A 139,541-nucleotide genomic window follows, 5' to 3' on the forward strand; every position below is an offset into this window, starting at 1 on the left:
ATCCTTTAGGCCCTAGCTCACGCTGCCTCCTCCAGGAAGCCCTCTCTGCCTGTTCCGTACACCTCAGAGGCCCACAAGACCCAGCTGGCCCTCCCACTGGAAGTCACATGGGGGTTGTGCCTTCCTTGGTTAGAGACCTTGGGTTAAGCTAAACACGCTCACTGCAGGCTGGGCAAACCACATTACCTCCCTGGGCCCCAGTTTCCCCATCCATAAAACAGGGCTGAAGCAGCCTACACACCTCAGTGAAAAAATTAGTGCAAGGGGGGGGTGCCTTGGTGGCTGTCAGTTAAGCGTCCGACTCTTGATTTGGGCTCAGGTCCTGATCTCAGGGTCGTGGGATGGGCCCCTGTGTCGGGTTCCCTGTGCTCAGCAGGGAGTCTGCTTGAGTTCCTCTCTCTGTCCCTTCCCCCCGCTCGCTCATGCTCTCTCGCTCTCAGTAACTAAATACATAAATAAAATCTTTATTAAAAAAAAATAGTGTACCGTAGAGGAGGGATGATATAATGTGACGGAACTGGAAATGCGACGACAGGGTTACAAAGAACGGCCCCCATCCCTGCGGACGGGCTTCCTGACGACCTCGGGACAGGATCTCACGGTTGAAGAACCTCCAGTCCCTGAGCTGATGGGACTAAGGCTGGAACCCTCCCCAGCTCTTCTCTGCAAGCCCTTGCAAGTGCGTTTGACACTCACCAGCAGAGAGGACAGGCAGCACACGGAACAGAGTCCCCGTATTTCTGAAGCTGCAAGGGTAGGAGCCACACACCCCGTGCACCCTCCGGTGTGGGCCCAGAGCGCAGGTTCTCCTTCCCCCGTGGTGTCTCAGGGCCGGGGAGCTCCACGGCATGAGCACCAGCCCCGACCAGTGTTCCCGGGCCCCGGCCTCCAGCCCAGACGTCCAGGCCCTGAGTGCCGTGGTGGGGTCCCAAGAAGCAGTAACTCAGGGCCCCGTGAGCCCCCGCACGAGGCACAGTACCCTCCTCCTGCACAAGCCCTTTCCCACCCACCAGCGCTTCCTGAGCCCCTGGTCAAGCCAGGCCCGGGGCTGGACATGCAGGCTGAGGGCCTGGCCCTCACGGTCCTCGTGCGGCAAGAGCACAGCCAGCCGTAGGCCCGAGAGCCAGCCACGGGCAAGTGGGTGCCTGTGTTTCACGTGACAGGGACTGTTTTCCATCATCCCGTGCTCCAGCCACACGGGCCACTGAACACCAGCTCTCAGGGCAGGCGGCAGCCTGGGGGGCGGCTCAGCCATCCACAGCTTGGGGTTACCACAGGAGAAAATAATGCCATTTCTGACATTCTACAGAGCATCACTGGGGACCAGGACCCGCCATGCCGTGGCCACTCGGCCAGGGTGTATTAGTCAGGGGAGCGGCGGTGACAAAGAGCCCCCGGTACGGCAGCTTCGGGAAGACGGAGCACCGTCCCTCCTGCAGTGTCTGTGGCAGGCCTCCAGGCAGCTCGGCTCCAGAGCCTCCACACCCCAGGGGTGCGGGCTCCCCCCAGCTGTGACTCTGCCCCCTCACGGGTGTCCCCTGGTAGGAGGTCACGCCCCATGGCATTCCAGCTGCGAGGAGGGGCAAGAGGCCGTCCGGGGCCAGCAGCTTCCTTGTAAGAACAAGAGGAGAAACTGCACTTGGACGCTCTAACTTCAGGGGCCAGTTGGGTCCCCAGGCCCTCTTGGCTGCAGGGGAGGCTGGGATATGTAGCCCACACCTGAGCCATCAGGTGCCAGCATCTGGAGGGACAGCTTCCAGCTTGCCGCAAGAATGCAGACAGACCCAGGGGGTCTTGGCTTGGGCTCCCCCAAGCACTGTGTTAGTTCCCCAGGGCTACTGTGACAGTCACCACCAACAGTATCACAGGGTCAGATTCAAGGGGTCCGCAGGGCCGCACTCCCTCCAAAGGCTCCAGGGGAGAATCTGTTCCTCGCCTCTCCCAGCTTCTGGGGGTTGCTGGCATTCCTTGTTTGCGGCCACATCGCCCCACTCTCTGCCTCCGTGGTCACGTGGCCTCCTCTTTGTGTATCAAAGCTCCCTCTGCGCCTCTCTCAGAAGGATCCGTGTGATTGCATTGAGGGACCGCCTGGAAAATCTGGGATAATCTCCCCATCTGAAGCTCTCTGACTTAATCCCAGCCCCAAAGTCCTGTTTTGCTGTACAGGATAACAATTCCCTGCTCCGGGGATTCGAACATCAACATCTTTGGAGGGCCATTATTCAGCCGCCCACCAGACCTTAAGGCAAATCATTTGAGGACAAGAGGTCACTTGAGAAGCCATCCCAGGGCACACTGTAGGGGATGGAAGGAGGCTGATCTGGACTGTTACCAGGCAAGTGGTTCTCCCCGGAGCCACCAAGGCTCCATCCCACCAGCTGATGCCCTGGCACCTTCAGCCAGTGGCCTCAGAGCCCCCTCAAGGAAGACAGGCTGGCATTGAAATGCAGCAAGAGGAAATGCCCGGTGACATGGGTGGGGAAACAGTGTCCTCTGCTCCCCAGTCCTCACCTTCAGGAAGCTTGCAGTCTAGTTGGAGAGATAGATAAAAAGCAAGTCAAAGGGGTCCCTGGGTGGCTCAGTTGGTGAAGTGTCTTCCTTCGGCTCAGGTCATGATCCTCGGGTCCTGGGATCGAGTCCCGCATCGGGCTCCCTGCTTAGTGGGGAGCCTGCTTCTCCCTCTCCTCTCCCCTCATGCTCTTTCTCGCTATTTCTGTCTTTCTCTCTCAAATAAATAAAATATTTTTTTAGAAAAAGACAACTTAAGTCAGTAAATAAAAGAATTATCCATTGTGATAAGGCTAGAGAAGGAAACTGTCAGGGAGCTGGGGCAGAGGCAGGGGCTGTGGGGACACCGCATGTACTATCTTGTGGTCCAAGACAGCTTCTTGGGGGAAATAACATTGAAGCTGAGGTTAAGGAAGGACAGTATGTCATGTGAAGGGGGGAGAAAGAGGGTCTGAGAAACCCTTTGCATATGCAAAGGCCCTGTGGCAGGAAAGACACAGTGCTTGAGGAACAAGAACTAGCCCAGGAGGCCATGTGGCTGGTGAGCAGTGAGCTCACCGGAGAAGGGACAGCACCAAGAAGACTTGGGGACCAATAGGGGCCAGTCCCCTTCTCCAGCTGGGAGTCACAGCCCAAGCGTTCCTTCCACCACCTCCTTGGTCTCGGCCACCTCCCTTCTCAGCAGGGCTCCTGCTGCATGTCTTCCCTTCTCTGCCTCCCCGTCACCAGAGATGCAGGTGCCTGTCTCCTGGACAGGCCAGCCAGGGTGTCCGGGGGAGCAAGCAGTGAGGGGAGAGGCAAGCAGGCCCTGCGGGACTTGCCCGGCGCAGCTTGAACCCCCAGATAATCCCCTCCTGGCGCTGTCACCGCCTCCGAGTTATTTTTAAAATCTCATTTTCAGAAAGTGGAGGAGAAAACCTTTCCCCGCTTTTTTCTGTGAAAGATTCAGAGAGGAGTGTGGAAAGAGGAGCGGACCCTGGAAGACAGGGCGTGTCCCGGGCAGCACACCTGCAGGGACCTGGGGCCTCTGCTGACTCAAGGAGCGGGACCCTCCGGGGCAGCCTCCACAGAGGAGCCCATCTGCTGCTTTCACCCGGCAGGCATGTTACGGGCACCTACTAAGTGCTGGAGCTCAGCAGGGAGAACGGGTCTCCCCCTTCATGGGGCACGGGGTCTGGTGGAGACCATGGCCATGAGCCAAGGGCCCGCAGGGGGGCTCCCCCAAGAGCCTGGCCATCAGGAGCAGTGACAGGTGGTGGAGGACAGGGAGGGCGCCAGCATGCATGGGCAGAGCAGAGTGAGCCTGGGTGGGCTGGCAGCACCCAACTGACCCCAGGGGCCGCAGAGCACAGGGGCCTGTAGGGGGCGCTCTCGGGAGGGAAGAGAGTAACTCCCTGATCCAGAAAGTGCTGGAGCCAGGACTGGAGCCACAGAGCCCAAAGCCCGGCGGAGGAAGAGAAGCTGCGAGAAGACCTAGAGCCTGGTGCTGGGATCCTGGCCCCACACTCGAAGCCACTTGAGGCTGGACCTCTTGTGCTTAATGGGTTTAAACATCCTGAGAGGAGGGTGGTCAGATGGGGCCATTGTGCTCCTGGGGGAGGGTCCTCTGGAGGGAAACTTGTCCGCCTGGCACCTGCTGTCAGTACCCCAGCCTCCCCAGTCCCACCTCCCAGAGGGGCCCAGATGAGCTCATGTTGAAGCAACCTCAGCAGGGAGCCCAGGGAAAGCAGGGGTGGCCTCACAGAGGAGGTGACCTGGGCTCGGGTGGGGGGTTTCTGAGGGCAAATAGGGGAGTGCAAGGGGTTTCTTCAGGAAAGCAGGGGTGTGGTGGGGAGGGTTCGGGTGTTAAAAAAAAATTATTCAGAACACTTGTTGAAGAGGGTGAGATGGATTTGTTCCCATCACAACAGGTGGAGGGACCAGCGCTCTGGGGTCACTCTGGGGTCCAGCGTGGGAGGGATGAAGAAACTGATCAGATGTGGAGGGCTGTCGGGGGTGGAGGGTGAGGGCTTCTCGCTAGAACTGGATGTCACCAGAGGGCACAGATGGGCCCAGGAGAAGGTTCCAGAGCCCGACCAAGCAGAGAATCTTTGTCAAGGGCATTCCAGGGGAAGGCATCACGTAAAGCCTCAGAGGCTGACCTGGCTGCCGCTGAGAGCAGGGAGGGGGTGGGGCAGAGGGGCGGGGCCTGGGCAGAGGGGCGGGGCTGAACCGCCAGCCCCAGGTGAGCCCCCTCCCCTCTGGGTCAGGAAGAGCATCCCCTGGTGTGGTCCCCGGCAGGAGTGGAGCTGAAGGGAGCCCTGCAGAGGCGCGGAGGCGGGAGCGAGCTGGTGCCTCCAGGTGGGTGGCGGTGTCAGCACCCCTAGGTTGCCCCAGGGTCCCCTCCCCAAACGCCTTCTGGGCTGGGAGGGCTGCTTGGTGGGGAGAGCGGCAGGGATGCTGCTGCCGAGACCTGCCTGGGCCCGCAGCGCCATCTGCCGGCCACGTGGCGAGGCACAGGCGGGCGCCTCCCCCAGGCCCCGCCTGCCTGCTCCCTACGGGGGGGTCGGAGGGGGGAGGGGGGAGGAGGGGGAGGAGGAGCGAGAAGGTCAGCAGGCCGCCTCCGCAGCCCCGTCTGGAGTGAGGGGCTCCACCGCTGACCGCTGTGTGACCTCCGGCCCGGTTCCCACCCTCTCTGAGCTTCATCCCAATCCAGGATGGTGAGCGCACCCAGCTATGAGAGGCAGCCAGCAGGCTGGAAGCCCACGTCCAGCAGAGGCAGTGTCTCTGGTGCCAATAGGGCTCCCTAATTCCTGGCAGGTTGGAGGGAGACGGGCACGTGGCATGACCCAGCCAGCGGCGGTTCAACCCTGACATCTTGCCATTTTCATGGTGAGGCGGGGGTGGGGAGAGATGGACAAACGCCAGCTCCCAGGTCTCAGTCGGTGACCCTCCCCATGTCCCCTGGGGCGGAGGTGGGTCCACAGAGAAAGCTCGTCCACTCCCACCCACCCCGGTGTGATGTTCGAATTCCCCCGGGCATCCAGCCTCCCCTAAAGCCTGCAGAGACAGGAGTGCGCCACCTCTGAAGAGCTCCTTCATTTTACCTGGCCAGGACTTGCCGAAAGTTCTCCCCCAGAAACGAGGTTGCAGAAAACCTGCCGCGCCATTCATTGATCAGGGCCTTGCAGGAACCCAAAAGGCCCAAGGGGCCCTGGAAAGGTCAGGGCCAGAACCTGCGAGGCCCCCAGGCTTGTCTCCTCCTCTGTCTCCTCCTTTCTGCCTGGACCCCTAAAGGGGGGGATGGGCAGTCCTCGCCCCCCCAACCCCAAGGTCTCACTCTTGGCCCCAATTTCAAATTCCCAAGTGGAAGAGAGACTGGTTGGACCATCTTGCCCAATCAGCCTGGCAAATATCTGAAAAGGAGCTCTCTGAAGAAAACCGAGGGTCCTGCTTGAGGCATTGTGTGTGTCCGTGGTGGAAGTCCCCACACGGCGGCTGATTTCCCGCTACCAGGGTGGCTGCAGTGCGCCCCGAGTGGGCAGAGGTGCAGGGTGACTCCCCGCAGATAGGTCCCTAGCTGCAAATAACCCCTAGGGCTCAGTGAAATCTAGTCCAATAATCAGGAAGTGATGAGTTTGGGGTACTTATTACCTGTTTTTAATACAATGCATTTAACTATGAGCTTCTGTGGCTGTATTTAACAACCAACTCTCCACATTCCTGAAAACTTAATAATAATCGTGAGAGCCATTTTGGGGCCACTCCAGCACACCCTTGACCAAGGCCACCAAGCAGAAAGTTTCCCAGGACATGCCCCAGAGGTATCGGAGGACGAGTCTCAGAGACGGGGCGCTCCTCCCAAAAGTCTGTTCTGGCAGCTTAGCAGGATGCGCCTTTCTGGGGACCCTCCTCCACGAATGAGTGTATGGGCCTAGTTCTTAGCACTCCCCTTCGGCACACTGGCACGGAGGAACTCGAGCTCAGGGTTTCCAGGAAACCAGGGTCCATGCAGACCCTTCCATTTCAGAGTGACCCCAGGGGTGGCTTCACCTCTGAGCCCTGGGGAGAATCACAGCTCCCACCACCTGGGCTTGTGGTCAGGTGTAGGACTCAAGGTGACAAGCTCAGAGAGCGCCGGGGACCTGCGGAGGCCTCGATAAACCTACCATTGTCCTAACTCACCTCGCCCTCTGCCAGCCTGTCTCCTCCCCTGCCAACTGCAGAGAATCCAGACACCCATCCCATGGGAGTGGTGTGAGGTTTAACCAGGCAGACCCGGTGAAGGTGCCCACAATGCCCAGCAGCTATACCGTGTTGGGCACCTGTCCTGCACCGAGCACCGCTCATAGCAAAGCAGATTGAATGTCAGAACCACCTGGGGGAGGGCAGGCATTGCCAGCCCCTGTTTAGAAAGAGGTCACAGCTTCAGAGAGGTCATCCAGCCAGCAGTGCCAAAGCTGGAGTTTGACCCCCAGGGCCCCCATGGCCTCAGGGGTGAGCAGTGGTTGTCTGTCGTCTATGAGACACATGGCTGTTTACAGAAGGCAGGGTTGACTGCACAGTGTGGCCACAGGTGCTAGAGCCCAGGGCCTGGCTGGGCAGAGGGAGATGCTCATGGGGCTGCAGGGAGCTGCCCAGCAGCGGGTCCCGGCCCCAGCACTCCCTTGTCCCTGCAACATCCTTACCCTCAGCCCCCCACTCATGAACCCCACCTGTAGAGCCTCCAACAGCCGAGTATGGGGACAAGGGGCCGGGCTGGGACCCGCTTTCTCTGCAGCCTTGCATCTGGACTATGGCCCTGTGGGAGGGGAGCTCATAAAGAACCTAATTCTGCCACTTTTCCCTGGTACGGAGCATGTATCAGATATCTGGTGCTGCATAACAAATGACCCCAAAACTTAGCGGCTTCAAACAACACACAGTTACTATCTCATGGTTTCTTAGGTCAGGAATCCAGGCTTGGGTTAGCTGGGTCTTTGGTCTCAGGGTTCCTCACAAGCCAGAAACAGAAGGGCTGAGCCAAGGCCACATCAGCAATACACATGTACTGTACCCAGGACAGTGTCCGGTTCCACAGCACTGGCCCTGGGAAACGCCCCGAGAACTGGAACCATTGTGACCTCAAGGGTGAGGTCAGGGCCCACTGGAGCGGGGGAAGGGGAGACACAGAGATAGGGCTGCCCCACCGGGCATGAGGACAGAGCTGGAGGCTGGGGCTGTGGATTCTCCAAACCGCACCCCAACATGGACGGGCAGCATTCGGAAAAGCCACACAGCCACACCACGGCTGATAGGACGTCATCGACCACGTCCCAGAACTCCAGGTCAGTCCGGCGCCAGGCTGGGACATGTGGGAACCCAGAAGGGGACACCCGATGCCCTGCTTCCCACAGGTACGCTGGCTCCTCCATCTTTCAGGAGAGCGCCTCCCTGCAGAACAGCAAGGGGCACCCCCAGGGCGCATCTGGGGCTGAGCCAAGGAAAGAGGGGTCCCTGCGGCCAGGAACAGCGGTGGGTGGCGGGCGGGGTTGGGGTTGAGCTCCCCCCGGCAGCCCTTGACTCGATGGAGAGGAGGCTGGGAAGGAGGCTATTGCATCCAAATGCGGCGTCAGCGTGTCGCCGTCCACGTCCACACATGCCTCCTGCAGGAGTGAGTGAGGGGGCTGAGGGACAAGACGGGCTGACACTGTCCGCCTGCTTCCCGGAGCCTCGGCTTCGCATCTGCAGAACGGACCGTCGGACGAAGGCCCGTGTACTAGCAAAGACGCGGCGTCCTGTGCAAGGCTGCTGCACCAGGGCAGGGGCTGGCAGGGGCGCAGGGTAGAGGTTGGCGGGGGGCGGGGGGGGCGGGCGGGAGGGGGAGCAGGGCAGGGGCTGCCGGGGGGGGGGGGCAGGTGGGGGGGAAGCAGGGCAGGGGGCGGGGGGGCGGGGAGCAGGGCAAGGGTTGGCGGGGGGCAGGGGCGGGCGGGGGGGCGGGGAGCAGGGCAGGAGTCAGCGGGGGGGAGGGCAGGGCAGGGGCTGGGGGGGCAGGGCGAAGGGGCCGGTGGGGGCAGGGCAGGGCAGGGGCAGGTGGGCTCCCTCCCCTGCCGCCTCAGACCCCCAGGGCCCCCTCCGCGGGCCGGGGCAGGCCCAGCTCTCCAGACTGTCCCCGGGCGGGTCCGGAGCGGGTTCCCGTTTGTGACGCCCCTCGTGGCGGGCTGTTCCAGAAGGAGCAGCTTCGCACCTGCTTTGAACTCGGTTATTTTGGTCCGCACACAGCCGTCTCCGTGTGTGTGTTGTCAGGCCCGGCTCCTCCTCTGCCACATCTTGGATCACTTAGAAGGCGAGAAAACGCTCCCCTCTGCAGCTGTTTGCCTGACTATGCTTCTGCCGTTTTCCTGGATTTAAAAATATCCTCAGTTTCGGTCGTCCCAGGGCTAGGATGCCGTTTTAGGGCAAGATGCCGGCCAAGTGCTTGAGGGCGGCGCTGAGCAGCCTGAGTGCCCTCCTGGTGCGGAGGGGAGCCGGGCTCCAACCCCTGGTGAGATGCCCACAGAGGTGGCACCAGCCAGCCTCCGTCGGGAAGGTCACACTTTCTGGGAGTGGCAGGGAAGTGGCTGGTTTTTTGAGAGGTGGCGGAAAGGTTCAAGTGTGCACTGAGCCCCACCGGCCACCGTCCCCAGGATGCAGGCTTCGGACTCAGGCCGGGTCTGAACCAAACTCCTCCCACAGAGGCTGTGTGTCCTGGGGCAGGTCACTGAACCTCTCTGTGTCTCGGCACCGCTTGGTGTTGGTGTGTGAGGACAGTATGGAGTGTGATGAGGGGGGGATGGAGGGTCAGAGGAGAGGTGACGAGAGGGGCGCCCATCCCTCTCCGGCAGGACATTGTGTGCAGCAGGGGCGAGCCGCCGGCCAGAATGCCTTCATCTATGCATCACTCACTCGTCCAGCCACCCAGCACGCCCACACCGGGCACCTGTCGGACAGCCTCACCCCAGCAGCACCCCAATGGCGGAGGCTCCCTGACCAGGCTGTCTAGCATGGCCCTGCAGCTTGTCCAAACCCTGTCCCTGCTCGATTTCTCCATCTCACTGCCCCCGGCTGGTGCAGGACAGAGTCTGTCCATCGCCTCTGCCCCAGAACACGAGCACTACGAGGGAAGGGGTTTCTTTGTGTGTCGTTCAGACAAAGCCCCAGGGCCTGGAGCAGTGCCTGGCATGCAATAGGTACTCACCGAAGGAATGAAGGCAGGAAGGGGTGAGGCTGCCCCGAGCACTGTGGAGGGCTCAGGAGATGGCCAGCCACTCCAGGCCAAGGGCCCCAGCCCATCTCTGCCCCACACCTGGTAAACGCTGTCATCCCGACACGTGCCCTGGACGTGGCAGCTTCCTGAGGACAGTCTGGCTGAGTGCAGAAATGCGACATCTCTGGCAATCCCAGGAGCGTCCCCTGCTTGGCCACCTGGTCACTGGTTCCCAAAGAGGCAGACGGTGGGGAGGCTCCTAAGTTCAGGCATGGCTATGGGATGGAGTGAGCATGAACGCCGTCTGGGAAGGGAGCTGGCAGAGGCAGGACTGCCAGGAACAGCTCCAGGAGGACGGGAGGAGGAGGGTCTCTCTGTCTGAGGAAGTCCCCCCAAGGCAGTGCGCCTCAGACTCACCCGTTCACTCATTCGATCTATCGACATTCACTGACAGCCTGCCCAGGACATGTTGGGGACCCAGGGATAGCCAGCACATCCCAAGGGACACTTGGGAAGGAAAAGGGCCAGGGGGTAGTCAGCAGTGCCACCGGGGTTCAGGAGAGCCAGGGAGGGCCCTCAGTCAGCTGGGGAGCCGGGGGAGGCACCCCAACCCCAGGATGCTCTTTCCAAGTCAAGAAGGCTGAGGGGTGGGCCTCTGTGCATTGCCTTGAATGGGACACCTATCTTTATCAGATAGGTGATTTGCAAATATTTCCTCCAAGTCCACAGCTTATCTGTTCATTTTTTCTAGATGTCTTTCAAGAAGTTCTTAATTTTGATGAAATCCAGTTTAATATTTTTTCTTCTATGGATTGTGCTTTGGGTGTCACATCTGAGAAATCTTAAATCACAAAGATTTTCTCCTACATTTTCTTTGAGAAGTTTAGATTCTAGGTTTTGCGTTTAGGTCTGCAATCTATCTTGATTAATTATTGGATAGAGCGTGAAGCATAAATTGGGGGACATTTTTGCACATGTACATCCAGTTATTGCATGCTGTCAGTGAATGTCGATAGATCGAACGAGTGAACGGGTGAGTCTGAGGCACACTGCCTTGGGGGGACTTCCTCAGACAGAGAGACCCTCCTCCTCCCGTCCTCCTGGAGCTGTTCCTGGCAATCCTGCCTCTGCCAGCTCCCTTCCCAGACGGCGTTCATGCTCACTCCGTCCCATAGCCATGCCTGAACTTAGGAGCCTCCCCACCGTCTGCCTCTTTGGGAACCAGTGACCAGGTGGCCAAGCAGGGGACGCTCCTGGGATTGCCAGAGATGTCGCATTTCTGCACTCAGCCAGACTGTCCTCAGGAAGCTGCCACGTCCAGGGCACGTGTCGGGATGACAGCGTTTACCAGGTGTGGGGCAGAGATGGGCTGGGGCCCTTGGCCTGGAGTGGCTGGCCATCTCGGTCATTCTTGAGCCCTCCACAGTGCTCGGGGCAGCCTCACCCCTTCCTGCCTTCATTCTTTCGGTGAGTACCTATTGCATGCCAGGCACTGCTCCAGGCCCTGGGGCTTTGTCTGAATGACACACAAAGAAACCCCTTCCCTCGTAGTGCTCGTGTTCTGGGGCAGAGGCGATGGACAGACTCTGTCCTGCACCAGCTGGGGGCAGTGAGATGGAGACAACTGGCTATTCTGGTTATTCAGTTATTCTTGATTGAGCTTTAGTATTTTATGACTAAGGAATTCATTTTATCTGGGTTGTCAAATTTATTGGCATCAAGTTGTTCATAATACTCTCTCACTATCATTTTAATGTCTGTAGGATTTTTAATGATGTACCTATTCTCCCTCTTTATATTAATAATTTGTGTCTTCTTTCTTTTTGCCCTAATAAAGCCTGATAGAAGTTTTCAAATGTATGTATCTTTTCAAAGAACCAGCTTTTGGTTTCATTGATTTTCTCTATTGTTTTTCTGTTTCCACTTCATTGATTTCTGCTCTACTTTTTATTATTTTCTTTCTTTGGGCTTAGTTTGCCTCTTTTCCCCTAGTTTTTAAGATGGAAACCTAGGTCATTGATTTCAGACCTCTATTCTTTTCTAATACTGTTAAGTTTTAATGCTATAAATTTCCCTCAAAGCACTGCTTTAGCTGCATCTCATGCATTTTTATATGTTGTGTTTTCATTTTCTTTCAGTTCAAAATACTTTTTACTTTCTCTTTTTAATTTCTTCTTGACCCATGCATTATTTAAAATTGTTATTTAGTTTTCAAAATACTTGGGGATTTCCCATCTATCTTTCTGTTATTGATTTCTAATTTCATTCTATTGTGGTCAAAGAGTATGCTTTGTTTGATCTGAATCCTTTTAAACCTATTGAGACTATTTTATGGCTCAGAATATGATCTATCTTGGTAGATGTTCCATGTGCATTTGAAGAGAATGTGTTCTTCTGTTGTTAGTTGGAGAGTTTTGTAAATGCCCATTAGATTACATTAGCTAAGAGTATTATTCAAGTCTTTTATATCCTTAATGATGATCTCTGTCTTCTTGTTCTACCAATTATTGACAGAGGGATGCTGAAATCTTCAACTATGATTCAACTATTCTTCAACTAGTTCTCCTTTTGGTTCTATCTTTTTTACTTTATATATTATGAAGTTCTGTTATTAGGTTCATGAACATTTAGAGTTGTAAGTCATCTTGATGAATGATCCCTTTATCATTATGAATTGATTCTCTTTATCCCTGGTTATATTATTCACTCGAAAATATACTTTTCCTGATATTAACATAGCCACTTCTGTTTTCTTTAGAATATTATTAGCATGGTATATCTTTTTTTCATCTTTTATTTTTCATTGATTTGTGTCTATTATATTTCAAGTGTATTTCTTACAGGCAGCATATATTCGGGTCTTGATTTTTTTATTCAATTTGACAGTCTCTGCTATTCGATTGAGATATTTAAATCACTTACATTTAATGTGACTATTGAAATGATTTTGCTTTAATCTACCATCTTGCAATTTGTTTTCACTTTTTTTCTTCTCTTCTTTGTTCTATTTTTCCTCTTTGCCTCTATGTCTTTTGTTGGCTTATTAGCTATATATATTTTTAGTTTACTCTCTGTTTGGTTTTTTAGTGATTGCTTAGGGCTTGTAGTTTACAAATTTACCATATCTCAGCCTACCTTCAAGTGATATTATGCCACTTTACTTATAGTATAAGAATCTTACAATATATTATTTCCTTTTCCCTTTCCTGGCCTTTATGGTATTGTTGACATATATTTTACTTCTACATTTGCTATAGGCCCTACAAAGCATTGTTATTTTTACTTTAAACTTGAAAAATAAGAAAAAGTATTTTACATTCACCTACATATTTACCATTTCCACTGTTCTCTGTTTCTTTTATGTGTTTCCATATTTCCATCTGGTATTATTCTCCTTCTACCTGACAGACTTCCTCAAACACTTATGGTGCAGGTTTGCTGGTTATGAATTCTTTCAGCTTTAGTGCATATGATAAAGGTTTGGTTATACCGTCAGTTTTTAAATTTTTTTTCTCTGAGTATAGGATTCTAGCTCGCCAGGTTTTTTTTTTCCCTCTTAGTGTTTTAAAATGTTGCCCCATGTCTCCAATGCTTGCATTATTTCTTTTTTTGAAAAGATTTTTTTTTAATTTTTTATTTGACAGAGAGAGAGAGACAGAGAAGGAACACAGGAGGGGCAGAGGGAAAGGGAGAAGCAGGCTCCCAGCAGAGCAAGGAGCCTGACACAGGATTCGATCCCAGGATCCCGAGATCATGACCTGAGCCCAAGGCAGATGCTTAATGACTGAGCCACCCAGGTGCCCTGCTTGCATTATTTCTGACTAGAACTATACTCTTGCTCTTCTCTGTATACCTTTGCATATAATGTGTCTTTCTTTCTCTGACTTTTCTCTGGCTTTCTTTCTTAAAATTTTCTCTTAACATTGGCTTTAGGCAATTTTATTTCAATGTTATTTGGTTTAATTTTCTTCATGTTTCTTTCACTTGAGGTTCATTGAGTTTCTTGGATCTGTGGGATTTGTAGTTTTTATTAATTTGGAAACTTCAGATATTATTTCCTCAAATATTGTTTTCTGTCTCCCTTTCTTCTCCTGTGAGGATTTACATTACACACACACTCTGTGCCTTTGAGGTTGTTCTACAATTCACTGATTGCTCTATTCCATTTTTTCCGGTCTTTTTTCTATTTGTGTTCCATTTTGGGGTAGTTTCTGCTGTAGTATCTTCAAGTTCACTAACCTTTGCTTCTACTGTATCTAATCTGCTCTTAAACTTATCCAGTGTATTCTTAAGCTCAAACATTGTATTCTTCATCTTGTTTATGTTTTCCATGTCTCCCCTTAGCATGCTTATGTTTTAATCTACCATGTTGAACACGTGGAATATTGTTACAATAACTACTAATTCTACCATTTGTGTCATTTCTGTGTTGCTTTTGATCAATTAATTTTTTTCTCCTACTTAGGGGTCATATTTTCTTGCTGTCATGTGTGCCTGGTAATTTTTTATTCAATGTGAACAAGACAAAAAACCATCAACAAATTCTATAGGTACATTATGTGGTATATTAGAAGGTAGTTCATCTCTTTTAACATTTACCCATTAATTTATTCAACCACATAAGAAATGTATGTCAGGGGGCGCCTGGGTGGCTCAGTCGTTAAGCGTCTGCCTTCAGCTCAGGTCATGGTCCCAGGGTCCTGGGATCGAGCTCCACATTGGACTCCTTGCTCCGCAGAAAGCCTGCTTCTCCCTCTCCCACTCCCCCTGCTCGTGTTTCCTCTCTCGCTGTGTCTCTCTGTCAAATAAATAAATAAATAAATCTTTAAAAAAATGTATGTCAGATCATGTCACTCAAAACCCTCTGTGGTTCCCCACTGAACTCAGAAAAAACCCCAAAGGCCAGAAGATGATGAACAATACCAGTGCTTCCCTCAAAGATGGAGCAACAAAGACCAGATTCCCCCTCCTTCCTTAAACAACTCAAAAACTGGGGGGGGGGGGGGGTACAAACCCACTAATATCAGACATTAGATATCCATATATCTTTAGTTATATCCTTAGTGGCTAGAAAGAATACACCATGCCCGTGGTCAGTACTTGGGAACTGGGAACTGGGAGTGAACAAGAAATGAGGTCCCAGAGCAAGTAGAGCAGAACCCACTTCCGCCAGGAGGGTCCAAGAGGAAGTTGTGAAACAAACAGCTTGGACACTACCCCAAAAATGAAGGATGCCTCCTATTTTGGCGCCTCTGGCAATGAGCACAGTCTGAGGGAATCCTGTCCCCACATTTTTGCAAAAGAAAAGGTGAGGGCTGATGTCCTTCCTTGCCCCTGCCACACAGCTCTTCTCAGTGTCTCCATCATGCACACATAACTGTTCTCAAGCACCAGGATAGTGGGGCCTGGGGCACAGATGAGGATGTGGTCCAGTGCACCCATCTTCGTGGCTCCTGCTCCCACCTGCTCCGCAGCTCTTGGACCTCTCTCAAAGACCCCCTCAGTGATATCTGGGTAGCCAGGGCACTCTCGTGTTTGTCCTGGAAAAGACTGGCTGCTCCAAATCAGTGCAAGAGCTGGAGCTGGGGATGCCATACCCTGAGCCCTCCAGGTCCTGCCAGTCATGTCTGTGCCACCTGCACTTGCTAGGAGTCAGGCCTCTCCAGGCCCACAGGCAATACTGCTGACTTAACAACATCCCTGAGGCCTCCAGACTCTTTCCCTACTCCCCCTTGGGGTTCAGTCACACCATTGAACAGAAAGGTGGACACACAGAAGGACATTGCCAAGCCTGATCCTGACCAACATGGCTCTCAGTGTCTACTGGGCTTGCATTCATGAATGCACAAAAAGGTGCCCAGATACACACACACCCTGGACCTCTTTTCCATTTCAGATTCTCCTCCCATGTCTCCAGATCCACAAAGGACCTATCTTGCCTGAAGGTACCTCAGGACCCTGCCCACAGGGACAGACAGGCACACCCCACCACCATCCTGCTCTGCAAGTCACAGAGCAGCCAGGCTGCTCTTGTGCCCAAGGAGCACAAGATGTTCATGGAGGAAGCCTATAATGCAGGTGATCACCAGCCCTGGGACTCTGGCAAGGTGGAGATGGCGTGGTCAGGTTCCAACAGACCCCGTCAGGTCCCTCCACTCAAAAAAGTCCTGGGGATGAGGACCAGAAGGAATCCACACTGGTGGGATCTTGGGGATGTCAAGGACCTTGTGGACATAGCGAGGCTTTCAGCAGAGAGCCCTACACACCCCCCGTGGTCTCCTCATGCCTCCTGAGGCACCATCCAAAGCCCAAAAGTTCCCTCTCTCCCTCCCTCACACTTCACCTTCCACTTTCTTCCCACACCTTTTCCCACTTAGGACCTCAGCCTTGGCCTGGTCCTCTCACAGGAATGCTTATCCCCTCATTCAAAGGATGACTTGCCTTCATCCTTCTAGGCAAAGTTAAATTGCCACCTCCTCTGAGTAGCCAGTCCTAAATGTCCCTCCCTCTTTGTTGGGATGTTTTGCCCCTCCCCTCGTTGTGTGCCCAGGGCCTTCTATACAACTACAGGACCAAAGTCCACTGATAGTGGGTAGGGTTCCCATGGGCTGGAGGTTCCTTCAGAACTGAGCTGGGCCCTGACTCTTCTTTGAGCCCTCACTCACAGACCTATGGTGACACAGAGGGAACATCATTGAATGTTGACTGACTAGATGGAAGGTGAAGGGGTGAAGGGAGGAATAGATAGAGGGACAGAGGGATGGATGGTTAATTTGAGTGCATTGTGATTGATGGATGGATAAACTTATGAATGATGGGTGGATGGACAAGTAGATAGGTAAATTTATGAGCCGATGGGTGACGGATGGATGGATACATTTATTAATGCATGGATTGATGGGTGAATGTAAGGATGGACAGACAGGTGGATGGGTGGATGAATTGATGGACAAACAGACGTATGAATGAATGTGTGGGTGGATGGACAGATGGGTCAACGGATAGGTAGATGATAGATGATTGGATAAATGGATGCATGAAAAAGTGGTTGAATCAATGAATGGATGGAAATATGCATGGGTATATAAGGGTGTGAAATCTTCATGCATTCTTGCTTCTTTTTTTTTAAGATTTTATTTATTTGACAGAGAGAGACACAGCGAGAGAGGGAACACAAGCAAGGGGAGTGGGAGAGGGAGAAGCAGGCTTCCCCCTGAGCAGGGAGCCCGATGCGGGTTCAATCCCAGGACCTTGGAATCGTGACCTAAGCCAAAGGCAGCCGCTTAACCAACTGAGCCACCCAGGCGCCCCGCATTCCTGCTTCTTATCCTATCTCAAACTCCAGGAGGATTGTTTGGACAGTCAGGAGGCCCAGGAATTCCCAATGTGTTCAGCTCTTCAGTCCTCATTTTCAGATCACTCTTTCCCATTCCTGGCCCTACACCCTTCTCTAGCCACTTATCCCTGATGGCACAATGTAACCTTCCCACATCACATCAACCCTCACACTTTTTCCATCTTCTTTAGCTATTTGCTTCAAGATGCTCCGGGACCTGAATAGTTCAGACCCCCTCCACCTGAAGTACATCATCAAGAAGATCAAGAACATGGCTTATGGGACCCCCAACCTGGTGCTGGAAACCATCCATGACTACTTTGTAGACAACCCCAAGGTGGGAGTTGCTTGGGTCATTGGAGGGACTGCATGGGGAGCAAAGGGGAGGGCCAGACCACAAATCCAGTTCAAATCTTGGCTCTTTGGTACAACTAAATGATTTGGGGCAAGTTGATCTCCTCGTATGTCCAATAGGCTGAGTGGGGAGGGAGGAAGTTGGACCAACATGTGTGACCACCCTCAGAATATCCCATGATGTAGATGTTATGATCCCTATAGATAAGAAAACAGGCTTAGGAAAGGGAAGTGATCTGCCTAAAGTCACAGAACGATTAAGTGGCAGAGGTGGATGGGTGGATGGATGGATGAATGGATGGATGGACAGACAGATGGATGGATGGATAGGTGGGTGGGTGGATGGTTGAATAGATGGATAGACGGTTGGATGGGTGGATAGTTGGGTGGATGGATGGATGGTTGGATGATGGATGGATAGTTGGATGGGTGGATAGATGGATGGATGGATGGATAGGTGGACGGGTAGATGGATAGATGGATGTTTGGATAGGTTGGTAGATGGACAGATGGATAATTAACAGGAAAATCTGATTAAGTTTTAATGAATGGGTGAATAAATGAATGAATAAATGAATGAATGGGGGTTCCTGGGTGGCTCAGTTGGTTAAGTGCCTGCCTTCGGCTCAGGTCTTGATCCCAGGGTCCTGGGATCAAGGCCTGCATCAGGCTCTCCACTCAACCAGGGAAACTGCCTCTCCCTCTCCCTCTGTGATCTCTCTCGCTTTCACTCACTCTATAAAATCTTTTAAAAAAAAAAAATGAATGAATGAATGAACTGACTGTAGAGGCAGAATGCTTTTAAAATCCCATAACAGGGGCGCCTGTGTGGCTCAGTCGTTAGGCATCTGCCTTCGGCTCGGGTCATGATCCCAGGGTCCTGAGCTAGAGCCCCGCATCAGGCTCCCTGCTCAGCGGGAAGCCTGCCTCTCCCTCTCCCACTCCCCCTGCTTATGTTCCTGCTCTAGCTGTCTCTCTCTGTCAAATAAATAAAAAATTTAAATTTTTAATAATAATAATAAAAAAATAAATAAAATCCCATAGCAGTTTCTGAGGATAGAGACAAACTTTTATTCGTCTGTCTCTGTAGAACCTAGTTCAGGGCCTGCACATAGTGCATGTTCACTAAATGGTTATTGGACAAATGGCCGAGTGCCTCCATTTGTCCTCTCCCTCTCCCTCTGGCCTCCTCAGCCTCCCCACACCTAGGCTTTCACTGGTGGCCACTCCCTGTGTGACCAGACCCAACATGCCTCTGAACCTCTGCCCACTCTGCCACCCACAGATCTCCTCCCGCCACAGATTCCGGCTGCTCCACGTCCTGGAGGCAGTCATTGAAGCCAGCGACTCCCTGGAGGAGGCCTGGGAGAAGTCATTCATGCAGCTGGCCCTGGAGAACATGACCAAGTCCACGGTGTGCCTCCCATCCCAGCAAATAGGCCACTTCTGGGAACGCAGGCTGCTGCCCCCAGCATCCAAATAATGGTGGGAGTGCCCAGCCCTGAGGCTGACCAAGTGATCTCTGTCCTTTTCATTTTCTAACCACCATCCCCTTCAGAGGGACAACCTCACGTGCTCATTTTGTCTGAGTCTACAGGGCCCATAAGTGGAAGCACTGAATGTCAGCTGCAGTTTAGCGCCCTTTCCTGAAAGTCTCTGCCCTGCCGCCCCACCACCACCTGTTTTACCATTCCCATGGCCGCTGCCCACACCCAGCCTCTGAAGCCCTCCTACGAATCCCACCCATTCTCCAGGCTTAACTCCGCCTCTGCAGCTGCCTCCTGGGTCCCGCCTGCTGGAGACCACCCCACTCCTACCCGCCCACCTCAGGATGTGGTCCCCGGACCTGCCCCAGGCCTGCCAACGGCCTTGGGGACTTCAGCTCCCAGACTGCAGGGCTAGTAGCTCTGATTTAGACAGACTAGCCCAGGGTTGCCCTACTGTGGACGTGACTTGTCACCACAGGGCTGAGCCTTGGCACTCCACAAAGTGGGAATCCGTATATATGACCCCCATTTACAGACGGAAGGGGCCGAGGCTCCAGCCATCTAAGAGACTTGCCTGCAGCAGTTAACCAGCTGGTAAATGGCTGGTGTGACCAGTCTCCGTGCTCCCCACAAAGAAGTCTGTAGACCCTTCCAGTGTGGATATCAGAAAACAGGGAACAAAGTTGATAGCCAGTGTATTTGTGTTCTAAAATTCTGTACCTTTTTTTAAATTTAAGTCATCGTGTAAAGCATGCCAGTCATATTTTTAAAATGCAAGGCACCTACGAATAGTCGACAGACCAGTAGTAAGAGAGAGGGGCAATGGTGACCCAGGCTGTTGAGGGCTGCGGGACAAGCAGAGCCCACCAGCGTCTGGGTGGTGGCCTGGCTCAGCCTCCCTGAGGGTGGACAAGAGCCCCTCCGAGGCAGGGCACCGCCTGCTTCCGCACACGCCACCACCCACCACCAGCTCTCCAGCGTGGGCTGGTGCCATCACTTCTGTAGGTACCACGAGCTGGTCCAGGACTCACAGGGGAGAACAGGCACGTCATCACCCAGGTCCCAGCCAGCTGAGCGCGTCTGCTGGCATCTTGGTGTCCGAAGCCCAATCTGGGACCCCCATAGTCCATCCCAGCCGGGGACGGTGTCTCGGAGACCCCAAGCCTTCCTCTTTTCTGGCTCGCTCTCTTGCTTTGGAGATACACACCCTCCGGCAGCTTCTTGAAAACATGCGCTTGGGAAGTACAGTTTGAGACCAGGCATTTCTGGAAATCTGTCTGTTCTGGTTCACCCTGGACTCTGTGTTGGAGACCGTGGACAGAAACATCTGAAATGAAGTCAGGATGGTCAGGGTGGTACCGAAGGCCACCAGGGAGGTGGGTCTCATGCACATCCACGCCTGGATGAGTGTGAACTTCAGGCCAAGCTGACTGCAAACGGCCACATTGTGTTGCATTTCCCAGAATGAGGCTTATTTCCCTGAACGCCGACCTAGCAACCAGCATAGTGACTTATCCTGTGCAGACCAAGGTTAATTAGTTTTGTCTACACCAATCATAATTCTTTCAAACGGTTTCGATAAGCCTGTGGGTTTTGCCTTTATAAGCTGTTTCTCCTCCCCCATTTCAAGCACATTTCTGTTTCCTGCTGAATCTGTGTCTCCCCGATTGGGATTCCCAAAGATCCCAAATAAACTTTTGGTTTGCTTTGCAGTTCAGTACTTTCCCATTCGACAAGATCATTGTCATGTTGGCGATAGCATCCCGTGGTCTCCCGGCTGCCCCTGGTGCCGCCGTAGAGACTCCACAGCCATTCTGGACATTAGACCTCTCTCCGCCCTCACCTTCCTGCTGACGGGCATGCAGCATCTTCCCTGTGTGTGCACGCTCTGCAGCTCCCCAAGGGCGCCTCACTCTGGGTCTGTCCCAGTCACCGTGCCTTTCCGCCCTGCCTCCTGCAGTCTGGCTGCTTGGGCCCTTTGCTTCTGGAACATTCCTCACTTAATTCACTGATGGTCTCACCTCCTGGGTTTCTCTGCCCAAGGCTTCAGGGACATCTGACACGCTGGTGCGGGCTGCTCGGTGGTCCCCAAAATTCTCATCTGGTCTCTCCTCGAGCAGCTCCCTGTCCTCTGTTCTGCTCTCTGAAGACTCTTTGTCTCCCAGACTTCCTGTTGCGTTTCCGGCTCTGCTCCTTGTGCCTTCGACTCTCTCGTGATCTTGATTTTGTCCCCAGAATGTTCCTTTTTGCATCATGCTGTTTATAGCACTTGTGGATGCAATACCTCCTCTTATCTCTCAGGATGTTAAAGACACAGCTTCGTTCGAAGTTTTCATTTCTCTGTTTGGCCTGTATTTCCTCCAAGGAGCTGTTTTCTGGGTTTTGTCGGGTGTGTGGTGGTGGTTTTCGTCTCCCACACCCGAGCCTTCTCCAGCGTGGCTGCCTGCCCATGGTTAGTGCCGATAGGGAGCTCTGAACACACGGGCAGGTGGTGGGATTCGGGGTCCACTGTAGAGTACTGGTGAGCCCACCTCTGCCCGGCACCCATGTTGACCTCTATGACTTTTGTCCTGGGCTGCCCAGATTTCCCAGAAAAGACCCTAATATGGTGCCTGGCCAGAGGGAAAGCCCCCCAGGCAGCGCTGTGGAGGACCTGGCCTCCCGCCACAGACCCATGCCTGCCCCCTCCGGTGACCGAGCCTCTGGACTTTGCCGGACCCTGCAGGTGTGCAGAGTGGGCACAGCATTGGGCACCTGACTCCCTCGTAAACCATCGCACCATCCCCGGGGTCCCGCTCGCTGCAGAGGTCTGGGAGACGCGCCCTCCGCGAGTCCCCCCAGCAGTGGCAGACCTGGCTGCGTGGGCTCGTGCTCAGCCCTTTTACCTCTCACTCACCAGCTCTCCAGCTCCCAGAACGTGGATACTGTTGTCCTTTTTAAATCATCTCCTAAATGTCGTTGAGTTGAGGTGTTGTCTTGAAAGAGCAAAATTGGCTTCAATCCACCACCTTAATGAGAAGCCCTCGTATGGAAACTTGCAGTAAATTATAAACGACAGAACGACTTCATATGAGGATTCCAACAACATCGCAGGGCATTCAGGGAGGGACTGTAGACCCCCTCACTTTCAGATGCCCCCAAATGCGGGCCGGACCCCTGGCCTCGGCCCGGCGATGACCCTGTGGCACCAGCCTCACACCAGCAGCCACAGAAATCACCTGGTGGTTCCTACCAAGAACCGGAGAAAAGAGGAACCCGAAACTAGAGCAGGTGTAGCTGCACAGGGCCAGACTCCTCTGTGCCCGCGGCCACCACTTCACCAGACCGTGGTGGGCGGGCCTCTGCCCCCAGCAGCGGACACCCCGCCTCCTCGGGACACAGAAGCATAGACTGGGGCTCGGAATTCACGGTGCGAAAGAATCAAAGGCCGTGACATTGTTCCGAGCCGCCAGGAGCTCAAGAAAAGAGGTGACGTTGACAGAACCCCTCAGGCCGCATCTCCTGAGTGTGGCCCCCGGGGGCGGGCTTTAAAACGGGACGAGCTGCGGATAGACAGGTGGGCCGGAGCGGCGCAGGAAGCACTGTGGGTTTCCGGAATGGTAGGAGGACCAGGGATGTTGAGAGTCACAGGAAGCTCTAAGGCCTGGGGTGGAGCCCGCCCTTCACCTGCCCCCTGTGTATATTGGGCTATCTTGGCCTCAGTTTCCTAACGAAAAACTGGGTTGACAATAGCTGCCCTGCCCACCAAGCTCGACCCTGTGTGTGAAATGCCAAAGCTTTGTCCAGGTGCCCACTCTTCCTTTGCGCCTCCCACCCTCCAGGAGCTGGAAGAGGCGTACCAGGACGCGGCCAGCAACGTGCTGCTGGCCATCTGCAGGCACTCGTGGCGGGTGGTGGCCCAGCACCTGGAGACCGAGGTCCTGACGGGCGTCTTCCCGCACCGCAGCCTCCTCTACGTGATGGGCATCCTGACCTCTAATGGTATGTCCTGCCCTAGGGGCCTGAGGCACCCCCCAGCCTCGCCGTGGCCACCCTCTGCCAGCTGGCTCCCCAGGGCAGTGGCGGGGCACGTCACAGGGAAAGAGGCGGAAGGGGGCTTGGCAAGGCTGTTGACCTGGGGGACGAATGCAGAGCCGGGCGTCAGGGACACAGCAGTGAAGCATGTCCGTGCCAGGGGCAACGGGCTGTGGTCCGAGCCCTCCATAGCCCCCAGCCCCATGGCCCACTCGGGCCACATCAGGACCCCCATGAAAGGAGACCTCCGGCCCACCCACTGTGCTGCTGGTCCCCACTGGCCCATGCTCCCATGGGGAGCATTTCCACAGTGGCCTGGACAGAAGCAGGACAGAGCAAGGAAGCCCTGGAGGTGACCCAGGATGGGTGTGAGGCCTGCACACTGCCACACAGGCCTGTCCCTTGGTCACTGAGGCAGGCGGGCGCTCCTCCTCACTAGCAGACAAGGAAGCCAAGCTCCAAGAAGCAGTGTGAGGGGCCCAGAGCCACCCGGGAGCACGTCACAGGCCTGTGGCATCCGCATCCCAGTGTTTTCACAGCAGCACCGACCCTGAGCCGCAGGAAGGCCACCCTGGACAGTGGGGTCTCTGAGGACCCTGAGGGAGGACCCAGAGGGAGGAGTCTTCCCAGGGAGAGTGTTTAGCTAATGCAGAACAACCAACTCTGGCTGAGCACCTGCCCTGTGCCGGGCTCCCTGCCCTCAGGAGCTCACGGCCTCACAAGGGAGGCAGACGCCAGCTTTCATTCAGGCACCACTCACTCACAAGTGTGAGCTGAGCACACTGCTGCCCCCAGCAGGTACTGGGCCGCTCCGGTGGCCATCAGGGAGGGCTTCCTGAAAGAGGAGGCACCCAAGCCTGAGCCATGCCTCGAGGAATGTGTAGGAGTTTGAGGAGGGAATGGTGTGTGTACCCCCAGGGCCTCAGTGAGAGGCTGGGGGCGATGGGAGGAAATGGATGTAGCGGCCAGTCATCTACAGGGGGACTCAGTCCAGCGGGAGAAGCCTCAGAGGCTGAGCTTGGGAGTTTGGGCTCCGAGGCTGGGAGGAGGCAGGCCCCAGCTTAACTCAGCTTCGGACACCCTGCCCGGGACTAGCAAGCTGACCTCTGTGCCCAGGTCAGCTCTGAGACCCCCAGGGCCATCCCCAAAGCTGCCCTCCCTCTGAGGTTGAGTTTCCAAAGTTCCATAAAAGATTTCCGTTCTCACAACACACCCCTCTCCGAGCCTCATTTCCCCACCCTCAAGGGGATTCTAGCACATTCCAAATGGCCATGCCCAGAGGGACCCCTCCATTCACCATCAGAGAGCCTGAGGCCCTGAGAGGCAACATGGCCCACCTGAGATCACACAGGAGGGGTGGCAGGGTCACAACTCGCAGCCCAGCTGTCCAGACCCCGAGCCCAAGTCCAGCTCACTGCCCTCACAAAGCCAGGAAAAACAGAGGCAGGACTCACCCAGACTCAGTCCAGTGCCCAAGGGCTGGGGGAGAAGGAGCCTGAGATCCAGCCCCAGTGTGGACGTCAGACCTGGCCTCCAGCGATGCCCTTCTGTCCCACAGAGGCAGTCTTCAACCAGGGAGAGAAGGCATGCTGGGAAGAGCAGCTGGCCCAGGTAGGGACGAGCCCAGCCACTGCAGCCTCTTGCGGGGATGATGGGGTCAACGGGGGAGCGGGGCACCTGCTCACCCTGGGAGGTGGGGGTCGGGGAGGGGAAGGAGAGAGAAGCCCCACAGGTGCAGATGAGCAAACAGGCTTGGAGGGGAAAGAACTCATGGGGCTGGTCCCTGGGGGAGTTGGGAGTTGAATCTTGGTCTCTAGATGCCTGGTGTAGAGCAGATGTCCAGCCAGACAAGGCCCTTCCTTCCCATCCTGAGTGCTGGATTCACAACCGAGGGGCCAGAGAGCATGCAGAGACCACATCTGAGACCAGGGAGGGAGGAAGCAGCCCGGAGTGGACGGTGCCACCACAGCCAAGGAGTGGTGACATGCAGACCCCCCTCTGACCACATACCCATGTGAGGGGCTCCTGTGGCTGGGGAAAGGGACATGGGCCCCCTGGCAGTCCTAGGTTCGAGTCCAGATTCAACCAACACAGCTGTGTGACCTGGGCGGCCTACTTTGCCTCTCTGTTCCTTAGTTTCCTGGTCTGTCCAATGGGGATAAAAATACTTTGCTCAAATGTTTGTTGTGAGGACTACAGGACACAATGCACGCAAAGTGCTTATCACTGTGCTCGATACACAGGGGGCCCTTGTTGAATGCTGGTTAATATTTTCCGTTACTAACAACAGCGGCAGCAGGGCCGCTGTAACAAGTGGCAGAAATAATACCAGGGCCGCAGAATTGCTGGTAATTAATAGAAAAATAAGACAGAAAATCACTAAGGCTAGAGAAGTCTTGAACAACATAATTAACCAAATTGATCTAATTGACATTTCCTTCAAATGTAAATAGAACATTCACCAAGACAGGTCGTTTGCTGGGCCATAATCAAGTTTCAGTAAATTTAAAAAAAGACTGAAATCAAACAGAATACATTGTCTGACCAGAATGTAAATCAGAGATCAATAGCAAAAATGTATCTGGAAAAACTCCAAATATTTGGAAATTAGACACTATACTTCTAAATAACCCATGGGTCAAAGAAGAAGTTGCAAGAGAAAGTAGAAAATACTTTGAACTGAACCATCATGAAAACACAGCTTATGAGAATTTGTGGGGTTCAACAGAAAACAACCTCAGAAGGAAATTTATGTTTTTAATGCCTGTATTAGAAAAGAAAGGTATAGGGCGCCTGGGTGGCTCAGTTGGTTAAGCGACTGCCTTCAGCTCAGGTCATGATCCTGGAGTCCCGGGATCGAGTCCCACATCGGGCTCCCTGCTCAGCAGGGAGCCTGCTTCTCCCTCTGACCCTCCCCCCTCTCATGTGCTCTCTCTCTCTCTCATTCTCTCTCTCAAATAAATAAATAAAATCTTTAAAAAAAAGAAAAAAAGAAAAGAAAGGTATAAAATCTATTATCTAAAAAGCTATCCAAAAAGGTACAAATTAAACCCAAAGTAAGTAAGAAGGAAGGAAATAATAAAATCTAGTGTACCAAAGAAATTTTTTAAAGTGACAAAAAATAGTGAATAAACCCAACAGTAAGTTATTCAAAATGTTTGATAAAATGATAAGCTCTTTGACAGCCAGACCAAAAAAACTAAAAACACAAAATGCCCCTCTCAGAACAGAAGGAATATCACTGCACATCCATTAAGCATGGGACGGTAATAATAAAATATGATTCCAATAAATTAAGCAGTTTAGATTGAATAGACAAAGTCCCTGAAAAACACAAACTACCAAACTAACACAAGAAGAAACAGAAAATCTGAGCAGTCTTGTATCGGAGAAATTTGAATCATAATTATAAACCTTCTCACAAAGAAAACTCCAGGCCCAGATACTTCACAGGTTAATTCCATCACATAGTTAAGGAATAAATACTATCAATTCTCTACAAATTCTCTCAGAAAAATAGGAGAAGGAACACATCCCAAATCACGTTATGAGGCCAGCATAACCCTGATATCAAAGTCAGACAAAGAGGTTACGGAAAACTACAGACCAATACCCTCCATGACCTTAAGTCAAAATTTCTTAATAAAATATCCACAAAATGAATCCAGCCAAATACAAAAAAAGATAATACACCATGATGAAGGGGGATTTACCCCAGGGACATGAGGTCAGTTTAATTGTGAACAGTAAGTGCCCATTCAATATGTTCAGAGAATAGAAGTACGGAAATTATCGCCATCTCAATGAAGGGAAAGCATTGGACAACAGGCAACATCTACTTGTGATTTGATGTGTGTTTTCCCACCAAGCGATTCTCCAGTTCTCAGTGGACCCTGAAAGAGTGTCATCTCAACTCTGACATGACCTGGAGACGGCATCAGACCCACAGGTGGAGGGCTCTGTCCCACGAGACGCCCCCACTTCAGACGCCAACCCCAAGTCCATCTTGTGACCTATGCTTCTGACCAACCAGCTCCAGGCAGGAGGTTCCCACGCCCCCCGCCATGGGTTTGATTCATCTGCTAGAGCAGCTCACAGAACTCAGAGAACATTTCACTCACTGGATCACTGGCTTAATGTAAGAGGATCTAATGCCGGACCAGCCAGCGATGCACAGGCCCGGTGTGGGGAAGGGCACGGAGCCTCCTTGTCTCTCCAAGTGAGCCATTCTCCCCACATTGGCACCAACATGGAAGCTCCTGGACCCCAGTCTTGATGCGTGTTTATGGAGTCCTCATTACCAGGCATGACTGAGGAAATTGTTGGGCATTGGTAATGAGATCAATATGCAGCCAAGCTCTCCTCCCTGGAGGTTGGGGGTGGGACCAAAAGTTCCAACCCTCTAATCATGGTCGGCTCCCCTGGCCACCAGCCCCCGTCTTGTGGTTACCTACATACGGGCTCTCCAAAAGTGACCACATCAGCATAAACTCAAGTGTGGTTACAAGAGGCTTGAATGAAAACAGAGGACACCTTTATCTTTCTTATCACTTAGGAAATCCCGAAGGTTTTAGGGGCTCTGCCAGAAATGGGATGAAGAGCAAATATATATCTCTTATTATAAATCACAATATCATAATGATAATGGCCCTCAAAGTAGGAGTAGGAGGAAACTGACATCTCTGGGGAACCTATACACCTAAAGATGACCAACTGAGCACATTCCTATTGAAAATCAGAACCACTCCCCGCACTCCTTGTCCACATTGCACCGCAGTTCCTAACCAGTGTAAGAAGGTCAGAAAAGGCAGGGAAAGACATACAGCTTGCAGCAGAAAAAGTAAAACTAACTTTCTTTGCAGACAATGTGGTTGCATATACAGAAAACCTTACAGAAGCTTAACAAACACTACAGTTGTTCATTGCAAGTAGAAATTAGCAAGATCTCAAAATATGAGATCAATATGTAGAAGACTACCGAATGTTTAGACTAGCAACAAACAATTGGAAAATAAAGTTTAAAAAAACAGTGACATAGCGACATTAAAAACATAAAAGATGCAAAGACACATTTAACAAAATATCTGCAAGATCCTCACAAAACAGTGTAGAAAGCAATTAAAGAAAGCCTACACAAGTAGAGATGTGGAATGTTCATGGATAAGAAGACTCAGCAATGGTAAGATGTCACTTCTCCCACAATCGATTGATTCAGTGTAATGCCTATCAAACTACAAAATTTTCATTTAATGAAAATTTTAAATAAAAATTAAAATTTTACATGGAAATTTCACAGGACCTCGAATAGCCAAAACAATCTTGAAAAAAAGGAGAAAGTTGCAAGAATCACAGCACCTGATTGCAAGATTTACCATTGTTTAAAAAAAAATTGGGTAAACGTAAAGCTCAGTTGGCTTTATTCAGTGATTTCATGAATCGGGCTGCATCCCATCGGGTGCCTAGAAGGGGGCTGCAAAGTTCTGCTCACATGGGAGAATTTATAGGTTGCAGAGGCGGGGACCAGGAAGGAGCAGGGTACGTCACCTTTCCTTGGGGGCCCACAGGGGTCTACCAGGCGTCTACCTCACCCCTGCTAACCAGGAAATCCCAGAGTGACCACAGGTCACAGGCCTGGGGGAGGCAGATACTGCAGCCAGGTGAGGTGCTGTGCCTTGTTTTGGTGATATGGACTTAGCACAGGTGGCTCCATGTGGGGCCTCTTATGTCTCTCTTTTAACAGTGGCCCCCTTTGGGTGAGACTCACGGCTTAATGAGAAAACTGGTCAGAAGCCAAGGCATTCGAGGCACCCCCACCATTGCCGTGAGGTTCCCGCCGCCTCTGTCCACCCTGTGTGACACTCACAGGTTGTGCCATGTTTGCTAAATCTCTGTGATAGTCACAGGTCAGGACTTCAAGTTCACAGGCTTCACATTGGTCGCATCTCTGTCTTCGTTTCTTTCCTGGTGTTCCAGTCTTGGGGAGGTTGTTGGCTTGATGAGCACACCAGGGTTGTTATTGTGATGACTATGAGCAGGGGAATCCCAAGTGGTCAAGGCTCACGTGATCTCCCCGTGCAATGGGTGCTGCATCCCTGGAGACAGTGGGAGGCACACCCCAAGGGGGAAACACGTATTCCAACAGTTTCTTTGTCACTGTGAGGGCATGGGCCCTGCAGCAGGGAAAGGCTTCAACCCGTCCAGAAAACAGCATCCAGTAGCAAGGACATGTCGATAACCCATGCCACGTGGTGGTGGACAAGTTCCAGCCGCAGGTGCTCAAAGCATCCAGAGGGAGGCGTTAGGAGGCCTCCAGGAACAAAATTAGTTTCCCTGGGATTATGGACCCAACAGGTCAGACGCTGATGGTAGACTGTTTTTGAAATTTTGTAGAAGTTCTCCCTCTGATGTGTATTCGTACTTTGAGTCATCTTAAATGCACCGTGGTGGATCAAGGAATGCAAAAACCCCCCAAAATGGGGTTTGCCGGGGAGCCAGGAAGGACCAGGAGGCCCTCTTGGGTTGCCCACGGCCCCACCTGTTCGCCGAGTTCACAAACCATCATTCGCCCGCCGTGGCGTCTTGGGTTCAGGAGCAGACTCCTTCCATGTTTCAGAATGGCAAATATCTGGCAGTGAGGGGTCATTTTTTGCAGAGGCAGAATGGATTCAGCCTTTAGAGACGGTGTGGCCGCTGCCTTTCCGCAAGGACAGCAGGTGCTTCCCAAGGCGCAGGCTCAGTCCTTCTAGCGTGAGTCACAGTTGTGATGACAGCGATTCCAGAAGGGAGGGGAATAGCAGCAAAGAGCTCGTTTACTTGGTGTCCACCTTGATTGGGGTCTCTGAGGACATAAGGAAACCCCTCTGTCTCCGCAGCATCCCCTATCATGGACGACCCTGCAGGCAGAACTGCTGGGAGTGTGACTATTACCGGTTCATCCTTCTGGTCACTGCACGCTGGGACAAGGGCCTGGGAGTCCTGCCTGCTGGGTGGATTTAGCTTGCACGAGTCTCCCCTTCCTGAGCAGCTCCTACCCGGCAGTCATAGCATCAGCAGCTCGGAAATGTCCTTTTCCACTTGTACAGCAGGACCCATCAACAAACAAAGTTAGATCAGGATTGGTCACAGGGGCATCTTGTAAACCAGGAGGCAGCGTCACAAAACGGGCCGTGATGACCTCGCCGGCATAGGGCTCGCCTCGCCAGGTGGAGGTCATAACATGGGGGATGAACAACGCTGCAGTGTGTGAGATGTCGCTTGGGCGGAGAAAGCAGAAGGATCCCACAGGAGGTGAGTCTGCTACAGAGAAACAGTGAGTCAGTTCAGAGTCACGAAACTCGGATGCCATGAGCAGTTTGCAAATAAGCCTCATTTCCTAGGATTACATCTGCAGAGGCTTCTATTCACTTGGCAGCCCCGGCGGGAGCCTTTGGGCAGCTGGGGTGGGCCCAGGCACCGGAACCAGGCTGCAAGCCGGAACACGCAGTAGGCCGGCGTTTCCCGCTGCGTGTGCACGAGCATCCCCGGGGCTTGGCTGTCTGTCTTCTGCACAAACGAGGGGAAAGGTTGGAATGGTTAGGTGGGCCTGAGGCAGCTGGTTCCTACACGGCTGGTTTTAGTCCTAGAAAGGCTGCTTGTGCTTACCCCCCGCAAGGAGTGGGTTCAGGGACTGGAATTTTAGTAAGTTCGTAGCATGGCGAAGCCAACAGAAAAAAATTAGGAGCCCGTGGTCTGCAATAACCAGCCGGCCTCGAAATACACAAAGCTGTTGCTTAGTCGTGAGCCTAGGACATTCTCTGATTAGCTTGATCCTTCCTGGGGCTAGACAGCTGGATTCCTTCAGCACATGGGTTATGACCTGGGTGATGAGAAGTACCTGGAGATCATTGTGATTTCTCTTTAGAGACCTGATGCCCCTTTGCAGCTGAGTGTTGCAGCAAATACACAGAATCCGTCATGGACACCTCATTGGGAGCTGAGCGCAGCAAGAGGCTGTCCCCGTGCTGTAGAGGCTCGATTTCCCAGGGATGTAGGGTGCTTCACTCTCGGTGGGGCACTCGGGACAAATGAGAAGGGGCCTCAGGGAGCCCCCGAGGCATGACTCTCCATGTATATTGTCAGTTGTTCCAAGTCAAGGCAAACAGATATCAGCTGTTGGGGTCCAGGGACAATGGAAGAAACTGAACCAAGGCCACCATTTTTTTTGAGGTGGGGAAGGGCAGAGGGAGAGAGAATCTCAAGCCCAGCACAGAGCCCGAGGTAGGACTCCATCTCATAACCCTGAGATCGTGACCTGAGCCAAAATCAAGAGTCAGACGCTCAACCAACTGAGCCACTTGGGCACCCCAAAGTCCACCATTTTGAATAGTGGAACCCCCCCCCACCCGCCGTGAGTCTGGTGGAACTTGGGACAGAAGGGAGTCTGGGTTTGGAACTTCTGGGAAAGAGAGAACAACTGTCTTGTTAGTGGCTCTCAGTCCTGGACAAATCACCATCCTGTCCATTAGGTTTCTGGACGGGCAAGATGGCCTGTTCCAGGGCCGGTGCAGGGAACGATCGGCCCTTGGGTGGTCAGGTCTTTCTCCTGTTGGCGTGAAGCCTTGTTTGGCCTCGGGCTTCACTGGGTGTCGAAGCAACTTGGGAAGAAACGTAGTTATGTCTATGTGAATCTTTGTAGGCTCTTTACTTTTATTCTCCCAGTGTCAGTATTAGAGGTGGCCCACAGATTTTCAGGCACCTCAGTAATAAATTAAGGGACTTTTGTTGAAATTCTTCCTCTTCTATGAAAAGGACGGCTTGTAAAGAACATGAAAGTTTCAGGTTGGTCAGGAAATTCTAAAGTGAGGTCTCCAATGGAGTCAAAACATATTAGCCCTTTGAATTTAGAAAGGTTTCTACTGAACAGGTTGACGGAGGCTACATCGCACGACAAAAAAACGTTTTCCAGGGAAAGGTCTCTGGCTGAGAAAGAAACTCCCTCTGAACTCAATCAGATGCCCTCACTATGGAAACCTTCCTCGCTCTGAGGAATTTGCTGTCCTGGGAGAGACTGTAGTTCTGGGATCTACCAGAATTTGGCAAGGCTTCCCACTAATTTAATTTTAGTTTAAGGGGGTTGCTGAGTTCGGAGAACGCCGCGAGCCCCATCAGCCTGGGAGGCCCGCAGGGGTTGGGGAATTAGGTGGGCCCAGGGACAGGCGATGTGGCATGGGCAGTCCCCACGGGGGCTGTGGGGACAACTCTCCAGCGCCCGGCCGATTACAGCGGAGACAGCAGTCCCAGGAGGCCCGGCTGCCTATTCCAGGTCTCTGACCCCGGGGCCCCTGCAGCTGTCAGGCCAACAACGGCTTGGCAGACTTCTGTTTGCCGCCTTGCTTCCACGTCTTTTCAAAGTGCTCAGCTGCTGCCGTGAGTTCGGTCAGACCCATGGCCTCCCATCCTATTTTGTGTCTCTTTATCAATGCCCTAAGGTTAGGACATGCTCCACGTACAAATAGGGCAGCTAGAACACGTTGGGTGCCCTCAGTTATTGTCTGAACTGAGGAACCCCAGAGGACGGGACCTTCCAGGCAGACTTTAAAGTCGGCCACAGGCCCGTCCATCGTTGGCACATTTGAGTAACGGCAATCCCTGTGGCCCAGGAGAGCTCTAGGAACGGCTTGGGAAAGGTCGCTGCTTTTTGTAGCCCCTGAGGGGACCCTGCTGAAGGTTGGGGATCCGGAATAACATCCTCAGGTGACGCCATCCTGCCTCAGCTTCCACTTTGGGGCTTCCCACCCCCACCAGCAGGTGCACCACTGACAAAGGTCTGGCACCCCGGGGTAAGAAATCTAAATTCTTCAGAGAATTTTTGAGGACCCTCCCTGGGTCTAGGAAATGCCTTAACGATTGCCCTTAGTTTGGCCTTTGACCAAGGAATAAAAGATGCTGAGGAAGATCCCCGAGCCTCCAGCGGTTTTATTTTTAAAGGTAACTGTGTCATGGTCTCTGCAGAGTCGGGAGAGTGTGAGATCTCGGGTCAAGGAGAAAGGAGTGAGCCCGAGGAGTCACGTCAGTCCGAGTGTCTTGTTTTAGGCACCTCTTGTGTCTCTCGTTTTTCATTAGCCTTCTGCAATGAATCTTTGAAGCTTTTCTGGGATCGTGAAGCCTTTTAGAAGCTTCCACATCGCAATTAAACTAGGTATCCCTTTCTGTTTGTTTAGTCTGGGAAACCTTGTTCTCAAGTCCACTTCTGAAATAAACGGTCCTGTCTCATCGCAATCTTCCTCATAATGGCCATTGTAATTTTAGGCTGTTTTTAGTAAGATTTTGCCATTTTTGCAGATATTTATAGCTCTGGGACCATAGTTCTTAGACCTAAAATAAGCAGGTGTGGTAGAAAGTGGTGCACTTGACTCTTTGGGGTTTAAGGATCTCATTCTTTTTGTTCTTTTTCTTCTTCCTTGTTTAGCTAAGCCTTTGGGGGTTTCTCAGAGCCAAACTAATACCTAAGCGAGACACGCCGCGAGGTTGGGGGTCGTGCCTGTTCTACCGTGCGCCTCACTACGTGGAAATTTTCTTGAGGTTGGCAGGTGACCTAGTGTCCGTGTAACCCATTCGGTGACCAACTGATCCTAACACAAGACTCAGAATTAGGTGGCAAGCGCCCTAATAGTTTTTAAGTACTCGACCGTGCCCACCAATTCTTGAGCCTTGTTGGTTCCGAGAGCCCAGTTAGCAGGAGCCTTTGTCTACAAAACAAGACGCACACACACAGGAGCAGTGACCAAGGCCACCAGCAATCCAGCCTGGAAGCAGGGACTTGGGAAAGGACCCGACCGGCAGACCCCAAAACTGAGGTCTGGAGACCGGACTGGGCTTCCAAGCGAAAGGGGGCTGCAAGTAGGGTGCCAGGGAGACTGGAGCTCAGGGCAGAAAGCAGAGATCAGCGCAGAGGGCGGGGCTCAGGGCCCGCAGCCCTCCAGAGGCCTTGCGCCAAACAGCCTCAAACTGGAGACAGCCCATGCCAGCAGAGCAGTTCCCCAGCCAACAACCAGAAGTCCGTCTATAAGCCTCCCCCCTGAAGAAGCTGGAGAATGAAAAGCAAGTGGAAGAAACGACACAGGGGACAGGGAATGATAGAAATCGCAGCAGAGAGAACTGGACTTCTGACCCGTGCGGCACCACGAAGGCCCGGCAGACACATGCGGAAAACACCAGGCACACAGAGTGCGCCTGCAGAATTCCAAGTGTATGATGTCCTAGAAAACGCAAAACTAGACCATGGTGATGTCAGTGAAAGTTCTGTAGTGATGGAGATTGACTAGGAAGGCGTGTGAGGGAGCTTTGTGGGCTGGCGGAATATGCTCTAGTTCTTGGTAGGGCGAGAGTTATGTGGGTCTGTACGTTTGTCAAAGTGCATCGTGCCCCACGGTAAAGATCTATGCCTTCCATTAAACATGCCTCAATAAAAATATTCAAAGCCCAGACACACAGATGGTCAACAGTCCCATGAAAAGATGCTCAACATCACTCATCGGCAGGGAAATGCAAATTGGAACAACAATGAGATGCCACCTCACACCTGTCAGAATGTTGACTACTATCAGAAAGACAAGAAATAACAAGTCTGTTCACGAGGATGCACTGAAAAGGGAATTCTCATGCACTGTTGGTGGGAATGCAAACTGGTGCAGCCACTCTGGAGAACAGGATGGAGCTTCCTCAAAAAAATAAAAATAGAAGTGCCATATGATCCAGGTGTCCTACTACTGGGTATTTATCCAAAGAAAACAAAAAACACTAATTTGAAAAGATACATGCATTTCTACGTTCACTGCCGCATTATCTATAAGAGCCAAGATATGGAAGCAGCCCAAGTGTCCATCCATAGATGAATGGGTAAAGAAGGTGTAGTAGACGTACACAATGGAATATTACACAGCCATAAAAAAGAATGAAATTCTGCCACTTACAACATGGGTAGATGTAGAGGGTACTATGCTGAGTGAAATAAGTGGGTCAGAGAAAGACAAATACCATATGATTTCACTCATATGTGGAATTGAAGAAACAAAACAAATGAACAAACACACAAAAAACCGGACTCCTGAATACAGAGAACCACCAGAACTCTGGTGGCTGGAGAGGGGAGGGGATGGGAGGGTGGATGAATCAGGCAAAGAGGGTTAAGAGGTACAAATTTCCAGTTATAAGTAAGTCACAGGGATGGAAAGTGCAGCATGGGGAATACAGCCAATAATCGTCACGACGTTGTGTGGTGACCACACTCAACGAGGTGAGCTCTGCGTGACGTACAGAAATGTTGAATCACTATGTTGTACACCTGGCACTGATACCGTGCTGTGCTTTAACTAGACATCAATAAAAAATATCTAAAACATGTTAATATCTCGGCTGCAGAAACATACAAAATTCACACTAATTCCCATAGTGTCGCATCAGTGTGGGTCAGCTTTTACCGCCAAGTGAGGTTGCTACTAAGCCATGAAAGTGTGTTTAGTTTTCTGAGTTTTTGAATCTGGACCTCGGATGAGGAGCTGTGGCACTGGTCCGTGCCATGCTGAACGGAAGTGGACACTAGTTGAGAACCAGGGCTTCCAGGTAGCCCAGGTCCCATGGGTTCAGCTGACACCTGTCCTGGGGGCGGTGGCTGGCAGGGGTTGGGGGAGGGAGTAGCCATCAGGCCCTGCTGCATCTCAGCATCCTGCAGACACGGGGCAAAACTGGGGCAGACAAACTCCTCCAGACTCTGCCACAAGCCCAGGGCAGTTTCCAGCCCCCGCCCCAGAGAGCATCACCAGAGAGGGCGCCAAAAGACCCAGGAAGGTCCAGGAAGGCTGCTTGTGTTCCAACCTCGGTACCTATTGGTGCTCCTTTAGGATGAATTCCTAGAAATGGAATTGCTTGGGGAAAGGCACACACACTTTAAACTGTAATCGATGCTGCCAAAACCTTCACCAAAAAAAATGTAGACCTTCCCACCAAAGGACACTTCCTGCTGACACTGGGCAGTTTTATACTTTGCCAGTCTTAGCCAAAATGATACATTGTCTTAATTTCCATTCCTTAAATATGAGCAAGCCTGAGTGTATAGTATGTCTGTCATGCCTGTGTGCTTTCGTCCTAAGTGGATTGTCCCCAGTTCCTTACTGGTTTGTGAAGTGCTCTTTATCACTTATACTAACCCTTGACAATGGGTTGCAGGAAAACAAAAAAACAAGCAAACAAAAACAACTCACTGCATCTTTCAACTTAATTTATGGTGGTTTTGCTGAACAAACTTCTTAAAATATTTACCTTCACATTTATCAATCGTTTCTTCGATAAAGATTTTTGGGTTTGGGATCAAACTTAGGAGGATTATCTCCACCCCGAAGGACCTTAGGATCAAAATCTTGGACTTGTTGAACTGTGGAATCTGGGAACATTGGAAATTAGAGAAATCTTGTGGTCACCATATGTTAGGGCAAAACTTCTAGGACTTTATATTTAGAAGAGACAATTCATCTGTTTATTTGATCTCTCATTCATTCATTCCAAACAATACTGATCAAGCATCGACTACATGTCGGGCACTTTGCCAGGTGCCGGGGAGACAGCCTGGAACGGAGGTGACAGACCCTGCTCTCCCGGCACCCACACTCTGGCCGGGCCATCTTCCGCTGACATTGAACATCTGTGATGTCTGAGTCTCTGCCCAGGGCCGGGGACACGGGCAAGCTCCTGGGTTCCAGCGTCTCCTTGAACACCTCCAGGGAGGAGAATCTCAAGGAATGAGATCCCCACTCCTGAGGGCTATCAAGCAAATCAGAGGGCTGGCCCTGGAGACTCAGGGGAAGCAAAGCAAGAGAATGATGGAGTCAGGGCTCTAAGTGGCCAGGGCGGGCCGGGGCAAGGGGAGGCCTCAGCTCTAGCCTGCAGGCTGGAGGGAGGGAGCACTCCAGCCCTGCCCACACCCCTCTGCTCACAGATGGCTGTCAAGTCGGTCCAGTTCCTGAACACAGACGTGTGGTCCAAGGAGCTGCTGTTGGCACTCACCAAGCCTGACCAGACACATCAGGAGCAGCCCCCAGAGAAGGTGGACCACACCCCGTCTCCCCACCACGCAGGCCCAAGGGCTCTGTCCATAGGATGTATACCTAAAGCAAGGCCCAGGGCCCTAGAAAGACACAACAGGGGGACTTGGAGCTGCACCCCTGAAACTCCACCAGGCAGGGGCCTGATGATCCCAGAGCAGGGTCGTGAGGGCGGCTACAGGAGCCCAGGGAGGCTGGGGGAGCCTGGTCAGGGGAGAAGGCTGGCCATCGGGGTGGACAGAAGTGGCTCAGGCCCAGGACAAGAAGCTGAACCTCCCCCAGGCTTTTCTGTTCATCTACTATGGGCTGATCCTTCAAGCTGAGGACAACAGCACCACTGTCAGGACACACGTGAGAACCCTCCTGGACACGTCCCACCAGTGGCCCAAGCAGAGGGAGGTGAGGCCCTGCCCTCCCAAGCCCAGCCCAGGGCTGCCTGACCCTGACTTCAGCCTTAGCCTGATCCCTGGTTATACCCTGAGCCCTGATCAGGTCATATGAAGAAATCTGATCCTTTTCACACACTGATCCCCGAACCCGGTCACACTCTGAGCCCTGATCCCTGGTCATACCCTGAGCCCTGATCCTGGCCACACTCTGAGCCCTGATCCTGGCCACACTCTGAGCCCTGACCCTGGTCACACTCTGAGCCCTGATCCTGGTCACACTCTGAGCCCTGATCCTGGTCACACTCGGAGCCCTGATCCTGGCCACACACTGAGCCCTGACCCTGGTCCTCACTGAGCCCTGACCCTGGTCACACGCTGAGCCCGTCATAGCTTGTGTCCTCTCCTTCATCACACATCTATTTTCTGGACTCTCATTTCTTCCTCTGGCCTAGGTCTGTTCAGAGCTAGTGGGGGCAGAGCGAGATAACAGGTCTCCAGGGAGTCACCCCTCCCTGCTGCCTCCCACACCATCCACCAGCCCCATAAGAGATGCGCCCCCAGGGTTGGGCTCAGAGTTGCATGTCCTAAAGAGCATGGGGATAGGAGGCAGATGCCCTGTGACCCTGGTGAGAGTCCAGGCCTGGTTCTGTGACCCGCATCGGTGACCTTGCTCCCCTGCTCCTGTAGGGTATCGCGCTCACCATAGGGCTGGCCGCAGTGCGCCACCTGGACCACGTCTGGGCCGTCCTGGAGCAGTTTGGCCGGAGCACGCCCATTAAATGGAGCCTCCACAGCTTCTGCCTGAAGGTTCTGGCCCTTGGGTTGTTAGGGGCCTCAGCAAAGGGCTGGAACATCAGGACTCCCGCCCTCCATGAAGGTCTGGGCCTCCAAGAGGGTCTCCTGGGACAGTTAGGGGCAGAGGCTTTGCAGCAAGCATCCCGGCCTCCAGTCCCACCTGCAGTGTGCCCCTCATGCCTCAGTTTCTCCTCCTGAATAACAATCCCCACCCCCCGGCTGTTGGGATGGAAACAGGCCATGGTTTTGAAGGGCCTGGCCTACAGCAGGGGCTCCGGTGACAGCTCTCTCAGGGGCTGTGACGGCGGCTGTTTATTAATGGGTCTCTGGCCACGTGCCCTGCCTGAAACAAGACAAGAGCCTGTGCCCCTGCTGATGGACGGCCTGTCCTCCCCGATCACTCCTGCGGGCAGCAGCAGGACTGCATGAGGGAGCCCTCTAGGACAAGCGGGGAAGAGTCACAGCTGGCAACAGTCAGCCCAGCAAAGGGCTGGCCGCCTCCTCGGGGCCCCATAGCCGGCAGGTGGCCGAGCAGGGACCGGGACCCACATCTCAAACCCTCAGAGGGGGCCTGGTCCCTGATGGGCAGTGGAGCCATGTGCTCCTCAGGTGGCATCTGAAGGGTGTCTCAGATGCCCCCGCCCCCGCTCTCTGGGTCTCCCTCAGATCCGAAGGAGTGCCCCATTTCCATCTCTCTAGGTTGAGGCATGGCCCGGCCAGGCCCCCCGTAGCCTGAGGGGGGAAGCAGGGGGGAGAAGGGCCCCAGGCTCCCGGGGAGGGGGCTACCACAAGGCAGGGAGGGTGAGGGGCTAGGACTCTGGCCAGTTCTGGGTAACCCCACAGGCCCGTTCCAACCCCCCAGAGAGACAACTTCATCTTCCCTATTTTCCTACTGAGGTAAACTGAGTCTTGCCACCACTCAGAACACCGTGCCTGCAGTACCGTGCTAGGGTCCAGAGTACTTCCTGTCACCGCTCCCCCCAGGGGAGAGGTCAGGAGGGCCCTGACACCCCATATCTGCCCCCGCCCTGGTCAGAATTCAGAGGACCTGCAATGGAAGTGGGCCAGCAGCACCATTCTCCTCGCCTACGGTCAGCTGGCGGTCAGGGCCGAGGCGCACATCCTCCCGTGGGTGGACAACATCTTGTCTCGGATGGTCTTCTATTTCCACCATAGCTCCTGGGTACGGCTCCCCGGGACCACCCCTCTGGAGCGCAGCCTCGGCACAGCCCAGGCCTCACCAGGACCTGGGTCAGAGAATTCTAGGAGCTTCCAGGGCCTTGGAGCCCCCCTCCCCACTTCTGCCCCACTCTGGAGTCAGGAAGAGCCAGGCCTGGCCTCCTTGTTGCCCCACCTACTCACCCCATCACCCCCCCAAAGCCACGAGGGGCTTCCATGATGACCCCAGCCCCTCATCCTTGGTGGTTTTCACTTTGGGGCATTGGAAGGCCAGGAAACTCCCCACCCCACCCCTGGGACGACATTCCCCTTACTCTATACTCTGTACCTGGGGCGTCCACCCAAGGGAGCCACGAGGGCCAGGCAGCCCTGTGATGCCATCGCCTACCCCAGATCTTTGGGCTCCGAGGTGCCACACATCAAGAGAGAAGCCAAATATTGGGCTTCTTACAACACTCTCCTGATGTTGAAATGTTGTCAACATATTCACAATTTAAACAAAACCACACAGGCTCCCCGCCCCCACCAAAGCCCCACATATGTGGCCTCAGATGAGGTCTCTGCTGTAGCCCCTCAGCAATGCCCTGCAGCCACATGTGACTGTGGCTCTCTCCTGCCCTTCCTGTGCCTCCCTACACCCCCCGTTCCATGGCCTGACCCCATCCCAGGATGAGACCCTGAAGCAGAGCTTCCTCACCGCTGTCCTCATGCTGGTGGGTGCCATCAGCCGCAAGGAGGGGGCCCACAGCTATGAGTTCTCCCAGATCTCTGAGCTCCTCGAGTGTCTGATGGTGAGTCAAGGCCCTGGGGCAGAGAGAGGGCTTCACGGGACCCGTAGCATCCACTAGAGGCAGGTGTTGCAAAGGGGTGGGGAAGTGGATTTCTGGGATGTGACTAAGCCCCTCATAGGCTCCGGCAGCTGGGAGCACATCCGTGCCCCCCACTTCTCTTGGTTCTTCAGTGACCCTGAGCTGGCCAAGGATGTCCACCTCACACCTGATGTAGCTGAGGCCCAGAAAGCCAGCACCATCCATTCTGCTAATACTCTGCCCTAGCTCCGACCACTGCTCACTAGAGATGTGGGGCTCCCAGAACCCCAGAGTAGTGGAGGAAGCACTCAAGTGATGGACAGTCAGAACTGTAATAATAAAATAACAATTTACTGAGCTCCTCCTGACTCAGACACTGCACTCTGCACCCCCTGCCTGGGCAACAACACTATGTTACTTGTGAACCACAAGGCTTGGAGCAGTTTGGAGACATGCTCAAGGTCACGCAGCCAGTATGCGGGAAGCCAGGGTCCAGACGTGACCTGAGCCCTTCTAAAGGCTGTGATCTAGTTCAGGTCACGGAGGCCCCCACAGGTTGGGGGAGAAGCTGGAGCACAGTCCTGTGGGTCGTGGCAGTGCCAGGCACCGAGGTCTTCAGGCAGGACGACACGGGGTATCAGAAGTGGGGTCGGCCCAGGCCTGAATGACTCAGGTTCACCTGGGGATCTGCAGGTGTTGATGGAGAAGGAACCCCAGGACACGCTGTGTACGTCAACTCGCCAGCAGACCATTCACATCGTCTCCAGCCTCTGGTAGGCGCCCCAGCCCCACACAGGCCCATACCCTGCTGCAGGCCCGTAACAGGCCCTCAGTAAACCGTGGCCACTGCTATTAACTCACACCTCAAAGAACAAAAATTTGTCATCATTTGTCAAAACTGAGCCACCGAAGTTCCCAGTGGTGTAACCAGGGCTGGGGTGAGACCAGTCTGTCCAGTAAAGGGGAGCCCAGGGTACAGGGCCTGTGGAGCGACTACTCCCAAGCAGGCCACGCTAGTCCCGTACACGCACTCGTGGAACTCACCTGCCCAGGAGGCCCTGCAGGCCCGGGAGGCAGAAGTGTTCCCTTGAGTCTCTGGTCAAGAGCAGAACTGCGTGAGGGGCTGCAGCTCAGGGCTCGCCAACCGTCTATTCCAGCAGGTGGCCCTTTGCCATCACCGACCCCCACACCCCTCCCTCACTGCCCTCTACCCCCAAACAGTAAGCTGCGGCCGCCCCTGGACTTGGAGAGGAAGTCACGGATTCTGTCCGTCTGCCTCCACAGCGTGTTGGCCCTGCCACTGCTAGATGTCCTGGAGAAACACACCTGTCTCTTTCTAGAGCCACCCAACATACAGGTGCGAAGCTGGCGCATGGTGCCCTTCAGTGAGAGGGGCCCAGCTCAGCCCACTGCTGCTCGTGGCTTGGGAGGGGGTGTGGGCTAGACAGCCAGGGCCCTTGACCTCTACAGACAGGGCAGGGAGACACTGGGCACGTTTCTTAACCACTCTGAGCCTCTATTTGCCCACCTGGGACATGGGGGTGATAACTGTGGAGCTGATGGTACGTGAAGCTCTGGATGAAAGTAGACACTGGTGTCCCGCGTCTGTGCAGAGGGTTCTGTGAACAGGAGTGTGAGTGGCCTTTGTCCCTGCCAGCCCTGGGCTCAGTCGCACCTGCGAAGCCGCTTAAACTAGTCACACCCACCCAGGCCCCAGCCGGCCCACCCTTTGCTGGGCCAGATCCAGCCCCCTCCGGGGATCTGTTAATAAAAGCCTCTGCTGCAGGGGGCATGTACCCATCTCCCTGGAGCACCGCCAGCCCCTGACGCCTAAGGGTTCACTGTAAAGGGCACAGAACTAGTGTTAGCTGAGCACCTGCTATGTGCCAGGTCCCGCGTATATGTTCGCTCACCCTCCCAGCAGCACTCGTCCAGAGGGTGAGGAAACCAGCTAAGAGAAATGGAGCTGTCTGGTGGGAGAGTCAGGGTCGAACTTCACCCCTGCTCCCTGGGCCCTGATCTTCACACCACACCCCTAGGCTGTGTCCAGACTGGAATGGGGCAGATAAGCACTTCGGGTGGGGGGTGAGAGTGCAAAGGGTCCCTGGACCCAGGGCAACACCACAGCAGCACCCCCCAGAAGGCTGGCACCTGCCCCCACCCCAACCCCGCAGGAGTCCAGAGCGCCCCCATTACCAGGTGGCAACATCATGGCTGGCTTACCTAGGGAGTTTAGCCTGGTGCCAGACACCAGGCTGGGGCTCCTGTTCATTCCCATTCAGTGTGCATCACCACCCTGGCAGGTGGGGCTGGCTTCACGCACAGGTCTCAGGTGACAAAGGTAGGCACAGAGAGCTGAAGCAAGGTCCCCAGGGCACCCAGGGAGTTGATGGCCTGTACCCAGGGCTTTGCTCCAACATACTCTGACAGGGAGGTGGGTTGGGTACTTTCTGTGGCCCCCTCCCTCCCTGAGCATGCCTGGGGAGCCAAGCAGCAAAGATTGGGGGTGTCTCACGTGAGACCCAATAGTCAGGACCAGCTACATAATTTGCCACAACTAATGCAAAATGAAAATGTGGGCCCTTGTTTAAAGCTGATGAAGAATTTCAAGATGGGACCACAAAGCATTAAACCAAGTAGATCCTTCTGGGCACCAGGTCTTCGGCAGGCTGCAGGCCCGAGAAGGCAGCCCGCAGGCCCGAGAAGGCAGCCCTGCTGGGAATGCACTTACCTTGGTCACTGGGAAACCTGTGACCTTGGGCAGGTCTGACCGAGACTGCCCCCTGCCCAATTCTGGCCTTGGGAATGTGCAGGAATGGGCGCCACTCTCACTGAGAGACCCGTGCACTCAGGCCCTGCGACAGGCCTTGGCACTCCGTCGCAGCTGGGGCTCAGCGGCTGCCTGACCTGCTCCGCATCCCTGCACAGACCCTCTACAACAAGACCTTGGAGGCCCTGGACCAGATGTTGCAGAGCTTCATCATGCAGAACCCCACGGCCGACGAGCTGCACTTCCTGCTGTCGGTGAGGGCCAGCTGCCCCACAGGGAGGGGGTGGGGGCACCCCAGGAGGGCAGAGGGTGGACAAAGGAAGATGGCCCAGAGGAGCAGGGCCTGAACTTGGGGTGGGGAGTGGTCCAGGAACACACAGGCTTAAGGGCTGTCCATCTTCAGGGATTGCAGTGGCTTGGGACAACTGGAGGGTGGTATAGCAGGTACGCATGGTGGTAAGCGGGCCCTGAGCACCACATTTCAAGGAAACGGATGAGGACACAGGCCCTGACCCTGGCTGGGACCTGCCCTCCCTCCCGGAGAACTCGCTCTGCAGCCATGTCTCCAGCTGTGAGGAGGGGTTCCCAACCCAATACCCCCACTCTCTCACTGCCCTCCAGGGCTCTCACCTTGATAGGAGGGAGACCAGTCAACAAGCAGGGACAGTCCAGGGGCAGGGGAGGAACCAAAGAGGGGACACAGGCTCTGCTGGGAGGGTCGGAGGTCAGGGCCAGTGGAGGTCACTGGATGGAGAAGGGAAGGGAAGGGCAGAGCGGGCAGAGGGCGTGGCAGGGTCAAAGGTGAGACGCCTGGTGAGCCCAGGGGCCAGAATGGAGAGAGCTCTGCGCGGCCAGGGCATGGGGAGGGTGCTAAGGTGGGGGCCAGGTGGGCTAGGGTTGGGTCAGGTCAGCAGGGCCAGACCCTGTCCAGCCTAGAGGCCCTGTGGGGGTGAGGCAAGCCGCTGAAGCAGGTGCACAGATGGAAGTCGAGGTGTGAGCCTGGCTGGGGGGAGATACCTGCATTTTCACGCACTCATTCCCACTGGGAAGGTTGGTGACAAACCACAGCAGGGCCGGGAGTGGCTGCGTCTGCCACCAGGGGAAGTCACAGATGTGGTCATAGGACATTGCTGGGCCCCAGAATCTCCAAATACCGTTTACTGCCTCCGCCTTCAGAATCACTAAATGTAATCATCTATCGCTTTAACATAGAGGCTCAAGTTGGGCTTAAATTTGTTCAATATAACTGTTTCAGTATGTGTTGGTATCCCTTTGTAATTCTGTGCGTTTATGTTGTGCACAGAAAAGCACAGCTTTGAAAAGGGGTGCATGGCTCCACTTGAAACCCAGGAGCCTCGAAGGGCTTTGAGCAGGGAATCCCTCCTCCTTCTCCTCCCCCCTCCCCCTCCCCCTCCCCTCCCCCTCCTCCTCGCCCAGGGGGCGGAGCCTTGCCCGCGGGTGGGTGGGGCCTGAGTCGAAGGTGGGGGGGGCTGAGCTGGGGCCCCGGTTGGGTGAGGGCGTGGCCTGGCCCTGGGCAAGGCGGAGCCTTGATCGGGACCGGCCAAGGGGGCGGGGCCCGAGCCAAGCCCCGTGCGCTCTGCTGATGTCCCGGTGTCTCAGCGGAACTGGCCCGAGCAGGGGTGCGCGGCTGCAGCACCCCCTCCCCGCCCCTGCCCACCTGCAGCACCTGTACCTCTGGCTGAAGTCGGAGAAGGCACACGAGCGGCAGCGGGCTGTGCACAGCTGCATGGCCCTTCTCAGATTCCTGAGCCACAACCCCTACCTGGATGTGAGTATCGAGCCCTCTGACCCCACACCCCCTCTGCTGCCCCAGCCAAGCCGTCCTCCTCCCGGAGCATGACAGGCTTGTGGGGCTCAAGGCCCCCTGGACCCCCTGGACCTCTGCCCCCAGGACGGGTGGATCCCTGAGTGCCCTACAACACGGACATGTAATCCCCCTTTTTACACGCGAGGGAACAGGCTGGGGGTGGAGGTTGGGGCCCCCTGCTCAAGTCCTCCCGGCTGGGCTCTGAACCCAGATGCCTGGACCCCTGACCCAGGAGGCTGGGCTCCTGTCAATGCTCCTTGAAGCTTTGGGCAGGTTCTTCCACGCCCTGAGCCTCAGTTTCTCGCCCATGAAAAGGGAGGAAGTGAGTCCTCCTCAGAGGGATACACTGGGAATCAGATGAGGTGCTGCCTGCCCCAGTCCAGGGTCAGCAGTGACCGCAGGAACGCCTCCATCCATCACGACCCTGCATGCGTCCTGAACCCCAGCGTGTCAGACTTCGCAGGCTAACTGCCATCTGTCGCTATAACCCTTGGGTTGAATGAATGTCAGCACGTTCAGGGAGTGAGCACTTCTGCGTTTATCCACCAAAACCAGCACTCATTCTGTAGGGAGACTTACGGGGCCATGAGAAAATTAGCTTCTCTGCCTGATGCCCGGCAGGTGCAAGCCTTTCTAAGGGAGGCGGACGGGCAGGGGTGGTGCTCTGCCAAGGGAGAGCTCCCTGCAGACTCCTCCGGCATTCCCAGGGCGAGGAAGACCCCTCTAGAGGGGCTCAAAGGGCCTGCAATTTACTCAAAATCAATTTCCACAATATAGGACCAGGCCTGCGGTCAGGCAGCGAGGCATTCACCTGGGGCGTAAAATTTACCAGGCTCCAGAGCATTCCGCGGTCAAGATAAATACTTTAATGTAATGTTTTAAAACAATCCACTCAGCAAATGGCCACCGGCCGGCTGCCTATTGTTGTAAATAAAGTTTTATTGAAACCAGGACTAGGGTCAGGGCCAGGGGCGTGAGGCAAGATGAGGTAAGGTCATGGAAGTGCAGGGACGGACCATGTTTGTTTACAGTTTTGAAACTGTGTTCATCAGGAATTGTTACCTTCAGTTTGATTTTTCTAAATATTGCAGTAAAATGTAATTTCTCTTGATTACTGAATTTTGGGCAACCCCTTACGTTTTGCCCGGTGTGCCCTGGGCTGCTGACTGTAGTGGCCAGGCAGGGTGGGCAGAGCCTGGGCCTGCGGTCCTGAGAGCTGAGTCGCAGCCCTGCCACACACTTGGAGGATTTCTGATGCCGGCCTTGCTGGTGTGATTGCGCAGCCAGACAGAGACTTGCGGTAGGGTCACCGGTTCCCATACTCTCACCACAGCCAAAAGAGGACTTCAGGCGGATTGGGCAGCTGGTGGGCATGCTGGGGATTTTGTGCCAGGACCCGGACAGGGCCACCCAGCACTCCAGCCTGGAAGGGGTAGGCCACCTCTACCAGCTCCTGATACGCCAGAGAGGTGAGCCTCCGAGGGCCACCACGGCAGGCCCTCTGCCGCCCCAACCACAGCCTCAGCTGAAACCACGCCCACACCCCCGCACGCACCCCACCCCAGATCTTCCCCTAAACCCACCTCCAACCCCAGTCATAGCCCTGTAATGTGCCCCCTCCCCAGACCCACTCAGACTCCCGTCCCCAGATGGACACAGGCCTGACGCTGACTACCAGCGACCTTGCCCTGACTCCTGCCTGTCCCATCCTAGACCCCAAGCCCGCCTTTGCGCTACGCTCACCCTTGCCCACTCCCACCCCTGGCCAGTTAGGGAAACTCCAAAGGTGGAGGTGCAGGCCCCCGAGCAGCTTTCCCAGGCCAGTGTGGATGGGGCTCCCGTCTGGAGCAGCGGAGACCAGAAGACAGCTCCCACCACCCCTCAGAAGATGGCATTCCCGAAGGATGGCATCCTCCAGCTTGGCAGCTCCCAAGTCATCAAGGTCCAAGCCCTTAGAATGGAGGGCAGGTCCGGGTGGGGAGGTATGGCCAGGTTCCGCTCTGACCCCCACCGCCGTCCCCTCTGACAGGGCTTCCGGCTGTTGGCGTGGCCTGGCTAGACCCAGGGGGTCAGAGCCTGGGCCAGGTGTGAGTATTAAAGCCAAGGCTGGGATCTCACCTGTATCTCTGATGATTAACTGAGAGTGTTTGGAGAAGTCCCTGGCCCTTGGCCTGGGACTGAGGAGTTGGAGGAGGGGAAATTGGAGGGAGGGGCCAGGGACAGACCCTGAGGTCAGCACCCCAGGCTTGAGTCCCAGCTCTGTCCCTCCTGGCTGTGTGACCTAGACAAGCCCCTTCTCCTCTCTGAGCCTCTGTCTTCTTCTGTAAAATGGGTAGAGTGGTGCTGTGAAGTCCTGGCCAACATGAGCACCCAGTAATGGTGTTTTCAGGATGCTCCCATGGTAGGTGTTCTCCAAGGCACCATATGACATCCTGCCCTTTGAGTCTGCTGTTTTGCAGGATGAGCACTCTGCAGAAATATCCCCATATGCCTCATTTTCCCAGGGTCCTCTCTTACCCTCTGAAAGCCAGACCCTCCTCCTGTGAAGGCAGAGCTTGTCTTCTTTTGCACTGTCATCTGGCCGACCTCAGCCAGCTCCTCCTTGGTCACCTGCCTGGGGGAGCTCAGCAGTTCCCAGTGTCCCTTCTGTCTCCCCAGTGAGATCCTGTAACTTTGTGACGCTCTGTGTTTTCTTGTGTTGACTTGTGTTCTCTTCTGAACATGAGTGAGGCTGGGGCACAGAGTGTGGGCTGGATGCAAGTGTTGGCAGGACAAGCCATGTTTCATGGAGCCTCACGTTCTGAGTGGTCGGTCCATGATGTCTAGGACATGGTGACTTTGTTGCCCAGTCTTGGTGTTGAGCACTTGGCTAATGAAGAGCCCTGTACGTGGTATGCTTGTCAGTGTCCCCCTGTTAGACTTTGAGCCCTCCAGGCCAGAAGCAGGGCCCTGCCAGGGCCCAGTGCAGGGCTTGGTGGTAGAGCCACCCATTAAGTTAAACCAGATTGAACCAAACGAGGAAGCAGTGGTTGCATACAGCTAGTGAGTGACCCAGCAAATTCTGAATCCAGTCCCGGCTGACCTGTGTTCTCTGCACTGTGTTCTCTGCAAGTGCACTGGGCTTTCAGTGCTACAGTCAATTAGGAGTTAAGTATGGAAAGTCTAAAGCCCGGGGGCCAATACATCAAGTCTCCAGTCCCAGAATGGGTAAGCCTAGTTTATGCCAAAGAACCTGGGCTGGGAGCAGAGGTGGGGCAGGGCAGGAGGGTTCCCTGGCTAGCAGCTCAGAGGGAGACAGTGGTGAAGGGGCCCCAGGGCTTTAGATTTTCCATACTAAACACCCAGGCTCTCAAATAGACTGAGAAGCCTTCTGTATCCTGCCCTGTCCCAGCACACAGGGAGTGGGCGTTCAGCTCTGGCTCTCTCTCCTTGGACAAGACACAGTGATGGAAAGGAGCACAGAGAGGAGAGAGGATGGGAGGGTCTACTGATCAAGGGATGGTGGATTGGGAAGGTTTGGAATGGAGACCTGACCTGGATTCTGTCCCCAAGTCTGTCCTTGATGCCCTCATTGATCATGGATACACTACACCTTCATCACCATCATCACCATCATCACCTCCACCACCATCATCATCGCCATCACTGCCATCACCTCCACCACCATCACCATCATCACCACAGATCACCATCACCACCATCATCACCATTATCAACCACCATCACCATCATCACCACCATCACCATCACCACCATCACCACCATCATCACCACCATCACTATCACCATCATCACCACCATCACCACCACCACCATCATCATCATCATCATCACCACCATCACCGTCATCACCGCCATCACCTCCACCACCATCACCATCATCATCACCATCACCACCACCACCATCACCATCACCATCATCACCACCATCACCACCACCACCATCATCATCATCACCATCATCACCACCATCAACATCACCACCATCACCATCACCACCATCACCATCATCATCACCATCACCATCACCATTATCAACCACCACCACCATCATCATCACCATCATCACCATCATCACCTCCACCACCATCATCATCATTACCAGCATCACCAGCATCATCACCTCCACCACCACCACCATCATCACCACCATCTCTACCATTACTGCCACCTCCGTTTCACATTGATTCATGCCCTGGGTTAAAGTAAGACATCTCCCAGGTATTTTCCAATCTTGAGATTGCGGTATTCTGGGATTCTGAGAATCTAACCACCATTCCAAGTTGCATTTCTTCACAAACATTCTCAATGCTAGAACTTTAACCAAAATTCAACATTTCAGAAAACAATTTTAAATGTAATCTTCTAACAAATGTTCTAACCAGATTTATAGCAGCTTAATATCTTTTTTTTAAAGTTGTTATGAACTACAAATATTCCTCTAAAATCACTTTGAATACTCTAACCAACAACTAATCCTAATATTCTCACAGACATTTTACCCAAATTTTAGATTATTCTAATAAATATTCAAACATTATTTAATACTTCTTTTTATATCTAAGTAGGTAGACTAACAGACTTTCAAATATCTCAACAAATATCCTAACATGCAAAGAAACATGTTACCCCCCCTTAATGTCCTTGCAGACCTTATAGTTTTCTATCAGGCCCCCCGTCACCAGCCTTCTGTCTTCCTCTGATTGTCAGATGCTCCGAGTCAGAGCCCCGCAATAGAACTTTCTAGGAGGATGGAAATGTCTCTATCTGCACTACCAAGGTAGCCACTGGCTATATGTGGCTACTGGGCACTTGTAATGTGGCTAGTGCTCCTGAGGAACTGAGGTTTTAAATTCTACTTAATTAAGTTTAAGTATAAATAGCTATGTGTGGCTGGTGGCTACCATAGTGGGCAACAATGCTCTAAGTCTTTCCAGAAGGTTCTACCTGGGCAGCTCCAGGCTGGCCCAGCCCTCCCTCTCAGAGACTGTGGTCAGCGGCTATGGAGCAGGGGTCCCACCCACCACGTTGCATTTCCCCAAGCCCCTCTTCATTCCCCCCGAGTGGCTCATGATCTGGACTTAGAGCTGCTCCTGGGAGAACATGGGCAGAAAGCGGTTGGGCTTTTGAGGAAGCCCTACCATGGGACAGGAGCCCTGGGCTCTGGACCCAGCTTCTGCCGTGGTGAGGGTGCCCGTGCCCCTCTCTGGGTCTGGGGATTGGTCCAGGTGACCTTGAAGACCCTTCACAGCTCTGAAGCTCTTGATTAAAATGCTGTAAGGAGGACTAGGGCCTGGCATGGGGAGCACCCAGCTGGGCAGAGGCTAATACATGGGGAAGCCCACGAGGTGAGGACAGGGCAGAGGAGGGGAGGAAAGGAGGCTGGCCAGGCCAGGCAGGTCCCAGGACAAGCACTGGGGTCTGAGTGAGGAAGGGAGCCGTGCCTCTGCCCCACGATGGGCATCACGCTCTCCCTTCCTGAACCTGGGCCATGGTTGGCTCAGAGAGATGTGCAGGCAGCCAGCCTGCAAAATGGGCTGCGTGTGTGGGGTTCTGGAGGAAAGGGGCTCAGACGTCTGGACGTGCTCAGAGACCTGGGCAGCCTGAAGCCCAAGGAGAAGGGAAGAGAGCTGGCAGGAGGCGGACACCTGGGCACAAGTGGCCCACAGTGACGGCTGCCTCCTCTCCTGCTGCTACAGGAGGTCATGAAGCATCTCACGATGGTAGAGCTGAACGACCTCATCTGGACAGCCATCGACGGCCTGGGCTCCACCAGCCCCTTCCGCGTTCAGGCAGCCGCCGACATGCTGCTCACCACCATCAAGGAGCACGGGGCCGGCCTGGAGACCGTGAGGGGCTGGGGCACCGCTGAGGGTGGGCCAGGACAGGTCTGGGGGCAGAGGGACGGACGTCCGGGAGTCAGCACCCTGGGGCTCGGGCCCGATGCAGGAGACACGGACCCCACCCTGACAGGTTCCACGGAATGAATGAAAGGCCCAAGCAGGTATCCTGGGGCCCCGAGTGGTGTTTGCAGGGTCATGGGGCACGTGTGCATGGATGGCGCCACTGTTCCAGGCTCTGGGGTAGGACATGGGGGAGGAGAAGGCACAGACCCTCCTGGAAGTTCTCAGTCTGACGGAAGGGACAGACACAGATAAGGACTGGACAGCATAGGAAATGCAAAGGCAACGAAGTGTCCCCAGTGGGGTGGGGGTGCACCCCCAGAAACAGGATGATGGATGCCAAGTCCTGCAGGTAAGGAAGCCCCAGGTGGGTGACACTGGACCTGGGCAGCAAGAGAGACCGGAAGTGGATGGGGAGAGGCCTTCCAGGCCCCCAGGACAGCCTATGCCAAAGTGGTGTGCTCGGGAGATGTCGGGGCGGGTGTGTCTGAGCCTTCCAGGGACTAGGCAGTGTTTGGACGGAGTCTGAGGGCCTCACATGCCACACGAAAGGTGGTGGGGCCTCTCTCCCCTCAGCCTGGGACTCCAGGGTGGAGAAGCGCCTCCCTCAGACTTCGCTGGGCAGGGCCTGGCCTCCCCTCTCAGACCAGCCCTCTCCCCCATACTCTGCCTCCCTACACAGGTTGCCAACCTGGGCCGAGCCATCCACTCGCAGCTCTGCTCTGTCCGCATCCCCCAAGCCAAGGAAAATGCCCTGCACGCCATCACCCTGCTAGCCCGGAACCACACGCCAGAGTTGGTGGCCACCTTCCTGGACTTCTCCATACCCCTGGACAGGTGCCCGCCCCCCCCCTCACTGCCCCCACTGCCCACCCTCCAGCCTCCCACAGGCAGGGGATGGGGCATCCACCTCCAGCTCTGCCCTCCTGCCTGCCCCCTCCCAGCCCACAGGGAGCCTCACAGGTCTGCGCCCAGGGAGGGAGCCCACGTCCCCTTTCATTTCTCGCACATCTCCTGAGGCAGGCTCTGGGGAGGCACAGCCCACCCCTCGTGCGAGCCCCGCCCCAGCCTGAGTCACCTGTCACCTCATGGGGGAAGTGCCCAGGACCTGAGGTGCGCCTGGCAAGACCCCAGCCAACACCAAAGGCTTGCCGTCCTTCCAGATCCTCCAAAGACCTCTCCTTCCTCCCCCACCCCCAGTGGTCAGGTGGGGCTGGCTTTCTCATGAAACCCTCGGAGCCCCGAGTCTGGAGGCGGGCTAGGGTCTTCTTCCTCCCACAAACCTCAGCTCTGAAGCCCAGGCGCTCTGTCTGTAACCCCAGCCGCACGCCCGCCAGGCACCTGGACTGCGTCATCCCTAGGTCCTTGCCGACGTTGCTCCCGACCACGGACACCAGCTCGCCCACCCACCCCCGTCTGAATCTTGGGGTTTTCCTTCAGCCCCACTTCCCAATGCCTGGATCTCCTCTCTCCCAGGAGTCCTGTCCTGCATCCTGCCTCAGCCGCCCACTCTCACGGTCATCAGCCTCTTGGCTCGGACACCTCCAGGCTGGAGCGTCCCCCCCCCGCCTCACGGCTTCCCTCTTCCAGCACCCCCGTGAGCCTCTGCCCTCCGCGGCCTCCGGTCCACCACCCACCCACCTCAGCGCCCCTCACGCACCCTCACCCCCTCCTTACCGGCATTAGTTACTCCCTGGACGTACCCCAAGCCCCTGATCCCCTCCGTCACACTCAGCCGGCAAAACCTCCCTCAGTTAGAGCTCCCCATTTTGAATCCCAGCCACACGCCTCTCTGCCTCACCCTGCCCCTTCCCTCTGCCGCCAACCTTTCTCCCAACCCACTGAGAAATCAGAAGCCCCCAGAAGGGAACTCCCACAAGCTCCCCGCGCCCGAGACTCATTTCCAGAAAGACTTCTGATTTCCATGTGGAAGGGTCGTTGTGTTTGTATAACTTCCAGTTTTTTTGCATTGGGATCAGAGAATGCCATTGTAGTGTTTCTGCCTTATTGGGACCTGCTGCCCTTTTGAACCGTCATGAATGTTCTACAGGCACTTGGGAAGAAGGTATGTCTTCTTCATCAGGTGGTGGCGTATGTATATCCACGGATGTGCCTGATGGACTGTGGTCGTCACTGATTTCACTGATGTCCCCTCTGCTCTGTCTTGTACTGAGAATGGCACGTTGAAGTCATTACTGATGCATTTCTATCCACGGCCCCTTCCGTGTCCTGCGGTTTTTCCGTCATACGTGGTTGTCATGTTTCTTGTGCAAACACATACCTTCCTGAGGAATCACGACTTGTTAGCATTGAGAAGTGCCCCGCCTTGTCACATTTAATGTGTCCCGGCCTCGAATTCCACCTTGTCGGTTCTCAGGACAACAGAAGCCCCTCTGCTTTCTTCGTTTGCCACTCTTGCCCGGTGTGTTTGTCACACACCAGTCATGTCTCATAAGTGAGGTAAATCCTTCCTTCACACTTATTCGCAGGACTGGTGTGTGGAGTCTCCGCTCTATCATAATACCCCACAGTTGTGTGCATGTTTTGTGGGCTCTATTACTTTCCTTTTCTACGGGTTGTGTATTCTTTGATCCTTAATGTTTTTAATTAAAGAAGAGGTGTATTTTCGCAGTGGTTGTCATGCTAGTGCTCCTGACCTATATTTTAACTCCCCCGTCCCTTGTTTTGTTGCTGAAGCTTTCATTGTGCATCTTCTGCCGGAGGCTCCTATAGTCCTCTCTGCACTGGACCAGACCCACCTCCGACAGACGGCTCCTGAGGGGCTCCTGTGTGCTTGAAGGACAACTTGGCTGGACATAAAATCCTTGGTTCACACTTGCTTTCATTGAGTATTTTTCAAATGCTGCTCAATTGTCGCCTTGCTTTGTTTTTGAAAAGTCTAATGATCATGATTTATTTTTTCGCCTTTGTCAAGATGTTTGCCTTTGTAAGAGGTCCTTCTTCCCGGATGCCTTGGACAGTGTTTGCTCACCTTTGAAATTGAACAGTTTTATTAAGAGATGTCTCCGAGTTGATCATTCTATGTTCATTCTCCCAGGGACCTGGTAGATCCTTTGAAGATGTAGATGTAGGCCTTCTGTCGTTGTTGTTTCTGGAAAGCTCTCTGGTGATAGCTTGAAACCTTCGTTCTGTTCCCCTGCTGCACCTGTCCTTCTGAGCTGCTAGGAATTCCAGTGCGGTTTCTGCCCATCCGGGACCTCCGGTACTTTCTGATCCTTTTCACGCCTTTTGCGGTCGGCTTTCTGCTTTTCCTCAATGCCCCTTAGCTTACATCTTATCATCCCTCTTGGGCAACTTGCATTTTTTTCCACTTCTGAGATAAGTTTGTCCTTTCTTCCACCTCTTTCCTGAACTCAGACAACCCGCTTTTCCTTTCTTCACAGAGGTTTTTTTTTTTTTTTCTTTTTTTGAAGTTATAATTCAAGGGGGCTTTGCCTGTCTCTGGGTGCTCGCTGGGCTCTGAGGAGCATCGCCGGAGTGCTGTCGGCACGGCGGCTGCTTTGGAGGGGAGCAGTTCCTCTTTGGTTGTGCACGGATTATTTTTTCTGTTTTGTTTTTTTGGGGGGTTTTTTGCAATAACTCGGTGGATCTGTTAATTTTGTTCCTGTTCCTATCAAACGCTGTTGGCATGTTTTATAGGATTTCAGGTTCAATGGCACCCTCTTCTGTTAGTAGAGCAAAGTCTAGAGGATTGACTAGATTCTTTGTCTTGGTTGCAGGTGAAAAGGTCATGTGTCCTCCAGCTGGGGGGTTGTTTTTTGGGGGGTTTTGGTTCTCTTTTCTCTCGCAGGGCCTTCCATTTTCCTCTTTCCCATTGTCTCTGTCACCACCCAATCCCCAAGGCCCCTGGTTCTTTTTCCCCTGTTTCTCTCCCCAGAGCTGTGCATCTTGGAGGCCACCCTTCCGACTGGACCCGCTCATCAGCCCCTTTCTCGTGGTCAGTGCTCTTTTTTTCTTCTTTCTCCCTCTTGTCAGGGTGGGGATGGACTTCGTCTTCCTGGAGGTGAGTGGTTCGACTCTGAGCCCTGTTTCTGGCTCCCGTCCCCTGTGCCCTGCCGTCTCTTCTGCCTCATCTGCCCCAGAGCCCCGGGTGGGCGGCGACGGGCGTTTCTCTTGTTTCCTTACAGTGATGTTGAAGTTTGGGCATCCTCTGAGGTCACAGTCTCTGTGCAATTTTGCTTTTCCCTCCCTCTTGCTCTGTGTGGTTTTTCAAGGAAACTTGAAGGGTGAGGACCCTGGAGGCCACCTTGTCTTCAGCTGCCCGGAAGTCTGTAGCTCACCTCAGTCTGCATTGCCGTTTATACCTTATTTCCTCCATCCTAAGAAGCACATTTTTCCTAGATGGGAATGCATTTTACATTGAGGGTGCTTTACCCCTGGATTTATGTGGGCTTCTCAGTTGCCCGGGGACACTGTTGGCCTGGGACCATGCCAGATCTAAAAGTCTGTGCCTGAGGATTTCTTTGAGCCACACTGGCGGTGTGAATTCAGACCCCAAAACAGGTTTTGTGATTCGGATTCTCGGGAGAAGGCCCTCCTTCCATCCAGCACTCCGACTGAGGCCAGCAAGCTTCCTGGCTTTTTCTTTCTGCAGCTGGGTGGGTTGGTTCTTATCATCCTTACATGGAACACAGGGCCCTTGAGGTCCCACCTCTGTGATGGGGGTAGCTTCCCACCTGGGATAATTTTTCTTTCTTTGAAGCACCTAAAACAATGTGCGTGCCCTAACGCTATGAACAGAATTGGGTAGTAGGTACCCTGCCGATAATCTTTTATGTTATGTGGCTTTTTCCCCTCAACAAGATGTGTTTACGATTCATTCCAATATGTTACATACAGCTAGAGTCCATTCCTTCTTGTTGCTGTTTAGTATCTCGTGAATGACGATCATCCTTTCTGCCACAGACACACATTTGGGTTGTCCCCTGCTTGGGTCTGTGACTAACGTGCCCTGACTTGCTCCCATGCGCCCCCGTGCGCATCAGCACTCCGTCTCCACTGGGAATGTGTTCAGCATGCAAACATCAGTGCCATAAACCTCTGCATGTACCCAACTTTAACAGACACACTGAATCGTTTTCCAAAGTGCTCGTGTCACCTCACACTCCCACCGGGGATATTTTTGAGAGTTTCTGTTGCTCCACATGTCATCCACACTTAGCCCCGACTTTCTAGCCACTCATCAAAATGTTAGCCAACCTGGTGGTATGAATCGCATTGCGACATTCATGTGCACATTCCTAACGAAATAACGGAGCGGAACTTTTGGCCATTGGAGTATCTTCTTTGGTGACCTCTTCGTCGAGGATCTCTTCCGATCCATCCTTCTACTGGGTTGTCCCTCTTTTTCTTATCCATTCTCAGGAATCCTTTATATAACCTGGACTCAAGGCTTTTGTTGATGGTGTGAAAAGCATCTCCTTGCACTCTGCAGCTTGTCTTTTCACTGCCTGAATGTGCGTTTTGATGAAAAGGAGTTCCAGGTTCAGTCCTTCCCACACGTGATCTTACAAAAGTTCTGGTGATTGCCTTTCGAACTCAGGTCTCCAGCCGCCCCGTAAGTGAGGCTGGTGTGGCCGCGAGGTTGGACTCCAGTTCTATGTAGCCACCAGCATCCTTCGGGGACAAGCCCGCCCCGTGCCTACAGCTCGCAGTGCTACCTGCCTCCTGGCCAAGTGCCCGTGGGCAGGGGTCTGTGTCTGGGCTCAGCAGTGCTCCGCTCGCCGGTCCCCGTGCTGACACCCACGGTCCTAATTCCTGTAGCATCATACACGTTCTCTGCACCTGATACAGAACGGCCTCCCGGCTCCCCCTACCTCAACACCTGCCCCGCTGCTCTCAGCCCTTCGCGTTTTGCATTTCTAAATGGCCTTACCCTTGGCTTGCCAAGTTTTCTTTCTTTTTCTCCCGTGTTTCTCTTTTACCCATTGACGGCGACTTTGTTGGGTCAGCCCTCAGCTGCACACCCCCGGCGTAGGCATAACCCTCAGCGTGTCACGCTGTCCATCATCACTATATGCGGGCCTGCCTGCCTTTGGTTCTTACAGCACTGGCTCCTTTTAGGGGATGAATACACGCCGGCGAGGCCGCTGCCCGCAAAAAGCTGGGATCCTGGTCATGACCTCCAGCTATGGACAGGGCTTAGCACTCTGTCTCCAGCCGCCGGCTCACCCCCCACCAAGGCTCATCACCCTCTTCATTTCCTTTTCACTTTATTGCAGCTAAACATATTCCTAAAGATATTCTCTTATAGTTTTTGCAATTGTATTGAAGAGTATGGTGTTGTGTGTCGTCTTTGGAGACTTCTTTCCTCTGGCCCAATATTAACACAGATTTTCAGATGTGGGTCGTCGGTCGTAACATAAATCCAGTAGCACCAGCTTTTCTTTCCTTAGTGATGCATCACGTGTCTCTTCCTGGCCCTTTTTTCTTAATTAATAGTCGTTCTTTTTTGGAGCAGTTTTATGTTTATAGAAGCATAGGCAGAGCTGCCCGCCCCACCGGTGTCGCCCCTGCTGGCACCCTGCATGGGGCGGTGTGTTTGCTCCAGCCAGAGGGCCGGTACTGATGCACCATCATTAACGAAAGCCCACGGCTAGGTAGGGCTCGCCCCTGGTGCTGTGCGTCCTGTGCGCTTGGACAGCGTGCAATGTGTCCACCGCTCACACGTCCTACAGAGTCGCGTCACTGCCAGAAAAAACCTTTGGTTCCCCCCAGACCCTCACAGCCACCGATCTTCTACCGTCTCCGTGGTTTCGCCTCTTCCAGAAGGTCATGGATTTGGAACTGTACAGCATGCAGCCTTTTGGACTGGCCTCTAGTCCTCAGCAATGTGCATTTCGGGTTCCTCCATGGCTTTTCCTGGCTCCCCCCCCCCGCCTCCCAGCTGCCCCTGCTCCGCCTCCTGCCAGTCCCTCCTGACTCCCCATCTCTCAACGCTCTAAATATCACCTATACAGACACCCCCCCGAGCACTCACCCCCGCCAGACGGCAGCGTGTGGACGTCCAGGAGGCATTCCACACTGGACACTCCCGGACCACGCCACTGGCTGTCCCCTGAAGCCTGTCCTCTTGCGGGCTTCCCCCTGCGGATGCCATCCACCCAGCTTCTCAAGCCAGGGTTCCTGGGGCCACCTGGGCTGTCCTCTCCACACCCAGGCCCACCCTCAGGGAGTCCTGCAGCTCCACCCACGCCCCTCCCCCGCCCCCTCCAGCCCATCAGGACATCACCGGCTCACACGGAGTCCCTGGCCACGTCCGCCCCCCCCTCCCAGCAGCCAGAGTGAGGCTTTAGAGACAGGTCGGACCATGTCTCTCCCCTGCTGTAGACCCTCAGTGGCCCCAGCTCATTCAAAGTCAAGGCAAAACCTTTACAGTAGCCAACAAGGTCGTGTGGCCTGGCCCCACGCACTGGCTGTCCTCCTCGCCCAGCCCCATTCTCTTCACCCCGACCTCACTGGCCCTTCTTGCTGGCCCTGAGAACACCAAGATCGGCTCTGTGTCAGGGCCAGAAGGTTCTCCCTCCCCCCACCCCCCAGAGCAGCGTGGCTCCCCACTTACCTCCACAGATCTTTCCTTGTGTCCCTTTTTGGTGAAGGCTTCCCAGCTGTCCCACTAAAAACTGACCACAGCCCAGATGCACCCGCCCACCGCCCCCCTCCCCTCTCCTCCCCTGCTTTATGCCCTTAGTCCCACACACCCTTGTTTGCTGGCTGAGTGGAACCGTAGGGGTCACTCCCACACAGGCAAGGACTTTACCGGTTCTGTCACTGCTCTGTCCCCAAGTTGGTTGCCCGCACGTGACACGGGGCTCAGCACCCACATGCCAACAGAGCAAAGGAGAAACCCAGGCCCCTGGGCACCCTTGCTCCTGCAGAAGCATGTCACCTAAGCCTCTCGAGTCAGGCTCTGCCCCCTGAGACCTGCCCACGGCACAGCCGTGATGACACAGCAGGGACTCGGCCCGGGTCCTTCTGACAACGGAGGCCCCGCTCTACAATCTCAGAGTCCCCGGAGCTGCTGTGCCCACCCAGCCCAGGGTCTGTCCTAAAGCTGGGGTGGGGGCTTATCCAGGCCCCCACTGTGGCCTCCCAGTCCCCACTCCTGCCCCTCCAGCCCCTTTCACCCAACCCTTGGCACCAAAGACCACAGAAAACAGAGAGCCATCAGGGTCACCGACATCTCAAGAACCCCAAAGCCCCCGCCTCCCCAGGACTCACAGGCCCATGTCCGTGGACCAAGTGGAAAGATCACAGGACCGGGCAGACCTGGCCTCTAGCCCCAGCTCCCCAGTCACAGGCAGGGCCCGATCAGTCCTCAGTTTCCCCATCTGCAAAATGAGCACGAGGACACTGTAAAGTTCTGTGTGTACTGCTGATGGGCCCACTTGACCCGGGGTGGGCCCGGGGGCTGGGCCCCAGCAAACCCAGGCTAGGAGCAGGCAGCCAGGGCAGGCCTCCAGACAGAGCTGCTGAGGGCTGAGTGGGTGCAGGCCCGGTGGGGAGGCGTGCTCTAAGCACGGGGAGCAATGGCAGATGTGGAGGCCCAGAGGCAAGAGAAGAGAACAGAGGACAGGGGTCAACTGCCTGTGTCCCTCAGTACTTAGGAGCCGTTGAGGGGGCAGAGAGTCTGAAGGTGGGGTGCGGGGAGGCTGGAGGACAGGCCCTGGAAGCGGGGAGGCCCAGGCACCTGGACCAGGGCGGCTGTCCCCTGTGCCCTACCTGTCCTGTGGGCCACACACACTCTTGTCCCTGCTGCCCACTCTCCCCTCCATGCTCTCCCCCACCCCAGCGGCTCCCCCAGCCAGGATCCCATGCGGGATCCAGCCCCGCCTCCTCCCTTGGCCCCTGAGGCCCTGGTGCAGCTGAGCCCGAGCCGGGCGGCCCTCACGACCCCTCTTTGCCTGCAGCCACGCCTTCCGCTTGTGGAGGGCCCTGGGGGCCGAGCAGCCCGTGAGCCGCCTGGTACTGGCCATGCTGCTGGCCTGGCTGCAGGAGCGGCCGCTGCCCGCCGGGACCAGAGACGGCAGCCGCCAGCCCAAGGATAAGCCCCGCCTGCGCTCGCTCGCCGTGAGTGTCCGCCGCCGCTCCCCGGCCGCCGCCCCAGCTGCCGCCGAGTGGGGGCTGGCCTCTCCTGCGCGTGTCCACACTGGTGGCATCGGGCGCAGCCTCGGGACGCCGGGCCCCAGGGAGGGGCAGCCCCGTGTCCAGGCCGTGGAAGCCCACCCACAGGGGGCCTCCGAGGCTGCGGGGCAGGGGTTGACCGCACAGGCCCAGCCCCCCACTTCCTGGCCGAGGGCTCTGGACTGCTACAGAGCCTGTCCCCCCCTCCAAGAAGTGGGACAGTGGCGGTCCTGCAGGGCTGGACCAGGCATATGGCGCGTACCCAGGATGCAGGACTCATTGGGTGGGTGGCCTCGGAGCACAGGGGCTTCGGGAAACAGGTTCCGGCAGAGGAAGAGTGTGGGGGCGCCTGGGGTTGTAGATTTTGGAGGAATCTTGAGGCTGCCTCCTGCCTCCTGTAGGAACCCCCGCCCAAGCCAGCTCTCCTCCCTGCAAGGCCCCAGGAACAGGGGCTCACGTCCTAACACGGCCACACCTGTCCTTGGCTGGACTCTGATGAGGCAGGAGCTGTGGCCCGAGCCCATTTTCTCCCAGGCTGAGACCCACACCCCCCACCCCAGAGCCCCCCAGACACGCCGCTACCTGAGCACAGGTGTGCGGTGGCTGAACACAGCAGCAGAGGGGAGCTCCACCCCGTGTCTGTGCCCGGCCCTCTGTCCTTCCCCTGAGCACCCCACCCCCCCACTGCTGCTGGCCCTTCCTTTCGGAAACCACACAGCAGCATGAGGCCAGCAGGGGGCCTTCTCTGTGTCCCGCCACACCCCAAGCCCTGGCCTGCCCTTGTCATGACTGCCCAGTGCTGTCCCCCACCCCAAGAACATTCTGGACCGAATGCTCCGATGGGCACAGGAAGCTCGGAGCAGCTGTCGGGTAGCCCTGCCTTCCGGGGTCATGTGTGCCCCCCCCCCCGGCTGTCACTCATTAGAGACCTCTGTGCTGCCGTCCCATGGGGAGCACAGACCCATGCAGCCTTGTCGCTAGGCCATGGATCAGGGGCTGGACACGGGTGGACTGCAGACAGAATGGGCCGGTGGGGGCACTGTCCCGGGCGCTGCTGGGATGGAGGGCACAGGCCCTCAAGTGGGTCCAGGGAGGGAGCCGAGAGGGCCAGGGCCCCCCGAGGGACATCTCAGAGATATGGCCCCGGTCCCAGAGGCTGTGACAGGAGGAAGACGCAGGTCAGATGTGCCCCTGCCCCCGACAGGCCATGAACACCCTGCATGAGCTGCAGTTTGCCCGGGAGTTCAAGAAGGCGGTGCGGGAGGCCTACCCCGAGCTGCTCCTGGCCCTCCTCACCCAGATGCACTACATCTTGGAGCTGAACCTGCCGGATGAGCCCCAGCCTGGCCAGAAGGCCCCCGAGGCGGCCATGTCCAGCCTGCAGAGGTAAGCCTGGAGCGCAGGCTCCACCTGCAGGGACGTGGACAAAGATGGGTATTAGCTTCCTAATGCCGGTAGCACCCGGCGGCTCACGGATGCATGCGCCTGCAGTCTCGGCTCTGGAAGCTCGAGTCCAAGTGCAAGGTGTCAGCAGGGCTGCGCTCCCTCTGAAGCCTGTAGGGGAGGACGCTCCCGGCTTCTTCCTCTCCCCGTGCTCCCTGGCCTGCCGACGTTGCTGCCCCCTCTGCCTCCCTCCTCACCTGCTGCTCTCCCCTGCGTGTCTCTGTGCCGGTTCCCCTTTCATATAAGGACACCAGTCATACTGGATTAGGGCCAACCTACTGGCCTCATCCTAACTCGATTCCAGCTGCAAAGACCCTGTTTCCAAATAAGGGCACATTCACAGGTACAGGGTTTAGGACTCGGGCATAGCTTTTGGTGGGACACGAGTCAACCCCCGAACACCATGATGGCCAGTGCAGCAGTCAGCACGGAGGGACTCAGGGCAGGCATGGGGTCTGTTCCCAGGCTCCCCGAGGTCACTTGGCAGCAGAGACACTCAGTGCCTGCTAGCATGTGAGGACTTCACGGAACAGCCCTCGCCATCTTCCCTGAATGTGGTCCTTGCAGGAATTTCGTGAGATGAATGTTGTCTTCCCCACTGTACACGTAAGGAAACCGAGGCTCAGAGAGGGTTAGAGGCTTTCCCCAAGACACACAGCATGCCCATGAGTTGCTGAGCTAGAGTCTGTGGAATGGCAGGGCGGGGCCCTGGCCACTGCTGAGCCCCTCTGGGTCCCCTTGTACATAGCTCTGACTCTGGTGCATTTTTGCCCTGACGTGACAGTTGCGGCCTCTGCCCCCCCCCCCCGCCGCCCCGCTGTGCAGCATGGACGGGACCATGTGTAGGAAGGTCCGCACCCAGCTATATTCGGCCACTGGCCAGGCTGGCTGTCTTGCCCTCCCTCCACGCCCAGTCATGTCTTGAGAAATCCGACAAGCTAGTGTTTAAAAAACGCTGGGGCTGACTCTTCATTTGTTTGTATTATGACGTGCTTCACGTAATTGGTCAGTTATAAGAACTCTACCCAAGGCGTGTCACTGGAAAAAAATGTCTCTTCTCATATTGCTTCTGAATTCAAATGTGCATAAAGTTCCTTTTTTATTCAGATCAACCATGCAAACTGCATGAATCTTCCCTAATAAGCTAATAAAAATGTTCTCCTCCCAGAACGTACGTAGGAGGGCTTGGAGGGAGCTGCAGTGAACCACCTCCCTCCATCTGCCCCCCCCAGCCCTGCGCCTACCCGCATGGGCCCAGCCTCCCTGCTCCCCTGCCCCCCTCCTCCCCCCACCCCCAGCCCGCTCACCTGCCTCCACGCTGCAGCCCAGATGCCATTCAAAACATGTCCATGGCCCCAGGCCTCCCTGCCCTCCCCACCTAATTCAGAAAGAGCCAGATCCTTTCAGTGACCCAAAGGCCCCTCTCCCTCTGGCTCCCTGTTGCCTCCAGGACCCCATTTGCTGCCACATACCCCTCGCTCACACGGTCTGCTCCGGCCTCAGAGGTCTCCCTGCTCTTCCTTAAACCCAGCATGTTCCTACCTCAACACCTTTGCACTTCCTGCCCCCTCTTCCTGGAATGCTCGGCCCCCAGATAGCCTCACCTCCTGTGAGTCCCTCAAAACACCTAAAATAGTGGTCCTACTCCCATGCTGCCGTTCCCTTCCCAAGGCCAGCACCGCCAACTCTTACCTGCACCCTGTGGAATGGGAACTCCCAGGGAGCACAGGTGTCCGTCCGTCTCACTGCGGCTCCCACGGAGAGCACAGGTGTCCGTCCGTCTCATTGGGGCTCCCATGGAGAGCACAGGTGTCCGTCCGTCTCATTGGGGCTCCCACGGAGAGCACAGGTGTCCGTCCGTCTCACTGCGGCTCCCACGGAGAGCACAGGTGTCCGTCCGTCTCACTGCGGCTCCCACGGAGAGCACAGGTGTCCGTCCGTCTCACTGCGGCTCCCACGGAGAGCACAGGTGTCCGTCCGTCTCACTGGGGCTCCCACGGAGAGCACAGGTGTCCGTCTGTCTCACTAGGCCACTTGGGGAGCCTTCTTTTCCGACCGGCTGGATGGACATGCTCAAACAGCACCCGCCCTCTCCCCCACCCCCAGCTGCTGGGCCTCTCTCTGGGTGAGTCCTCTCCAGGGAGGAGGGAGGTGACCCCAGCAACTGAGGGACAGACTCTCACCCCAGGCATAGCCCATTGGCTCTGACTGGCCTGTCTTAGATCACATGCTCACCCCTGAACCGATCATCTGGGCCACAGGAGCGTGTGGGGCTCTAATTGTCCAGGCGGGGCTCCCATACCCTCCTCGGAGCGGGCACAGGACTTGGGCCCCACCTTACCCAGAGGGAAACCCAAAGGGGCCCAAAGGAAGGGCAGGCCAACCAACAGCGATGCCACCAAATGGCCAGGGGTTGTGGGAAGGTTGGCAGCCGCTCCCAGGGCCTCAGAGGGCATTGTCACCCAGGTGGATCCCTGCCATCCCGACTCTGATGCCTGGCAGCTTTGGCACCATGCAGGGGGACAAGGCCAAGGAGGGGATCTGGACGCCCACAGCTGAGAGGCCCCCTGTCCTGCGGGTGTCCCTGGCCGTGGGGATGGCGCCGGACACCGGGTGGCAGCTCAGTGAGCCTAGAGGCAGCTCAGACTCCTAGGGCTCCGAGGTCCCCGGCATCCTGCGGAGCTGGACCGGCCTCTGGGACCAGCAAGCGGGGGTTTGGGCATGGCACCCTCACCCTGGCGGTGCTGCAAGAGCATGCACAAGCCCTGCCTGGGCGACCTTCTCTTTCCTTTGCATCTCTGATGAACAGAGCCCCTTTCTTTAGAGACAGTAACTGCTTCAGTCCGTTCTCAGCTAGGTCCTCCTCCAGCCAGTGTCCATCCTGCCCCACAAAGGGGGCATTCCTTTAGTTTCTCCATCATGGATTGACTCTTTAATTCTCATGGGGCATCCGATTTCTCTTTATTTCAGACACTCTCTTGGACCGTTTATAAGTACAACCAACATATTTTCCTTTAGCCCTGGCTGCCAGGAAGCTCATATTTAAAGTTAATTTTCAGTACCTCCCTATAGTGCCTGGTACTTCCTTTTTGCTTCTTGTCTCCTGATTACTTGTCTTTTAAACTTAAAGCTTTAAAAATAAATAAATAAAAATAAACCTAAAGCTTTAAATTTAAAGATTTTTTATTTAAAACACTGTTCACAGTCCTGGGTTTTGGCACTTGACAAGGAACCAACAAGCAATTAGTAACGATACGCTGTCCGGGCCTGGATCTGAGATCTAAGACCCCAACCTAACCTCCCCCACGAGCACTCTGTATGGTGAGGGGGAGTCCCTGCCCACATGGCCGTGAGGTCAGGAGCGGTGGTGGACTGGGCAGCCTCTGTTCTGGACCCAACTTAATGAGTGACCCTGGACAAGTGGCCAACACTCCGGGCCTCGGTGAAGGTGAAGGTGAGGGTTTGATTGCACGACCCCAGCCCCAGCACCTTGTCCATTTGCCCAGTTGGTGTGTCATGGTCTTGGGGGCCCTGGAATCTGCAAGGAGGTGTGACTTCCCGGGGAGGTGAGCAAGGACTCCGGAGCAGGGAGGAGCCGACATGGCGCTCTGTCTTCTCTTACCACCCCAGGGTCCCCGCAGCCCTGCCCGGATCTGCCTCCTCTCCTGGCCCAGCCAGCCCCTGGCCCGTGGCCTCAGCCATGCCCCCACCCCTGCTCCATGCTCCCTACAGCTCTTGCAGGAAAGGAGAAGTAGAAGGACTGATGGACGGCTGTCCTTGTCAACATTTGTAGGGGCCACTGTGTCCCAACTGTCAGCACTTCAATACCGACAGGCGCTTAATGTGCCCCAGACCACACTGATCACCAGAGATGGTCCCTCTGCTCAGGAGCTCACAGCCCCGGGAAATGCAGAGGGAGTCAGGTGATGGCCCGGTGACAGATGGACACATGACTCGCTACGGAGAGGGCCCTGAGAGTCACCGCCCCCACAGAGGATGACCCGGAGCACACCACCTGCCGTGTGGTCCCTGAGGACCGAACATCTGAGCTGAGACCTGACTGATGGCTGAAGTCCCTGGGTGGGGGCAGGGAGGGCAGAGAGCCTTAGGGGGAGGGGACACGAGGGAGGAAACGGGATGGAGGCCTCGAAGTCAGCCTCTACACCAGAGCAGTGGGAAGCCACGGAGGGCTCTGTGCAGAGGGAGTGGCAGGGTCTGATCAGCACTGGGGACGGGTGGCCAGAGTGGCATTGTCTGGGTGAGGAGGACCCAGCGCTGCCCTCCTGCGGCTCACATGAGACCGGGGGACTCCTGAGAGGGCATCTGACTCCAGGCCCGAAAGAGGAGGCCAGGGCCTCATGTCCGCATGGCATTGCTGGGGACAGCAGCAGACAGTGGGTATTGACCTGGAAAATGCTGCTTTCAGGGGCCTATCTTGGGGTGACAGGACCAGCCACCTGGCGTTGGTGTTGACGCCACCGGGGACGTTGACGGCCTGTGCCCGAGGCATCAGCGGGTCAGACGGATGATGCTCGGAACGCCCAGCTCGGTGCCCACCCCACGCAGGCTTCACACACCCGCCCGCCCTGCTCCCCTCAGCCCGTCCACACGCGCAGCCAAGGTGGCAGATGCTGGTGACGCAGGAGACCCTCACACGCAGGAAGATGGCCACCTCCAAACACAGTCCCCGCGGGTGGGGGTGTAAAATGGTGCAGCCACTGCAGAACGCAGTGGGACAGCTCCTCGAAGGGTCAAACACAGAACCACCGCATGATCCAGCTGTCCCAGGTCTGGGCAGATGCCCCGAGACAGCGACCCGGCTGCCCGCACACCGTGTGCACAGCAGCATCCTTCCCAGGAGCCACGATGTGGAAGCCGCCCCAGTGTCCGTTACTGGGTGCCCAGATCAGGGAACCGGGGCCCGTGCTGACCCGTTACAACAGGGCTGCGCCGTGTGCTCACGAGTGCTGCGCCGGATAAGCCGGTCCCCGAGGGACACACACTGCATGAACCGCACTGCGCGGAGGGCCCTGGAGCCGCCACGCCCATGCAGACGGAGCGCAGATGGTGGCGCGGGGCCTGGGGAAGGGGCGTGCCCTTGAACGGGGACACTTTCCACAGCTGGACAATGCGAAATGCACTTAGTTCCGCCGAACCGTCGCAGAAGTGGGTAAGATGGGAAACGTGTCGTGTGTGTTCTACCACAGCTGAAGGCTACCGTACAAGTTCACCGCCGGGGGTCAGGGGGGTGCAGTCTGGCCGCCCCTGGGGCGGGCGTCGCTGGGGTCAGGCTGAGGGCGGACAGCCTCGGAACCCGCACAGCTGGGCTCATGCTCGAGGGCCTCCGTGTCCAGTTGGTCTGCGGGCTGCGTGGATTCCAGGCCACGCACGTGGCTGGGCATCGCCGGGCATCCTAGGCTGGTGGTGGTTCCAGATTTCAGGGTCCTGCAGGGGTTGCTGATCCACCGAGAATGCCCAAGTTGGCCGAATGCCATCTTTCCAGAGCCCTGGTGCGGCCGCTGGGGCAAGGCAACCCTGCACACTGATGGCCTGGGTGCCTGGGGACCGGAAGCTTCCAAGAGTCGACACGGAAGGGACAGAGCACTACTCCACCCTGACGTCCCCTTCTCCTGAAACTGTCATCACTCTGGCTGAGACCAGTGACCTGGAAAATCCTGCTTTCAGGGGCCTATCTTGGGGTGACAGGACCAGCCACCTGGCGTTGGTGTTGACGCCACCGGGGACTTTGACGGCGTGGAACTCCATCCCTTGACACTGGGTGTTGCTCAGAATCATGCCTGGTCCGAGCTGACAGCCTCATCCTGGGGCCTTGCTCACACATCCAGGGTGATTCAACCAGTCACACGGGGCCAGGCAGATGTGACAAGGCGCAGGGTGGCTGGGATGGGAGACAGACCACCGAGCGGGGCCACCCTGCTATTCCAGGGCCTGTGTGCCCCGGGCCTTCTCCCCGTGTCCGGCCTGCAGAGCTAGGGGCAGCCCCGGGCCTGTAACTGAAACATCACTGAGCGGGCTTGGAGCCAGAGGCCGAGATGGCCTTCACTCCCGCTGCCCCAGCCGGGCCATGTGACCAGGACAGGGCACTCGCACCTCTGGTAGCTGACGAGCACAAGGTCTCACTTTGCTTTGTGTCTGGTGTACCCTCCTGAGCGCACACGCGCCTGTGGCCAGTGGAACCTGTGTCCCCTGAGGGCAGAGCGGCGTCCAGGGTGGCAAGTGGACACTTCTCCGGGCTTGCAGGACACCATGCTCCCCAGCTCGCCTCCTCCCTCCCTGCAGCACCCTTTGGCCCCACATTTAAATGGCACCATCCCCCAAGGCTCAGCCAGGCCCCTCTGTACCCCGTGCCGTGGGAGCCCACTGACCTCCAGGCCTGTCCCCAGAGCTGTAGCCTCGGAAAGCCAGCCCCGGACACAACCGGGGATCCCCTGAGATGCTCCAAGCACATCTCACACTGTCTGTGCCCCAGGCCAATCTCACACCCTCCCACAGCGCCCTCCACTCCTAAAGGGGCACCTCCAGTCTCCTGGCCCAGCAACTGATCCTAGAGCCCAGGCCGGGGGGCTGAATGGACTCCTGCCGCCCCCCTCAGCCAGCACAGCTCCCGCCCATACCGGGCCTCACCTGCAGGGAGGCCTCGAGGCTGCTGGGGCCCTGGGCCAGGACAGGAGCCAGAATGGACCTTTCCACCCAGGGCAGCAGGCCCCCTCCCCAGTGGCAGGGCTGGCCCGGTGACGCCCCTGTCTCCCCGCAGCATGTCCCTGGAAGCGCTGAAAAGTCTGCTGTCCACCACGGGGCACTGGCAGGACTTTGCACACCTGGAGCTGCAGGGCGCCTGGAAGCTCTTCACCACCACCCACACCTACCCGCAGGGCGTGGGTCTCCTAGCCAGGTAGGAGTGGGGCCAGGCCAGGGGACAGGGCCTGACCCAGTCCACCACCTGCCCAGGAAGCTGAGTGTATTGGCCACGGTGACCTCCAGGGCCCGCCCTGAGCACAGCCCCCATGAGCTCACACGTGTCCTCGGGCCTGGTCACACGCACACCCACTGGGAGCCCGTGGGTACAGGTGTCTTTGGCTAGCTTCACCCCGGCCGGAGGCCCCCGGGGGCCTGCTCCTCTGTCTCGCACACACGCAGCCCAGGCCTGGAAGCCAGTGGGCGGCCAGGGGGTACAGAGGGGCATCACACACTCCAAGCACTGGGTGCCCAGCCACCCCTGCTGGGCCGGGTGGTAGTGGGAGATGGAGCCCGGGCCGTACCCGCACACCCAGGCCCCGCCCCGCCCTCCTCCCCTCACCCCAGGGCCATGGTGCAGAACCACTGCAAGCAGATCAAGGCAGTGACCAGCCTGCTGCTGCCCAGGCTGCAGAGCAAGGAGGAGCGGGAGAGGAAGGCGGCCATTCTAATCCTCACCGAGGTAGGGGCCTGGGCGGGGCGAGGGGGAGCCCTCAGACACAGCCTCCTCTTCCAGCTGCCTCAGAGCCCCCCTCAGGACCTTGCCTGGATGGAGGCCCAGCCAGATGACCCCTCCTACCCCCTCCTTCCCCCTTCTGGTTCCCGGGCGGTCCATGGTCTGGGGCTCCTGGCTGGGCCCCCCACTTCTCAGGCCCCCGTCAGCCTGTAGCCTGAACGAACCTATCCATCCACCTCTCCCTCCCTGGCCCGACCCCCACACAGCTGGCCGGTCCGGCAGAACTGGGCTCAGCTCCGCCCCGGGGCCTAGGAGGCCAAGAGGGCCCTGGTTAGAACTAGAGAGGCCCGGGGCTGTGACCGGCCCTGCCACTGGAGCTGGGGCCATGGCGGGGCTCGTGTGGCGTCTCCATAACAGACGTCAGCAGAGAGAAGCCCAAACCAAAGCCCGGTGCCGCTCCCCACCCCACCCATAGCAGGAAGGTCTGAGCCACCCTCTGCAGGGCTCCGTCCCCAGGTGTCCCATGAGCCAGGCCATGGCTGTACATTGGCCCCAGCCTTGCTGTGTGACATCAGGCAAGGCTCTTTCCCCTTCTGGGCTTTGGCTTCCCAGCCGTACATTGAAGAGTTGAAGCAGCGTGGAGGTGAGTTTCAAATACGTGTTAACCAAGACACCCAGAGAGTGCTGACCCGCAGCCCTCCCCAACACACCTGCCAGACCCCGGTCCTCGAGCCCTGCTCCCAGACGCAGACAGAGGCTCCCTACAAGAAGGTGCCAGGCCTGACCCGCCTGCCCTTGGGGACTGCCCCAGTTCCTCTACAGCCCTGCCCTGCTGGAGGTGCTCCCCAGACAGGCTGCCCTGACTGCGCTGGCCCGAAGCCTCAGGGACCCCAGCCCCGAGGTCCGTGTGTTGAGCCTGCAGGGCCTAGGAAACATCCTTTTCCACCCAGAGAAGGTAAGGGCCCTGTCACACACACACACACACACACACACACACACACACACACACACACACACACACACACACACGCCAGAGCAGCTGGGTGCATGGGGTGTGGATGGGCCTACAGGGTCGGAATCCTGGCTCTGTCCCTTCCCGCAGCGTAGCTGGGGACACATGACCACCTCTCCGGGCCTCAGTGTCCTCATCTGTAGAATGGGGTTGGTGATGGCCTCTCGGTAGGGTTGTTGGGGGGGGTAAAGTGTCTATTCCCCAGGGATGGTGTCCCCTCCACACCCAGGAGGGAGACAATGCTATCGCAGACCTCCAAGGGCCAAGGAGGGGCCCACCAGGTGGCACCCAAGCCTGGCCCTCAGAGGGGAACTTGCCCTGAGAATCTCAGGGGCGGGACTTTCCATCCCCTGGTGACCCATCCATCCCCTTCCAACCCCCCATCGCTGGAACAGCCCACATCCCATGATGAACAGCAGGGGGCCTTAGCAAAGAGGCAGAAGAGAAGGCTCAAGACACAGCCCCCGGGGCATCTGGCCATCCCACTGGAGCCCGATGTCGCCCCTGCTGTGGCTTCCTAGGGTGTGCCATGCCGCAGTGGGGCGCCCAGGTGACCCAGCAGGTTACCAGGCCCATCCCATCCTCACCCCAGCACTTTCTAGCGGGCACGTTTCTTCAGCGCCTGGGCCGGGGTCAATGTCCATCTCTGTGACAGGCGAGTGGTCATAGCACCTGTCAATGAGTGCCATGCTGAGTCCATGCGGCACAGGGGTCCCCTCCAGCCATTTGCTGTCACAGGCTGCAGCCTTTTATCCCTGGCCCCGGTGGGAGACCTGCCGGTGACTGCTGCCATACAAGAGAAATAGCGGAGAGATTTTCCCACCTGATCTGGAGGTGCACGGCCTCTACCTCCCCCATCCACCCCAGGGGCTACGTGAACACCCAAGAAAACAGCAAGATGCCCAGACCCCATCTCCTCTGCTGAACATAAGGACTTCCAGGGCTGTGGCAGAAAGCATCTGATGGCAGAAGGGCCACACAAGGGCCAGGTTCCAAAGAGATTCTGCAGCCTTCTGCCTGTCAGCCCACTTCACTCCCATTTTGTTCCCCTACATGTCTCCGCATGGTTAAGAGGAGATCTCCATTAAGGTCGCTCCTGGCAAAGCCCTTTGCCCTGCACATGGCACATCGTAGGTACTTAGTAAGGGAGACTAGCACTTCTTCATTCATCTGCCCATCCACTCATCCATGTACCTATACACCCATCCACCCACCCATCCGTCCACCTATCCATTCATCCACCCACCCATCTGCCCATCCATCTGTCCTTCCGTCCATCTGTCCATCCATCCATCTGCCCATCCACCCACCCATCCGCCCATCCATCCATTCATCCATCCACCTGTCCATCCATCCACCCACCCATCCGCCCATCCATCCATTCATCCATCCACCTGTCCATCCACCCACCCATCTGCCCATCCGACCGTTCATCCACCCATCAGCCCATCCATCTGCCCATCCATCTGCCCATCCACCTGCCCATCCACCCACCCATCTGCCCATCCATCAGCCCATCCATCTGCCCATCCACCCACCCATCTGCCCATCCATCTGCCCATCCATCCATTCATCCACCCATCAGCCCATCCATCAGCCCATCCACCTGCCCATCCACCCACCCATCTGCCCATCCATCAGCCCATCCATCTGCCCATCCACCCACCCATCTGCCCATCCATCTGCCCATCCATCCATTCATCCACCCATCAGCCCATCCATCAGCCCATCCATCTGCCCATCCACCCACCCATCTGCCCACCCATCTGCCCATCCATCCATTCATCCACCCATGCGCCCATCCATCTGTCCATCCCCCTGTCCACTCAACCATCCACCCATCTGCTTATCCATCCATCCACCTATCCGCCCATCTATTTGGTCCTTGGGCCCTTCATTTATGACTTATTCTTTCATTATTTTTTGTTCATTCTTTATATAATATGCATTCACTCAGTTATTCACATTTGCTCTCTCATTCATTCATTCAGTCGGTCACTCGGTCAGTCAGTGGTCCGTCATCCATACACCTTTCTCCGGCTGTTCCTGCAGATGGACAATCAGTAGGAAGTTTCCATGTGCCTCCATGCCCTGCGCTGGGTGGGGCCCCGTGGGGAATGGAGAAGACAGACAGTAGGGCAACCAGACGAGGACGGCCAAGGCCGGGGAAGGGGCACGGCTCCCAAGCGGGGTGTGGACTGCTGGCCACAGCAGGGCTGAGGCAACAGGCGGATCCAGAGCACTGCCGGCCAAGGAGGCCTGCTGGCGTGGGGCCACGACCGGCTGACCTAGACAGGGATGGGGCAGGACACAGGGCTGAGGGTCAATGGTCACTGCCCCCACACCAGAGAGGTGCCCTGTGCAGGGACCCACAGGACTGTCCCCACCCACCGGTGCACACCTTCTCAGCCACCTGTCTACCGTCAAACAGAAACTGTCCGAGGAGGCCAGAGGTGTAGCCCGTGCCGAAGAGCCAAGCTAACTGCGGCTTTAACAAGGCAGACGTGCGTTCTCTCCCAGGGGTGCGGCCATCCGGTCTGCAGTCTCGGGGAGAGCAGGCTCCTCCTGGTTCGCTGTGCGCCCCTTGCCCCCAGCCCCGGGTGCCGCCCACCATGTCCACTCCAGCCAGCAGCACACCCTACCCTTTGAGGGCACAGCCCACAAGGGCTTCATTCACTTCTGCTCCAGTCAATGGACCGAGGCGTGGTGCCTCAGGGGGAGTCCATCTCCTGGGCACTCACGCGGCCACCGCAACAGAAGCCCCCTTCGCAAGAGGCCTTGTGCTTGTTGGAGATTGTATGAAGACGCCATCACCACAACGCTTAATGAGATATCCCACTGGAAACAGTACACATGTAGGCCTGGAGTCAGGCAGCCCTGGAGGCAGCCTGCAAGCCCCACCGCGCCACCAGCCTGCCGCACCCCTGCGCATGGCACCTGTGACCTCCCACTGCGGGACCCCTTATTGGGCCCGTCAGCACACGGGTCTAGGGGACTTCCATCCCCTTGATCTAGGACTCCTCGCTCACTCGGTTTCCCTCCCACGTCGCCCCCACAGCCTTCTCAGCTCCGCTGGCCTCTCCCCCGCCCCTGGATCCTGCCTCTCACCACTCCTTCCCACTCCTCTGCCCTGTCTCTGCCGCTCCCTTGCTGGCCTTCTCCAATCTTTAAGTACCATCTACTGTCCGACGGTCCCCGGATCAGTATCCCAACCCCGGCCCTGGACTCCAGCCGTGACTCACTGCTCGGATCCTAGCTGGCATCTCAAACTCAGCATGTGCACAACAAACCCCTCACCCCAACCCTTCCCCCTGCCCAAACAGGTGCCTCCTGCAACCCTCATCTCAGTTGACAGAGACCCCAAACCTTGGGACCATCCAGGCAATGAAAGCAAACCCAGAATGCGCCCATTCTCCCACTGCCCTGCTGCCCTCACTGAAACCACCAGCATCTCCCCCAGACCACCGCACCCCTCTGCCCGGTCCCAACAGCTGCCCCTTCTCCTTTTCAGTGCAGGCCCCCCAGCAGCCAGTAGGCTCCTGTGATGCTCTGAATCAGTCTCTCCTCTGCTCACAAACAGGGCAGGTGTGCTCCTGCCTCAGGGCCTTTGCACAAGCTGCACCCTCTGCTGGAATGCTTTTCCAGCACCTCTGTAAGAATTCCCTCAGTGGCCACCTTCTTGGTGACACTTTCTCTGATCCTACTTACTTAAAATTAAATTTTTTTTTCACCACCACCACCCCACGGCCTCCACTGCAGCCTGCTCCATCCCCTCTTCTCTCAGATTGCTTGCCACCTTCTGGCACGCATTGTGTTGCGCGTGCTTTGTGTATTTCTGGTCTTTCCCATTAAACCCCACTCTGCCTGTTCCATCCTCCGCCAGAACCCTGGCCCTATCCCAGCACCCTCACTGGGCCCAGTAGGTGCTCAGAAAGGGTTTGTTGCTGTTGATTGACTCATTGGCTGAAAACGTTTAATATTGTAAACCAAACAGCTCAGGAAGCCAATGATGTGGCCTAAAACTTGTTTTAAAGTTGTAAAAATCACCCTGGCTCTCACACGCTATCACTGATAAGGGGCCCAATGGCGGGAAACATCCAATTGCCGACATCTTGCCGTCCAGCCGTTCATCTGGACAGTTACCCATTGCCAGGCAAACAAGATGAGCCGACAGAACTGGCTGAAAATGAACTCAATCTTGTGTAAAGCAGTGTAAACGTGGGAAGTGGTCATTGTGATGGGAGGGGCCGGTGAGCTCAGTCCGTGCACACCTGACCAACCTTGTCTCGTCCTGCCCCCAGGCCCCGGCTGACCCACAGGGAGGCCGGGAACGGGGGCAAAGGCGGGGTGAGGAGGAGGAAGGGGAGGGTGGTCCCCAGGACTGGGCGAGGGGCCTTCTGGCCAGCAGGGGGACAGGAGAAAGCAGCAGCAGCTGGGAGCCCACTAGCCGGGGCTTAATATCCCTTAACCCCGGGAGGCCCCCCGCAGAGAGGGAACGCCCCATCCATGCCCACACAGCTCCTGTAGGCAGACCAGAGTAGGAGCACAGCTGCCCTGTGCGCAGAGCCAGGGTGGGATCCCAGCGAGGCTGGGGGCACAGTGCCGGGCAGGCATGCAGGGGCAGTGCAGGTGCCCAGGCCAGGATGGGGGCCAGGGAGGGGCCGCGGGGGAGGGCCCGAGTTGGTCCCAGGTGCAACTGGCAGGGGCGGGGCAGGGCACAGGAGTAACCCGTCCCAGCGCCCTCAGCCCGCCGGCCCCCGCCACCCCTAGGGAAGCCTGCTCCGCAGACAGCTGCCGCCCTTCCTCGACGGCTTCTTCCACAACAGCGAGCAGGTGGTCGTGCAGGTCATGGGCACCGTGTCGGACGTGCTGCACCGCCTGGGGGCACACAGCGCAGCCGCCCAAAGCCTCAGGGTCGCCATCAATGCCCGCTCCTTTTTTGACGACGTGAGTGCCCCCGGGTGGAGGCAGGGTGCCCCTACCTGTGCCCCTCCTGTGCCTACCCCTGGTCCTCAAAGGCAGGGGGACCCCAGCTCCCTCCCCCTGGGCTGGGGAGAGACCCCGGGAGATACCTGGGTGTGCAATGGGACACCTGGGCCGAGCCGGGCCGAGTGGCCGCCAGGTGGCGCTCGACCCCTTCTCCACAAGGCTGGACCCGAGGCAGCCTTCACCCCTTCAGCCCTGCAGTCCTCGCCTTCCTTGTCCCGTGTCCACAGGGACTGTTTCCCTTCACTGGGGAACTAGAGGGATGAGCCCCGCCCCCCCAGCCGCCTTCGTGACCCTTGGATGGTCAGGATGAGATTGCGAGTGAAGGAGACATGAGTTCGGGTTCTTGAGGAAGGCCTGGGACCCGCGAGGGGGCCTGTGTGACGGGGCGGGGGGGGGGGTGAGGCGCGACCCTGCCCGAGGGGCCCAGAGCCTGGGGAAGGGGCTCAGCCACAGGAACTGAGCCCCATCCCCTCCACAGGGTGGGGGTCCCGGATGGGTGGGGATGGGGGGCCCCAGGCGGGTTCGGCTGAGGCTCTGAGCCCCTGCCTCACAGGAGCGGGATGGGATCCGAGTGGCGGCCATGGCATTGTTCGGGGACCTGGTGGCAGCCATGGTGGACAGGGAGCTGAGGGGCCTGCGGACCCAGGTACACCAGAGCATGGTGCCCCTGCTCCTGCACCTGAAGGACTGCTGTCCAGCCGTCGTCACGGTCAGTGCCTGCTGAGGGGCTTTCTCCTGGGTGGGGCTGGGGGGTGGGGGCCGGGGCTGAGGCTCTGCAGATGGCAGTAGGGCCGCCCGAGGGCAAGGCTGCTCCCTGGGGCAGCAGTGTGGACCCAGGGTGTTTTCCCTGGTGGACTGAGGTCCACCCTGTGCGCGCGCACACGCGCGCGCACACACACACACACACACACACCTGTGCACACGCGCAGCTGTGCGGTCCGTGGGGGCAGGACCCAGCCTGTTGCGCTCACTGCAGTGTCCCCAGCACCGGACACAGGCTGGAGGCTCGGGTCGTTCACTGAACGTAGTGAAATGATCAAGCTTCCCTAGGCGCCAGCCGTGCCCTGTGCTGAGGCCAGTAAGACACAGCCTGGCTCCCCGGGACCCTGGCCATCAGGAAGACAGGCAACACGCGGCCAGTTTCAAAAGGAATGGGAGGAACAGGGCCAGCCTGGGGCAGGAGTGAGGGCTGGCCCGGGGGCGGAGGGCGGGCTGGAGTACAGCCTTGGGACGGCATCAGGCCTCAGACCCCACGTGAAGCTCGTGGTCTGCGGAGGGGACAGCCCTCTGGCGCGGAGCGCCCGGGCGGCCGGTGACCCCTGCTCTGGCCGCCCCTGCAGCAGGCCAAGTTTGCCCTGTACCGCTGCGCCGTGCTGCTCCGGTGGCCACTTCGGCACACCCTGTTCTGCACGCTGGCCTGGGAGAGGGGCCTCAGTGCCCGCCACTTCCTCTGGACCTGCCTGGTGAGGGGCCTGGGCGCAGGGACCCACTGCCGTGGCGGGGGAGGCCGGGCGGGGTAGCTGGGGCCAGGGGCCAGGCTCGCTGCTCCAGCGCTCACGGCACACCCAGCCCCAGGGGCCACAGGGGTGGGGCCGGGCTGGGAAGGGGTCCGCAGTCCAGCCAGCATGGCGTGCTGTCCTCCGGCCAGATGACCCACAGCCAGGAGGAGTTTGGCATCCACTTGGCGCAGGCCCTCAGCTCCCTGCACAGCCGCCACCACCACATCAAGACCTGGGCAGCGCTCTTCATAGGTGAGTGGGGGCGGCCGGGCTCCGGGACCCTCCGGGCCTGCCCTGCCCCAGCACCCTGACCCTCACCTGCCAGGCCACCGCAACGGAGGGCAGAGAGGAGGAGGGGTGGAGGGCGAGGGGCCCCGGACGGGCGGGAGAGGGTCTGAGCCCCCACCTGCCAGCAAGCCCCCTGCCACCGGCCGGTGCCTCCATGTGTCACACAGGTTACACCATCTGCTACCACCCCCAGGCTGTGTCCCAGATGGTGAACAGTGTCGACACAAACCTGCTGTTCTCTAGTAAGCAACCCCACGTCCCCCCACCTCGAGTGTGAGATGGGGGCTCACACCCACTCACGCCACCTGAGGCTCCCAAAAGTGAGGGGCAAGGAAGAGGTGGGGTTGGGGAGGGCAGCACCCCAGGCCTGGGAGGCAGAGGAGGTGGGATCTGGGTGACGTCCCGCTGCTGCCCCCACCCCTGCTGGAAGGAGGGTCCCGGACCCCAGGCTCCCTCCACCAGGACAGGGCTGTGGGCAGACGGGACCCCGGGTCACCTCTGACTTGTGTCTCCTCCCCTGGAGCTTTCGAAGATCTCAAAAAAGACCCAGAGCCCGGCGTCCGGGAATTTGCCAGCAGACAGTTCTCCTTCCTTCAGAAGGTGGCAGCCAGGCCGCAGTGACCTCCAGCCGTGCTCCCTCACCCTCCTCTCCCTCCCCTGTGCCCACCGAATCGGTCAGCCCTACCCTGTCCACCGAGAGCTTGGTTGCATAACATTTTTCCATTTGAAAGAAAGATCTAGATTCAACAAAGAAGCATCACACCTGTCTGCTCCTTGCCCACCACCTCATGGCCCCAGAAGACTGAGGAAAGCCCAGGGGACAGGAGGCAGGCCAGGTCTCCCAGAGACCAACTGTGAGGTCCGGGCAGGGTCCCGCGAATGCAGCTGCGGAGGTCAGGGGGACTCCACCCGACCAGAGCCCACGGCATGGCCTGCCGGCGTCCTGAGCGCCGAGAAGGCCCTCCAAGGGCAGCCACGGGGGATGGAGCCATTCACCAGGACTCTCCCCACACCTGAGTCTTCGGTTTGTCTCTGGCTTGGAGCTCTAGAGTCACCAAGTGGCGGGCCTCCCTCGGTCAGTCCAGGGGACTCCAGGTCCCCTTCCACCCTGACCCCTACCCTCGTGGGCACCTGAGGTTCGCAGCAGACCCAGCCTGGGCCGGAGCCAGACCTTCCCGGGGGGGCGCGGATGAGCTGTGTGGCCTGAGGTGACAGTCTCTGCCCGCTCCGCCTCAGCTACTCCATCTGTAAAATGGGTCGTAAGACCTTCCTCCCGAGAGCCCTCGCAGGGCTGAGTCCAGAGAAGGTCCCTCCCTGGCAGGGAGCCCCCCCCTCCCACGCAGCCACCTGGAGGCCCGCCTGACCTTCAGCCGGGTCCTCCCTTCTCAGCCTTGGTTTCCCCACACGTGAAATGGGCAGATGGGTCTTTCCATTGCCTGCTGAAGTTCTTCCCAGGGCCTCACCCCCAGGCTGTCCCTCTCAGGACCCGTGCCAGCCGGCCCCTCACCAGCTTATCCGTCATGTGCCCACACTGACCCCTCCACACCTTTGCTCAGGAAGCTCTTTCCACCTGGAGCACCTTCCCCACTCTCTCCCAGCTGGGGGCCTCCACACTGCCCCTCCTCTGAGGACGAGCCCCACCAGAGGAAGCCCTCACCCCAACCCCTCCTCAGCCCCGGGGCCTGAGCCACCCCTCCCTTGCACCAGACACACTCCAGGCTTTCACCCCACCCCACCCCCCAGAGACTGTAAGCCCCTTGGGGGACGGAGGCAGCTGGCACAGGGGAGACCTGCCACTTGGATGGTGGGTTGAAAAAATACAGCAACCTTCATGGAGCACGAATTTGCTTCTCAGATGGGTTTCATTTGGTCGAGCTGGGGGCCCCCTCTCCCCCTGGGAGCCGAGAGAGGTCCAGGATCCGCAGCCTCCTTCTTATCCGTCTGTCCATCTCTGAATAGAGCCACCCGAGGACTTTGGGGGGGGGGGTGCCTTTCCCCGACTCCCATCCTGCGCGCTGACCTCCATGGTACTCCAACCCCCTGGCTGGGGCATGGGGGATGTGCTCCTTCAGAACCAAGGAGTGGGTTAACTGGGTCCCCTTGGTCCAGCCTGGTGCCTGTGGTCCCTAAAAGGACCCCTAAAAGGGGGGCATCATCCTCTGGCCCCTGCTGGGCAGTGGGCAGGCAGGCCTCCTCCACACTCTGCTCTGGGAAGTCTGGGTCAGTGAAAGCTTGGAGCTGGTGGGCCTGGCCCCGGTGGGTTCCTGGAGCCGCCAGTGATGTGACAGATAAGCCTTGCATCTGGAATCGCAGAGGGGCCCAACTCCTACCTAGCAGGGCAGCTGGGCTCTATGGAGCCGGGCACACAGAGGGCACCCCATTAATGGTACCAGTGGTAACAGCTCAGGGCCAGGCCCACTGCCGCAGCCTGGGAGACAGAGGGACGGGCCTGTGTCCCCGTTGGCCAACCCCCAGGGCCCCGAGGAAGGGGCGGCTCACACAGCCGCCGCCCCCCCCAGACCCATCCGTGCAAGTACTAGCAGAATGGGCCCAGGCAAGGGCACCTGCCTCCACGCACAAGACTCTGTGCCAAGGCCCGGCCCCTGCCCTTCCTGGGCACGCCTCCTCCCCTGGGAAAAACAGAAGGGGTGACAACCAGGTGGCTAGGGGAGCCCTTCCCCACAGACCTTTCCCAGAGTGTGTGTAGGGTGCAGGCGGAGGGAGGGAGGCTCAGGCCCGGAGCTGTGACTCCTGAGAAAGGCGCTGGGTCCCAGTGACCGGGAGGAATGCCATCAGTGAAGGCCTCTGGGTGGTGTCCACAGCTGGGTCACAGTGCCTGGGGGCAGGGGCTCTGGCACAGACCACCCCCCAGCCTTTCCACATGCCAGCCGGGCCAGCCCTGGCTCCCTCCTCCTGGCTGCGCCCTCTCACAGGGAAGCGCCGGCCCCCAGCTCTGGGAGACCTGCATGCGGAGGCACGTGAGCATGGCAGTCCACACCCCCAGGCAGGCCTGGCGGCCCTCTTGCCCCCTCAGACTCACTCACCCCGTGGGCCCCAGGGTCACCCTCTGGCCTCCCCTCCCTTCCGTGGGCCAATGGGATGGTGTGTCCCTCCACCTGGAGCCAAGCCGGCCACTGCCATCTGCACCATCCTCTGGGCCTCTCAGGCTGAAATGAGGACACCGGGTCGGGGCAGGACCGAGCGGCCACCCCACTAGACACAAGGCCCTAAAGAATTACCAAGTGAGCCCCAGCCTGTCCTGCAGAGGGGCAACACTGGTGACCCGGCCCTGCCTTCTGATGCCCCAGCCACCCCCCCCCAAAGAATGGCAAGTCACCTGGGCCCACACAGGTCACATGGAGTGGTGCGAGCTCGGCTACATCGGGGATGTCCCTGGCCCCTAATCCAGGGAGTGTGGGGACCCAGCATGGACGCCAGGGGGAGTCCTAGTGCGGCCGGCCGGAGGGCCTCCCGGGGCTCCACCCAGTCTCCCAAGCCGCTGTTCCCCCGTCCCCCCCCCCGCCCCGCCCCGTCCACCCCATCCGCCCCGCCAGGCCCCGCACCCCGCTCTCCAGACACACACAGCCACGGGGTCCTGTTTTATTGCCTTCGAGTGTCCAGGACATCTGACGGTCTCCAGACCCAATAACTGAAAGTGCCAAGAACAGGTCAGGGCAAGAGGCCGTGGAGGAAGGGTCAGGCCCAGTGGCTGAAAAATACACCTGCTCCCTGACAGATGAGCCTGAGAGGAAAGCTGCCCGGGGGTCCCTGTGGGCGGGCAGGGGCAAGAGGGCCCCCACTAAGCCTCAGAGAGACAGGGCCGTGGGGACAAAGGGAAGCGGGAGTCCCCAGAGCTGCGGACTCAGGCACATGGAGACACGCGGGGAGACACAGGGGAAGGGGCCGGCACAGGCAGGGCACGCAGGGCGAGCTGGACCCGGTGGACGGGGGGTGCCGAGGGTCCGGGAGAGAAGGCGAGCCGGCGGCGGCGGGGCACAGGGTCCCTGCTCGGAGCCCCTGGGCTACATGACACAGCACTTGGTCTTGTGCGCATGCGGCTCCTTGAACCGCAGTCTCTGCTTAGGCCGGTATTTCTCCAGGTAGGTGAGCTGCTTGCTGTTGATGGCTCCACGCCGCTTCCTGGGGAGACGGGACGGGGTGGGCTCAGGCGGGACGGTGCAGCACCCCCAGCCTATTCCACTGCGGGCATCACCCTTCCCCTACCTGCTGTCACGGCCGCTGGTCCTCAGTTCCCCTTACTATCACCTCCTCCAGGCAGCCCCCACAGCGCCCACCCTCCCAAGGCCCCCTGGTTTACCCGGGTGCCACCCCACCCCCAGGCCCCGGGCTCCTACGGGGCCACAGGGTAGAGCCTGGGCATCTCTGCAGCCCAGGAGGGAGGGAGGAAGGGGGGTCCTCAGGTGACAGGTGACAGGATGCCCTTCAGGAGGTCATCCGTCCCCACCCACCCAGGACCTCAGGCGTAGCCTGGACTTGCTCTGGCCAATGAAGTGAGAGTGGAAGGGACACGTGTCTGCCAGGCAAGGCTTCCAGGGCGCCTCCGGCCCCGAGACTGGCAACACTGGAGGAGGGCTGCCCACCAAGGGCCCCAGGGTCCCTGAGCAGATACCCCACTTCACCGCGTCCAAGGGTCATCCGAGTGAGGGACCAGTCTGAGCTGTGCTCGTTGCTGGGGTCTGGACCTGCCCCCGGCACTGCAGCCTGTGCTCATCCCAGCCACGGAGCTGGGAGCCCGTCCTCACTCACACCTCCCGGCACCAGGAGCCACACACAGGCACCAGTCCTCGCCCGGGCAGGCGGCCTGGCTACGGGGCCCACACGAGTGTGCCGGTACCCCAGCGTGAGGCTGCACGGGACTGGGGACATCTCTGAGGTCACCCTGTGGCCAGGGGTCAGGAGTGCCCACTAGAAAGACACTGGGCCCGACGGGGGCGTGCAGAATAAGGGCCCCCTAAACCCAGACCCTCAAGCGCACACCAACTGCCCTCCGCCCCCACCCTCACCGGTCACTCACTGTCGGATGAACTGGATGGCATCTTCATACTTCATCCCGCTCTCGATGAGAGCCAGTGCCACGAGGACCGGGGCCCTGGGGGCAGATGCAGGGCTGGGTCACCAAGCCTCAACACCCCTGCCCCTTCCCCTGACGGGCCATCGCTGAAGGCACAGGGTGATGCCTTCACCCTCACACCCACCAAAAAGCTGCCCAGGCTACTCCAGTGCAGCCCCCTCCCCCACGGAGGGCACAGGTGTTAGCTCACCCCGACCACCTGCTGCGTGGCCCCAGGAGGGCCAGGCACGCTCTCTGTGCCTCAGGCTCCCCGGGTACAAGCGCGCTAGAGAGTCAGAGGGAGGGCAGCTGCTGCGGGTGTGTCTGGCCATCAACCTCGCTTGCCAGTGTTTGGCCTGAAACTGGGGGTGCACTGCCCGGGTCACTCCGTCACACCTGGCTGTAGGGAGTCTTTGTGTCTGGGGGACGGGCTGGCAGCTCCTCCCAGCTTGAGTACAGGGACCACGTTGCAACCCAGCAGCAGCAAGTGGGGTCACGCTTGGGGAAGAACTGCTTCCCTGTGGTCACGTGACGGGGGCCCAGCACCCACGTGCAAGAGCATGGCAGGCCACGGGATCCTGAGGTCCGGCCAGCCCCACCCGGCCCCCCAGCTCACCGTCCCAGGCCAGCCACACAGTGAACGGCCACACAGCTGCCGGGGTCATCACAAAACTTGGCCTTCAGCAGGCTCAGCCAATCCTCCACCACTTTCCCAGGCGGGGGCGCCCCGTCGTCAAACGGCCAGTCCTGCGGAGGGCAGAAGCCCATGAGACTGGGGGGCCCGGGCCGGTCAGCCCCCGGCCGGGACAAGGTCGGCATTCTGAGAAGCACACAGAGGGATCCCACGAGGGTGAGAGACAGCAGGCCCCGGAGGGCAGAGAGCTGGCCAGGCATGCGGTCCCCACTTCGAGGCTCCTTTTCCTCTTCTGCTTACGTCCACTGTCCCCTTCTCCAGGAAGCCCTCCCGAACACCCTGCCCTCTTCTTTCCTGAGCACAGTGAGCCCTACGTCCCCTCCCGGCCAGCCTGTGCTGTGACTCCAGGGTCACAGCCTGACCCTTACCAACCTGAGTGGTTCTGGGTCAGCAGGCCCAAGGAGTCTGGGCTGCAAGCATGGCCGACACGTGCCTCTTCCTGTCCCCAGCCCCCAGCCCAGCTGCACAAAGCAGGCCCGGCCCGGTTACTGACCGGGAAGGAGTGAAGGAAGGGCGCTAGGGTGAGCCCCATTGTTCTGAGCAGTGGATTCCAGAGTTACAGCTGGGACCTCTCCAGACATTCGGAGATTCATGCGGTTTTGAAAACTTAGCTGTGCGGCCCACCTCCCCAAGCACTCTGGAAGAGGAGAGGCAAGCCTGCAGGGTAAGCCCAGCCCCGGTCACTGCCCCGAGGACCGAGATGCCAAGTCCAGGGGAAGGAGACTCAGGCGGGGCAGAGGGGAACTGCTCCAAGCCAGAGTCCCCACGGGCCCACCGAGGCTGACGGGGAGGCGGGTCCCCAAGTGAAAGCTAATATCTAAGGGATCTTCTGGGTGGGGCCACCGGACTCGCAGCTGCCTCCACCCGCACTCTGAGCCTTGGGCAGCCCTCCCTAGGGGAGTTGCCACAGCCCCGTGGCCCGTCCCACGGGCGGGTGGCACCACGGCCACCCCCTCCTTTGCCTGCTCTCGGGTCCCCAGGGCCAGGGGACCAAGGAAACAGCTCCCAGGCTCCCTTCCCCACAGCCTCGCAGAGAGCTTCCCGGGGGACAGCCCAGGTGCGCCTGCCCTCCCCGCCCCCCCAGAGCACTGCCCACCAACACGCCCCAAACAGCAGGCAGCAAGACACACAGGAGCCCCCCCGACAGCCCCGGCCCCAGAGGAGCTGGCCAGGAGTCACTGGGCCCTGTTCTTCCACACTGCTCAGGACGCTTGCGCAGTGAGGGCCATGGAGGTCACAGCCGCAGCCACTAGGATGGGGGGCAGGGGGGTGCTATCATGGAAGTCTGCTCCCCAGGCTCTGTGGCTCTGGCACCGTCCGGCTGCGGCCTCAGACAGCTACTGATCCGAGCCTCAGGTTCGCCCTGGCAGAGCCCCACCAGGGCTGTTGTGCAGTGAGCGGCAGTGGCCCCGGCACTGGGGGGACCCTGCTTCGGGAGCCGCGGCTGTGCATCGGCACGTGCGCCCGCCTCCCGGGCCCCACTGGCCAGGGACGAGCTCAAAGCCCAGCCACTCTAGACACGTGCCCCGGCATCATGTGGCCCGGGGAACCAACATGCCGGAGGGGGGTGGGGTGTGCAGGTGTATGAAGCAAGGCCTCCCGGCAAGGGGCTCCACACTCCCAGTCCAGGCCCACCCCACCCCACCCACCTCCCTCTCCCAGCAGCAGTGCTGCCGGAGCCCCGAGGCCCTCACCACGACTGTGATGCCATCCTTCTCCAGAGGGGCCTTGTCGTAGGTCACTTCGCACACTCGCACCACAGTGGTGGCCCCGTACTTCTTCAGGTCCTGGCGGGGAGGGAGGACGAAGGCAGGCTGGGCTGGGGCTGAGGGCACAGGGCCGTGCCCCCTCAACGAAACCGAAAGGCCGATACCAAGCGAAACCACCGGTGGCAGGCTTTCGGGCCCAACGACTCACTACGGGGGGGAAGGAGCCTTCCTGATGCTTCCGGGCAGGCTGCCCCCACCTGCTCTCACTGCAGTGTGGCTAGCCTGCCATGAGCCCAGCTTCCAGCACATTCCCACCCTCATCCCGGGTGCTCAGGATCCCCCACGGCACCAGCATCTTCCAGACAAAGCAGGGGCAGGACACCGTGGCCTGAGCTGGCCTCCTGGCCAGGGTCTCATGGATGGGTCTCCCTGAGGGCATAGCTGGACCCCACATGAGGGCCTGCAGAAGCTCGAGGGGCAGGCACCTGCTCAGATGGAGACGGGAGGGAGCCAGGCCCTGCACAGTGGCGGGGAAGCCCCGGGCTACCAGAGAAAAGGTCAAGGCAGTTCATAGCCAGGCTGTTTATATTTATCCTCTAAGTGGGGGGTCCACTCCACAGGAGCCCATGCTGGGGCTGCTCCCACCCCACCTGCTCCACCAGCTATTCTGGGAGTGTGAGCCATCATCTGCTGGACCCTGCTCGTCATGCGATGGGGACACCGGACACAATGAGGGCGGGACACCGCTATGCTGAGAATGCAGTGCACAGGAAAGCGGGCGGGGTTCTGAGGCCGCAGGGTCACCTCAGAAGTCCTCTGTGCATGGAGCGAAAGGGGAAGCCACGCGGCCCAGGGCTGAGCCCTGACCCTCAACACAGACTCACCTTGACCCTGGTCACACCCTGAGCCCTGACCCCAGTCACACGCTGGGCCCTGACCCCAGTCACACTGAGCCCTGACCCTGGTCATATGTTAAGGCCTGATCCTCATCACACACTGAGCCCTGATCCCGGTCAAACACTGAGCCCTGACCCCGGTCACACTCTGAGCCCTGAACTGGTCACACTCTGAGCCCTGATCCTGGTCACACACTGAACCCTGACCCTGGTCACACTCTGAGCACTGACCCTAGTCACACCTGACCCCTGACCCCGGTCACACGCTGAGCCCTGACCCCGGTCACACGCTGAGCCCTGACCCCAGTCACATGCTGAGCCCTGACCCCTGACCCTGGCAACACACAGACCCTGAGCCCAGTCACAGGCTGACTGCTGAGCTGAGTCTTTCCCCAGGTCCTGCTATTACCTCAAGGATTTCCGTTGTGAAAAGGGGCAGCCCTCCTCTGCAGAGCTCTTGACACAGTGTCCAGGGCCCAGGCCCCTAATGGCAGGGTGCCCCCTGCCTCCCTCTACAGTGTTCAAGGTCCTCTCGTGCCCAAGTCCCTGTTTAATCATGACAAGCACCCACGGGGCTCCTCTCACGTTGCAGAGGCAAGGGCTGAGGGTCTGAGACCACAAATGCACTTACATGCAGCCACAGGCTCTGCAAACAGCAAGGAGCTCTGCAGAGCCCAGGCTCCTACAGGAGGGCATGTGGAGAGCTGCAGGCTCTGCAAACACATCTGGTCACACCAACGGTGGCCACTCCTCCTTGTGGCCAGCACAGACTCTTACCCAGCCTCTCTTCCCAGACACCTGCTCCCTAAAGCCTCCAGCCCCGCCTATTCTAACCCAAGGCCTCCCGGAGAGCCCCAGCGGGTTTCCTGCAGCCTGGGCTGGCCATGGAACTGAACTTCTGCCTGCCCCAGCTGCTTCAGCAGCCACTTCTCACCGTGGGACCCCCCTTCCTGCTCAGCCTCTGCACAGAAGCCAGCAGCCAGCCAAGGCCGCTCTAGCCGCAGGTGATGTCCGAGGAGGCAATCCCCGCTGCTCCTACCTCTGAGCCTGCCCCTGTCTACTTAGTGTGGCGCCCCTGCCCCAGCCGTCCTACCCTGCAGGCCCCCAGGGGGCTGCTGACCCTCACACGGAGCTCCGCAGGACAGCCTGCTCTCCCCCCCGCCAGGGTCCGGCGACAGTTCTGCCCCGAAGGGCAGTACTTGGTTTGACAGCCCCAAACCCAGCCCCGCCGCAACTCTCGGGAGGCAGGCCAGACACCGGGCCCCACTCACCTCGATGAAGGTGCTGAGGGTGGCGTTGGTGGGGTTGTGCGTGATCAGGAAGCGCATGCTCTTGTAGCTCACCTCCACGGGGGCGGGCCGGTTCATCCGCGCCATGCTCCTCCGAAGACGAAGACGGGGCGAGGCCCAGGGAGGGGCTGCACCCAGGCAGGGCCCCCACCAGCCCCCCACGCCCCGAGGCAACCGAGATCCCTGTGCTTGTCCGACAGAAAACGCTTTGGCAACCCGCCCCACCCGCACCGATACTGCGCAAATACCTGGGAGGTGGGGGAGCTGAGCAGCGGGGTCCAGCTCTTTACAAAGAGAAGGAAAGACAAGGCCCCCAGGGGAGAGTGGCGGCCCACACCCCTGCCTCAGGGAGCTGGGTAACGATGAGGGGCAAAGGTAAAAGCAAGGACAACCAAAGCCCGGCCAAGAAAACCTCACAAAGCCCACAGTGAGTCTGCCGCCGGGGCTCTGCCCAGCACTGTCTGCATCGGTGGATGGGCGAGCGGCCCCCTGCGCTCAAAGGCGGGCCCCGAACCCTCAAGGACCAGACGAAACCCGAACTTGAACCGAACGCACAGGGCAGCCTTGGGGTGGGGGTGGGGGTGGAAGGCGGCGGCCGTGGCGGCGGGCGGCTCTGACACTTGGGGTCTGTGTCACGTTACCCCATCGGGGTACTGCGAGTCCTGGAGAGGGCCTGGGGGCTCAGGCGGCAGAGCCGGCCCGGGGCCGGACAGCAGGGGCCATCGGCGGGCGAGGGCAATGGTGAGGGCCAGAGGCACGGGGGCCTCCTCAGCAGCAGGCGTGGCAGTGATGTTGGGCCTGGCAGTACTCAGAGCTGCCCCCCGAGGCCCTCTCCATAAATCCCGGGCTGGTCAGCAGCAGGCCACGTCTGCGAGAGGACCGGAAAGAAAATGAGCAGACAAGGGGTCACTGGGAGCCCCTGCCTCCGGGGAGGGGTGAGAGTCTGCCCACCCCACGCCGCAGGAGATGCTTCCCTAGGGCCCTGCTACAGGACTGTGCTGAGTGAGTGACCCCCGTCAGGCCTCAGTTTCCCCACCTGGGAGCACAGGAAGTACAGCTCCCACCAGGGCGGTCTCAGAGAGCCCTGACGGCCAGCAGTGTGGAGGGGAAAAGGGGGACACACACCCCAGGAGCGTGCTGCACCCCAGTGAGCAGATTTCACGGCAGTCTGTGACATCTGCCCCCGCCCCCCGAGCCTGGTCCCCCCTCTGCAGCCTGTGACCAGCAGACACCCACCCCCAGCCAAGGACAGTCACACTGCTCTGCGGAATTCCAGGCCTCTGCGGAATTTCGGAGCCCAGATGGTTCTGGGGCGGCCAGTCCTCCGGGAGAGGGGCTCAGGCACGGCTGCCGAAGTGCCGGGGCGCAGCGGGGAGAGGGGCTGCGGCCCCGCTCATGGCTGTAAGCCACCTTAAACATGTCTCACGGGTGCCCCGTGGGACCCTCCGGCTCCCGCCCGCCTCCACCCCTCTGCTGTCTCCACCACTCACCCACAGGGCTGGCCGGGCACGGGAGTAAACAAGCAGGCCTCTGCCCTTGGGGAGCTCGGAGAGGCAGAGGCAGACCACAGCGGCCAGAGGACCAGCCGGCCACCAGGTGCATGCCAAGGCGTGACAGGGCAGGTGGCCAGGAGTGGGTCACACTGTGACGGCCCCGGGGAGGGACACTGCAGGACCACTGAGACAGCCATCCAGCATCTCCACACCGCTCTCTCCCTCTCTGGGCCCCAAGGTTCCGGGGTCAGGGACCCCAGCAGGTGCACCCAGCCCCACCCCCACCCCCACCCCCACAGATGGGCTGGGAGACCTTGGGCAATCAAGGCCTCAGTTTCCCCACCTGCACAATGAGAAGTTATATAAGATGCCCCTGTGGTCCCTCCAGCTGTGACCCAGTGGTCAGCAGACCCCTCCAGCCACTGCACGTGGCCCCAACCCCACCCACGGCACTCTTATCTGCTCACCCGGCCAGGCCCTCCGTCCCCCGACCCACCACCTCTTACCTTTGTCCCCGCCCAGCACCCCCTTCTCCAGCTGTCCACCAGGCAAGCAGAGCCTGCAGAGCCTCAGCCGAGGTGCAGGAAGCACCCAAGGCCCGGGACCCCGGGTAGGAAGGGACCAGCTGCCCCAGTCTTCCTGGGCTCAGGGCACAGGAGCCACAGCTTGCCCTCTGCCCTTGTGCCAGGGTCCCGGGAGGGCTGAATGGGGAGTGTCCCAGGAGGGGGGAAGAGGCAGAGGGCAGGAAGCCTGTCCTGGTTCAGCCAGCCCTAAACCTGAGCCATCCCAGAGCAAGCTTCAGCTCAGAGGGCAGGTGAGAAGAGACAGCCCCAGGCACCCTGAGCACCACACAAACACCCGTCCCTCCTGGGGCAGCAGGACGCTCCCGAGAGTGTGTGTGCATGCGTGTGTTTACCAGAAAGTAAGAAGAAAAAAGGTCCAAGGAAGCCACAGGACTACAAACCTCTCCCGGCAGGACTGACCGGTCACCTCACTGCCCACAGATGCCGGGCACCTGGGGGAGACCCGATGGGCAACAGCAGAGGGCCTAGCTCTGCTACGCAGTATCCCTGAACAGGTCCTCAGCGCTGAAGGCTCTGGGCAGGAAGGACCACATTACTGTCACCTTGAGCCTGAAGTTGACCCTATCAGCAGGGCTAAGGGGTTAGACTGGCTGGGGGACAGACAGCAGGGTCTGGACTGGAATGGGGTCGGGGTCTGGGCCAAGGTTGGACCAACCCCAGGGTGGGCTGGGGTCCTGCCACACACCCCACTTGTCTGTGCAGAGTCTGGGCCCCCACACCTAGGTGGGAGCAAGCAGTGATGCTTCACCGCCCAGAGAGGGGCCCTTCCTCCCAACCACACCCCGCCAGTGGGGCTCCAGGGCCCCTAAGCAGGGGTGACCCAAGATGGCCAGCAACCACCCCCCAGGCCCACCACCATGAGGCAAGAGCCCTACTTGTACACGATGTGTCCCCTCTGGCCTTCCTGCCAAGGGCCCCATAACCCAGCTCCTGGGACCCCAGCCAGCCTCCTCCCACCTGCAGGCACTGAACCCTCTGCTGTGTCCAGAGCAGCCATCCTTTGGAGACCCCGTTAGGGGACCATAGTCCTCCCTGTCTGCAGATCAGTAAACAGGCAGGGAAAGACAGCAGGACCTTCTCTGGGCCCTGACCAGACAGACTCTGTGGGTTTCCTCAATCTCAAGTCTAGGAGGCAAAGACAACACTCAACACCAGTTTGTAAGGGGGAAATCCAGATTCAGGGAGGCTGTAGCCCGCATTCCTGGTCATAGCCTGTTTGAACCCACAGGGCTTCAGAGAGGGCCAGCCCCTCCTGACCCAGGCCCCTGCAATGATCTGGGGAGCTGCCGAGGATTACAGCTCCCTGAGGTCCCAGGAGAGGTAAAGCAGGGGTGTAGGAGCACCGTGGGCAGGGCTGGGACCCAGCAGCTGGTGTGGGGTCTTAGGTGGGGGCCACCACATCCCGTGCTGCGTAAGCCCCAAGGCGCATGGGGGCTGGTTCCAGGGGTGCAGCCCCCTCCCCGGGCTGAGGCTGAGGTCCTCCCCACTCGCCCGGCCCACACCCGCCCCAGCTCACCCCGACTCGCTCACGCACACACGCACAGGCGTCCCACCGCCGCCTCCATCAATGCGGGGCCAGGCGGGGGGCCGGGGCGGAGACCCAGAGCGCAGGGCACGCCGGCCTCCCTGGGATGCTTGGCGGCCCCGTGGCCCAGGAGCTATTTATAGCGACCGGGCATCACGTGGGCGGGATGGCCGGTGCCCGGCTGGCCACCGGGCTTGTGGCTCCCACACCTGCCACCTAAATATAACCGCAGGCCGGCCAGCGCGCCCAGGCAAACAAAGGGGCTGCGGAGGGCCGGGCAGGGGAGAGGAAGCAGCAGGAGGAAGGGGAAATGCAAGAGGGGAGGGCGACAGACCATGGCGAGAGGCGGGGCCCTGCCGCCCAGGCGCCTGCCTTCTGCCTTCTGCCTGTCGGAGCAGGAGCCCATCAACCCTGTGCACGCCCTCCCCAGCACCCTCTGGGGCTCCGCAGGGTCCCCTCTTGCAGGAGGGGGCCTACCCAGGGCTGGGTGCTGGGGGGACCTCAGCACAGGCAAAGGCCTGCAGGAAGAACTCTCCAGGCTGCCAATGAGAAGGGGCTGTCCCTGTGCAGGTGGGTTGCGGAGGCCGACACCCACCGGGTGAGTGCCCAGCACCTCACCTGGCCTGCTAGACCCCTGCCCAGCTCTCCAGCCTCACGCCCAAGGACTCCTGAGCACCTTCTTGTGTGTTATTGTGTGCCAGACACTGCTGGCCCTCACTGAATCCTCACCACGGCTGGGGGAGGCCGCCGTCATCCTGCGCACCCCTTGCTATGTGCAGACGGGGAGACTGAGTCACTGAGACCAGGAGCCCGCACAGGGTCACCCAGGGAGCTGTCTCCACATCCCGCTCACCCTCACCAAGAGGCCCTCTGGGATGCTCCCAGGTAGAACCGTCCCCAGGGTCTGGGCCTAACGCCACCAGCAGGGTCCTGGCTTTGCCTCCTGGGAGCACCATGTAAAGGACGCAAGTGCCCCCCAGATGATGAGCCTCAAGAGTGGAGCCTGGCATCACAGTCAATGCTGCACCTGCCCGGGCCAGCCCCGAGGCCCTCGGAAGAGAGGTGGAGCAGGGTGGATAGAGCCCCCAGTACACAGGGTCCCAGGAGGCCTCGCCTTCCTGGGAACCCGCTCCAAGCCCAGCTCCCAGCCAGCCAGCCTGGCCCCTGCAATCAGCAGTCAGAGCCGCAGGGCCGGGGGGAGCCGGGGTGTGCTGGCAGGGGCCCAGCCCAGAACACGGCCCCCTCCCAGGCTCTCCCCACACATACACCCAGAGAACATCAGCCCTGCCTGTGACCCGCGCGTCCTCACACCGGCGAACTGGGTGAGCAGGGAGGAAGGAGGCCCCGCCGGAGCCCCACCCACAGGCCCACCCTCACCAGGCCAGGTGGCCTGCCCATCTCCTCGTGCCTCCGTCCGGCGCCAACATGGCCTTCGGGCCAGGATGCCCACCCCAGTGTGCTCTTAGCTCCCCACTTCCAGCAGCATCTCCCTGGTGTCCATGTCTGGACACTCAGTGACCACCAACCTCCCCCCTTGACCACTTTCAGAGGGCCTGTCCCCTCCGATGCTGCATCCCATGAACAAGACACATTGGCCACATTGTATTGACAAAACAGCAGGTCAGAGAGGTTGAGTGACTTGCCCAAGTTACACAGCCAGGAAGTAGAAGAACCACAGTTTGGACGGTTTTGCTGAGCCGCAAAGAGCCTGCTCTTGCCAACCCTGGCCCTCTGGAAGGAAGGACCTCTGGGCAAGCTGCTTCTACCACCCCAGTCTCTTTCCTCATCCAAACACGGTAAAAGTTTCCCATCGAGCTCCTTGATACTGCACCCAAGGCATAGAGCACACCGTGCTGCTCAGGCTGTAGACCTGGGCCCCAGCAACACTGTCCCCCCCTTGCCTGGGGCACCCGCTCTCACCAGGCCTGGGGGGCACCTGCTGCAGCTGGCAAGACCCCAAGCCCTTCGGAGAAGTCTATTTTTATCCAAGCAGGAGCCGTTCCTGGAATCCTCCCAGAGCGAGCCCAAGTCTACACACGGCTTGGTGGGGGGGCCAGGAGGGGAGCCTTGAGCCGGCCCAGCCCACCCTGATCCTCCAGGAAGCCCTCCCAGAGCCCTCCCGCCCTCCCGCCCTGTAGCCAGCAGCACTGAAGGTGCGGCCCCCCTCACCGGCCAAGCCCAGCGACCTCCCTTCCCCCCACCCTTGGCCTGTCCCCTCTCCCTCCAGCCACACGCCCTTCAGAGCAGAGTGTCCCAGCCCAGGGAAGGCATGTCCCAAAGGAGGGACGCAGAGGCTGCTGATTCCACCCTGCCTCCACACAGGGTCTGGCACCAGGAGGGCTCCCCACTTGTTTATGGAAGGAACAAATGACCCAGCGTTCTGGGCAGAGGTCCAGATCTGGGAAATGTCCGGAACCCATCACAGGATCTCAGCCCCTGAGGTCCAGAGGGAACTTGAAGGTCACCTCCGCCACCCAATCCCCCAGCTCGCACACCTCCAGTGACAGGGAGCTTACTACTCCTTGGCAGCACCTCTCTGCCTCCAGGCAGCTCCCTGAGTCATCAGGGCCTCCCTCCAGTGCCCGCTGAGTGCCCGCAGCTGGGATGGGGACCAGCAGGAAGAAGGGTTCCGAGCAGATCAAGCCAGCACAGCGGGCAGCACCGAGGGCAGAGCTGGAGGCTCGGGCGATCGGGGTAAGTCTTCCCCTGGAGAAGCTGGACAGCGGGGAGACCAGCGCGCTACTGATGCCTGGAACCTCATCGGGGCTTGACCAGCTGCCCTGACTCCCCGGGCGACCTGGGGCCAGGGCTTGCCCTCTCTGGGGCACGTGGCCTCCCCTGCAGATGGAGACACTGCCAGGGAGGAAAGCCACCTTCCAAGCTGGCTCCAGCTCCAAGCCAGTCACGGGGCACCCAGGCCACGACCTGGAAGCAGAGCTGTGGCCAGCAGGCTTCGGTTTCCACTGGGGCGGACACCTGTTGCACCCGCCGGGACCTCGGGGTGGAGGACCGCGCCGCCAGCGGGCTCTCTGAGGCACGGCCACTGCCCCTCGGGCCCCGCACGGGCCGCCCCGCCACACCCGTGGCTTTAATGGTGCCCCCCAGGCGGGGGGTGGGGAGTGGTGCTGACTCGCCAAACCAAGCGGCCCACCCCCAAGGCCACCCTGGCGTGCCGTCAGCCACCAGCGCTGCCTGGGTGGGCCACAGCTCCACCGGAGACCCACGGGCGGGCGGGCACCCCCGAAAGCACAGGGGAGGCTGCAGGCCTCCAGGAGGCAGGCAGCCGGGTGAGCCAGACCAGGCCCCCCGGGGGGCCCTGGAGCCCGTGGCCACTGGGAGCCCGCCAGGCCTAGCCCGAGGCCCCCCCCCCAGCCCGGACAGCACCCACCCAGCAGGCACCAGAAGAACCTCGCTGGTAACGGGTGCCACTCTGCAGCGGCTGTCAGCCCCACCCCGCTCACCCGGCCGGGCCTGGGCCCTCCGCTCAGGGGCACCCGCGGCAGGAGGGACATGCAGGGCAGGAAGAGGGGACACGGAATGACAGCGGGGGGGGGGGTGCCAGTGCTGCTCCCAGGACAGCACCAAGCTGGACAGTCAGGGCCCGGCCCCGGCTCAGAGGCCGGGGCATACCCAACGCCACCTGTGACCAGACACGACAAGGCCGGCCTTGCTGGGGTGTCACGGGCACAAAGGGACAGCAGGTGATGAGGGGGCCGGAGCACGGGGCCTCTGCGGCCATGGGACAGTGGGGCCAAGTGCCCTGCAGCTGTGCCCCTCTGCCACGCCGCAGACCCAGCTGGTGGCCAAGGGCTAGGGTGTCTCCCCGGCCCCCCAGCCCCTGCAAGCCCTTCCTGCGGGCCAGGCTGCCTGCGACATCACACGGGGACACAATGGCCACGGCGTATCCAGCTGCTCCGGCACGTGAGCGGACTGCACCCCCGGGATGCCCACCTCTGTCGGAAGCCCCACCACCCACCCACCGCCGACCAGGACACTGCCCTCACCCCGGCCTCAGCCCTGGCTCCGAGCGCCTTCTGCACCCGTGTGCCCCGCTCCTACTCCAGACCCCTCAGCACTCCCACCAAGGGGGAAGGAGAACGAGGCATGTGTTCGTGCCTTCACGCGTTCATCCCATGTACGAACACTGAGCATCTCCCCGGGCTAAGCTCAGAGACGCAGGGCAAGCAATCACCGGACAGGCAAAAGGCTCCACCCTTTCCCACCCCCCAGATGGGGCTGCCAGCCACCCCTCCAACCCCCGTCCCGAGAAGCCACCTCCCAGACTGCCCCCCATGGGTGCCCCCGATGCAGGCAGCGCTACTGAGCCAGGGCTCACCCCATCCCTCATGCCGTCCTGTGCCTCGTTTCCAAAGCTGTCACGTACGGGAGTCAGATGCAGCATTTCCCGGCTCCACCCGTCTCTGGGCTGCCTGGGTCACACCTGGGCCACCCCCGAGGCTGGCAGACCAGGGTTCTGGTTTCACCCTGCTAGAACTCCTGCCTTGGGGAGCACTGCCCCCCTCCCAGAGCTCCCGCCGGACCCCCCACAGCAGCGGACGCCCACTGGGCCCTCCCGCCCTCTGCCTTGACTGTGCCCTTCCTTCCACCGGACTGCCTGCCCCCTGCACCCCTGCAGCCCATTTCCTCAGGCTCCAGTTCAGACCCCACCTGAGACACAAACTGGGGGACACAGGGTTGCCCTTGAAGGACACCCACACACCCCGCTCCCCCATCCGGGGTTGGAGGTCTCAGGGGTCTCCCCTTCTCTTTCCTCCGACCAGCCACCCTGCTCTCCTCATCAGGGTGGGCATCAAGAGACACAGGGGGCTATTCAGTGCAGGTTTCAAGTGAGTGCACGTGCCACCTCCAGCCCCAGACCCAACCCGCCATCAAGGGTCCATGTCCGCCACCCACCCACCTGGTGAGCGCCCCAGCCCCCGACAGTGAGACCCGGACATACAATGGTGGCCCCACGCGGCTGTGGCTCACACATCACCTGTGGCTCCCTATGGCCCCAAGCCAAGTTCTGACTTCCCAGCCTGGCCCACTGGCCCCTGTCCTTCCTACCCTCAGCTCAAGGGTAGGAGGAGATAGAGAGAGGCCTGTGGGATTCATGCCTCCAGTCACCCTTTAGTCGGTGTCCAGAATGCCCCCAGACACTCCTCACCGCCCCCGCCCGTTCCTCCAGGAAGCCCTCCTGGATGCCCTCACTGCTGGGGTTTTCCCCACTGAGTTTTCATTCCTATGTGTACCTACCCAGCACCCTCTCTGCTCTGGGTCCCATGCTGAGAGCACTGGGGTCAGGGGTGAGTGAACCCCTATGACCCCACCATCAGGGAGCCCACCACCTGGAGTGGGGGTCAGTGGTGGGGACCCACAATAATCAGGCAATGGACTGCATCAGACAGAAACAAGACTGGAGGCGGCTCTCCAGAAAGGTGGCCTTTGGGCAGAGATGCAGGCCCCACCCCACGGATATGGCATGGGCCCCCAAGTCGGGAAAGGCATCGGACCCTCCACGAGCCCCTCGAGAACAGTGCTCACCACCGTCTGTTCTTGCTGCCACTCTGGAAACCACTTCCTGCCCCATGTCTCCAACACCCCCACCTCTACACACGCACCCCCACCTGAGGCCAAAGACCAGAGCCCCACTCTCCACGGAGGCCGGACAGATGGGGAGCGGAGCGGCCGGAAACCTGGTGTCCTGCTCCTCAGCCCAGGGTTCCTTCTTCCCTTCCACACGATGAATCAGGCGAACTTCACCTGTTCAGAGCTCGGGCCCGGGGTGGTTTTAATAAACACAAGGCCTTCAGAGCAGCCGAAGGAGATGCCAGAAGGCCCTGCCACAAATACCGCCACTGTGCCCCAGGAGAGCCACCAGGCCCTCAACTGAGAGCCCAGCAACTCTTGCTTTGCACACAATTATGATCCCACCAGAAAGCCACAGATACTTCAAGGGGGTCACTAAAACCCAAGACAACAGACCGTGGCGGTCTAAGCTGCCGTTTACCAACAATAAATAATAGTACAGGCAGTTACCACCTGTGGAAAACCTGCTTTCCGACAGAGCCTAAAGACTCTTAGGATCCAGGAGACCCTAAGCTCCTCCGTTTACTAGCTGGGGAGGGGTTTCTACGTCCCTGAAGCTCCCCTTTTGTATAAGGGGGTTTAGCACGGTGCCCCTACAGCACGGTGCTGTAAAAATCAAAGGAGAGTGTGGGTGTGCAGGTCCGCCCCGAGCTGCAGAGGGTGTGGTCAAAATCAGCACCTCAGCTAGTGGCCATGCCAACCACAGGTCCCACGGGCTGGTTGCAGCCCCGCAGCACTGCCAAGGGCCCCTGATGACCAGGTGACCGGGGACGGGCCCCATTCACAGCAGCTGTCATGGTGTGATCACCCACAGGACCTCCTTTCACTCCCCTGCTAACAATAAATGATCAACTATGTGGTCACTATGTTACGAGCCTCATTTCACAAGAGAAGACGAGGGCACAGAGGGGCTCTGCGTATCCCCCCGACCCTGGGGGGCGTGCAGAAGAGGCAGGCCAGACCCACCCCCCACCCCGCTGCCTCTCAACAGTGCAGCCAGCCAGCAGTTCCAGTGACCCTCCCCCGGACCCCTGGCCGGGCCACACAGCAATATCGGTGAGCTTGGGAGGAGAGTCCAGTCGGGGCTCTGGAAGGAGAAGGTTCCATCCCCGGGACACCCCCCCCCCCGCCCCCTCGGCCCCACTTGACAGAGGAAGCCCCTGAGGCTCCAGCTGAGCTGAGTGTGAGCAGAAAGGCCTGGGAACCCCTGCCCACCCCCTCTGAGGTCTGCCCCAGGGGTGGCCACACCCAGGCCTCCCGCCAGCCCCACCTTCCACACCTCCCACCCCCACTGGACCCGGAGGAGCCTCGGGGAGCACTCGGACACTCACCCGCCTTCCTGGTCCGGGAGTCCCGGGGCGCTGCGCCCCCGCCCAGCTTTATCCCCACCCGGCTGCCCGCCCTCCCGCGTCAAAGGCCCCAGATCGCCGGTAAACTGTGCCGGGCGGGAGGCGGGGGCAGGCTGGGGCAGCCCCAGAAGGATCCCGCCGCCCAGCCTTTGGCTCCCACTGCACTCCCGCCTCCCAGGGCTGCCTGGCAGCAGGGAAGTGCGGCTGGGACACGGGCCTGAGGTTGAGGCGAGCACCCTGATCCCGGGAAGCAGGCAGGAGAGCCCCCCTCCCCCACAGGGCCTGACTCTGGGGCTGCAGGAGGCAGGACAGTCCCCAGGGCCCTGTATCCAAAGGCAGCCAGAGCAGGGAGTGGAGGAGGGAGGGGGCAGGCGAGGGGACCAGGAGGGGGTAGGAGGGGCGGGCACAGAGCCAGCCCGGAGAATCCGAGGCGCCGAGGCCCAGCCTGGCAACTGGCAGAGTAGAGGGTCAGGGGGACAGCCTAGGGCTTCCCAGGTCTCTGGCCTGTCCCCCCACTGCCTGCTGCAGACTGGGAAGGGGGTTCCCGGACCTTTCCCCTGCTGAGGAGGGCAGAGTAGAGGGTCAGGGGGATTTCCTAGGGCTTCCCAGGTCTCTGGCCTGTCCCCCCACTGCCTGCTGCAGACTGGGAAGGGGGTTCCAGGACCTTTCCCCTGCTGAGGAGGGCAGAGTAGAGGGTCAGGGGGATTTCCTAGGGCTTCCCAGCTCTCTGGCCTGTCCCCCCACTGCCTGCTGCAGACTGGGAAGGGGGTTCCCGGACCTTTCCCCTGCTGAGGGGGCAATCTCTAGCTGCAGGAGGGGCCTCTACCCCCCGCCACCCGGACTACCCCAACCCACCCACACAGAAGCAACCTAGCCCTCTCCAGGCTGCCCCCACCCTCAGCAGCCCCCCAGTGCCCTCCCCGGATTGCTCTGGGGCTCCAGAGAGCTGCCCACACTTCCCCAGGGCCCCCTGCAAGCCCAGCCCTCACTTCTTCCTGTTGTCCCAGTTTCCTCCACAAGGAAGCCAGGGAAGCCAGCTAACAGGCCAGTGAGCCCATCCCACCCCAGCCTGGGCCCCAAGGCCCAGCAAAAGCACTAAGGAAGTGGGAACCCTACCAGTGGGGGAGGGGCTGTTCCCGCCCCTGAGGGCCAGGGTCACTCGTCCCTCCTCCCACCAGGATGCTGCCCTAGCGGGGATGGCACCAGGTTGGATAGAGCCCTCTCCCCAGACCCTGGATGGGGGTGGGGGTGGTATCTCAGGCCAGCCTGGCCCAGAGAGGCCACCAGGAAGTCCATGCTTGGGCCTGCTCCCCATCAGGTGGAGGGGGCAATCTCTAGCTGCAGGAGGGGCCTCTACCCCCGGCCACCCGGACGGCTGCCCCATAACCCCACCAACCCCTGCCCCGACACCCCCCCATCCACAGCGCCCCCTCCCCGTTCCCACCAGGCACCTGCCAGATGCCCACCAGCCACCCCGCCCCAGACTGAGGCCCTTCCCAGTGGCCCACTGCCCAGGCTCAGACCCATCGTGGCTCCCCGGTGCCTTGGCCAGGCCCCAGAGCCCTCCTTAGCCACCCAGCTGGTCCACAGCACCTACTGCAGCCTCTGCCAGGTGTTGTGACTCACATACCTGCCACCTGGCCTCTGTCATTTGTCCCTTGTCCCTGCCTTGCCCTCCATCTGGCTGCCCTTTTCCCTCCCACCTCTCCCCACCCCACCGCACGAAGCTCTCCTCACCCCAGCAGCCCTCCCTCCACTTCCCGGCCCCTCTCTTCTAGACCAGTCCCAGAGGCCACATCCACCTGGGCCCACCCAGCAGTCCAGTCCCCTTCAGATCTCCCCAAGGGAGGGTACAAACTTCAGAGGGTCAGTGTACACGAGTGGACCACGAGGCCCGCCGAGAAGACAAGATGGCTCAGGACAACCTGCCAAGTCGGCAGCTCGGACAGGACCCAGTGCGACTGAGAACCCGTGTGGACACAGCCCAGTGGCAATTCTGTCAATGTGCACACTCACTTGTGCCACAAGAGCGGGGTCCAGACCAGACGCCTGTGCCAAGAGGGTGGGGACCCCGTTCCCCTGCACCACCATGCCCACCGGTGGCCCTCCACACCGTCCGTGTCCTCTGGTCCATGCCCCATCTCCCACTGGGCCTGGCAGGACCCTGCCCAGGTCGTAAGCCAGACCACAAAAGTCTCACATGGCCAGGGACCTCACACGGAGGGAGAGAACAGGTGTCCTGCCTTGGAACCCAGCAGGTGGGAGCCCTCGGGTGGAGCCTCCCGCTGTGGGCCCTGGGCCCATCACTGCCCCTCCCCGGGCCCCAGCCCTCCTGTCTCAGCATGGACCCGGCTGGACTCATCTGTGTGTCCAAAATTGCACCGTTGGTGATAGGCAGGTTCCCAGGCGCCCCCACTCCCCACGCCACCTGCACTAGCACACACAGTCAGGCTGACCCTGGGCGGCTAGAAGCAGTGTTCTGCAGGCCTGCTGTGTCCCCGTGCCCCCAGGGGCCATCCCCTGCCCCCAGCCTCCCCGCCTGTAGAGCCCCAGTCCCAGAGGTCTGGTTATCTGGCAGCAGCTTCCAGCCTACAGCCCATTTTTCTGGAGTATAGGGTGTTGGGTTGGGAATTCCTAGACTCCGGGATTCTAACAGGGCGAAGAGCTTCTAAAGCCTGCCCTAGCCTGCGCCCACCGTCTCCAGTGCTTTCCCCCTGGGCCTCACTGGGCTGGCACTGACTCCTGACACCATGCCCCCAAGCCTCCAGAATGGGCACGGCGTCCCAGCAGGGCAGGGAGCTTCACGGATCCGCTTGGAGCTAATGGCCGCTGAGAGGCCCTTGCACCTACCAGGCCCTCAGCTCAAGCCCCTGCCAGGAAGGTGGAGGCCCCCAGGAGGCCCAGAGGAGGCCCCCAGTCCCTGCCATCCCGAAAGCCCAGGGCACCCCCAGTCCACCAGGCGGAGCCCAACCCCTCCGTGCCACACACACACACAGGACCCTCAAAGGGCAGAAGGAACCTGGGGTCCTCAGAGAACTGGGGGGGTGGCATGGGCCTCCAGGACGGTCCGTGGGACCTCCCAGAGGAGGCTGCTCAAGTCCTTGCCCACCAAAATCAGCGGGAGGCCCCACGGGGTGCACACTGGGATTCCCCGACGGCTGAGAAAGGCCTCCCTTGCGGCTGCCTCTGCCCCTGGGCGCATCTTCTCACCGCTCTGGGCCTTTTCAGTCACCTGCGCAATGTGGACATAACAGACCCTCGCAAGGTGGGAAAACAAGAACGGCCCCCCCGCGAGGTGCCCACCCCCCGGTGCCCACGGAGTTTTCACGTGGCCTGGGGGGCAGGGGTGGGGAGGCCCCAGTTCAGCCTGTTGTACGGAACACACCCAGTGTCTGGCTGCATTCGCTGTACCTGCCTGAGTCCTCTCTCCGTGGAGGAGGGGCTTCTGGCTCCTCCTCAGACCCTAGACAGCGCAAGGTCAGGGTCCCCCGGGGGGGTAAGAAGGAGGCCCTGGGGGAAGCCTGGGGGGGGCGTCAGTATGCAGCCTGCCCCAGACAGGTGGCACAGCCCCTCCCTGCTGCCCCTGGTGTGCCCCAATCCCAACTGGGAAGCAGGATAGGACCCCACCCCAGCACCCTCAGGGGAGGGGGCTCTGCCCACAGAGCAGCCGGTGCCCCGTGCCCATCCAGCCACTCTGGACCCATGGCAGGACACAGTCAGCAGCTGCCCAGAAAGCTAGTAGCCCCCGGGGGACTGGACCCCGGGGCATCATGGGCGTGGTAGCCATTTTTGCTCACCACCACATCCAGAAGCCTGGGAGAAGAGGAGACTGCGGCCCAGCTGGAACCCAGGTCCTCGCTCAGCCACTGCTCAGCTCACTGCTCCTCGCACACCCGAGGGACACGTCCAGTAGTGCAGAGCAGGGAAAGCTAAAGCCCTGCACTTACAGGCCCCTCCCCACATTGATCCTCCACGTAGTCCTGAAGGCCCCCATCAGCCCATTTCATGGATAAGGAAACTGAGACCCTGGCCATGCAGTCACTGACTTGCCCGAGGCCACACAATTATGAGAGGCTGAGCCAATATTCAGAGCCAGCCCAGGGTGGGCCCTTCCTATGTATTTTCTCCTTAAAACAATCCCTGATCTGGAAACTGAGGCCCGGGCCTTCCAATAGATCTCAGGGGTCCTGGAAGCCCTGTCACCCAGCGCCTACATCAGTCTCCGGGAACCCTGCCCCTGCCTGCGCCCAGCGCACAGGGTTGCTGGGGGTCAGGCGGGCAGGAAGGGGGCGCAAGATCACGGAGGTGGCCAGGGCTGCTGGCCAAGGCCCTGGTGGACGCACGTCAGAGGGGCCTTCAGGAGCCACGGGAAAGAGCTCTGACCTGGCCTCGGGAGGCCACGTCCAAAATAACCGGCCCCACCGCCCTGTGAGGACTCAGCCAGGCGCACGTAGGCCTCTCGGCCCCGGGCACTGCCAAGCTGGGTGCGGAACGTCACAGCTATTTCTGGGCCAGCCTGGCAGCCAGACACAGCCCCCCGGCGCCCCCAAAGAACCAGCACAAGAGGGGTAGGTCGCTGCATCCAGGACACACAGTGGAGGGACCCACAGGCCCCCCAGGGTGGTGGGGCGCCCCACGCTGCTACCTTTCCTCTCTTCCAGCACCGCTGCTGTGAGGGTTCCGTGTGGGCCCCCACTGGCACCAACGGGCCATCGCAGAGCGCCCAGCCCACGCGGGACCCCTGGGCGGACGGAGAACCGTGTCCCATCTCTGAAACAACAACAGGGGCTCTGCTTCCTGCCCTTCAGCAGCTCGAACCCTGAGCACACACAGCCCGGGACAGTTTGATGGCCCAGGCCCTTGGGGAGGCCAGCGCTAGGCCTGCCATGGGCCCCCGTCCCAACACTGCATCTACCCTGCAAGGTCGTAACCTCGTGGGTGCCAGTGGCCATCCAACCCACGGAACCTGAGGCCCAGAGGCGGCGGGAGACTCTGAGGCGGAGCATACCCTCAAACCCAGGCCAGGCAGGGTCTCTAGGAGCCCAGCAGGAGGGGGCAGCTCCCTCCCGTCACTCCAAGCCAGGGGTGGTTCTGCCCCACATTCTCGCTCAGGCTGTGACTACTCCTAGAGGGTCACCGGCTTGGGAGTCTGGCCTGGTCCCCATCCTGGTCCCCCCATGGCAAGCTCTGTGATGCTGAGCACATCCCTCAACCTCTCTGTGCCTCAGTTTGATCATGCTTAAGATGGGTTCACTGGAAGCTCCTCCTTCATGGAGCTGCGGATGGCTGTTCCCCTGGGGACTGGAAGAACACTTCCCTTCCAAGCAGCCTTGCCTGAGCCCCTTGAATGCTTCTTCTGTGCCAGACACTCACAGGGACTCTGACAGGACTCTGAGCCCTGCAGGAGGACCCACGTTCAGGATGCTGATTCTCCCAGGGGGTTCCCTGAGAAACTGAAGGGGCTCCTTTCCTGCAAAATGTCCCAGAGCCTTTATTCCTCTATACGTGCAACGATCTGGGGTGGAGGGCAGCCAGCAGCACATTTCCAGAATGTTTTTGACACCAGGCACCAGCAAAGAGGGCACCTCACAGAACCTTGGCAACACCAGGTGGGGTCAGCCCCAGGCCCCAGCCTCCCAGCCGTGAGGGTGGGAGAGCCTCCTGGCCTGCTCATCTATGTGGCTCGGCCCATCTCTGAGCCTGGCTGGTTGTCAGTGCAGTGACCATCGCACAGAGATGGAGGCAGAGCCCAGGCCGGGCCACGGTGACCCCCGACCCCCAGTCCCTGGCATGGTTCCCCCATGTTGGTCATGTGTGGCAACAGTGACCTGAGGGTGGCCGGATTAGCTCCTGGCCACGGCCATCACCTGCCGTGAGGACAGCAAGGCCGGACGCCTAGGCTGAGCAGGCAGTGAGAAGGTGCCAGCCACGGGAGGGGAGGCACCCCTCCCAGGCACCCACGAAGCACCCAGCCATGCTGCCCCCTCGGCAGCCCCGCCACCACCATCGGAGCTGCCAGACAGAAGCAGCAGAGGCCCCAGCATGGCACATCCTGGGGAGCTGGGCATCAGGACCCGGGTCACCTGCACTGTCCACCCTTAGCATCTGCCCAGCTCCCAGAGGAGGAATTGGGGGACCATCACACACAAGGGAAACCCCTCTTCTCTGGGGCTTCTGATGACCCCCCAGGCGGAACCAGAAACCTCCCAGCAATGTATGAGGGGCCGAGGCACTTTCCAGCCGAGGTCTGCACCCGGCTCCCTCGGGAAGCCCTGGGCATCACTGTGGGCACCCAGCAGGGGTGGCAGGAGGTCCGACCATGCCCCCAGGCCAGCAGGCAGACCGCGCTGGGCGCAGCATGGGGCTCCCAGCCGCCTCCAACCCCCTTTCCCCGGGGCTGCCCAACACAGCACTCCTAGTTTCAAGGGCCCTGAGGACAGCCCCGGGGCCCGGGAACTCCGTCCCCCTGGGCAGCGCCACAGCAGGGCCACTCGGAAGCCCGATGGACATGCAGCTCAGAGGCGTCCTCTGGCAGAGCCGGGCCAGGACTCGGTAGCGCTGCTGCTGGTCAGGAGGCCCTGGGGCTGCACCTTCTTCACACCAGCAGAGCCGGGTGAGTGAGCAGGCACGGCAGCCCCTCCTCGCCAGCCCCAGCAAGGCAAACGTCAACCGGAAAGTGTATAGCGACAGAATGGGGTAAGGGGTGCGCTTTAGAGGTGACCGAGCCTGTGCCCACTCCGCTTCATCTGACCCCTCATCAGCTCCGTGAGTCCCAGACAGGGCAAGACCCAAGGTGCAGAGCCCCGTGTGTGGCTGCACGGCCCGAGCTCGCACCCCACTGTGCTGTGCGGAACCCCAGCGGTAGGAGACCAGCGAGACTGCCCCCCCACAGATAGGACAACGGGCCACACCCATGGGGGTGGGGGTCACAAAGCAGGGAGGGCAGGAGACTGCACAAGAACAGAGACCTGTCCGAAGCCTGCCCTACGCTCCGGCAAACTCACCAATGCCCCACACTGCGCAGAAGGCAGGCCGGCCCCACTCTGGGTTCCCAAACTCACTGAGTCCCCTCCGCATCGGAGCACCACCTCACTCTCTTCTCTAAGCTCCTACATGCAGGCCACCTGGGGCAGAGCTGGGCTAATCCTATTTTGCAGACTTTAACGAGAGCCTGCTCAGGCCAGACTCTGCTGAGTGGGGAGCTGGCAACATTGTTTTCCTGAGAGAAAATTCACACAAGGTGACATTTGCCATTGTAACTATTTTAAAGTATACACTTCAGTGTTTTTTAGCATCTTCACAGTGATGTGCATTCATCACCACTACCTAATTCCAAAACACTCCCATCACCCCAACAAGCAGCCCCACACCTCTTGCGGTCCTCCCCTGCCCTCCCACCCCGCCGCCCACCCAGCCCTTTACGGAGTACATCTCCACGGATCTGCCACGTCCGTGACATCATGCACCACACAGTCTTCAGTGTCTGGCTCCCCGCACTCAGCATTGCGCTTCTGAGGGTCATGCACGTTGTCGCGGGGTCAGGACTGCAGCCCCTTCATGGCTGAGAACCCAGTCCACTACGTGGAGACCATGCTCGGCTGACGGGCAGCTGGGTCACGCGCAGGCCTGTCCCCCTTCCACCCACAGGGACTGCACGCACCAGAGAGCAAGGCTGGATACCCACAAGCACCCATGCTTCCAGAACCCCCATGTACCGCAGCAGCAGGGGGCTTACGTCCTTCTTAGCAGAACCAGCGGGTCCCTCGTGCACCCATGTGTGAGAGAAGAAACCCAGGGAAGGGTAGACAGGGTATGCCGGGGCGGTGGGGGGAGGCAAGGTCTGGGGGTCCAGCCAGGAGGGTGGGCGTGGTAACATGGGGGAGAGCACGTGGGCAGCCCCCTCCCGGGCCCAGCAAGTGCACACCGGGCTGCTGAGGGCACAGAGCAGGCCGGGGAGGGACAGAGGGCCGGGCAGGTAAGGGGGGGCCCTGCGGGGTTCCAGGCTGGCTGGGCAGGGCTGGCCTTCAAGGACGGGGAAGATTTGTCAGAGCATCTTTAGAAGTTACAAACACAGCCACCACACACAAAGTGAGCACAGGTCAGAGATTTATTCGTTGGAGAGGGAGCCGGCAGCAGGCAAAGCTGGTTCAGAGGCAAAGCCCAGGCACCGAGTGCTCCCAGCCCGCAGCGACAGAGCTCCAAGACAGGACAGGACAGCAGAGACGAGCAACGCGCTACGGGGCGACCACCAGGTCACAAACGGTCACAAACGGCACATGCGCGTGGGACTGCCCAGAGTCCAGGCCACGTTCAGCTCGTAAGCAGCAGGTGCAGGCATCCCCGGAGGGCTGGATCGCCCCAGGTGGCCTGCCGGACCACACCCAGTAGGACACTGCAGGACACACGGTCCCCCTTTTGTCTTAAGAGACCCCCTGAGAAGGGCAAACGGGCTGGGGGTCCGGGCAGAGGTCAGGGCCTGAGTAAAGGCCAGGAGGCAGGAAAGGGCAGGGAGCAGAAAGGTGACCCAGCCTTCAGGGGAACCTGTAAGAACTGCTTCCCAGGGAAGGCAGGCTCTGGTGGGCCCCGGTTCTCAGAATCACCACGGTGGGGGGCGGGGGGGCAGGTCTCTGCAACCCCAGATCGAGGTGTGTCACAGAATCAAGCACAGAGGAGGAAACAGAAACTCCCCAGAATCCCCAACGGGGGCAGGAAAGCCCCCATGGGTGGTGACAAGTGAGACAGCAGTGCCTGGACCACCTGAGGTCACTGAGAGTTTGGGGAGCGTCTACCCAGAGCCAGCCCCCACCCTGGTATCTGGGGTACCCCACCCTACCCCCGACTCCCTACCTGGTATCGCCTAAGCTGACGCTGTCCTTCAGGGCTAAAGCCCTTGATGGCACCCACACCACTCAGAAGGAAAGCCCAAGTCTCCCCCGCCCACGGGCTACTGTCCCCTCCACTCCCCTCCCCACCCCCCAAGGCCCCACCCATGGGCTATGGTCCCCCCGACTCCCCTCCTTGCTCTGCTCCAGCCTCACCTGCCTCCCTGTTCTTCCAGGACATGCCATGTGTGGTCCTGCTTCCAGCCCTTTGCCCTTGCTGTGCCCTGTACCAAGAGCTCTCTGTGTCCCCACATCATCCTATGCTGTCACCAGGCCTTTGCCACCTACCTAGGACTCCCTCCTGGCTCCATCTGCCCGTCCAAACCCCACCTCCTTGGAGGCGCACTCACCGGCTCACACTTACTGAACACCTAGTGGACACCCTCCATGGCTGTGCTCTGGGTCCAAGCAAGCTCATGGGGACAAAAGCTCAGTTGCTGGCATGACCACAAAGTTGGCCACAGCAACCAGGCAGTGACCCTGGGGGCCAGGCGCCCACAAATTACAGTGCCAGCAACCACAACAGGCTCTCAGCCGTCGAGGAGCCCCTGCCCAAGTGGATCACCCAACACTGAGGATCTTCTACCCTCGATACAGTGGCCACGCAGATCCCCAGCAGAGGGGAGGTGAATGCAGAGCCCTGCCTTGTCCAGCACCATCAAGAGAAGGTACTGCACCCAGGCAGGAACAGTGTGGGGAGCTGAGGCCAGCCCCTGTCCCCAGGCCAGCCTCCCCAGGCTCTGGACTCCATGCCCAGCGCCCCTCACACCTCTCCAAGCTTCTCCCATCGTAAGGGCATCTCAGCAGGCCCAGGGCCCAGCCCCCGCAGCAACCTCTTTACAGACTTTTTAGTATCTCCCTGCACGGAGGGGGCGAGGCCAGCAATGCGCAGACCTGGAGGGCAGCTGTGTGGCTACGTCACAGGCCGGTGGGCCTGGAGTGCAGGACGCGCTCGGAAACAGCCGGTGACCCTCCTGGGACAGGCCCACGGCCGCCTGTCCTCAGTCCACGGGCGCCACTAGAAGATCCAGTCTCACCCAGGACTGGCTGATGGCCACGCCTCCCAGCAGCGTGCTCCTGGATCCGGGATCCTGCCCAGAGCCCTGGTTCTCACGCTCACTTCCTCACAGGAAGGGTCGGGGAGACACTCACCCTGCCCCCAAAACCCCAGCACACTCTCAGGGAGGGCTTTGCCCACAAGGACCCTGCAACAGAGCCTGCCAAAGTGGGGGAGGAGCGAAAGGGGAGGGAAAGCAGTGAGAACATGGAGGGGACAGGAAGCAACCAGGCGGGGGTGCCCCTTGGCTCCCCATGGCCGGCCAGGCAGGGCCGTCTGACCCCCAGCCCACCAGGCTCCTCCTGAAAGCGGGAAGCCAGGCGGGCGCAAGGCAGCCAAGGGCCGGCTGGGGTCAGCGTCCTTCCTCAGGCTGGGCAGGCCCGGCTGGCAGCATCCGTGGGAACTGTCCCCAGGCCGAGCCAGCCACACTCAGGCCAGTCAGTGGGCATCGGGGCCGCCGCAAATGCCAGGGCGGCTGGGCACATCCCGAGGGGCGCTGACCCTGCTGGAGGCGTGTCCAGACCTGCAGGCTGATCTGAGGGTCTCCAAGGGGAGGGTGGAGAGAACAGGGTCTCAGGGCCACCCCCAGCCCTACTGTCACCATCCACGCCCCCAGACCCTGCCCACCTCTCTACTTCACCTCGCAACAGCCCCACCCCTCAGCCACGGTCCCAGAGGCCACAGCGTCCACCTGCACCCTGTTCCCCTGCCCCCTGGGTTAGGGGACCCTCCCATGGCTCCTTGGACCCCACCCCACCCCTGACCATCACACAGACCACCCAGGGCTGAGGCTGACTTCATGGGCCATGGCCGTGCTGCGCCTCGTCTGAGGCCCGTGTGGGGGGAAGGGGTGTCATACGGGCTGGACGTGCAGATGGACAGCTCCATCTGCACTCCAGCCTGCGTGCCGCAGGGGGCCCGGGAGCACCCAGCTCCGCCCCAGTCTAGCCTCTGTGCTCCCTGCCCCCCGCGCTCCACTGGGGACCCCCCGGCCACTGGCTGTCCTCACAGGCTGGGGGCCCCTCGGGACGGCCCTTCCGGTGACTTCCTGCCAGGGAGGCTGGGGGAGGGTAAACAAGGCCTCCAGATGGCTTCCTGCGGCTGCCCGGCCGTGGGAACATCCCAGCAGCCGAGGTCATGGAAGAGCGGGTGCAGGGGGGCGGGGGGCTGCGTCACCCATCAGCAGGGCACCCACTGTGCGCCTTGGGCTGCCTGGACCCCCTCCGCCCCTCTTACACTTCCCAACATCCCCACAAAAGTGTTTCCCATCCCCATTTACAGAGGGGAAACTGAGGCACAGGCGGGCAAGTTAAGCCAAAGGCCAGAGGCAGGACCTCCTCTCTGCCCCTTTATCAGGCTCTCGCCCCACCAGCAGGGGCAGGTCATCCCAGCCCCACTTTAGAGATAGGGAAAACTGAGGCCAGAGAGGGGAGCGTGAGCAGGTGGTTGGGCTGGGATGGGGTCCACCCCCCACTCCCACACACACCTGGAGGCTCCTTGTCTGTAAATGAGGAACAGACAGCCCTGGTTCCAGGCCACTCAGAGGACCACACAAGCCCGGCTGAGGGAGCATGGGGCACGACACAGCTGCCTTCCATCCCAGCACACTTCCCACCACACCACCCCGAGCAGGGTTCCTCCACCCCAAACATGCAGCGCCCACCTGGGGAAACGGCTGTGAGGGGGGTCTAGGGCAGGGCTGACCACGGAGCTGCCCCAGCGACACTGTTCACCCCGGCCCCGAGCCCTGGGAGCCCCTCCCCTCTACTGTGATGCCCACATCCTTCAAGCCCAGGCCAGATGCCACCTCCTCCCAGAAGGCCACCCGGACTCCCTGCCCACCACAGCCTCAAAGTCGGAGGGTCACACACTCTGGGAAAGCGACTGCTGTCTCCTGCAGGTCTTGTTCACCCATGGGTCCCTCCCAGGGTCAGGACCACCTCTCTCCGCCTTCACCCATCGCCCAACAGGGGCCAGTTCAGGCCCGGGCAGGCCCTCACGGGGCACGGGGAGGCAGAAGCAAGGCCAGGCCAGTCGCCTGCATTCCCCATCGGACCACGCAGCTGCCGAGATGGAGATAATGGGGGTGGGCACTGACTAATACACGTGGGTCCATCCAGACCCGGAGACCTGGGTCCACGGGTGCCATCAGGAGAGAGGCCCATTTCAAGTGAGACACAGAGCAGTCTGCTCCTGTGAAACCAAGCCGATGGCCAGAAGCCCGGAGCCCACAGCAGTTATAAATTGCCTGGGCTGTTTGAATTCTTACAAGGAACATCACTACATCTGGATTACACCATAACGACGTAGTGAGGGCCCTGTTGAATGCTGCCCCTCCCCGCATGTGAGCCCCGGGGCAGGTGGTGCTGTCTCTGCCCACCCTGCACAGGCCCACCCGGGCCCGAGAGCCCAGCATGACCCCTAGAGAAGCCAAGGCACCAAGGGCTGCGCTTCCCCAGGTCACAGGCCCCTGGCGAGGGCAAGCGGAGAGCCTGGTGTGATGTGGTCACACACAGCAGATGCAGGGCAGGAAGCAGCGGCTGGGCTCCGGCCCATCCAGTCTGCCGTGAGGTCCAGGGTGTGCCCCAAGTGCCCTTCTCCAGACAAGAAAACTGAGGCCCAGGAAGCACAGGGGCAGGCCCAGGGTCACCCAGAGAGACCCGGCAGAGCTGGGACCATGGCTCTGGGCTCCTTAGGACCATGTGGAGGGGACAGCGAGGTGACTGTGGAGAGCCCCGGGCCCCCCCCCCCAGGCGCCCCCTGAGTTCCACATGGCAATTCCCAGCAGATGGGCCACTGGGCAGCCGGCCAGAGAGTAGCCCGAGAGGAGCTGTGCAGCTGACCCCGGCAGGGAGATGAAAGCAGGAGAAATGTTGGCTTTGGCAGGTCCTGGTCCAGGCAAGAGAGTGAGGAGGGCCCGTGTCCCCACACCAGCAGACGATGGGGGCGGGGCACCAACAGAAAGGAGCACCCTCTGGGGGTGCGGGCAAAGTTGAAGAAGAGGTCAAGCCCACCACGTGTAGCCACAGGGGCGGTGATGGGACAGGCAGCCGGCAGGCGGGAACCCTGGGTGGGGTGGCGGGGAATCCTCCGGACCCTCCCGCGCCTCTTCCAGGAAGCCTGAGTCACAAGACGGGCCGCAGGGCCAGGAGAGTGGCTGGGAGCACCAGTCCCATGGGAAGGGGACAGGGCAGGGCAGCCTGCCTGTCAGCCCGCCTCCACCGGCTCGGCCAGCCCCGGCTTTGGGGTCTCTGTGGCCAGAGAGGCCGTGGGAACAGGCTCCTGCAGCTCCCAGGAGGGGCTGTGGAGACGGAGGAGCTGGAGAAGGCAGGTCAGAGCCCCCCATCTGCGGAAGGGGAAACTGAGCCCCCAAAGGAGAACTGGCCTGAAGCCAGACAGCCAGTGACCTGTCATGGACTAAGTGTGCTCTGGGCAACCAGGCCTGGACGCTGGGGAGGCCCACCGCAGCACCCATCCCGACATCCTTGGCTTAGAGCCCTGTCCCAGCATATCAGCCCCCAGCCAAGCACCAAAGACCCCAGACCCCCTACAGTAGGAGCTGTCCTCCTGATGCTCCCACTTCTAGGACCATACCTCAGACCCTACCGGCTCTGCTCCATCCCACCACCCCTGCTCTAGAACACTCCGTGGCTCCCCCGAATCTGAGTTAGGCTGCAGTCTCGGGTTCCCCACCTTCCATCCGCCCACATCAGCAACGGTGCCCCCTGCCTGGAGGCACCAGAACCTCCTCAGGGACACGTGTGTGCCCCGAAAAAAGCACCCAGTGACTGGGGGTGATAGCCCAGTCGACAGTCCCTGATCGGGTCCAGCCCTCACTTGCTGGCAGACTATGGCAAAGACTCCCACCCCAAGGGTCACCCAGCAGGAGAGTGGGGCCCTGAAGCCACCTTCCTGGCCCAGCCCCTCCCCCAGCAGACAGCTCCTGAGCACGGGGCACAAGGACCTCCCCGCTGCTGGCCTGCGGTGACGTTCCACAGTCCTGCATCCTGAGCATCCATGCAGGACTCCACCATGCTCGGGCCAGGCACCCAGGACAGAGAGGGGTCGGCGGCGCCGGAGGCCTGGGGACCCCCGGCGGGAGATGAGCAGGGAGATGAGCAGGGCAGGTGCAGGTCTGACGGCCGACACCGGCCCCCACCGGCCCCCACCGGCCCTTCCTGGGGCCGCCCTCCCCACTGCCTGCCAGCCCCCACGCCGAGCCCATAGCTTCCTAGCACGTCTGTGAGCTTTATCCCGCATGTGTGACTGCCAGCTCGGGCAGCCCTGCTCACAGCCTCTCGGGGCCTGGCATACAGTAGGCTCTCCAGTTTGCTGGGTCAGGGAGAATGTAAGTCCTGACTGGCTGCTAGAGCCAGGTCCCAACCATACTGTGACCGTAAAGATGCCAGCCCCGCTGAGGACCACTGCCCGGATGATGAGAACCCTCCTGCCCGCCGACAAGAAGGCTCAGAGCCATGGCCACGGTCCAGGTTGGAAGGAGGGAGGTGGTGTTTCCCGCACACCTTCTGAATGTCCACCCATGTGACTGACCCCACACCTTGCTGCTCCCATTCTATAGATGCAGAAACTGAGGGCCGAGGCACTAGGTACCTGGCAAGAAACTCGAAATCCAGGCCCTCCTGACTCTAGCTCAGCCTGCCCTGTTGTACCTGCCAGCCCTGGGAAAAGCCCCACGGGGCAGCAAGGGGTACCAGGGACTCCGGACAGCAGGTGACAGCAGCGAGGGAGGCTGCGTGGAGGTGGCCCAGCCAGGCAGCTGGTAGGGAGGCCATGCCAGACAGAGGGCACAGGTCAGGGCTGGCCAAAGGGGAGAAACCACAGTGCACCAACTGTTTACAGCCTACAGTGAGGTTTGGAGCCTCTGGGGAACAGGCAAGGCCAAGGTCTTGGGGGAAACCATCACCAGTCACTGGAGCCACAGCCCCAGCCGCTCCCGGCTCTGCCCCTCCAGCCAGATGCTACCGGGAGAGGCCCGTGCCCTTTCTGCCTGACCCACCCTCCCGGCTCGGGTCTGCCAGCCAGTGAGGCACCAGTGTCCCCATCTGGATGTGAGCCCCCAAGGCCAGTAGCACAGGTCCTGTGTGTCTGCAGACTCCCCAGGCCCCCCACCGGGGAGCAGGGTGGGCTCACACCAGCTCGGGGCTGACTGTGTGCACCTCTTCCCAGCCACGTGGGCATGAAGTCAAGCTGGCTAATGCTTCGAGTCGGGGCTTTGGTGAGCATTTCTCAGCACACACTGCCCAGTGCCCTGAGGTCATTGCTGAGCCTCCCACCCGTGGCACCTCCAGGAACCCCTCACCTTCCAAACCGCCTCTTGTCTGGAAAAGGAGCCCACCCGCTTGGCTTTCTCCCTGTCCGCCACCACACCCACGCCACTGACTCTGCATTGACCAGCCACCCTCAGCCAGGGCCTAAGCTGGCATGGAGGAGACAAAGGGGGCTCGCTGGGGCCCCCAGCCCCAGCCTGGTGGTCAGGGGAGGTGTCCTGGAGGACAGCAAGGTCGAGGAGGAGCCAGTAAGCCAAGGAGACAGCCTGGAAGTCCCATCCGTTCACCACCTACATTTTCTCCCACCACACTGACCACTTGGGGGTGGAGGGGGGCCACGACCCGCCCTGCCCCCCTCCAGCCAGTGGGGTCCTGAAGCTGACCCCCATCACCCACCTCTGATTCCAGCATGGGGCATGGCACAGAGCAAACAATTATGGGGTGTGTTGGGGGGTGGCCAGCTCCTCAAAGGGACATTTGAGGAGCAGCCTCTCCCCCTGAAGAGCAGCCTCATGAGAGTGGCCTGGGTAGCAGTGGAGAGACACCCATGCCTGCCTCCGGTTAGGCCCCGGACTCAGCCTCTCCTGTTGCCTCCTTACAGCAGCCTGCAGGATAGGCCAAACAGCACCCACTTCACAGATGGGCAAACCAAGGCTCCAGTTAGATCTGCAGGTGAGGAGGACCTGACTCCGCTTCACTGGGCCTCAGCCTCCTCAACTGAGAAATGGGGTTAATAACCTCATGGGAGGATGTGAGGTCACCTGCACAGAGCTCTGAAGAGGCCCCTGGGCAAGAAGAGCACAGGTTCCCTCCATGGACCCCATCTGGTCCCCACCCCCAAGCTGCTCCAGCCCAGGTGCATCCCTTGAGTCCAAACACCAGGCTGAGGCCCAGGAACCCACTATCACGTGCAGAGCTGACCACAGAGCCTGCAGGCCAGGAGTCGAGGTGCAGCGCATGCCGAACAGCCTGGGCTGGGTGGCCATGGGCACTGCGACCTGATGGCCTGGACGCCCTGCCACCCTCAAACCTGCTCTCACAGAGCAAATGTGCCAGGCACCGGCCTGAGAGGTCACCACACGACACAGGGGCAGCGCTCTGCCGGCTTGCCGCTGAGCATGCCACCCATCCCAGCCCCCAGCTGCCCAGCAGAACCCTGGGGCGTGTGCAGAGCCACCTGTTTAATCCCTGCGACACCTGGGATAAGGCTGCTGACCTGGTTCTGCAGGTGGGCTACTGCTTCGAGAGGTAGGCACTGCCAGGCTACCAGGCCTAGCAAGAGCCTGAGCCGGGCCGCAGACCACATACTGGGACCTGGAGCTCAGACTCCCGCGACATCCGCTGCCATCCCGGTCCTACCGCAGGACAGGGAAGCCCACGGGGTTCTGATGACAAGTCCCTCCGAACGACGCCCATGAAGAAACTGAGCAGGGAATGGGGCTGAACCAGATCCCGGGGCGGGCCTTCGGGAGGATGAACGGGGTACAGGGGTCACCCGCCCCCCACAAACGGGAGCGGGCTCAGCTCTTCCAGCCGGGGGCGCCCCGCTGCCCGCATGAGGGGTAAACAGCGGGCTGGGCCTGAGCCCGGCCTCCAGCCGGCGCCCCGCACGTGGCCGCGCCCAGGCCCGCGTTCCCGCAGCGCTGCGGCCAGGCCAGGGCGCGGGGTCCCGGGACGCGCCCAGGGCAGGAGGCTGCCGCGCTCCTCCTGCGCGCCCACGGCCCCACGCGCCCGCGCCGCGCGCCCCAGCCCGAGCGCGCGCCGAGGAGACTGACCTGGCGGTCCCGGCGCCGGCTCGACGGGCGGAGGCCCGGGCGCGCGCGCGTGCACGCGGGCCGGCGCGCGCAGGCGCGGCCCCGGCTCCGGGCGCGCGGGCCGGGCCGTCGGGTCACGTGGGCGGCGCGGCCCAATGGGAACGCTCCCTACGCCGCGGCCGCGCGCGCGCGCCCCGGAGGCCCCGCCCGGACGGGAAGGGGCGTGGCCATGGGGGCGGGCCGGGGTCTGACCTTGGCCCCAGGCCCCTCGCAGGCCAGCTGAGGCTGGGACTGCCAGACCGCCCGGGGCAGTCAGGGCCCGCTTGACCCCAAGTGAGGACGGACCGGGGCTGAGGAGGGGTCCAGAGGCCAAGAGCTTTGCAAAACTTACAGGTTTCCCCACTTAACCCGTGGGGGCTGAGCCCCAGATGCGCGGGAGGGGCTGCCGGAAGGGTGGGGCCTGGATAGCAGTCACCCGGCGGCGGCACTGAGGTCTCCTATACCGGCGCCCCTGGAAGTGGGCTCCTGGAGGTGGTCCTCAGGGCCACGGGGACCTCGCGCCCTCAAGGGCGGGCCCACGCACAGAGGTGCCTGGTAGAAGTGAGCCCAACTCCCCTCCGTTTCCCTGGGCCGCGTGGGGCGTGGCACTTCAGCCACCAGCCAGCCTCTGGGGCCTGGTGAGGGGGTCCCCTTCTGGATCAGCACTTCCTAGGGAGCTCGTGGCTAGGCCGGTGGTGGCCTGTGGAGGAGACCCGGCACAGAGGGGCAGGCACAGAAACAAGTCTCCTGTCTCCCCGCACACCAGTCCATGGATGCCCCTGCTGCAGCCCAGCCTCTCCTCCCAGCTTGGAAGCTTGCTCTGGTACCACCCGCACTTCCTGAGGATGCCCTCCAGCCGCCCACCCTCAGCAGCCGCAGCGACCCTGGAAGGCAAGAGTGAGAGCCCGCCCCTCTCTATGGCGGCACTTTACCGTCCCAAGGCCCTCTGACTGGGCCAGGGCTTGCTCCTCTAGGCTCCCTCCACTTTCCACCACACCGCCACAGCCTCCAACACCTGCATGCTCTTCCTCCAACAGTCAGGGTCCGTCCCAACCCCGGGGCCTTTGCACTTGCTATTCCTTCTATATGGAAAGTCTTGCCCAGACTGTCCCTGTGGTGCCCCTTTCACATCTTGTCCCTTTCAGCTGTTTGGCGCCTCTGAGAGCTCAGCCTCCCCTGGCCGTCCCCTCACCCAGCTGTGTGCTGTCCTCCCAGCTCTACCAAAAAGTCCCCCCAAGTCGTGACACACAGCACTGATCATGGTCGGGGGGGGGGACCTCACCTGTGTCCCCGGCATTCACACCAGCACCTGGCACAGATGTGTGCTCATGCGTAGATGGGGGTGATCAGAAGGTGCCCGGAGGCCCCCAGTTCCTCCCTAAGGGTCAGAAGAGGGGCAGAGGACAGGGCCTTGAAGACCTGAGTTCGAATCTCAGTTCACCAGCTTACTTAATCCCTGGAGGTAAGGACCGTCATTCTCCCTATTTTGTAGATGAGACACAGGGAGGGGTTAAGCAACTTCCAAAGATCAGACAGTAAGTCGGGAGTAGACCTAGTCCAGACCTCCCACATTTAGCCACGAAGCGGGGCTCCCTGTCCTCGGTGCCTTCAAGCGGAGAACAACAGGCAATATGTGGGGGTACATTCCGGGTTTGAGGTCCCGGGAAAAAGGAACCCTCCACTGCAATGGGTCTCAGCACCCACCAAGGCAGCCCATTGCCCGTTTCACTGTGGGACTTTCGGGTCCACTTTCACGGTTAATCTTTCTGATGTTTAGCCTGACCCAGCCAGGTCTGCACCCGCCTCCCTCCCTGACTTGTTTCAAATTCTTCCTCCTCCCCCCTCCCCCGAAATCTCAGGGAGGTTTCTATCCCGGCCCCCTTTGCTGCTGGGCAGAGGTGTGGCCTTCCTCATAGTCTCGCAGGCTGGGGGCTCTTCTATCTCCCCGGGCCGGCATCCGTGCGGCAGGGAGTCCGAGAAGGATCCAGCAGCTCCATCCCCAGACACCGGTCTGGTCGGGCACAGGCCTTGTGCCCTGGGCTCTCCCAGTGAGCGCACACCATGCCCTGCAGAGGAAGGACCGCGTGCAGATTAGGGACTCAGTTAAGGCAGAGTCGGCTTTTAACCCAGGTCTGAGGAGGCCAGGGCCGCATACTGCTATGGTGGGATGGGCAGGCGAGAAGGGGGGTGAGGAAGAATCCTGGTTTCACCGTGGGAGGGGCTGGCTCAGAACCGACCTTCTTTTAATACAGGAGAACGCTGCGGGCTGAAGAGGTGATGTCTGAGCAAGGGACGGGCAGAGTCAGAATCCTGACTCCCAGATCCTCCCTGGGACTGGGGAATGTTGCATGGAAAAGATCCCATCCCCACCAACTCCCCCCCACCCCCACCAAGCACGGTGGAGAGGAGCCCGCCCCCCCTCGCCGGTTGGGGAGGGGCGTGCACAGGAGGTGGAGCCCTCCCCCCCCCTCGCCGGTTGGGGAGGGGCGTGCACAGGAGGTGGAGCCCTCCCCCCCTCGCCAGTTGGGGAGGGGCGTGCACAGGAGGTGGAGCCCTCCCCCCCTCGCCGGTTGGGGAGGGGCATGCACAGGAGGTGGATTAAGGGGATCCAGACTGTGCAGGGGCCCATGCGGCGGCCGGATTAGCAGATTAGCTCCGAGGAGGACAAAGATGAGGTCAGTGCTAAGTGGATTTCCAGAAAGCAGGCTCCTGCCCAGCAGACCTGGTCCCAGAAACCCCAGGGCCACAGGAAAGGGCTGAGGGCCAGCCACGGGGACCACATGTGGGCTGTGGGCACTGGCCTGGACATGTGAGCCTCCGCCAGTAGGCCGTATGCTTTCACCTCTCCTTGCCTCAGTTTCCTTATCCAGAGAGTGGGGCCACAGTGATCGGTCCAGCCTCAGAGGGTACGACAGGGCTTGTTAGTGCCAGGTTAGTTCTGTCTACCCCTGAGCAGGTAAACGTTCTTATGACTCTCCTTCGAGGGTCATCCTCAAAGAGCTTGTGGTTTAATGTCAGGCAGGGGAAAGCAAAAATTCTATGCAGGTGCGGGGGTATAGGCGTGGAACAAGAGAAGGGCCTCCCCGATGGCCGTGTCACACCCCTCTGCCCCTGCCCTTTCAGCCACAGTGGCCCATTCTGAGTGCACCCCGACAGTGCCTGACCCCCCGTGGGCACCGAGCCCTGAAGGCGTTAACACCCCAGGACAGGCCACACCAGTGGGCACACACCCCAGCCTCCGGTCTGCAGATGAATCTTCGCGGCGGCATCTGAACACTTCTCAGAAGGCCCTGGAAGCTGAGATGTCTCCGTAATGCCCCTGTGTGTCAGCTGTCCTGGGCCGCTCCCTCACCAGGCATCACCCCAAATACACGTCCTGCGCCCCAAGGCCCCACTGCAGACTGCCGCCAGGGCAAACGAAGGAGCCACCATGTTCCAGGTAGGAAGAAGAAGCCAGACTTGGGGAGCACAGGCTTGTGGGTGCGGCAACAGTGAGAGCCATGTTTGTTTCTCTCGTTCCCAGTTTCCAGTAATACAATCATGTTACCTAAATGACGACAAATTTTCTTTGGATATTAGCTATGCATTGGGTAACTATGCTGCAGAACAAGTGAGCTCAGACCGAGCAGCCCCACCCACCAGTCATCATCCGGCCTTTCTGGGCAGGGGGGTGGTCAGGACCTCCGAGCGGCTTGGGGCGCTGGGGCTGCACCGGCGGAAGGCCTGCCTGATGTGAGAAGACCTGCTTCCAGGCTGGCTCGCTGTCCCGGCCGGCCCACTCTGCTGGCTGGTGGCCCTGGTCCCTCTCCCGCAGGCTGAGCGATCCCAGGGAGCGAGGTGGCCGTTGCCCTGCATTTATCGTCGAGCCTCCGGAGTCACACATGGCCATCTCCCATCGGTCACACAGGCCAGCCCGAGTCAGTGTGGGAAGGGCAGGGCTGCTAACCAGGGGCAATGGGCAGGAGGAGCTCAGGTTCCTGCGGGGGAGACAGGGTGGAGTGGGGTCTGGGAGCGCCAGGGTGCATGTGAGCTGGAGTCCCTACTTGGGGGTGAGTCCCCAGCTATACCGAGAGGTTCCAGCTGTTTCGCCCTGTGCTGGCTTAAAACCCTGCCTCTAAACAACCCTTGGTGAGTATTTGTGCCAGACTGCCCCAGGCACTGCTGCCTGGAGCCAGGAAGCCCACCCCGACTGCCCCCAGTGACAGCAGCCCAGAGCACCGGGGGAGGCTCACCAGGCCTGGGAGTCGGGAAGGGTGTGTCCTGGGCATCAGAATTTCAAGGAGGCTGCACAGCAAGCAGATGTCGGCGCATCGAGTCCAAAGGAGGCCTCCAGTGCATGCAAAGGCCTCCCTGACGACGGCCACACGGCTAGGTGTGCACCCCCCAACCCTGCTGCACCGGGTGACTTCCAGTTCTGTACCTAGACACCCCAGTGCACCAGGCCAAGCCCACATCCCAGACTCTGCACAAGCCAGGTCCTCCACCCAGGATGTGCAGCAGAGACCGTCAGAGGCTGGAGGACCCCCTTGACAAGGGCTCCCACCACTGAACAGGCCCAGACACCCACAATGCCCGCGTTCCCGATGCCCCCCCGCCCCCAGCAGCAGGAGCTGTAAGGCTGGCGGTGGGCATCTCTGGGATCCAGCACGCCTCGCAGACGCCCTCTTGTGGTGTCTGGGGGAAGAGCGGGCAGCGCAGGTGTGAGACGGGGACGGTCATTAACACTTCCTGGCAACAGTGGGTCCAGGCCAGGGAACTCGGATGGGACTGGGGGGGTCCCTGACCACCCCCATCCATGGGACAGGGCCTGCATGAGCCCAGGGACTGTGGAGGCCACCGCCAGGCCTGCCCAAGCCAGAAGACACCATCCTCCACATTTGTGTGTGTCTGTCTGTCTTCTCCATGGGGCCCATGGTCCACTCACTGCCCGGGTCCCCTGCGTCCCCAGCAGCAGGCACTCAGGGACCCGAGGAGAGGACCCCTCCAGCCGGCGGATATGCAGGGACCCCGAGAGCTTCTGCAGGCAGCGGCCACCAGGGGGCAGCATAGCTTGCCAGAGCACCAGCTGGCGGAGGCCCCTTTGCAGAGGGGGGGACCCCATGACTCACCACCTCACACCACCTTGGGTTCCTGACCCCCTACCCCCGCAGTAGACTTTGTAAGGAGGCCAGCTTCATTCCCAGGAAGCTGCCATGGTTGCAGATGTGGCCTAATGATGTAGTGAGTTCCCCGTCACAGGAGGGTCCAAATAGTCAACAGCAAACACGAGCTCATGGGTTTGCACCCTGCCCCACCACCTACCCGGAGAGCCCACATGGACATTGGTTACGGCCCCCTGGCCTGGAAGAGTGCCCACTGTCTGCCAGGCACACACCCCGATTGGCCCCAGTTCCCCCGGTCACCGTCTGCAGGCTCTGCAGGTGAGCCATGGGCCCCGCCCTCCAGGGCAGGCCGACCCTCGGGGTCTGCGTGACATTAGCATGGAGGCTTGCAGGATGCCACGGGCCCCCGGGGTGGGCAGAGCAGCCCAGGCAGGGGAACGGTGCCTACGAAGGTAGAGATGCAGAAACACAGCACGTTGGGAACACGTAGGCAGGCTGGTGCCACCAGGATCAGGGCGAGCGTGCAGACGTGCACAGGCTTCACTCTGAGCGCAGGATCTCCTTCCAGGGCTCAGGCCGCAGCTTGTTAGCCGTGGTTCTGGGGTTGCAGCGGGGGCTACCGAGTCCTCAGCCAGGCCCTGCACCAAGCACGTTTCCCGCTGTGTCTCCTTATCCCCATTTAACAGTGGAGCCCCAAACCGAGCCTCAGCAGAGGGAGGAACCTGTCCAAAGTGGACAGCAAAGAAACAGGGGAGCCAGGGCAAACCCAAACCCCCAATACTGATGCTCTTAGTCACCCCCTGCCTGGGTGTTGAAGACACATTCGGGGGGCACCCCATGAGAGAGGGGGAACAAAGCTAGGGCAACGGCCCAAGGTGTGGTAGAACCAAGTGAGCTCAGGATGGGAAGCTGGGAGTGGGGGACTCCCACATTCCCCTAGGACTTAGAGAAGAACAGTCAAGAGTGGACCCCACTCTTGGCAAGGTGGTGAGCACCCTGTTCTTGGAGGTAAGCAAGCCGTGCTGGAGGCTCCTCCAGCTTCAGTGGTGGTGAGATGCCCCTGCTGGAGAGGCCAGCCTACTGCCCTGGGCACTGCAGCATCGAAACTGCTCCTGGGGAACTTTCTTCAGAATCATTTACAGGGAATAGGGACCAGGTGCTGCCCAGCCCCACCTCGCCTCTGCCCAAACACAGCATTGTACAGTGGGTGCCCTCGCCTGGCTCCCAGCCCAGGGGGAGGGACACCCGCAGGGGTAGACAGCACCCCCCGACCAGGGCCCCGGGAGCATTTGGAACAGGGCAGCGTGGTGTGGTACTCATTACACTTTTAAAATTTGTTAGCAGCAGATTTCTCTTTGCAAACAGAACACCCCGGGGAAGCCCAAGTTACTGCTCTGAATGTATTCACGATTCAGTGAGTTTCACTGAGGACCTGCTGTGTGCCAGGCCTCTGCCAGTGCCCCTCCCGGGGTCAGGAAGAAGACCACGACAGGAAGATGCCAGGGAGCTCGGTGGGCATAACGAGGGCAGCGGTATCTGGTCCCTCCCTGCAAAACACACCTCATCCCCTGACACACCCCGAATGTTCACACCCCCAGTTCTCTGTGGGGAGCAGAGCACAGCAGGAACAACCGACTGCAGAGAATAACTGTGTACAAGGCCCCCAGTCAGTGCACGGGATCCCCTTCAACTAAGCTTTCTCACAGGTAGGTACAGGAAGAAGCCCAGCACGTACGGGGTTCAGGGCACCCCAAGGCTCAGGCGTCCACAGGGCCCTTGGTTTGACTTAAAGCCGGGCAGAGAGAGATTGGGCCGGATCACAGAGAACAGAAGGGAAGGGACGGCGAGGATGCTCAGTCCGTCCATCCTAAGGCCCACCGCCGACCGGCGCGCGCTCTCAGAGCCCGCCGTCTGTCCTGGCCCTGCTTGTGAGGACTCGAGGGGACGACCTGCCCGGTGAGCAGAGGAAGGGAGGCCAGGGCCGCCGCCCGCCGCACGGGACGGGGTCCCCGGGTGACAGAGCGAAGCAGGGAGGCGCCCAGGTGTCGGTGTGGGCCCCAAAGCCTGAAAGCAGGACGCCACCCGAACCTGCCCACGCACGTGCCAGGCAGCCCTGCTCACGACTGCCCACGGCGGAAGCCACCCAGGGTCCGTCACTGAGGGAAGGAGATGCCACGGCCACGTGTCCGTCCAGCACAGGAGGCCCGCGGCTTGGTCGCCGGGGGCAGGGGCCAGCCTGGAAGCAGGGTGCTGAGCGCCAGAAGTCCGACTCGAAGGACCGCGCCCCCAGGACGGCGTCCCCGTGGACGTGCAGAACAGACAACTTCACAGCCACAGACAGCGGCTGCGCGCTGGCCAGGGCCGGGGGTCGTTCTGGGGGTGATGAAAACGTTCTCTGGCTGCGCAGCGCTGTGCCCTGAACCGTACACGGTAAAATGGGCCGTTTTATGTAAGTTTCTCCTGAACAAAAACCGGGCGAGGATGTGGGCGAGGTGGAGGAAGGCCTGGGAGCCCCTGGGAGGTGCCACTGTGTGTGACTCCTCCCTCCCAGGCTTGGGGTCACCATCCCACCCCCTGACGCTAGGGGTGGCCGTGCCCAGGACGTCAGCCCTTGGAACGAAGCGGAAGCCACAGGGCACCTCCAGGCCCTGTCCCCCCGCAGCAGTGACCCTGATGCCTCGTGTTGAGGTGCTAGCAGCTTTGTGTGGTGACGGACGGAGCCTTTGTCACTTGGGGTGCCCAGGACAACAGCAAGCGCCCCACCCACCCTGACCTGCAACGAACACGTGGCATGAGCGAGAAACACGTCTTCACCGTGCAGGCCGTGAGGGTGCAGCGTGTCCCTGGCTGTCCTGAGCTCTCACCACCCCGAGCAGATGACATGTGAGCAGGGCCCTCAGCGAGGCTAAGGGCAAGACAGTGGGGGCCAGAGCGTCCCCGCTAAGGGAGCAGCCAGAGCAAGGCCCCCGGGGCAGATGTGTGCCCAGTGTATTCAGGGACAGTCAAGGAGCCGGCGTGGGTGGACCCAGGGACTAGCAGAGTTGGATTTAAGCTCCAGGGAGATGCTCTAGCCATGGGGGGAATGGGCCCCTCCAGGAACAAGGGAGAGAAGCCCTGAGCACACTGGCTTCCCGGGAGGGAAGTTATGATCTCACACGTCAGGAAGCACAAAGGGAGGGCGGGCTCCAGGCACGGGACCATCTGGGGTTGGGCTGTGCTTCTCAGAGATTCTTCACCCTCATTCTCAGTGGGTTTCCCTCGTGGTCACAAAAAGGCTTCCTGGTTATGTAGGGACGGGAGAGAGCACAGAACCCATAGGGCTGCCTCTGGTAGGGTCTCCCTGGCCTAAACCAGGCTCGACTTGCCCACCCCAGGACCGACACTGGCAAGGAGGGAGAGTGGGTGGGCTCTGACTGGCCCGAGAGTGGCGGTGTAAACCCCCAGCCCAGCCGTGCAGAAAAGAGCCTGGGCGCTCAGAACCCAGCACTCTCTGGAAAATGGGCAAGAGCCTCGGGAATCTGTCCACCCGTGGCCCTGTTCAGTCACCTGCCATAGCTCTCTGTGCCTCTAGGGGATCCAAACTCTCGAGCACGGTTCCCACCTGTGCTCATGACCCTGAGAAGTCCTCACTCTACAGGTGAGCAAACTGACACCCAGAGAAGTTAGGTGACGTGCCCAAGGCCACGCAGCAGGAAAGTCTCACCCAGGCCGCCGCCCAGAACCTCCTGCACCCCCCATGCTGCCTGCACTCTGGCCACACCCCTCCTTGGACGGCGCTGGTGGTGCCTTTCCCTCCACCACCTACCGTTTCCTCCTCCTCCTGACATTTCAGTTGTCACCTCCTCTGAGAAGCCTTCCTGGGCTCCTCCTCTGGGGGAGCGGGGGCAGGGACCTGGAAGTCTGGGGCCAGGTCTCAGGTCTGTCTGGGGCAGTCAGGGTCCCCCGTGAGCCTCTGAAGAAATAATCTAGGGACTCCCCTGTGAAGTGCGAACCATGACAGGGCTGGGGACAGTGCTGGCTGAGAGCCCGTGCGGAAGGGGGCCCTGAAATCCCCCCGCGGTCCCCATCCTCTCTCTGGTCAGAATGAACTCAGAGGCCTCCCTCCCCACCTGGAGTTTCCGCTGACACTAAACACACGGGGCTGCAGAAGTGTCAGCCGGCCTTAAACAAACCCGCTGGCCGGAGATGAGGCGCAGGCGCGGGTGGGGCGGCTCTGGCTGAAGGACCCAAGCAGGATTTACACGGGATTTGATTTACAGAGGGGAAAATAATTATCCACAAGGCCTCGGGCAGAGCAGAGTCCGTTTGTTTTGAAGGGATTGGAGGGAGGGGAGGCTGGGAGGATGGAGGGACGGAGATTGGAGGACGGAGGATGGAGGACGGAGGACGGAGGATGGAGGACGGAGGATGGAGGACAGAGGATGGAGGACGGAGGATGGAGGACGGAGGATGGAGGACGGAGGCTGGAGGATGGAGGACGGAGGATGGAGGGACGGAGGACGGAGGACGGAGGACGGAGGACGGAGGACGGAGGGACGGAGGACGGAGGACGGAGGACGGAGGGACGGAGGAGGGAGGATGGAGGACGGAGGACGGAGGACGGAGGCTGGAGGACGGAGGACGGAGGACGGAGGGCGGAGGACGGAGGACGGAGGACGGAGGCTGGAGGACGGAGGACGGAGGACGGAGGGCGGAGGACGGAGGGCGGAGGACGGAGGACGGAGGCTGGAGGACGGAGGACGGAGGACGGAGGCTGGAGGACGGAGGACGGGGGACGGAGGACGGAGGCTGGAGGACGGGGGACGGAGGACGGAGGGTGGAGGCTGGAGGATGTAGGACGGAGGACGGAGGCTGGAGGACGGAGGCTGGAGGACGGAGGATGGGGGACGGAGGACGGAGGCTGGAGGACGGAGGCTGGAGGACGGAGGCTGGAGGACGGAGGACGGAGGCTGGAGGACGGAGGACGGAGGACGGAGGCTGGAGGACGGAGGCTGGAGGACGGAGGACGGAGGCTGGAGGACGGAGGACGGAGGACGGAGGGACGGAGGACGGAGGACGGAGGACGGAGGGACGGAGGACGGAGGACGGAGGACGGAGGGACGGAGGACGGAGGACGGAGGCTGGAGGACGGAGGCTGGAGGACGGAGGACGGAGGCTGGAGGGCGGAGGACGGAGGACGGAGGCTGGAGGCTGGAGGATGGAGGACGGAGGACGGAGGACGGAGGACGGAGGCTGGAGGACGGAGGCTGGAGGACGGAGGACGGAGGACGGAGGGTGGAGGCTGGAGGACGGAGGACGGAGGACGGAGGCTGGAGGACGGAGGCTGGAGGACGGAGGACGGGGGACGGAGGGCGGAGATGATGCCGCCCTGAGACTACTGTCAGGCCGTAACTCCTTCTGAGCCAGCTTCGAGGTTGCAGTCTGGGATCTGAGCTGATAGCCCAGGGTCCACTCTGACCGGGATCCCGGGTCACGGGCAGGAACCAAGGTCGGCCCGGTGGCAGTCACCCCTGACTGCAGAATCCCTGGGGCGGTTTTGGCTAAATGCTGGTTCCCAGGCCCTTACCCTGGGAACCAGCCTCCTGAATCTGCCGCTCTAGGGTCTAGGCATTTGTATCTGATCCAAGCTCCCAGGTGACTCGGATACACCCTATGCATTTGAGCCCACACGGCCGTGAGCTGGACCCCAAAACGTCTATTTCCTCATCTCCTCGTCACTGCAGCACCAGGCGTTACCGTCCTCATCATACGGACGAGGGGACCCTGAGGCACGGGGGGGCTGAGTGACTCCCAGCAGACAGGAGGCATCAGGACTGCGATTCGAGTCGGAATCTGTCACCCTAAAATGCCCCCGTCCCCTCATCTGAGGCCCCAGCCCAGCCTCCCCAGCCTCCCGGGGACCAGGCTAGAGAGAGAAATTGGCCCCAGAAGGAGGGCCGAGGGCATGGGGGCAGAGAGGCTCCCTGGAGCAGCCTGTCCTGGCTCTGACCCCACAACTCTGTGACAGCAGGGGTGGCCTGGCCGTCCGCAGGGAGGGGGCCGGACCGCACCAGGCCTCTAGCCTCTACAGGGCCTCAGATCCTCCAAGGCCCGGGCAGACCCTCACCACGCAAACACAGTCTCATGCACAAACTCTGGAGCATCACAGATCCACTGAAAGCCACCCAGGACCCCGGATCCAGAACCCTGAGTGAGGAGATGCTGGACAGGCTTCCTAGCTGAGAGAATGGAAGATTCTAAGAGCTTCCTCCCGTGGAGAATGTTTTTGAATTACCTGACGGCCCACCTGCCTACACACACAGGTGCCCAGCGCAGGCAGGGGCTGGCCAGTGGCCAGGACCAAGGGGACCTTTCTGTGGCCTAAGAGAGCCGCACCTACCTCCCTGCCCAGGCTGTGCCCGGCCTGCCCCTTTCCCAGACTCGCACAGGTAGGACACAGAGTAGCCATCTGCTTCTAGGCATGGCACCTCCTTGAGCCCGCCCCCCACCTTTGTCCCTGCCCCAGGGGACAGCAGCCCCCCCACCCAGAGCTGGCCATCAGCTGTGACGCCTGCTGAGCCCTGCTCCTCCCTGGCCCACCTCCCCCCACCAGCAGGGTCTCCCCCCCTCTCCCCTGGGGGGAAGCTTCCCCAGGAGGGACAGACCACAGTCCCACGGGCTGCCTGGCCAGCTGGTGGGGGTGGGGAGGCTGGAAAGGGGCTCTGCAGGGCTCTAGTCCCCTCCCCCAGTGCCTCCAAGGCAGCCCCTTTTCTGTTTCCTGCAGTGGGGTCCGCATGGCAATTTCTTCAGAGAAAACACTCTGATTGATGTCTGAGCTTTGGGAGCTGTGGGGTCCCCTGCCCACTGGGGGCAGGGTGAGGGGTCAGTCCGGTACCTGAGCCCTGATGCAGGGTCTCTGAGAACCTGTCTTCCAGGGCCTCCTGTCTTTTCTTAAGAGGTGCCAGGATCAGATGGTAGGGTGGTGCGTGCCCAGGCTGGGTGTCCTGACTGCTGACTCCACCAGAGAATGAGCCCCAGTCACACACTGAGCCTTGATCCTGGTCACACACTGAGCCTTGATCTTGGCCACATGCTGAACCCCGATCCTCTTCACAGACTGAGTCCTATCCTGGTCCTGCCGAGCTCTGTCCCTGGTCATCACTGAGCCCTGACTGCCCCACACCTGACCCCCCACACACAGCCCCATGAGTTTGGCAGGGCTGCGGGATCGTCATTCCCTATGCCGGGTGAGCAAGCTGAGGTCCCGGGCCGTGAAGCCCCAACGCTGGTTCCCACAGCTGGTCAGTTGCCAAACTGGGACCAGAGTCCAGGTCTTGGACTCTGAGTCTGGTCCTGGAGCCCTATCACCAAAGCTTCTGAGGGCCTGACCAGGGCCCTGGAGGGGTCGCATGAGAAGGCAGCCTCTCCTGGGGTGGACAGTGGTGTCCCCACCACTGACAGAGGGCAATGCCTGGTAGGGGCGGGGTGGCCAACCTCCCCGGGAGGCCTCTGGGAAAATGGGCCAACAGAACAGAATGATTTGGGGGGCAGGTACTTCCTTAGTGGTGAATGACCCCACCCTGCACCCCGTCAGCAAGGCTGCGGATCCTGGTCTGGTGAGGAGCAGGCATCCCAACCCCCAGGATGGACCCCCAACCACAGGTCACTTCTCTATAAAATGCAGGAGACAACAGATCCACAGCTACTTCTGTGAACCTCCCGGGGCTCATGCATTTCTAGTTCAGATTTTTCAAAGACAATAAATGTATACACTGTATAGTGCCAAACACCCCCACGGGGCTGGGGCAGCCCCCCTCCCTCAAACACACTGACCACCTCACTGTGGGATGTATCAGGACCACACTGAGTGAGAATCCTTAAGATTCCAAATACCCTGAGGCTGGCTCCCGTCTGTGGATGTGACTGGGGGCTTCGTGTCACATGGACCTACACGCTTGTCCATCTCAGAGCAGTTTGGATTTCCGAATCCTGGGGAGGGGTGGGGGCTAAGGGGGGCAATGGGATCCAGCCTGCACCTCTGCCCAGGCTGCCCGTTGGCCGGTGCCTGCCCGCTGCCTGACACTCCACGCCCACCAACCCAGAGAACTGGCACCAGCTTTCTGGAAAGCCACCGTCCTGGCCAACAGAAATAGCATCCCTGCCCATTCCCACCAGCTGCCTGCCCCTCAGGGCAGTGGGCAGTGTGGAGGAGGCAGGGGTCCACCCAGGCTCCTGCCAGCCCCCCATGCTCCATCAGCGGCAGGAGAGGCTCTGTGCAGAGACATGGGGGCTCAGGTCCCCCAGTGCCGGGTTCAAATCCTGGCTCCACCTCCCGTGAGCTGGGTGGCCGCGGGTCCCTGCCCTCTCTAGCTTTTGTTCCACCGATAACAAGAAGGGCAATACTGACCGGGCATCCCACCCCACCCTATGCCCCTCACCAACCACGAGGGGGCCGCCTGGCCCTTCAGAAGAGAGGGCAGGAGGGGCAGCTCTAAAACCCAGCGAGAGAAGACAAAGCTGCAGCAGGAGAGAATGTGGTCAGCCACTAGGAAGAACCTCCTGCTCACAACAGAGGCATGTACCCCCAGGAAGGCTCTCTGGGGAATTCCGTAACGGCAAGAGAGAGGCCCAAGTGCCTGTGATGGGGCCATGGTAGCCTGAAGCCCTGCCTTACCTGCCCATTTTTTAAATGAGTGAGCAGTTGCATTCATTGAGTTCCTACTGTATACCCGCACAAGTGCCGAGCGTCAGAGAGGGAGAAACAAGTAAAATTCTGGCCCTGCTGGGGAGGAGTTGAACATCCAGTTAGAAGCAGACTTGGCAAGTGATGGAGGCCCATAGTGCCCTCAGGATACTGGCCCGAGAGAAGTCAGTAGGCGGTTTTCAGGGAAGAGGCGGCCTTGAAGCGAGGGTGGACTTGGATCTAGAAAGAAATGCGAGGGCCTTCAAGGTGGACAACAGTTGGGGTAAAGGTGTGGAAGTCAGAAGGGACTTGACCTCCCCAGGGGGTGAGGAAATTGCCCCAGGGTCTGACTTTCTCTCTGCAGATGGGAGTGGAGCTGGTGGCCCCAGGCTCTTAGAAGTTTGGAGTCTCAGAATCTTAGAACCAGTGACATTTAGCTCCTGGGGTCTCTGTGTCCCACACCTCAGAGGTCATGAGTCCTCCTGCCCACCCAGGACCGATGCCCATGCAGCAGCTCTGCGCTGTGCCCACCTGGGCTCTGTTCTGGCCACTTACAGTGATGGGGAGCTCACTCCCTCCTGCAAGGGTAGGTGGACAGGGTTGTCTGAGAAGCACGGCGGCGGCGGCTGCAGCATCCCTGCATGGACACCACCCCCTCGCTGTCCCTGCTCCCACACACAGCAGGGTCAGCAAGGCGGCTAAGTTCAGCAGGGCCTGCGCATCCAGGGCTGCCCCACTGAGGCCTGCTGAACACACAGACACAGCAGTTCCGGTCCCACGGGGCCGTCCAGAGGCCAGGAAGGGCTGAAATAGAAAGCAGGTCCTGAGGCCCTGCCGGGGACGCGGCCAGCTCATGGCCTGGGTGGGCCAGTCTGGCTCTGCCGAGGGAGCCCCAGCCCCACCCGGCCCTGGGCAGCTGGGGAGCCTGGCCCTGGGCCTCCAGAACCTGGGGGATCCAGCTGCCCGAGGACAGGGGCCTGGACCTACAAGACCCCTCAGACCAAGCACTGTCTGCCCTGGACGTAGTGCCTTCTCCACTGTGCCTGGGGTGGGTTCCCGAAGCTGCTGAGCAAAGGCTCCGCAGGCCTGGCCTAGCCCCACCCGCTCCTAGCTTGAGACCTTGGGCAGGGGACCTCGCCGGGCCTTTCTGGCCAACAAGGATGGGGTGATTTGGTGGACCCCTGAGATGCTTCGGGACAGCGGGTGCCCGGCGCACAGCAACCTCTCGTCAAACAGGTCCACTGCTAAGCCTCGGCCACCACTGCTGAGCAACCAACCCCTGGACCACTGTTTCCAAACCGCAGGTCATGCCCAGCAGGGGTCAGCTGAGTGGGGTCACAACCGGCCCTGTGCTGCATCGAGGCGCCCAGGACTTTCTGGGGGGTAAGCAGGGCCCTCTCACCATGTCCCCAGACCCCAGGAGGCTATGGGAGAGAGCGGGGCTCAGGCCTCCTTTCATCTCTCCCTGAGGGAGCCCACGTTGCCCCAGTGGGCCCTGCACCGGACAGACTCAAAGGTTCTGCCCCCCTCCTCGCCCCTGGGGTGTAGAAGGTCCCAAGGCAGTGGGAGCACCCGCATCCAGCCCCAGAGCTCCCAGTCCCCATCCTGAGTCCTCGGGAGGGCTGGGAGAGCCCAGGGGAGGTGGGGGGGGGGGCTGGGTCTCCCCTGCCTACAGGGATGGGGCAGATGAAATGAGCTGGTCCAGGCACAAGGGAAGCCCCCAGCCAAACCGGCAGCCTTATCCCCACTGTCTTCTCTGCCCCAGGAGAAATTGGCCATTCTCCCAGCAGCTCCGGAACTGGTCCTGGATGGGCTCTGTGGCCCGGGGACCATCAATATACGCCCCCACCCCAACTGGCTCGTAACAGATGAGGGACCAGGCCATAGGGGTGGGGGAGCTCCTGCCCAGACTAAGAGGAGGCTCAGAGGGGGCCGAAGCAGCATCTGAGTTTGGAAAGCAGAGCCCCACTCCTGGCCTTGGTTTGCTCACCCGTAAAAGGTAGCGCCAACTCGGTGGGCTCCACCGTCAAGCCGGGCAGAGCCAGGGCTGAATCCTGGGATGGCCTGTGGGACCAATGAGGAGCCCCCGCCCCTCGGGCAGGCCAGGGTGGGAAGACTCAATGCCCCCCAAGCCATCTCTTCTTGTTCCGAAATGTCTCCTCCACCCAGTGCGGTGGTCCGGCTGGGTGCACGGGAGGGGCTGGCATGCACTCCCAAGAGGACTCGACGTTAACCGAAAGGCTGGACAGGGCGTGCATGTGTATCTGTGTGTGCACATCTGTGTGTCACGCATGCGTGTGCACGCATACAGGGGCTGGAGCGGGGCCGGCTGCTGTGCACGTGCCCAGCAGGGGCGGGGTGAGACTCCTACAGCAAGGCTTCCTGGATTGGACCCACCCCTCAGACATCTGGGGCTCCACCTCAGCCTTCTCATAGACGAGCCCAGCACCTCTGTACCTCCTTGCCATTCCTCTAGGGGCCCTTCCCTTTGTTCTGCAGGGCCTCGGGAGCCCTGCCATCACCAACACCCCAGCCTGCTTCCCACCCTAGGCCCACCGAGAACCCGGGCCACAGTCTCACTGAACCCATGAGGAAGGCTGCTCTCATGGTCCCAGACATTGAGTTTAATGGGAGGTCGAACAACCCTGCCTGGTCTCCCAGGTGGGCCTATGGGCCTGAGAGTTAGGGCTGCCATGTGGCTGCTGAGGGCAGCCTGGAAGCCCAGGCCCAGTTCCCCCCAGCATCTGCAGCGACCCATTTGCTGTGGGGCTTTGGGCAAGTCTCTATCCCTCTCTGGACTTAATTTCTCCCCCTGTAAAAATGAAAGGTGGGACAAGATGAGCTCTCAGGGGCTCCTGGATGAAAAACAGGGCATGGAGAGTGGTCCAGGGAATTGGGAGGTAAAAGCCCAGGGGGGGTGGTCCCGGTGGTCACCCCCGGGACGGTCCCAGAGCTTCAGAGTACATTCCCAAGATGACTGTGCACTCGGCCCTTGCTAAGTGCCCCAGACGCTTCTCCATGAGGCGGCTTGTGGCCAAGGTCTAGCTCTACAGCCCAAACCAGCCCCGTCCTTTCCAGAGCATCGCCCAGCCCACCCCGCCCTCTCTTTGAACACTCTGTCCCACCTGAGCCTCGCTCTCCTCCAGGGGGCCTCGTGTCTCCAGCTCTCCCACTCTGTGGGCTAAAGCTGTGGGCTTTTGGTGAGCCCCAACCCCTCCTGGCCCGTTTCCCCGCACCTGCCGGGGGTGAGCATCCCTGTGGCACACAGGACAAGGGGCTTCCTGAGACAAGGGGGACCTGGCCTGGGGCCTTTCCACGGGCCATGTTGTCCCCATTTTCTGGGGAGACACCGAGGGCCAGAGTGCATAAGCGAGTGGTCCAGCCAGGCTTGAACCCAGGGCTGCCCAAGGGCTCCCCCATTCCTAACCTCCCAACGCCCCCACCTCGGACACTCGAGGTCACCTTTCCCAGAGAAAAAGAAAGGCCCCACCCACCCTGCCCTCCCCATGGGTGACTGGCCCCTGTCAGGGGCTCCAGAGCACAGAAGGGACACGTGACCATGGACCCCTTAGGAGGGCCCTGAGGGGCCTTATCACACCCAGCCCCTGCTGTCGCCTGTGTTCTCCAGGTGATGTCCAGGGATCGCCCCGTACTGCTTCCAGCAGGCAGAGTCCTCCTGGCAGCCGAGCTGCGTCCCCAACCCTGACAGGCTGCAGGCCACGTGGCCAGGGCCCCAGCACTGTTTACATCGTCGAGTGGCACCAAGACAAGGACCACTCGGTAGGATGAATGAGGTGGGGAGTTGCAGGCACCAGGACAGAGACAGGACCTGCCCAGCCGTCACCAAGTGTCCCCTGCCCCCCCTTCAGCCCCCACTCAGCTGCTCGGTTGCTATTTGTGGCTGAATCCCTCAGAAGGGCAGACTCCAACAGCGACAGGGCGAACTGTGCATAGCAAGGGTCACCGCGAGTCCTGGGGACGGCGCACCAGAGCTCCACGGCTCCCGCGGAGAGTGAGGGGCTTCTGCGGGCTCGCAGAGGGCTCTCCACCTGGCCGGGCGCCAGCCACGGACAGCCTGGCCCGACCCAGCCTGCGGAGGTGACAGGGTGACATTGTGTCTGCCGCAGGCTAGGGGAGGGCCACCCTGAGTCTCGTGGGCTCCAGCACCTTCCCCCACCACCCCCAGGACCCCTGGGTCCCACAGAGAGGAGCCTCCCTCGGGGGAGGGGTTCTGGAAGCCGCCCCAGGCTGTCACCCTGCTCCCCAGGCAGTCCACCAGGATTCATTTTGTCCTCGAACATCTCCCCAGGATTTCTCTGGGAACCAGCCTGTGTGTGCCTGGCTGGCCCTGCCCGTGACTCAGCGGCAGTCTCCAGCTCATAAAATTTGAGCCTCCACTGGCTCAGCCCTCCGGCCCCCGCCCACATCCTGGCCGCCTCCAGGCTGCCCTGTACAGAAACAACACTGAGTCGACACTCCCTCAGCAAGATCTCGGTTTCCCCTTCTGAGACAGACAGCACAGTATTCGAAGGAGACAGTCGATGGGAGCCTATGGGCTCGGCCCTGTATTAGCCAGAAAGCTGCTCCAGGGACCACTCTCCCCCAGAATCTTCAGTGGCTCCCCACTGCCCTCAGGGTCAAGTCTACCACTCTGGTTCCCACGGGGCAGCTAAGACCCAGTGTGGAAGGGCTCTGGTCACTCCAACTTCACCGCTTATTCCTGCCCTCCACTCTTGGGGACCCGACGTGCCATTCCCACAGACCAGATGGCCTCCCATCCCTCTGGCCTCCCTCCGCCCGGCCGGGCTGCCTATGCCCACCTCCTGTGCCGCCCCTCCCCAGCCGGCTGTTGGTTGCAACGGTGTCCCTCGCCAGACTGAGATCTCGGGGGCCAGCGGCCTTGTCTCGGGCAGCATCCCTGTTCCCAGTGCCCAGCGTGGGCTGGCTCAGTAGTGCTGGGTGGAAGGTGCTGGGTGATTCCATTGCAGGAATGAGGAGCAGCTCAGGGACAGGAGACCAGAGAGGGCATTCTGGCAGAGGAGACAGCAAAGACCTGACCCTGAGCCCTCCCTGCTCCCCACCTCGGCCACCCTCAGACGCTGAAACCAGACTGGCCCAGGCTGCCTACAAGCCACTACGCTGGGCAGGCTGTCTGTCTGGGGAGGGATGTCCCTCCCAGCCACCACTCCCAGATCAGGCCCCACTACGGAGATTTAAGACCCGCAGCCCCCTCCCCACCAGCCCTGGTCACATCCAGGTCTCTCCCACACACCCAACCCCACGTGACCCCACGGAGTCGCTAGCACTCACAGGGGTCACACCAGGTCCCGGATGGGCCCCGGGCTGGTGCTGACCCCACAGACACACTCAGGCGTGCGTGTGCCCCAGGGACACCCATGAGGGGGCACAAACAGAGGCCCAGATACCGAGAATGCAGCTCTAGGTCACGGGCACACACACAGACACACCCAGGCTCAGAACATGCAAAACACAGAAAACCCAGACAGCACTTGGGGACCGAGGGGGCCACCGTGGGCAGACATAGCCAGCCTGCATTTGTCCCTCCCGACGGAAGACTGGGTCCCTGTGCGCTGCTTCCCCCTCCCACAGCACGCGTGAGCGCCAACCACTCTCAGGGGCCCTGCAGCCTCCCGCGGACAAGACAAGACGCTAGGGGGACAGCGAGCCAGAGCCCTCCCTCTCCACTCTTCACCACCCCCAACCTGGGCCGTGCCACTGGCTCCGCCCCCTGTGCCTCAGTTTCCTCCTCTGTCTGGCCCGGCCTGAGCCGCAAACTCTGCTGCCCCTAGGCTCCCTCCCCCAGGGCCCCGGAATCAGGCTCCTCCAGGGGGCCGGCCAGCCAGGGAAGGAGCCCGCCCCCACCCCGCCCCCACCCCTCCGCCTTTGCCCAAAAGGAGCCCCAGAGCAGGCCTGACGTCAGGCCCCAGGAAGGCGGGTCGGGCTGCCGGATGAGTGGCCCACAGAGCTGCCCCGGGAGGTCGTCCAGGCTTAGGCTGTGCCGGCTCTGCCTCCAGCCGCCGGAGTAGGCGAAGGTGCGGTGAGTCCCCCAAGAGCTTTCCCCGGCCTTCCGGAGCTGGACAGTGCCGGAGTGTCCTCACTCCCCAGCCAGGCAGGCAGCGCAGGGGCTGAGGGACGGAGAAACTACCCCCTGACCCGGGGAGGGGAGAGTTCAGAGCCTGGAGGGGCTTTGAAGTCCCACCCTGCAGGGAGCCATTGTACAGATGGGAAAACTGAGACCCTGAGGGCGAGGGGGGTGGGTGGTCACAGCTGGCCAGGCTGAGCAAAGAAACGGGAAGGGAGGGCTCCCAGGGGCTTGTGGGAGCATCCCTCCTGACCCCAGAGCCCCACCTGTGCTGCCCCCACCCCCGCTCCCCTGGATTTCATTCATTCTTTCATTCATTCATTCAGCACTCTCACCAATCATCTGCAGGGTGCCCAAAGCCGGGCCTCGAGTCTCCCACCTGTCAGGGCACTAGGGTGGCCCCAGAGGCCAGGGTAAGGAAGGGATTGAGTGCTTGACCACCACTGGGCCCTTGTCCATCACTGTCCCCCAGGCTGGGGCAGGGCCAGGGGTTGAGGGAGTCCCGTGGATAGGCTCCTAGCCATGCCACCCCACAGCTCAGGCTCTATGCTCCAGCTCTGGCCCTTTGCCCACTCTTTCAGCAGCGGGGAAACTGAGGCCCAGGGCAGCTGGTCCACCCAGCCCCCAGCATGAACCTTGGAGCTGGCACTGCCCCCGCCTGGCTCTGCCTGGCGGTGAGCGCCCTGGGAGAAGGGCAGCGGGAACAGGGTCCCGAGGGGGGCGGGCGGGTTGGGAACTGGCCGGTGGCCAGGGTGCCGGGCGGGACAGACAAGGAGCAGCTGTGCAACCTCGGGCAAGACTGGGGATGGAGGCACGGCGCGATGGTGGTGGCAGCTCACAGCCCTCTGGCGGCGGCTGGACCTGCCCGCGGGCCCCATAGTCCCCTGCCACGTTTGGTCACTCCCAGCCAGAGGGCTGCCCAGGGAGCCGCCTCCTCCCCTCCGGCGGCTTCCCCGCGGTGTGGTCACGGGCAGGTCACTGCCCCTCTCTGAGCCTTGGCAAAAGCAGGGGTGGGGGGCTGCTGTTTCTAGAGCCTGGCCTGTGTGGGGAGGGGGACTGGAGTTCTCCGAGCACCTGCACGCTGGTCTCATGTCGTCCCGGGGACCTGATGTGCAGGGCGTGGGTCTCAACGCGCCCACTTCACAGCTGAGGAAACTAAGGCTCAGAGGGGGCAGAGTGGTCCCTTTAAAAATCATTCCTCTGGTCGCTCAGCTGCAGCGCTGCAGGGCCACTGCCTTCGAGGGACTGCCAGGCCAGTAGGGAAAGCAAATAACCACCAAGTTGCGGGGGGTGGGGGGTGGGGGTGGCAGCAAAACACAAAAAGGAAGGTAGGGAAGGGAAGGGCCATCTGGGAGGGCCTCCCTGAGGAGGTGCACTGGGGTCTGAAGAACTCCCTCAGCAGCCAGACCTGCCTGAGAGTCTCGGCGCCCTCTGCGCCTGCACCACTGGGGGCTCAAGGTCAGGTCTGATGCCTTTGACACACGGGGTCCTAAACCACTCCTCCGACCCTGACGCCAGGCTGGGTGGCCCGGGCCACGCTGCTGGTCCTGACCAGGGCCTCCAATTCCTGGTCTGCACCGTGCGCGGCAGTCAGCTTTCAGGGGCATGGGGTCGGCAGGGGGCTCCACGGGGCAGAGTTCAAGTCACAGCTCCTCCACCCCCAGCTGAATGACCCAGACAGACCACTTAAGCGTCCTGTACCTCAGTGTCCTCACAGGCAAAATCGGGACAGCCACACAGAGCAGGGGCATCTTGGGAGGAGTCAGCAGGAACCTAGGAGGGGTCGTCTCGAAGACAACACGTGAATTGTGGGATCACAGCTTTCCCTCGGTGGAGGGGTGTCCAGGGGCTGAGGGAGGACCGTGTGAGCTGGGGACTAGGGTGCAAGGGGCCTTCAGCTGGTGATATGGGCAGAGATGTGTGTCAGACAGGCTGAGGATCTGCAGGCAGCCCTGTCCTGGCTTGCCCCGAGAGAAGCTGGGGGGTGAGGGTCAGCTGTGTGAGCCCCTGCACAGCCTCACTGTGCAGCCATGTCTGGAGCTGCCCCTCCCGGGGGGGGACGGCGCTTCCTCCGGAGCCGAGGGCACAGAGAGGGTGGACTGTGGGCGGGGTCCCGCCTGATGGAGCCCAGGTGCCCTTCTCCACCACGCTCAACGCACACCCTCCAGCGACCCCTGTCCCTGAGCTGCGCGGAGGGAGCCAGGCCAGGAGGGGAACCTAGATTCTGGCTGGCACCCCCTAGGACCTGCTAGGTGACCCAGGGCCAGTCTGGCCCCTCTTGGGGACCTCAGTAGGAACCCAGCAGTCCCTGGATGGAATGAGCAGAGAGGCTCAGACCAGCCAAAAACAGCAGGCGATGTTCTAAAGCAGATGCCATGAAACCAAGAATAATCGTAAAAATAAACAGGCAGATGGTTCCCCCAATAATGGCTATTTTGGCCTTGGAAGGCTATGAGGGTCACCCACCAGCAGCATGGGCATGCACAGGTACTCTCCACCCTGACAATGCCCTTGTGCACCAACCCCAGGTCCAGAGATACCAGCCCCCCACCCTGGTCCTACCCCTGCCAGGGCCAGATGCACTGGACCTGGGTTTGATTCCCAGCTCGTTTGATGCTGTGTGACTCAGGGCATGTGGCTCACCTCTCTGGGCTTCTGCTTCCTCATCTGTAAACTGTCTGTAAACTCATCTGTAAACTGTCATGGGGATTTCAAGGGTCCTGCAGGTGCCTGGCCCACAGCAGATGCTCTTAGCACCTCGGTCAGGGACAGACTGGGCCTGTCCTGCATGCCTGCCCCTCTTGGCCTCTGGCACAGACCAAACTCCAGGCTGCCACCTGTTGGCCCAGGGCTGAGGCTGGGCTCCCCACCTACCCTGGTGCCCCACGTAGCAGGGGCAAAGCAGCCAGGCCGCAGGACTCGCCTCAGGACAGCTGCAAGAGAACACACGGGGATGGGGGACAGTTTTGAGAGGAGCCAAGATGTTAGGACACACCCCCCCCCCGCCAAGGAGGGGACCCCCCTCGGCATCCGTGGACAGGTACCAGCTCCTGAGCCTGACGTTGTTGGACACACAGCGGGGACCCGGCGAGCTGTGAGCGGCAGCCTCCCATCACTTGTTGGAGATGACAGAGTCAAATGACCTGGGGAGAGTTGCTCATTCCCTGCTCTGGAAAGATGCCCGGAGTCTGAGAGCTTCTCTGAGGCTCTGAGAAGCCCTGCTCTGAGCACCCTGGATGACCATTCACTCAGGTGGGGAAACCAGGAGCCTCAGCACCAAACTAATATGATACCCAGCATCACACGTGAGGGAACTAAGCTCCAAAACTCCAGCTAAGCCCTGTTGACAAGCACCAGAGGCAGGGTGAGGATGACGGGGACAAGCTGGACCCCACAGGGTAACTGGGTGGGCTTCCTAGAGGAGGTGTCGACCCTTCCTGTGCTGGGTTATCCCGGTGCTGGAGGAACAGACTGGAGCACTGCCCCAACCCCTCCCCCACCAGCCCCACCCTCTGAGGCTCCTGCTGGGCCGGTTTCCTGTGGAGGGGAGGCCAGGAAGTCCTAAAGATGGGTGGGCAAAACGTTGGGGAGGGAGGGAGCAAGGAAGAGCCGGGGGTGGAGGAACAGCTTGGGCAAAAGAGGTCGGAGGGTGCTGGAGTGTCGTCAGAAAGTCGGGGTGCTGCGAGACTGGAGAGGGGGCCCCCCCCGGCCTATCTGGGGCCTCAGGTCCCTCCCAGGGAGGGCCCCTACCAAAAGCATCGCCCTTTACCCACAGGTCTGCCTGGAGGGTCTCAGCAAAGCTCTGGAAGGCCCGTGATGTGCAGGGCTCTGGGTCTGCCCATCTGGAGGGGTCACCTCCCTCACCTCGCACCCCCACCTTTCCCCCACCCCTCCACCTCTGGCCACATCAGCACCAGGTGCTCTGAGTCAGAGCCCCCCTCCAAGGCTGGCTGGGGCAGTGATCGTTGCAGGAGCCTGGGAGGGAGGCTTGGGAGGGAGGCCTGCGAGGTCACCTCTGGCCAGAAGCCTGCCTCCCAGGGAGCTGGATCTGGGGCCCAGCACCTTGCTCCGTGTTCAAGGCCCCGTGAGGGCGGCTCCTGGCCTCAGCCTCCGAGGCTGCTCGACCAGGTTTCCACACCTGCGGAGTCCACTGCCTCCTCCAGGAAGCCTTCCCTAACTTCACTTTCCTGTGTCTCCCAGTCACCCTGCCGGCATTCAGCTGGGGGTCTATCTTCTCCACCCAAGACACCCAGCAGGTCTCAGATCCATAGGGGAACCATGGGTGAATGGGGGATGGTGGGTGGGGGAGTCAGGCCTGGGCCTAAATTGAACCCTGTCCCTGCGCAGCATGGGGCTCGCCCCCTCTCCGCCCCCCCAGTCCTCGGGTTCTCACTTGGCAAGTGGAAGGCCTGGCTTCCCGGGCTGCTGGGTGGAGGAGAGCGAATCCCAAGCGTCCGGAAACACCCGGCGAGTGCTCTCTGCTTGTGAAAGAATGCAGTTCATGGGCAGCCCCGCCAGGGACAAGCCCCAAGGCCCAGCTGGGTGACCCCAGTGTAGTTGCTGAAGCTCCCTGTCTCTGTGTCCTGTGTCCTCACTTTAAAATATGGGTCAGCCCCCCTCCCGATAACAGGTGGAATCCAGATGTCCCTTTCCACCTGCTCCTCACCACAGGGCCCCCAGGGGCAGGGGGCAAGAGAGAGCAGGCCATGCCAAGGACATGCCAAACGGAGGGGCCAGGGGCCATGGGCTGGGCTCAGAAGGAGCCAATTTGGGCTGCACTATAGAAAGACTTTCTTTGTCTTCAGAGCAGCTTTACAATGCAGCAGGGTAACCTGGGGCAAGGTCCCCATTCTCAGAGGAGTGCAAGCTAAACTCTCATGAATTCACTCACTCATCCACTCGACCTGTACGGAGTATGATTCTACAATCCTCTCCTCCGCAGAAATTCACGGGCTAATGGGGACACCAGACAAGTTGCCAGGCAATGACAGAACCACGGTGCTATGAGAGCCCAAAAGAGGCCACAAATCTACTTGAGGCAACCAGGGAGGGCTCTCTGAAGGAGGAGGCGTACGAACTGAAGAGAGCCGGCATGTGAATAAGAGTGCATAGGTAGGATTATTTTAGTCACAAGTGATGGAAACTCAGCTCAAAGTAATGTAAGCCAAAGAGGGAGGTAATAGCTTCATTTAACCGACAAGTCCCACGATACTAGCTTCAGGCAGGGCTGGATCCAGGCACTTGAGCCACCTCCTCAGGACTTGGTCTCTGCACTTGGTCCTGCTTGCCCCAGCAGCCAGCAGCAGCTTGATCTCACAACCCCGGAGGGGAGAGAGCTGTCGTTGAAAGTCCCCAGGGCCGGCAGTGGATGACCAATCACTGTAGCCCGGGGCAGCTAGCTAGCTCATCCCTGGGGGTAGTCTGGGGCTTGGTGCTGCAGGAGCCCAAGAACAAGGTTAGGGAATGGAGCAGGACCAAGGTACTGAAGGACTTTATCCCGCAAATGCAAGGTTTCCAAGCTGGAGGTGCCCACTGTATAGATGGCAAGACTGAGTCATGCGAGTGGCCTGGGAGGGCCCGGGCAGGATGGAGGGACTCCTGGCCCCTCCTTCTGAGACCCCTCACTTTCTCTGAGACAGGCAGGAGCAGAAAGAGGGAAGGAAGTAAAGAGGCAGGCAGAGAGAGGCCCTACAGGGCTGGGAACCGGTGCGGGAGAGAAACGCCCCCGCTCTCCTGCTCCCCGCTCCCAGGCTGCCGCACACCAGCAGTTCACTCCCACCCAGGACCCGGACTCACTCCTGGGGGCTGGGGGTTGTGCAGAGAGCCCCTGCCGCCTCCTCCAAAGGGGCCCCCTTTTCCTAACCCTCACCTGTGGGCGCACTTGGCCCCGTCTCCCCTCCCCCACCCAGCCACCAAACCCCCTCAGGGCCCGTCCTGTACCACCTCCGGGCACACCTCGGGGCAGCCTGAGGTGGGTCCTAACTCTGCCCGCCTTGC

At 59.7% G+C, this 139,541-nt stretch overlaps 2 protein-coding genes across 5 annotated transcripts; one reads left to right on the top strand and one right to left on the bottom strand.

Moving 5' to 3' along the window:
• The first annotated feature begins 7,734 nt into the window (after positions 1-7,734).
• Positions 7,735-77,079, top strand: LOC114211125 (maestro heat-like repeat family member 5). Its single transcript, XM_088023087.1, has 30 exons — positions 7,735-7,814; positions 15,609-15,790; positions 17,240-17,385; positions 18,688-18,816; positions 22,711-22,870; positions 24,462-24,514; positions 36,873-36,980; positions 37,261-37,377; positions 38,055-38,174; positions 39,199-39,345; positions 40,010-40,132; positions 40,844-40,923; positions 41,372-41,507; positions 43,079-43,174; positions 44,605-44,709; positions 46,082-46,217; positions 46,518-46,690; positions 50,448-50,615; positions 51,334-51,488; positions 59,582-59,741; positions 61,000-61,166; positions 67,981-68,151; positions 68,562-68,676; positions 69,482-69,625; positions 74,453-74,629; positions 75,225-75,380; positions 76,012-76,134; positions 76,320-76,422; positions 76,626-76,700; positions 76,982-77,079. Exons 1-30 carry the CDS (start codon positions 7,735-7,737, stop codon positions 77,077-77,079), a joined length of 3,903 nt encoding a protein of 1,300 aa, XP_087879213.1.
• Positions 77,080-80,044: 2,965 nt separating this feature from the next.
• On the bottom strand, positions 80,045-113,717 carry PTP4A3 (protein tyrosine phosphatase 4A3). 4 transcript variants are annotated; one of them, XM_028105662.2, is made up of 7 exons: positions 89,711-91,071; positions 88,575-88,707; positions 86,100-86,985; positions 83,918-84,010; positions 82,146-82,276; positions 81,494-81,568; positions 80,045-80,598 (listed from the first exon to the last, which is right to left on the bottom strand). In XM_028105662.2, exons 3-7 carry the CDS (start codon positions 86,202-86,204, stop codon positions 80,481-80,483), a joined length of 522 nt encoding a protein of 173 aa, XP_027961463.1. In that variant the 5' UTR covers positions 86,205-86,985; positions 88,575-88,707; positions 89,711-91,071; the 3' UTR covers positions 80,045-80,480. The 4 variants fall into 4 exon arrangements, with proteins under 4 accessions (XP_027961463.1, XP_027961462.1, XP_027961465.1 ...); XM_028105661.2 differs by lacking the exons at positions 88,575-88,707; positions 89,711-91,071 and adding an exon at positions 113,660-113,717; XM_028105664.2 differs by lacking the exon at positions 88,575-88,707.
• Positions 113,718-139,541: the final 25,824 nt, after the last annotated feature.

Source organism: Eumetopias jubatus, unplaced genomic scaffold (assembly GCF_037043125.1).
Source record: "Eumetopias jubatus isolate StellerSeaLion01/CBP00866 unplaced genomic scaffold, mEumJub1_p1.0 scaffold_4, whole genome shotgun sequence".
Lineage (NCBI taxonomy): Eukaryota > Metazoa > Chordata > Mammalia > Carnivora > Otariidae > Eumetopias > Eumetopias jubatus.

Excerpts from the sequence above, each read along its gene's own strand:
- LOC114211125 (XM_088023087.1), top strand. The coding sequence starts at position 7,735 with ATGGACGGGCAGCATTCGGAAAAGCCACACAGCCACACCACGGCTGAT. Across the intron at positions 36,981-37,260 it reads AGGAGCAGCCCCCAGAGAAG|GCTTTTCTGTTCATCTACTA; the intron begins GTGGACCACACC and ends AACCTCCCCCAG. Across the intron at positions 37,378-38,054 it reads AGTGGCCCAAGCAGAGGGAG|GGTATCGCGCTCACCATAGG; the intron begins GTGAGGCCCTGC and ends CTGCTCCTGTAG.
- PTP4A3 (XM_028105661.2), bottom strand. The coding sequence starts at position 86,204 with ATGGCGCGGATGAACCGGCCCGCCCCCGTGGAGGTGAGCTACAAGAGC. Across the intron at positions 84,011-86,099 it reads CCCTCAGCACCTTCATCGAG|GACCTGAAGAAGTACGGGGC; the intron begins GTGAGTGGGGCC and ends CCTCCCCGCCAG. Across the intron at positions 81,569-82,145 it reads TGTGTGGCTGGCCTGGGACG|GGCCCCGGTCCTCGTGGCAC; the intron begins GTGAGCTGGGGG and ends ATCTGCCCCCAG.